The 104512-nt window shown below is 43.6% G+C and overlaps 2 protein-coding genes across 3 annotated transcripts; one reads left to right on the top strand and one right to left on the bottom strand.

Annotated features, from left to right (window-relative positions):
• Positions 1–1642: 1642 nt before the first annotated feature.
• Positions 1643–16828, bottom strand: SPTY2D1 (SPT2 chromatin protein domain containing 1). Of its 2 annotated transcripts, none has more exons than XM_088058097.1 (6): positions 16698–16828; positions 7666–7780; positions 4664–6226; positions 3745–3901; positions 3540–3617; positions 1643–2607 (listed from the first exon to the last, which is right to left on the bottom strand). In XM_088058097.1, the coding sequence occupies exons 3-6, from the start codon at positions 6147–6149 to the stop codon at positions 2511–2513; spliced, it is 1818 nt and encodes a 605-aa protein (XP_087914223.1). In that variant the 5' UTR covers positions 6150–6226; positions 7666–7780; positions 16698–16828; the 3' UTR covers positions 1643–2510. The 2 variants fall into 2 exon arrangements, with proteins under 2 accessions (XP_087914223.1, XP_005522379.2); XM_005522322.3 differs by lacking the exon at positions 16698–16828 and adding an exon at positions 16530–16663.
• A 29802-nt stretch (positions 16829–46630) lies between these two features.
• On the top strand, positions 46631–73348 carry TMEM86A (transmembrane protein 86A). The gene is made up of 3 exons (XM_005522323.3): positions 46631–46748; positions 62575–62839; positions 67042–73348. Exons 1-3 carry the CDS (start codon positions 46728–46730, stop codon positions 67467–67469), a joined length of 714 nt encoding a protein of 237 aa, XP_005522380.1. The 5' UTR covers positions 46631–46727; the 3' UTR covers positions 67470–73348.
• The last annotated feature ends 31164 nt before the right edge of the window (positions 73349–104512 follow it).

Consider the following 104512-nt stretch of genomic DNA (forward strand, 5'->3'; position numbering starts at 1 on the left):
GATGCCCTTTGGAAGAACTGAAATACTGTCATTAGATGAATACTATTAATCCGGCAAACAGTAAACAGGATTTTGGATACAAGGTCAGGAATTAAAAAACAAGTTTAGTTCCTTCCTAGCTGACATACAAATATGCAAGCACATTAAAAGCCAAACATTTGTACAAAATAGGAAACCCATCAGCATCTCATGCCAATTATGAGAAAGTACCTCTTGACCGTAAAATTACAAATGCGTCCTTGAATAATTTTTCATACGAAATAGACAAAATCTAAGCAATGATCACTGTGTGAAGAAAGTTATACAGGGTCTTAGGGAGGCGAGCAGAGTACATTCCAGTCACCATCTAAATGACAAAGTGCTTTACAGATTAAGAAATTTAACTGATCTTGCATGGTTAAATAATCAGACAGTGGTGAAATAATCAGGTTTTACTTAACCTGTATTTGTCTGAAATGCAGATATCTTTCCCAACTGAACCAATTTCAACTTAATATATTTTCTTTCTTCGTAAGAGACTTTTTCTCCCCAACCAGGCAGGAAGTTGCTCACAGATGATATAGTTGTGTGGGTTGATGGACCTCAAGTCTTTCTTCAGCTAAAAAGAATTAAAAACTACAAACCCAGAATATGATCATGGTCCCAAAATTCATTGTCCTGAATGGGTAATTCTAGAAACCAGGAAATCTCCAACAGGAAATTTGAGATGGTCCCAATGCAGCAGAGAATACAGCACACTTCTAGGCAGTGAGGTTACACTATCTTGTATGGTCTCAAGTGCACACACTGAGAAACAGTTTTTGTTAGTTAATAAAGTTCAAACTACAGAGGGGCAACAATGGCATCTTCACCTGGGCTCCATGTTAGCCAATGCTGAGATAGTCTATAGAATCTAAACCAGTAATTTCAGTGTTTTGCTGAGTCAGTGAAATGGTACCATTGACAGAAAACATCTTAAAAAGGCAAAGCTGTTTTTTCTTACATTAACAATCAGATGTTTAAACTTGAGCAGCTTCCAAGACTGTTCCTTTCAGGTTGCTATCTGAACTGCTTCTAGAAGCAGCACTGTTAAGAATAACCCCAACAGGAAAGGGACTTCGTTGTTTTTCCACAAGGTAATGTTTCCTTTTTTTCCCCACCCCCAACCAATGTCCAGAGCCCTTTTTGTACTTTTGAAAGTATTTCTAGCATTAAAACATAATGGCCTGAAGTAGCTGAAGGCAGATGCTACAAATGGAGTCCTGGAGCTCAAGGCAAAGCTGAGTAGTGACACTGGTGAGCTTTGAAGGGCAACTTGGGGAAATCCAAGTAAGATGCAACACCAGATTTGAACTTCAGGTCTCAGTGCAGCTCCTGTAGACTTACATAAGCCCTGTGCTGGTTGTAAACAAATTCAGTTACCGAAACAAACAGTCTTTAGATGCATAGTTAGAAATAATGTGCAAATATGGGCATTAAGGTAAGTAACTGAACTAACTGTCCTGCTATACATATTTTAGGGTTTTGACTTGCTGAAATCAATCACAAGTATAAACTAGTTAACACGATGTTAATACTGAAAAGCTGCAAATGCATTCTACAAAACTTAATTCTGATGTTCTTTCTGAACAGTAAAGCTAATTAGATAAATGACTGCTTCACATTTTAAATAATTTAACCATCGGATGTTTAATGCAAGAAAAAACACAATTTGTAAAAGCAGCAGAAGCTGTTTAACAAATCTGAAGATTTACAGGGCAGGAGAAGAATTCCCAAACATATGCTTGAGCCCAAAAGCACAGGTTACATATAAACACTTGAAATTTCTGTTTTCAGGGTGTGTGTTTCTCATACTGAATTAGACTGGCACTGGAATTCCAGATGCAGCAAAAGCCAACAATCTTTTTGCTATATCCATCACTGCAGTTTGCAAATGACATGCACTTTTCTGTTTAGAAATAAAGAGGTTCACATTATTTTTATGGGTCCTCAAATCAAAATATCTGCAGCACTTTATTGCCTTAAACACCTATGGGCTGTGGCTGAATTTACACCCACGATGCTGCTGTACAGAAGATGACATTTTAATACTTTGAGGCTCATGTTGGGAGACAGGGCAGGCTATAGAGCAGTAAGTCTCAAAAAATGTCAGGGAACAAGAATGCTATTCCTTTCTTTCAAGTGAATGCAAAATTGGTTTACTGGTACATGGCCCACACAGTTCCAAGTCAGTGCATAGCTAGTCAATATTTCTGCTGGCATCTTGAACTGGTTTAATCAATGGAAACATCTATTAATTTTATTCCATTTAATATGCATTAGTGCATTAATTTCTTCATAAAAAAACAACCCTGGCAAGTATTAAAAATAAATATCTTATTTAGGTCAATCTAAAGCCTTGCTTTTCAGTACTTTAATCCCTTTAAATATTCTTTTGCCCTCTAACAAGCAAATGGAAACTGAAGTAGAATAAGAGATGTATGGAGGCAGAGGGGAGCAGAAACATGAACAAAGTCAACACCGTAAGTCAGTTAACGTGTCCTCAGCTTCTTAGACTGTCTCTTGCGTTTCAGTTCTTCTTCTTCCCGTCTCAGTTCTTCCAAGTCTTCCTGAACACCGAGTCTCAAGCTGCCAAACAAGATTAAATCCTTTACACTGCAACTCAGGACACTTGAGGCTTTACTTCTACACACCCGAAAAGCAATGCTACAAGTACTACAGCTGATTTGAAGAATAGCTTGATATCAGATCTTCTTTAATTATAGAATGAATGCAGCTTTAAGAAATCAAGATTTTTTTAAAATCTTAAGATCAGAATCAAATATTTAAAGGGAAAAAGATACTTAAAACTTGTCAAAAAATAAAAAGTTGAATAAAAAAAATATTAAATTTAATAAGAAAGGTCTTTTTTTCTGCCACAAAGCAGCTACTGAAACACATCCATTGAAAAAGTAAAATTGATTTTAACTCAAGTTTCTTATCTCCACTTCCTTTATGCTACATGTGTAGCTAGAAGTGAGTCAGGAATTCAACTCTGCAAAACCTCATTCTAAGACGTCAACAGAGAGTTTGGATAATGGCAATATCACTTTAAAATTACATTTATTTCTCCTAACTCCACTTAGCAAACTATAGATTTCCATGGGCTGCAGGTATTCCTCAGGAGCCAGGAAGAATAAGGACACTGACTATAACTTCAAAGATGAAGTGTTCTAATGCTCAAGGCACCTTCTGAATAACCATATAGAAATTCAGTAGAACAAAAGAATTTGATGACTCCATGCATTTCAATATTTGAATTTTCTATAAAAAACCCTTACAGCTTTTACAAAGTTTGTCCCACCACTCATTTAAAAACAAAGAATCAGTTTATGACATAAGAATTGTGCAGGTCCAAAGGCCAAAACCAGTATGAAAATATCATCTTCATAATTCAAATCAGTGACTATAAAAGCTTATCAGCATACTTTTTATACTTGTGGATTTTTGCTCCCTTAGCCCTATGACCTCAGCAACAAACAAACTTCTCAATTTGTATCCAAGATCAAATCCATGCATACCTCCTAGCTTCTTCTTTCTGTTGCTCTCTCCAGCTGCTCTCCATGTAACGTAAGGCATAATCACTTTCATCTTTGTACCTGAAAATTAAATATCACATTTTAGCACATTGAAAAAGAGCTAATGAATTAATATCCCTTCTTAGGAAGAATAATTACTTGTTCTACTGCTTGTTCTGCAGTATCTGAAAATTGTTACTTTTCTTACCTTTTCCGGTCATAGCCAAATATTTCCCGAATATGTTTTGATATTTCTTCTTGAGGTTCCCCTTCATCCTCAATGAAGTCATCCATTTCAGAGTCATATTCATCATCATCATCATCTTCTATTTGTCTCTTGTAACTAATAGGTGGTCTTCCAAGACCTAAACAACAGGAGAGAATAAATTCATTAACTAATAACATGAACATAATTTTAATTTAACACTACTTCTTGCTGTACCTTGGGCATAGCAATTTTCTGGGCTTCAAAGTGGAAAACTCCTGCCTCAAGTTAACCAGCATTTCTCAGAACTTCAGCCAGAGGAAATACTTCCTCTCAGTTGTGCTAGAGGAGATTACCCATCAGTATCAGCAGTAGCATCCTGAGGAAACCACTCATCACTCTGTTCTTTTTTCACAGCTTTCCAGGAACTACACTACACTGCTCACTCCTGATCAGAAGTAAATTTTTAGAATGGCTTGTCACTGATAAGATAAATCTGCCAAAACACTGAAATGTAAAACCGGTGAGTGATTTTCCATCCAGCCCTTCAAGCATCTGTTATTTAAGACACTACAAAGTTTTATAGACCAAGTGTTAAGCAATGCTGGAAGCGAATCTTTCAATTCTTTTCCTTCTAACAGCATTTGCCAGTACCCATCACAGGCTACTTAGTCTTTGTTCATGTGATGCTCCACACCACCTGCATTTCAAAAATTACGAGCATACGGTAAATAGAAATAAAATTAAAAACTGCTATATTTAATTTTGTTTCGATTATTAAACTGTTCTTATCTGAGTTTCATTTTTCTCCAATTCTTCTCCCCACTGAGGGACAGGGCAAGCAAGCAGCTGCATGGTACTTACTTGCCAGCTGGAGTTAAATCACAACAGTGAAAAAATTCTTTATTCTATAAATGCATACCTTGTGGATGAAGCACAGGTCTGTGCCCCGGATAAGGTCTCATTCCATTAATCTGTCCATTGCTAGGTCTCGTGACAAGGTTTTTAGAAGAAATGGTTTCTGACACGACAGTACATTTGGGTTTCAGAGCTGTGCCTGGGCCGCTGCCTGCTCGCGCAGGTCCTGCGCTTGTGCTGATGCCCGGCCTCCCTGGTCCAGTGCCCAAGCTGCTGCCTGGTCGCTTGGCTCCTGTGCTTGGACTGATTCCTGGCCTTCCTGGTCCTGCTCCCAGGCTGCTGCCTGGTCGCCCTGGTCCTATGTTTGTGCTGCTGCCTGGCCTTCCCGGTCCAGTGCCCAAGCTGCTACCCGGTCGCTTAAGTCCCATGCCTGAGCTGCTGCCCGGTCGCCCAGGTCCTGTGCTTGAGCTGCCCATCGGCCTTCCTGGTCCCACGCCTGAGCCACCTCCCGGTCGCCCAGGTCCTGTGGCTGAGCTGCTGCCCAGTCGCCCAGGTCCTGAGCTTAAACTACTTCCTGGCCTTCCAGGTCCTACACCAGAATTGCTGCTTGATCGCCCCGGTCCTGCACTTGAACCACCCCCGGGATGTCCAGGTCCTCCTTTTCCTAAGCTGCTCCCGGATCGTTTTGCATTGGAGTTAATTCCATGTTGAAGGGCTGTAGGTTTTCCTGGTTTTGCATGGGCAGACTTTTTCAGGCTGGATTCTTTCACAGATGGCATTCTCTGAGCCCCATTGGCCATGGGTTTTGAGGGTGGCACATGAGAGTTTGAGCCAGACTTTCTAATACCATTGACAGGCAATTTATTATTACTGCTACCAGAAGAGCTTTTTAAGGAACCATTTTGTGAGTTTTTTTCCATTTGATCAAGTTTGGAAGAAGATGATGACCGTGGGTGTTTTTCAGTCAATGCTGGTGCTTTGGATTTTTTATCAGTACCACCCATGGAAAGTGACAGACTACTTTTAGATGTGGAATGTTTATCTACTGAGCTTTTATTAAGTTTTGTATTTACAGATGCTTTTTGAGAAGACAGTTTTGTTGAAGAACTGGATATCCCTGTAGGCTTAATCTCCTTCTCACTTTTCTTATGCACTTCCACTTTTTTGTTTTTGCGTACCAAAAATTCCCTCTCTCTCAATTCTTCTGCTGTTCTAGGCCTCTCTTCTACCTTTTTCACTGGTTTTATTTCCACCGGTTCATATTGTTTCTTTTCAGCAAGCCTCAAGAGCTCTGCAAAGTTCAGAGGCGCTGGTGCACTTTTGGGTGGTGCCTTTGGTTTCACTGCAGCTTTGGATGGTTTCTCTTCATATTCTTCTTGCTCATGCTCAGATTCTGTCTGACTGTATTCAAGTTGCTCAGTTTCATCTTCTGTTGCATACCCAGCCTCTGAGGCCTGAGCAACATTCTCAGAAGCCCTCCTCTTTTTAGACTTCTCTTCAACAGGAACACCATTATAGCCATAAAAGTTATCCTTTGTTCGTGAGGCCATAGCTCTTGCCTTTCTGTCATGTTTCAGTTCAATACGCCTCGCCAAGAGCTGCTCTTTCTTCCTTCTTTCTTCCAGTGCTGCAAGAAAACCAGGAGAAAGTTATGCAAAAGCACTATTTGTTATTTCAATATTTTTCAAGCAAACCACTTAGTATGGTAACTTAAGGATCTCTGGCTAATAGCTATCCAAAATAGACAAGAAAGTGACCCCAGGTCTGCCAACAGGGCAGGCTAACCCACCTGTGCCAGCTGCTCCAACAAAGGCAAGCGATTGAGTGAAATGTTGCTATAACAAAACCCACTAATGCTTTTTTGAGGGAAGCAGCTTTCCAGGATGCTGTGAAAATTATGGGGAACCTTCATATAAGAACGTACAGAGGTTATAGGAGCTCTGCGTAGTGGAGGTAGTTCTGAGACTGAGCAGGAGAATCTTGAGACTGTACAGAACATACTATCAAATGTTTAAGGGAAGTTGAGGAAGGGAAAGGAATAAGAATATTGTGGGGACAAGAACTGGAAAATAGCCTAAGTGTGTGCATGTAGAGGGATATAGAGGAGACACAGAAGCATCTGAACAGATAAGCAAGCAGCCGGTCATTACACAAGTCTGATAGAGCCCTGTGCCCTATCTCCACAGTCTGTCCTATATCCTTACTGTTCAGGCTTAGCTGTTTTCTGCATAAGTATGCTCTCTATCTTGTGTCTGTGATCTGCTGACAAGAGTCAGGCTGAACCAGCTGGTGAATGAGACATCTAAATGCCAAATACTGGACAGACCAAGGAGTAGGCGCTAAATACTCAAAAGATTGAGGAAACAGAAAAACTAGAAAATGGATTGGGCTACTCATACTTTTGGTGCCTATAAAGGTACCGGTCCTTGGCTGTGTTATTCTGTTGTCTAGGGCTGTAATAGCACAGAGTGTGTCAGCATGCCCCATGTGGAATTCATGCTTAGTCTTGCTTCAGGCAGGACCAGGCAGAAGGGGTAAGGAACAGACTCATGAGTGGCCCAGGACAGGAAGAGTAACCTGGGCCATCCAGTCCATCAGATTTGGTTACCTTTAACAAAACATTAACATCAGAAGCAATGGAACTAATTTATTCCATAGAATATTTAAAGGAAATATAAAAGTGGAGAAATTGCAGCTCAGAGAGACTCTTTAAAATTCACTGTACTGATACACTAGATTAAGACAACAACAGCATTTCTTTCCATTTTTCACACAAAGTTTCTCAAAGCTAAGCTAATGAAAATTGAGATAGTTTTTTGCTCTTCACCTTAACTGCTTTCTCAATCTCCAGCCACGAATCCTAATGTAGTTGATTAATATTTTAAACTCCTTAGGAAAGCAAGCAACGGTCCCCAGTCCTTACTGAGTTCTAGCTTTCCCTCAGCATCAGGTCTATGTATAATTCCAGAAATAGATTTGCAGCTGTATTTGTTAGAACTTTGAATAAAGTGACAAATACCAAAGAATAAATGAAAGTCTCCCATTGGAGATATTTTATACTTTTACCTTTTTTTCTCTTTTCTTCTTCTTGTCGTCTGAGAAATGCTTGCACTGCTGCAGACTCTACACCCTTGACTTTGGGAACTTTTTTGGGAGGACCAACAGCCAAACTGTACCTTTTCTGCAAAGGACAAAGAAATATGTCAGAAGAGTTAAGAAATATAAAAAGCAGTTTTTAAAACTGAGGAGTTGCATAACAGTCTTACACTTGACTTACACACAGAGATGGTACAGAGTAAACAATGAATTCCCACTGAAACTGAAGGTTGTGCTGGATACATTTGACTCACAGTTGTACTTTTAGGCTGACTAAGGAGCAACCAGCTCCAAGTCTTTGGGAAAAACTTGCAAGCTAGAAAGTGTCTGGTCCAAGGGAATAGAGCTGTCTTGATAAATTTTTTTGAAAGGTGGTTTCATAACCATCAGAAGAGCAAGATAACCAAAGTCCAGGACAAGATAACAGCACTAAGATAAGGACACCTGTCTTGTATATACCACTGGCCAGCAGCCAACTACTTCTCTCTAAAAATACTGTCATCAGAGTGGGCCTGATTCAAGCTCTGCCTGAACTGCAGCTCAACTGGATGCCAGGTGACCCCTTGAGCAGGGCTGCCTCTCAGGGTTAGAAATTCCTTACCTGAAACTAAGAGAGCCTTCCTTACCCAAGGTGGAAAGATGCCTTACTTACAACAGATCCTCAGTAGGTGACAGAGAACACTGCATTAGTATTATGAAACATTACTAATCCATCCGCCCTAAATTATTACAAACACTGTATGGATAATCCCATTGACTATGGTATTGATAATACCATTGACTAAGCTTGAGACTACAAATGGATCCAGCCACTCCTAGACTCCAAATTGAGTTTAGAAAGCAAGGAGTCCACTCAGAGCCTTGTGACCCAACAGGACTGTGCTTCTTGCTGTTTTGGCAGTCCCTGAGAATCACGCTAAATGAACTCATAAATGAATGAATTTGAACTCAACCTTCTTTTTGTATGTTTCTTCCTTCAATTAATTAATAAGATGAACCTTGCATTAAACTTATTAAACCTTATCAAACCACAATTGAACTTTGTTAAATTCCAGTGAATTGTCAAATCATTATTTTATCTCAAAATACATCACTGCCTGTCTTTTGATGAGATACATTCCTCTCATCCACAACAGGGACTCACTCAGCTTTTGGAAGGAATGACAGGAAACCAGAAGACAGGTAGGGAAAAAAAAATTAGTGAAATGCACTGGACTAATAAAGAATGCAATGGCTGCATTAGTAATGGAATAAAAGTATTTCAGTTCAGCCTTAGTCTTTGACCAAGGGGAACCAAAAGCAAACTACAGGCCAAGCTGCCAGAATCAACCCAATTCCAGACTGCAGGTTTACAGCTCCATTTTCAGCTTGCTTGTAGACACTCATTTCAGTTTCAGGTTACCTAATTCAGCAAAAATAGATAAATCAACTAAAAAAACTGAATTACTCCAAAAGTTGGAATGGACTTTACCAGCATAATTAATAGGCTGATGTAAAACCAACAATACTGATTTTAGTTCCTGCTGGCAGTGGCCTTAAATACAATACACATCAAGAAGCTAGTGAACCACATACCAGCTGACCTGAATTCTGCTTATCAGTGTGACCTCAGCACCAACTGTGACAGAATCCACAGCCCCCACCTGGCAATTACAGCACTTGCACATGGTGTAATTTGCCAGGAGAAGGCTCCAGGGAGATCCTGTAGCAGCCTTTCAGTACCAAAAGGGAGATTATAAGAAGGATGGGGACAATTTATAGCAGAGACACTAGCAATAGGACAGGGGCTATTGGTTTTAAACTAAGAGGGTAGATTCTGACCAGAAGTTGTTCGATGGGAGTGGTGAAACACTGGCTCATTGCTAAGAGAGGCTGTAGACTCCCCAGCCCTGGAAACATTCAAGGTCAGGTTGGACAGGGCTCTGGGTGACCTGATCTGTTTAAAGATGTCCCTTCCCATTGCAGGGGAGTTGGATTAGATCACCTTTAATGGTTCCTATTCTATGATTCTGTATCTCATTGTATCCTGAAGTGAAGCTGCATGTTCTCAAATAGACTCCTTTTCCTTGGCAGAGGAAATGATAAACTGTGCTATTAACCTCCCAGGCCATCCTGCAAAAATAGTCTAAAGACTACAACACTGATTACATGCACCACAGACAGGATTTTCACAGCTTGCCATGCCTAACAGTCTGTCCAGTGCTGTTCAACCTGTGGCTCCAGCAAATTAACAGATGTAAAGTTATCCATGTTATTACCCTCTTTTTCACTTCTCTTAAATGTTAAGTGCCCAAGTGCCTCTTACTGGGTTCTATAACAACCACTTGCACTAATTTGTTACACCTGTTCAAACACTGCAAATGTACCAGGTGTGCCTAAAATGAGAAAAAAAAATTTTTTGAACTTCTTCCTACAAACAAAATACAGAAGAAAAAAGCAACAAGAAAGACAGTTGCAAGAATAAATGCAATAGGAGGCAGTTAAACCCAGAAGTAGAAGGAAAGGAGAATACATTTAGGAACAAAAGAAATCCAAACCCAAAGCTGAGATTTGAGAGGGTGGGGTTTTTGTTTATTTCAGAAGTAAGCCAATAGATTAAAATCTAAACCAAGATCTCCCACGAGACACTGATTCTTACCAAATGAAAGAGATGTGAAAAAAAACCTTAATAAAAAAGTATCACTACAGAGCCACACAAGTCAGCATTTCTATAAATATCTTTGTGTCCTCATAAAGCTTTATGAAACATAACTGAAATAATAAAAATAAAATATCTAGTAAGGAAACCTACATCCAAGTGTTTTAGAAGCAATAATCAGGCTGGCAGCATAACTCCCTATAGACATCAATATCACACAATGGTAGCCTTCATTCTCATTTCTGATTCATTGATCAGCAGCACATCAATAGATCCTTAGATTACTTTAATTACTAGCATGCAAACCCATAAATTAGTTTGAATATACATGCACTAAGAAGCAAGGTTTGGAGGCTCATTTCTAAACTGCGTCCAAAACTGACTCCAAGAAGGGCAGCTACAATACCAACCAACTTGTAGTCTCCTCGAGCAGTTTCTGAAATGACCAGAGCAGAATTACAAAGGTGCACTGTCCACATACATTGCATATTAAAACCTGCCATGTCACCTCATCACATTAAAGACCTACTGCAGCCAAACTCATTCACTGAGTTTCAGCTCTCTGCAAGGAAGCTTGCCACAACCTGAGAACCAATTTTCTTGTTCGCATCAAAAGCGTTCCAAGACTTGCCCATTCAGGAAACCTGAACTGTGATGCAGCATTGCCTCTCAGCTTTTGCACGAATGCGGCCCACGACTCTGTGTCCCAGAGAAATCTGGTTTACTTTATTTGAACTGGAACAATCAGAGTCAAAGCAATCCACACATTATCAGTCAAAATCCTGTCAGAAACAGGTTGAAGCAAATTAGCACCTTAGAAATTATCTGCAGTTCTTTATAGTATACTCATCTTAGTACACTGATAACTATGTAAATTATCTTACAAAGTTTAACACATCACGTTTTGCCATTGGTAACCTAATTTGGCAAAGCTTAATTTAATTATTCCATTTCAACTGTACACTCAGTTTCAAAAATTCTGTTTTAAAAACTGTGTAGAACTCAAGCATCTTTTCCAGCCTAGATGATTTTGTGCCTAAGGAGCACCTTTGAAAACTGCTAAACAGCAGGGACAAATGTAGATTGATCTGTTCTGTTGGGAAACCTTATAAAGAATTAAAGTGATGGGGAAGCAGTTTTCAGGCTTTGTTTTGCTGCACTGTGACCAACAGTCCTATCCAGGAGCAGCTTGACAGATAAGCTCTTTTCTGACTGCCACTAACATGACAAATCATGCAAAATTTAAATTAAGCCTTCTGATCAGTAGCATTTCTTAATATTATCTAAAAACTGAAAACAACAAAACAATTCATAAATGAATGCCTATTTTCTGTACTATTGCTGATACAAGTTCTGTTCACCTTCTTTCAGTAATAGCATAAAATAACCTGCCGAGGTGTAGCCTTTTTTAAAGCACTGAACCATACACATGTTCCACAACCACTAATAAAGTGCTTTGTATGCAGTGCAAATGAATATGCATCAGACTGCAGGTAAAGAAGGCAAAATAAGCCAGCACATGTCACTATACCATCCAAACAGCAGCTGCACTATTCTGGCTTTTAATAACTACTGCTAAGTTAAATCAACAGAAGAACAGAAATGTTTAGCCTTTAGGAAAGAGCAGGTCAAGCTGTTCCCAGAACACTGCACTAGTCAAGTTGCAAACAGTGACTATTTGCTCTGAAGTCACTGACTTCCTTCAAAACGTGGCACATGATCCTGATAGAGTTGTAGCTGCTTTGATATCACCATTCAAGTACCAAATCTTGGACTACAAAACAGAATTTATAATACAATTGTCAACTTTTTGGAACCCAAATGAAGCCCCAAGGGGCCTAGACCAAACACCAGTGCCAGACGGAGGCAGCAGTAGTAGTACTGCCTTTAACAATGGTGAATATTTACACAGGTGGCAATGCAATAAACACAAGTAATCAATTCTGCCAAACCAAATTCTCAAGTAAAGCACCTGTGCAGCTCAGTTACTGCAATAAGCTTGCACATGCAGCACAAAGACAATTCCACTTGTGTTATCCACTACAGGCAACTTGCAGGGGCTCTTACACGCTGGGGAGGTTCTTTTATTTGCTTGTTTTTCACTAGAATGTTACAGCACTTTGCCTGTTCTTCCTTATCATTTGCCAAGACAAGCAACTTTCTCCAATGCACCGTCCCAGTTTTTCCTTAAATATTCTTCAGGATATAACTACCTGAGAACATCAGGAATGGTTCATCCACCATATCCGTCCTTGTTTGTGTCACTCCTCTCAATGCCAGTTCCTCAGAAGGCAGCTTTTCACATTGTAAGTGGCCATTTGTGTTCACTGCCCAGGGGCCTCTGCCCTTCATCCTTAACTGGTATTTCCAAAGCTTCTGCTACAGATTCACCACGGGGTTCCCAGCAGCTGACTCTGCAGTGAGACTGTCTTAGAAAACACACACGATGATTTCTCAACTGCTGCTTTCAATATCTGGTTGTGACAAAATAAATAGGAGGTAACAAGCATGTTTAAGTTTGCTTCACTTCAGGTTCTAACAATTCCTACAAAGATAAAATGCTCAGCCTATCAGCTCACACTGTTCTCCTCTTTCACAAGCAATTGAACAGGTTCATACGTTTTATCCCTAAAAAAGCAAAAATTATTTTCTTCCCATTTTGCAACTGCTGCCACAACACCCGAGCAGAACCCTTAGCTGGAAAACACAGATTTTGTCTATTAAAAATTGCTTCACACAGGAAAAATAAAAATTGAAGATACTTCATGCTTTCCTGTCTGTAGTGGTATTGTGATACCCATTTTCATCTGCTTTTGCAAGAAAAGAGACCAGGAATAGGAAAGCTGGAAATTTTACTAGTCAGCATTTAAACCTCGACAGTCTGGAACTTTATCAGGTCAGTCAAGAGCAAAAGCCCTCCTCACCCCTGCCAATTGAGTATCTTGCAGTTCCTCCTGTGGAGGCTGATGTAATCTCAAGAATTTTAGGCCCCCATTTTGAGGCAAGTTTTAAGCACACAATAAATGCACACACATCAGTCGATGGGAGTCTGGTCCTACAGCACAATCTGCACTTCACAGCCATTCCCACTATTTCTCATGCAGGGCTTCTCTTGCCTGTGGGCAAACGCTCGATAATTTGTAGATTAGAATTCAATGGGCAGGCTCTGTAATCCAATGTTCTCTGAACAAACTCTGCGATTGTGTTAGTGTTTCACTTCACAAAAACTTAACTCCTCATCGCTACTAGTATCTGTCAGCTTCACTGCAGGCTGCTTTGTATCAGTCTAATTTCAAGTGAGACCTCACAAGTGCTGACGTGGATGACAGCTCCATGGAGGCTGCTTTGCATCAGTCTCATTTAAAGTGAGACCTCACACGTGCTGACGTGGAGCTCTTTCATTTTGCGTCACCTCTTTGTGATTAAATTGTATCAGATTTCTGTAAATTCTGTACACCAAAGTTTCACCCTCAGTTAAAAGGAATTGGGAGCAATATGAAATGCTTATATTGCCATTAATAGTTTACTAGAAACTAAGGTGAAATAAAAGAATGACTTGGTCCCAGCTGTCCTCAGGGTTTTGGTTTTTTTTTAAGCTGCAGTAAAATTTAATATTTTAAAGAATAGCTACAAAAAAAAAATATCTGAAAGTGCTTCACCATGTCATGTAAAACACATGGCATAACATATACCAGTTCCACCAAAAAGAGGGACACAACCTATTTAAACCTCTCTAAAGTCAACATTAAATCTCATAACTATTATCATGTCTAGTCAAAGCAAGACCACACAGAAAACCTAATGAACTGTTAGTATGAACACAGGCAACAAGATACAACAGTGAAACCCCTATGGAATACTGGATGATAAAACCTGGGGCTCTACTCAGCAACTGCTGTGAAGATAATTAGCAGCACATCATTAATAGCTTAGACTATATATATATATGAACTAGTAGTTCATATATGTACTGTTTTATTTAGAAACAAAACCTGATGCAACTAACAGGGCACCAAAAGGCTGATTTCAGCAATGTTCCTTTTGAATCTAGATTTCCACAGGGAGATGAACAAGCAGATTTGTTTTTACAGGGACATGATGTAATATCTGCTTTATCCAGGCCCCTCTTTTACAATACAAGGCCACATTACTTCTTAGAGTTTTTATATAGTTTCCACTTTGAACACTACCTGTATAGTGTGCATACATATTTTTATATATACTTTGACTACACACTACTTGTTCATGTCACTGTTTTTCATTACAAAGGACATGGAATATTTAGTTAGGTGCATTGTAAAGTTTAAAACAAACTTCTCAGAGAGAAATTCAGACGATATGCTCATTAATACAGGAACTAACATTTCTGGAAACCTGGTAATTTTATATACCAGTAAATGTGTAATTAGTTTATATGGTGTTTCAAATAGAAGTATGTAAAAATAATTATATTCTTCTTCTATAAACACATTTAATGTACTAGCTTTAACACAGTGGAGTTGTTTAGATGTCCAGTAATTGTAAAATCTCCATGGGCTCTCTTTTAAAGCCCAGTAGCTGCAAATAGCTTCAAGCAGTGCCAAGTGCAGCTCTGCTTTTGCTCAGAGATTGGGGCCAACTTCAGAGTTAAAATCTGCACAACTAATGCGTTAAACCAAACTGTTTCAACTATGGATTCAATTGCACTCTCACTCCATGAGTTAATCACGAATTAACAAATCCTAATGCTGACTTTTCTAAAAAGAGTAGCTAAACCTTCATCCATTGCAAAACAAATAGGAGCCACTCCCTCCACCATCACATTAGCAATGGAGAATATGACAGATAATTTACCAATTCATCATCATGGCTTAAAACTACTTGTGACAAAAAAAAACAGTGGCACACAAAGTAAAGCTGCCTGGGAAAAAAAAAGAATGTAAAGAGAAGCTTTAAACATCTAAAATAAAAGTTATAATAACCCAGTGACAACTTAGTGAAACAGCTTCAGACTGATCAAATGGGCATTTAAATATCCTAAAGTATTTCCGTATTTGTTATTATATTATTTGTGTTATGAACCAGATTCCTATCTAGGGTCAGAGACAAATTAAATGTACCTAAATATAAAAAAGTAGATTTTATAAGATTTTAACCTATAATGGAATCTGATTAATTTCACATCTACTATATGGCTAATACCTATTATCAACTGGTCACACTATTAATGAACATTATCAAAGTTTTACTAATGATAGAGACACTGAGATACTTACTAGTTCCAACACCACCAAAATGAAGACACTGTACAGTTAAGAATATTTTTTTTTCTGGTTCTCCCACAGTTTTTGCTATAAACAACTACCTCTCATTTACACTGGGTTTAAGCAAACTAATCATAGAAACAGAACTCTGGCACTCTGTTGAAGAGCAAACAGAAAAAGAGTCGTCCTAGCTGGTGGCTACCAAGGAGAAAATATTTTTTATCCAAATAAGCATGCACGACTTATAATTTGAGTCCTCCCAGAGGAATGAAACCCAGGATATTAATGTATGAAGAAGCCACGTGCCCTTCCTCCTGACAGACTTCGTCCAGGCAAGTCAGTGGGTTATTTCACACGGAATCCACGTTACTGATCGCTTGAACTAAAACACAAACCGCTGAAGTACAGACCTCAGCACAACACTAAGAACACAGCAAATGCTTTCCACCAATGAACCCCACAGAGGCTACACGCTATTCCTTCGCGGCGCACACAGAGCCCTCAGACAACGCAGCCCATTTACCCAAAACTTGTCACTTTGTCTCCGACTCACACTTGAGACGTGGCAGACTTACGTTTTAAGAGCAAACAAAAGGACTTAGCCGGCTTTTAGCCGCTGCCTTCCCCCACACCACCGCTCTGCTGCCGGGCTCTCGGCACTGCCAGACCGGGAGGCGCACGCCGCGCCTGCCCGCTCCCAGCCCGGGGGTGCCGGCACCTGTTGACCGAAGGGGCCCCGCTCGCCCCCTTCCCACACACAGACACTTCTCCAGCCCCCAGGAGCAAGCAGCCCCGGTCGGCGAGGCGATAGGCCCGACAGAGCCCGGCGGTGGGCGCAGCTCGGGCGGGGACCGAGGCAGAGGCGGGCAGGGCTCCCACGGCCGCGGGGCCCTCCCCAGGCCCGGCCGCCACCGCGCCCCGGCCCCGCGCCCCCCGGCAGCCCCCGAACTCACCGGCACCGCGTTCAGCCCCTGTTGCTCCGAGGCCATCACGAGAATGTTGCGGAAATCCATGGCCGGGCCGGAACACGGGGGGCTGCGGCAGCCGCCCCGCTCGCACCGCCCGCTGCCCCCCGCCCGCCGCCCGCTCGGCCCCGCTCGCTTCCGCCCGCTGCCGCCTACCCTTTATATAACTTCGCCTGACGCTGGCGTCACTTCCCCTGTGGCGGAGCCTCACCACGGGAAACGGGGCTGGAAAAGGGGAGGGAACTGGGAGATGCGTCTCGGGAGCCCCGCAGGACGGCAGGGCCCGGAGCAGCGTGGCGGGGCGGCCTTATGAGACCACCGGGAGAGGGGAGAGTCCCCGCCCGGCCCGGCCCGGCCCTGCCCTGCCACCGCCCCCCGCTCACAGCTGGCGACGATGCCGGGGATTGTCCCTCCGCCCACCTCGGCTTCGCCCCTGAAACGCCTTGGAGAGAGGCTGTTTGCGAGGGCATGGAGGGACAAGGGGTGATGGCTTCAAACTGACAGGGAGTAGGTTTAGATTAGGAGTCACAAAGAAGCTCTTTACTGTGGGGGTGGTGAGGCGCCGGGACCGCTTGCCCAGAGAAACTGGGTTCCCCATTCCAGGAAGTGGCCAGGGCCGGGTTGGATGGGGCTTGACACAACCTGGTCAAGTGAAAGGTGTCACTGCCCACAACGAGGTCAGAACTAGATCATCTCTAAGGTCCCTTCCAACCCAGTCAATTCTATGATTTTGTGATTACTACCCCCGACCTCGGCATGGGGTTGTGTCAATAAAACATCAAAAACTCCTACTTTCTTCTTTTTTCTAATAGCAGCTCTTCATTTTTCAGTGACGGTGAGAATTGTGGGGTTTTGAAAGGAAAAAGCCTTTGGGGCTAATGGCCAATAGCTCCAAGCACACCCTGACACCTGCCCCTGTCCCTCTTGCATTCCCAGCTGCCGGCTTGTCCCTGAGTGGACATCAGCTAGGCAGAAATCCTGTAACAAAGGAGGAATATGGATTAAGTTTCCTAAGCAATCTCTCTTGCCTTATCAAGGCTTCAAAGTTGGTGCTTGGCTTGTAGGGTTGTCGCAGTTACTTCAGCAGTGCGCTCCCAGCTGCAGGAATGCTGCCTGATAAACAGGGCTCCCAGGATTGCTGACCAAACAATATGCTGTGTTGTGTGTGTATGTTTAAATATTTTTCTAAGTCAGACAAGCCAGAATATTGTGCAAGAACACCAGCTGGCTGAAGAATCTTCCATTGCATTGGTTACCAGCTCATTTCCTGTATCTGTTATCTGAGATCCATCTGACAAAAAATTCCTCTACTCCACACTGCTTCTCATAGAAACATGTGCACTGAAAGGAAGCTTTTTTCCTTCATTTAATCCTTCTGTAGCATAAATTCTTTAACATTGCTAGTACTTGACAGCTCTTCACTTTCAGTTCCTCCAGTTCCTTCCTGCCTTTTCCAGTTTCCCTTTGCCTCTCTAGTGTCCTTGTTTTTTTGTCGTATCTGATATTCCCTCCTGGGCATAGCTATAAGTCACATTGTAGCCTAGTGTAAAAAGGCCTAGTGAGGCCTTAGCTGATGGGAGGGACAGGATAATTTATCTGAGGCAGGCACTGCACCAGTTAATTTGCAGGGACTTTATAGTTCTTGAACTACAGCAGATCCAAGTTGTTCCCATAATGCTTGCTGTGGTATCTCTGCATGGCATCACTGTGCAGGGTGGACAGTCCTCCTGACCTACCAGTGCTTCTTCCTGGGACAGTCCTGATTTAACCCCTTATCCTGTAAGAACTTAATCCTTCTCTCTTTTCCCCTTTTTATTCTCATCTCCATTTACTGACTTTTTACTTCTGACTCAGACCTGATCACCTCTTCTGGTTCCTGCCCTCTTTGTGTGCTATGATTATCTTGATTTTAAGACTTCCTAGTGTGGTTCTCTTCACAGGCAGTTAGTAGTTCATCAATTTTCTTCCCATTTTTGGCATTATATTTCCCTCTGTGCTACTGTCCATAAAGTTGTGATGCTATTTTCTGGTAGTCTTATCTGCTACCTCATCACTGCTGTGGTGTTTTCATCAGAATTTCCCTGCTCCAGCTGGAATTTCTGGTATCTCCACTGTGCCCGTCCTTGGTCCTTGAGAGTCTTTTAGTATGACTCAGGTTCCTGTATGACAACAGTACGGGCAGAGCAATGATTGCTCTTCAACTTTTGTGCATGCTCACTTTGGTCCACATTAGAGTTGGCAGGAACACTTGGCTAAATGCAGACTTCATTCTGCTGACTGCGATCCTCCAGATGAGTGGAAGAGAAATCTCTCCCTGCATCTGCAAAAGGAGTTACAAGCAGGCCAGGGAATGGCATTGCAGCTGCAGTCTGTTGCATGTCACTCTTTGGAAACCCTTAACCACAGTTACTGCCTTTTCCTGTAAATGACAATACTGTGACATCACGTCCTTCAGCAGAGGGGATTTACCTCCGTGTTTCTCCAGTGGGAGAAATAATAGCACTGTGTAAATGTGTGCTGCGGGCATTTTATGGGGCAGTAGCGAGCCACACTGAGCTGTGCCGGGTTTCCCAGACTGCCCCCATGGCACTTAAACCCACATCTAGCACAACTTCCACGTCAGCACAGTGCCTTGATGTGGCCCAGCCTCTTCTTCTGGCAGACATCCTTCAAGAAATGGGAACCTATCTGCTGTGTGCCTGCACCTCTGTCCTCCCTGTGCCTTCAGTTGCTTCTCAAATTATCTTCACTCTTCACAACCTCTGCGCATGTTTACAACGTGATGAACTGATCCAGACCAGGCTTCCCAGCACTCCCAAGCACAGCTAGCCTGTCAGCAGCAAGAGAAGAAACAATTTTGTGCCTTTAAGTCAAACTGATGTTTCTTTAAAATACAAACCAGGATAGAAAATATTTCTTCCCCTTTTTGTAGCTCTCGTATCTGTCTGATTCTGTGCCTGTTTAATATCACCCTAGCTTTGAAAGAATTTTAAGTCTGAGAATTTAAACTAACATCTTCCAGAAATCCAATACAACACCTCTCAGATCTCCCATCTCTCCTCCCAAACCTCTGATTTGTGCTGCTGAAAAAGTTCAGACAGATTTGTTCTTTTTGTGTGTACATTTTTAAGCAAGAATTTAGCCGAGTTTAAATTTTCTTAAATACCGTCTCTTTTGGATATTACTTGTGACTAGAACTTCTTGGAAAAGACTTAGACAATATCAGACAATGTTCCACCAGAAAGTGTCTGCAAGTTTTTAATCAGCTGTGCTCAACAATAGCTCAGCCCCAGCCATGCACACTTCAGGCATGTGACTAATCCTATTAACTTGAAGTGAAGTGTATTAAAGTGTTTAAAGGATTAGAGTCTTAATTACAGGCCATCTGCAGAGGTCAAGTATCAAAGGCTGTTCAGAGCCTGAGTTTTAGCATTTTCTGAATGAGTGAATGAGTAATATTTGTGTGAGTTCCCCTTTCCCCTTTTCACGCTGCATCCTTTCTGCTGTAGAGTTAAATGGGTGTTCCAATATGACATTTATTAACTGAGCTGAATCATCCTGATGTCCAACAGGCAGGTCTTCAGATCATCAGCTGGTTAGATGGTAGCAGGGCTGCCATATATGCTCTAAAGAAGTTTAGGACTTGGAAAACATGAATTTGAACAAATCAAGTTTGTATAGCATAGTTCCAGCCTACTTTATGGCTGCTTATGATTTGAATTATTAATCACTAAGACTTTTTTCCTTATGATATATTAAACAGAAATAGTAAGGAAGAGCCTTGGGATGGTAATTAGCTGGCCTTGACAATGTATAACTTAGACATCTAACTTAGATATGTAAATTATGGCTCCAAACAGGAATATCAGAAAAACAAGGACAGAAATTGCCTTCTTCCTCCCACCCAAAAAGCAGGATCAATTCCATTAGGCAATTTCTGACAGACACTTGTTCCATCTGCATTTTAAATCCAGAAACCAAGGCTGTCATTCCCTATATTTTTCACTCTTTTTTCGTCTGCACCTTGAGAAAGCTGTTTCTAACATCTAACCCAGATCTCTGTTGCCCACTGAGCCTTTTCAACTGATGAGAAGACTTTATTGTCCTCTCCCATAGGCATACAGCACACATATTTAGGGCTTTCCTACTATGTCTTCCCTTTCTCTGGGATAAACCACTCCATTTCCTCCAATGCTTCCTCATAAAACCTCTAATCCTCTATTCTATCCCAAGCAGGATACAATACCCCAGCTGAAGGTTTTCTAGCCCCAAGCATGACATGGCTTCATTTGCCTGGGAAACACTATTCCTTTTTATGTAACTCTCTGTGCTATTTGCCCTTTCTGTAATGGCATGTCTGATTCCTGTTTGGTTTGTGATCCATGCTAACCACCATGACAGTGATGCTATCAGACCAGTAAGTCCACAACCTGCATTTGTGATGTAGGTAGTTCTGAAGAGAGTGAAAACACATCCTTCAAATTACTTCCTTTCCCCCTACTGTAATTTGCCAAGTGTGTTGAGATCCTAGCCCTGTCCTCTAACACTCCCTGCCCCTCCCAGCCAGTGGGGCTGGCAAGAATCTGCTCTGCCATCTAAATTATTTGATGAAAATATCACATTTGTGATACTCCTGCAGAATTCTGCCTGCTGTGTCCAACCAAGTTAAGAATTCATGTTAAATATTTCAGTCCAGTTTACAGACAGTTTTGTACTCATCCGTTTGCGGTTTTTTGGACCTGCTTGTGAGATGAATGGCCATGTGAGACAGTGTTAGGAGCCCTTCTAAAACCAAGAGCTGGAAATGAGCCTGCTTGACATAATTTATTCTAGGCAATGTAATCTCTGTGATGGCAATTTCTTTCCTAGGTACTTAAATGTATCAGTAGAGGGACAGGTTTAACTCCAGCACCTCATTGTTTAGTGACTCAGCAGGTCACAAAACAGGTACAGCTTCCTAACACTGGAATGCAAGCAAGAGAGAACTTGAATTTCTCTGTATGTGATCAAAAATTATTGTCATCCAAAACATATGTATTTCAAATCCAGAACAATCACAAAATACCACTCTTACATTGCTGTGTGCTGGGGACAGAAACAAACTGTCAAGAAACAAACTTCCCCAGTCATTAAAAGTGATTTAAAGTAAATGTTCTGGGTTCTTTTAAGACAATTCTCAGCTTCATGCTTTAAACAAAGGCAATGAAACTTTTTAGTCCAGGGATAAGTGTGAACAATCATGGTTGCACCCCACCAAGCAGTTACCTGTGTCACACTGACTGCCTGTGAGCACCCAGCATACCCCAAGGATAAACTGTATAATGTGAGTGAAGAAACAGGCCCTGTGGACCCCCCATCAAATCAGGACTCTACTGATGAAAGTACTGACATCTTCATGAAAAAAATCCCCACATAAACAAAAAAAGTTGATCTGGCAGAAAGTGAGGATAATGATACTGAATAACATCAGCTGGTGGAAGAGCTGTATTTGCAAAGTATTCTCCCAATCAGAGAAGAAAGAAGATTAAGAATGGAAAAACAAACAAATAAAACCCCACCACAAAACAACCAAACAACAACCAAACAACAACAACAACAACAAAACACCACCAAACAAATAAACCAACCCCCCCCCCAAAAACAAAACAAAACAAAACAAAAAACCCACAAAACCCACAAACCAATTAGTTGTTTAGCTTATTCAATATTTAGGTTAACAAAAGTATCTTTAAAGTGCCTGTTGTCAAAAATCCTAAAAGATAAGTGTATTGGAAATAGACAAAAGTAACCCCTCTGTGATATGTATTCATATTGTTTTATGAGAGTAACCTCCTTTCCAAAGATGCTAAAGAGAAGGCAGTGAAAAAAAATCACCATTGCAGTAAATGTGGACAACACGGTATTTAAACATCGAATAGCAGTAGTGCGCCCAGATATTATAGAGTTAATGAGAAAGCAAACAACACACGTAAGACAGACTGCAGAGCAGTAAGGGCTTTCCTCTGTGACAGGATGAGGTTGATTTTAGATTAAAACATGAGACATGGGGAAGAAAATCCCAGATGAGCAAACAGAAACTGAGAGAGAACGGCCTCAGTTCAGAAGCCATTTCCAACAGGTCCATCATTCAGTGCCGGCAAGCTCTCTGCCCTGGAAACTACGCTGAACCTATTCCCCTGTCCATGTTTCATCCGAGCTCCCAGCTAAGAGACCAGCTGGAATGTAATCTCCGAGAAATGGGTATCACGAGAGCACGGAAAGCCACAGTCAGCGCTGTTGAGCAGCTGTGAGTGCCACATGTCCATAGAGAGATAAGCATACAGAGAGATAAGCTGGCTGTGCAGCTGCTTCGGCAAGGTGTCCCCCTCTGTCCCCGTCTCACATGGCAGCCAGCATTCCCATAAGGATGCCGTGCAGGCTGCTCATCCACACGCCAGCTCATGTAACCGGCAGAGCAGTAACTCAGAGATAAGAACGGAAACCAAGGCTGGGAGTGCAGGCGCAGCCGGGAGATGAAGGCTCCGTCCCGCGGGAGCGGCTGGTGGGCAGGGCAGGGTGGGCTGCTGCCCCTCCTCGGCGCTCCCTGGCCGGGCCGGGCCGGGGACAGCAGGTGGCGGTCGCGTCCCTGGTACAGCGGCAGCAGAGCCCGCACCGCGCCGGGATGCGGCACAAAGGCGTGTTCAGAGCGGCATCTGTGACCCGCCGCTGGGGCCAGCCGTGGCTGTTCACGTTGGCTGCTTCTCAGCCACTTCCGAACGGCGCTGAAAGGCTCAGCAGAGCCCTCCCCCGCAGCCTTCCAGGAGGAGAGCTTCCCACAGAATGCTGCCGAGAGATATGTAAACAACAGAAAGAGCATCTCAAAGGTTTATCTATTTTGTTCGAAGCTCTTCATAATCATACATGCCTGTGAAGCTGAGAAATGTGTGTTTGCCACATGCAGTTGCAGATGGTTGTGGCATCTGAAGCAGATCAAATGGATTGTACATTTTCTCATGTTGCTCGGAAGCCAAAATATCTCTTCAAATGCACAGAGAATTATTTGGATTTATTTCCCAATTGAGAGCCTGATTTGAAGATCTACTTTATTTTTGGAGAAGGGCTATGTCATTTCTGAAATTTATGTTCCTAGGTGTTTTTACAAATCTCTACTGTATTACACATGCAAATAAAAATATAGAAATCTGCCAAATGAAAGCAACCCAAAATGAGCTGTTTCTTGAAATTGTATTCCTCTACTTATTGCACCTCTTCATCTCGTCTTCCCCCTGCCTTGAAGAAACTCAAGCCCTTATCACCAAATACCCTGGACCCTCCAAGATTGACAAATCCAATCTCTTTTGTGTATTATAAGGGAATGAGCTCCAGAATCAGGGGCACAAAAACCCACGCAACTCCCTTGCAAATCAGTGTTATCCTGAGTGTTTTCTTTGCTCATGTTTGGCAAAACCAGATATAAGGTGAAGTTTATTTTATTTTAATCCAATTTCACACCTAACTTTCTCTCACAGGCTGTTTTCACTCCTTTTTTCACGTGTATGAGGATGCAGATGGTTGTGGCTGTGCAGCCTCTGTGGTGCAAGTCAGGAGCCAAGGGAGTCTCAGCACAGGCAGTGCCTTCAGCGACTGTGTCCAGCTCCTGAATATGGCACACAGAGCTGGATACTGACAACAGGGTCCACCAACTGTCCCAAACCAGGCAAAGTTAATGAATGAGGTCCAGGGGACATTCAGGAGTAGCAGGAGAACAAAGGCATCAGAGACAAGGCTTGACATAAAGCTGCATCTTAGGTTCACGGTCCACCCAGGAGATAGGGTTGAGGACAAAGCTGCGGCATAAGCCCAGGGCTCACATGCTAGCTCCAGTATGGATGTAGGAGTCAGGACTGGGGAAAAACTGCCTCCAGCATAGGTCTGCAATCCACCCAGAAGGCAGCTCTTGGTTTTCCAACTCCTGGTGCGTTCAGAAGCTCCACATGCCATTCCTTTGCCCCTTCAGTTTCTTGTCGATTTCACATTTTTACACTGCCATTCACACCCCATTCATACCAAGCTGAATGTTTGTATGTCAAATCCCTATGGCTCTGCTGCCACCCCAGGAGGACTCTTTACCTGGCCAGGTTGCAAACAATTCAATGCAAACTGCTTTAGTCATCATCAGGAAGGTCACCAGAAGCTGGTGCATACTGAAAGCAGCAGTGTAAGATGCTACCTGTGGGAAGCAGATTTTAGCAAACAGGCTGCTGCCGCCTACATGAGCTCTGTGCCCATATTGAGCACTTCACACACAATTTTCTCAGCAAGGTTCTCTGCAGGCCTGAGCTGTATTTACCATGCAGTTAGCATAGTCAGAGACCGAGAGCATTATGTTTAAACGAACAAAATAGATTCCTGATTATCATCTCCTGGTAAGTCCGGCTTTTGTGCAGTGTGCTGAGTCTCTGTGCTGGGATTGTGAATTTAGAAATAAAGAACATAAGGTCATTTGGGGCAAAATAGGTTCAGTTAAGCAAATACAAGGGTATTTTCATTCCAATACACTCCCAGCAAATCATTTGGCTTCATATATTTAAACTTTTATGCAATTTATTGCTAGCTAAACTTATTTAACCTTTATTCTGCAGATACATCTCAGATTTCCTAAAAGGAGGTTGTAATGTGTGCAGTCTATTGTACTAATTTGGTATAGCTTTGAGAAATAAAAAAAATATGCGGCATTGTAATGAATGATATTATAATTTCTAACTTTCCTCCAGAAAACCTATCTTATTAAGAGTACTACATTGAAATAGACCACCATTTTATCCCTGGCACAAAAATTTAAGGGAAAAGCAATCCATTTTGTCGACCATACCTTGGTAAATCTAATTCCATTCCACTAAATGAACAGTGCAAAGAGGATTGGAACTTACCAGGAAGCCCTGAGCGAAAGGTCAGATTTGCAGCAAGCATAAATCAACATTCTTGCATGGCATAAGCGGATTTATGCCCATATATACTAGTCAAGAATCTGGCTCATTAACGACTGAATGAATTACAAATAAAGCATCAAGCAGGAGTTTAAGTATTAACACCTATTTCCTTGACTTGTTAGCTTAAATCAGATTCTAAATATTCTGAAGTCTTTTTGTGCACCGTAGCTGAGGAGCAAGCTAGTGTGGAATTTGGTTGAATTCCCTCTCTTGAAAGCCATCTTTTCAAGCAAGGTCTCTGCAGTCCTTCTAAACAGCTTGAGCACAATGAATTACCAGCTTTTCCAATCCATACATTTCAGATTTTGAAGTGTAGCCTTTGGGGCATCTTAAATAACACAAAACCAGTTGATTGATTGTCCAAGGTTGCAATGATTTGGTGATGCTCAGCAGGAGATGATTTGGAGTTGCAGACTCACTCCCTTTTGAAGCACTCTACTCCAGATAGTGCTCTGTGAATGTTTAAAGAGCTGCAGCACAGAGGAATTGAGCAGAGGAATACATGGCATGCCCATGCCAGAATTTGTACAGAATTGCAGGAGACTGAAAAATCACTTCAGAGGGTTTTACATTTGACATGGCTATGCCAAGCTTTTCTTGGAGCAGGCATCCCACAGACATTTATGGATGGCCTAAGCCATCACAGCTGCTGGGAGAAGAAACCTCTGCTCAGCCTGTATCTCTGGCTTTTTAGTGCTGGCATCAGGATTTATAGAACTGCACAATAAAGCGGACCAGAAACCATCCAGCTGAAAACAAACATAACAACAAGTTTGTTCCCCTGAGGCCACGGCTTTCAGCAGTGTAGCCAGACTTGTTCATTGAACTCTGCTCTCCCAGCGGGCTGGAGAAGGAGGTTAAGGTCACTGCTTTGCAGGACGATGCCTACTTGCCATTTTCCCTGTCATAAGGGCTCAGGTGCAGCTGAGACAGTGCATTCCAGGCCCGGAACACTTCCTTGGCCTGCAGTAGAGCCTGAGGGAGGAGGGAGAGGGACACACGGGAGAGAAACGTGGGCCGTAGGGAATGTCTCTGCTGAGCAAAGATAAAGGAGATCATAGATCAAGCGCTTCACCTTTGGGATATTTGCCAGGCCCTGGCAATGTCAGACTTGGTTTGCAAAACCCAAAAACTGCTCACAGATTTTTTCCCCGGGGTATTAACTGATGAATAATGAATGCTTTTACACTGTGCTATTCTCTCAATTTCCGTTGCTGTTACTAAAGTTGTCTGACTTAGACAGGTTTTGTTCTATCACCTTGGTGTCTGTAGCCAGATCCTCTAGGAAAGTCAAACTCCTGGATATCATTCACTGCCACAGGAAGTGAAAAATCACAGTTTACTCCAAATTGCTAAAAGTGAAGAAAACCTCTGAAAAGAAACACCATTATTGATCAAAAAGGTAATTTTAAACTCAGAAAAGTGATTCAAAAGTGCATTTGAAAGAACATGCATATTTAGAAGCAGAATAGCCTAGTTGCAAGATTGTGCTATTTTATCTCAGAAACTTCAAGGTGTCTGTGGCTTGAAGGGAAACAGTGTGGAGAAGCAGCAGCCACTGCAAAAAGCTGTGTTGATAAGCAATCAGGAACTCCCTCATGGCATCCCTGGCCCACCTGATCTTTTAGATGAATCAAATATCAGAGGCCATTTCCACTTACAGATGTAAAATCTCTCTTTCCCACAGCCATAGGAGTTTTAGTCTTCACGTGTGTCTTAGCTAAATGCCCTTACTAATTCTGTTTCACTTGTATAAATTCCCTGGCAGTTTTCAATTTAGTTAGTTAAATAAACTATAACTTCCTGCCTGAAATGTCAACTATTGTGGCCCAAGGTTTCCTAAGGGTCTTGCTGCCTTTAGATCAGCTGCTTCACAATCTGAGCACATTCACCTCCTTCTTTAAAGCATTTTCTCTGCTTACTTTTAATGTGAGGACTTCCCCCACACAGGAAATCCAAGTTTTAAAAGTAAAGATAATAGAGAAGTCGTTCTTTTCAGCATGAAAGGGATTACAGGAAGCAGTGTAACTGTGGCACTGAATTGTAGATCTGTAATACCCAGTTTGTGTCACCCAAAGGAGATATCCTTTGGGATGATGGGGGTGTTTCAAACGGCTGAGGGACATTGCAAAGTTATGAGTCAAGATCCGTACTCCCTCTTGGAAGCTGGAAGCCTCCACCATGTTATGTCAGCTATTTTCACCTGTATTCTCAGGCTGCTTCCCTGTATGGGTTTCTGGATTTCTGCTTTTTGGTAAACAACCTCAAAACCTTCTGAAGATCTTTGGACTTTCCTCTGTAGGTGAGGAGGTCAGGGCTCCTTTATCAAGCAAACTGCTGACCCAACAACAAGGTGCAAAGAGCTGCAGATTTTGAAGCTGCAGTTACAATTTTAACTCTTTCCTGAGAATTAGCATGCTAAAGGTGAGGAATGCATACCCTCCCTCCTGGTAAGGAGCAGCTGAGGTAACAGACTCTCCTATTCATTGCAAATACTACTCAGCACTTAAACAAATAAATGCAGCTTTCTACCAAAGTGTTCCTGAAGGTGCCGAGCAGTGGGGCAAAGGAACTTATCCCTTCTGGGTCAAGTAATGGAGAAATGCAGTGTCTGACATGGATTTTCACTCTTAAAGCAGCTCCCAGTGTAGTTGGTCAGTAGCTCACACCTCAGACAGGCTTCAGGTGCCCTCTCTCCCCGCCTCTGTTTGGATCCACACAATCTGAGCCCAGGAGCAAAGGCCACAGAGCTGCTGGTGTGTTTTGAAATGTGATACAGGCAGCAGCATTAATCCAAACACTGATGGCAGTTCTTACATAATGCAATAGTAACACTGCATGCCTGAAGCAACAATATCTCTTTCTTACTCAGGAGAACGAGTCACTCTTGGACATTTTTCCAAATGATCATACACATGAAAATTCCAGGCGAAGACTGTCCTACAGAGGCACCTACAAAGTGCTTGGGGCCCTGGCTGTGAAGCTGAGCAGCTCCCCATCCACCTGTGTGGCAGGATAAGAAGGTCTTACCCTCAGAGAAATCACCAGACCTGGGTCTTGCCAGAATGGCCCCTGCCTGCTCCTCACCCCCGGGTCCTTTCTTGAATGGATTTGGTGATGAGCACAGTGCAGACAAATTGTGACGGCTTGTTTATACAATCAACATGTTCAGAATTAAAGGTCATATTCCAAGGTCCTTAGTGAGGCAAAGCTCTTGGCCAGGTGTGTGTTTCATAACCTAGACCACACTGGGTAATTAGTTTATAGTGGGAGACCTCCCAATTTCTGCAGAATTACCTGAACAATACCTGACTGAAACCCTGTCAGGTGCAGAAAGATGACCTTCCTGATGCCTGCTCAGTATAAACTCTTGTCTCAAAGTTTTCCCAAAGTCCACACAAAACAGCAAGCCACTGGGTCTTCTAAGTTATGCTTTTTGAATCTAAACCAGTGACAAGCTCCTGTTGTGCAGAGCGGAAGATCCTCACAGGGCTGGGGAGCTCTCTGGGTCTGGCCATGCCGTCTCCTGCACTGTTCAGGGGAAGGGAGCTGTTGCTCTTTGCTGGTTTCTAGAAGAATTCAGTTTTCTCTACCTCACCCTAGTTATCTTCAATTTTATGTCACCTCCTGACAGTTGTGAGCTGCTGTCATATTAGAAAAACCACACTCCGGTAACAGCATTATCTTTCTTTCCAAGCTTTATTGTTAAAGAAGGTTTGCTGCTTCTTGAATCTTCCATGTAAAAAAAAAAACCACCAAAATCCACCTAGAAGTTCTATCAATTTTTCTTCTAGAGAAAAAGATTTGAGGTCTTACACTGCTGTATAGACTAACATTATAGAATAAAAGCTTGGTACTAGTTGTAGTGGCATCGAAGTTCAAGTCTGTAGCACATGGGAGACTTGGCTCGAGAAGTACGTGTAAGTACTTATGGAAAATATTTATTTTTACTTGGAATAAAAGGTAAATTTTACCACCTGGCTTTACCTGACAAAGAAATTTTTTTCTGGAGCTAAAAGTGTGGTATGGACTTGCTATTGTCATCTCTTCTCATTCATCTTTTTACCTGAAATTTGGGGAAGAAAATCACTTACAATCAAGCTGGGCCATGTTCAAGCTTTTGCTGAAAAAGCCTAGGGAAAATTCACAACTCTGACATTTAATGATCACAGCCGATGGCTCTAAGAAGTTTGACTGGCTGCCAAATTGATATATCTGTGTATCCCATCAGTGGCTGTTATATCTCATTTGGGTTTGTTTTTTGTTTTTTATTTCCCTCTGATCTCTGTTAAATTGATTTTTAGCCAGTTTGTTTGGCAATAATGTTGATGTGCTGCAAAGCGGACACATGATAGGAACAATGCTAAGCAACCAGATGTAAAAAGACTGGAGCAATAAGAAAGCATGTTTGTTTTTCACTGTTTAAACATGATTTTCCAAGCTGGGAAACTGTCTTGCAGGATATGCTGTAGTTCCATTAAACTAATCCAGAGCACAAACACATCACACAATGTGATCTTACAAACACACCTGCTGCCAATACCCCTGCATGCAGGAAGTGATACAGCAGGAACAGATTAGGTGACAGTCACCGGAGACACAGATGGGAACAAAGGACTGTCTAGCAAGGCTGGGACATTATGATACATAGATCAGTTCTAGATAGAGCTACATTTCCCCACTTGTAAGGGATCTCCATCCACCTGTCAGCAGCTGCTCTGAGATCCTGTGGTATCACCAGAGCACTGGCAGACACAGGTCAGAGCCAGATGAAGGTGAGAAAGGAAAAGTGCCAGAAAAGAGGTGCTAAAGACAGGACTTCGGCTGATCACCTGGAGTATTGCATAAATGCCAAATTTGTGCCATCAACACAAAACTGGAGGCCCTAAATACAAAATTAAGACCCTAAGTACAGGCAGCTAAAAAAACCCTAAAGCCCTGATGTGGTGGATCTTGACAGACGCGGCATTGTTCACAATGGAGCTGCAGAGCCCGGTCTTTCTCTGCAGCACTGTTGAGCTGTCAGAGAGCATTGCCCGGTTGGCCTCTCCTACAGCAGCCAAAAAACATCTGCCTCCCCCCAGTGATGAGGAAGACGGGGGCTGTCAGAGAGCAAGGAAACACAGGCTACCTTCTGCACTGCTGTTGAGTTTAATGATGAAGCTACTTGGACAAGTAACTTTGGCTCAACATCACTTGAAAAATCTCAGAGAAGATCATTAATGGCAGAGGACTCTGTTTCATCCCCTCCCTGCTGCATGGCATCCTTCCAGCCTTTAAATGTTGCTTTCCTTGCTGAATCCAAACCCTTTTTGTATGAAAGCTTCTCCTTTCCCTGGTTTGGGAAAAAGAACGTGCCAAGCAGAAGAGTTTAAATTGGGACACTATGGGGGGTAATGTCTCCCAGACCTGCCAGTCAGGAAACTGTTCGTAGTTACAGTATTAGAAAGTAGCTCCTGAAGCACCAGGTCATTAACAGACCTTGCTTTGGCCTCTCCTGTGTCTACTTTGACACATGTCCAAGATTAAACACCTCCACTGCCACTACTTTAGCCCTTCCCTTACTTCTTCAGCCTTATCTCCACCTCTTGGAGCTGTCCTGTCCCCCTTGGCCCAACTCTCCTGTCTCTTCCAGGCCTCCTCTTCAGCTCAGTTATCCAGAGGAGAGCAAGGAGGGGGTCAGGAAAACACTGTCCCTGCCACTGCCAGCCCAACTGGAAAGGTCCCTGGCTGCTCATGGAGCTGCTGCCAGGGCAGTGCCCTCTGCCCAGGGTGCCCATTGCAGACCCCACCTCGAGCTCTCTTGACCTAGCAAGGCAAGACAAACCCTGTACAACACAGCCCTGGGTTCAAGGGCTTAGGTGAGGTTACTTCCACCATCACTGAGTTAATAGATTTTCTCCAGTGTTGTTTTATACTTGATCATCAGAAAATTTTAGGGATAAAAATGGCTATTTCCCTGGTCTTGGAAAGGAGAGAGTTTTTACTTTGTTTTGTAGGATTTATTTATAAGCTTGTGACTTTGCAAGAAAAAAAATCAATCAAAATTGCATCGTTCTGATTCCTGTCACATCCTTTTTGTTCTTTTCCCCCTTGACTTTCCAGACTGCTATTTTACTAACTGTTTGCAGCTGAAATCAATGCCATGCCACACTGAAAAGACTGAAATCCTAGCTTTCCTGAGGGAAAATATTTCCCCACACATCCCTATGGGAGAGATCAGAGTTCAGCCATGTGTCCAGCAGCTCAGGATGATTCTTGGAGGTGCTTCATCTTGTCTCCCTCCCCAGGTTGCTCTGGACATGGTAATTCACAACCACAGCAGGTTTCCATGCCTCCAAATACAGGAATGTGACAAAGTACAGGGACTTCAAAGAGCTGAGGTACAGGGGAATGTGGTGATTAAAGGCTGCTGTGTGTTTTACGTTTCTGTGGTCTATTTTTAGCAGCTGTGGTTGCTGTGTATCATGACCCTAAGTCAACCTCTGAACTTAGAGTCATAAATATGAAACTGAAAAACAAATTAATTGGATCCACTGACTGGCCAGAAAGGAATCATCTCTCATTTATGGACATTTATGGACCAAATAAACATAAACAACTGTAAAAATGTCTTTTTTTTTTTCTCTGTGGCTAAACACAGGCCTCCTCTGCTGCTGATCTTTTGGCTGTATAGTAAAATGTCCCAGCATCTGTGCTGTGAGTAGTTGTTGATGGGACCTGGAGGTTTTTCAGGTCAGCCCCACAAAAATCTTACAGCTGTTACAAACTTTGAGGGCTGACTGCCAGGCTTTGCACCTCTTATTTTATGCTTGAACCCTTTTTTCGCTTAAATCATTGTTATGTCAGTGTACTTGTGCTGAAATTAATTGCTTGAGCATAGCTGCTCATGATTTGCATCAGTGCAAGTCAGAAGAACATCAGTCCACTCGTGCTCTGTTTTCTTGGCCAGTTGGAAAGAGAGTCAACCCAAACCAACACACTTCTCTAGCTGGTGAAGCATGCAGTATCTCATCTTAAGGTTGCTCTGTTCCTTTTGTTCTTTGCTGTCTGTGCATGCAGAGAGGCTTTTTCCCACGTTCACTATCTGACTTCATCTTTTCTTGTGCCCAGTCTGTCCGACAGCCTTTACTTTTCAGTTACTGCTTTAAAAAGCGACTCCAATCCCTCTCTTTTGCCATCTCAGAGAAAAGGCACAAGTGCATTATTGTACTGAGTGAATGCATTTTCTAACACATGTAGCTGAATGGGAGATTATTTAAATATCTTAAACACTCTCCTAATTGGAATAATGACGTGCTAGGAATGGGAGTGTGAGGAGAATTTACATTCAGGCTCCTGAATTTCAGTGAATGAGTAATCAACACTCCATTACTTCCTACAAGGTTAAACATTTTTTTTTTAAAGCAAATGGTTACTGTAAAAACACCATTTGACTGCACTAAAACAAACAAATGGAAACCCAAATATGGGTATTCCTGGTGATCTTTAGATCATGTGAGAGCTTTGTGGATCCCTTGGCAAAGGAGAAGCTGACTTGAAATGCTGTTGGCTGATGCCTCAGGGCTGCCCACCAGCCTCTCCTCTGTGTTTGCCCCATTCATCCTGTCACTCCTCAGCTTGTGCTATCGTGGTGCTGGTGTCAACGCCTGTGCTCCAAAACCAATGCTCCGAGGCAGATCTGGGGGTGGTTTGGGTTAAAAAGTAACCCAGCAAAGTGTGTTTGCTTGTCTGTGTGTGTGGCTGTTTGAAAGGCTCCATTTCCCCATGTGATTCATGGAAAGGCTGTACCAAGGTCTGTGCTGGCAGGAGGGCAGGCAGGAGCAAGGGGAAAATGGAGAAAGCTCAGGAGCTGGGGAGGAAAATATCTCTGATATTGCTGCCAAATATTGTATCTTCTGGAGTCACTGCCTTAGACCAGAGCAGTTGCATTGGTGCCTGTAGCCTTTATCTTAGCAAGGCTGGCCTGTCTTTTCAGCTTCACTTATTCTAATCAACAGGCTGGTCATTTTCTTGGTCAGTTTATTACTGTAAAGTCTATTATAGGCACTTACTCAGAAGTCAGTGTGTAGTGGTCCACTGTAATCTATTTTATATATGAAATCTAATTTTCCTGTCATCCTGCATATTCACAATAATTACAAAACACTCTTAATAATTTTCCTCTAAGAGCCTTTAAGCAGTTCTGAGTGATTAAGCATTGTTACCACTACTCTCTTTTGCATCCTCCAGTACTATGATTTTCTTTTCTTTATTTCTTTCCCACCAATTGTTTCTGTAGTTAATTTCACTGGGCTTGATCTGAAACCCATGGAGGTGAATGCACAGTCTATCATTAACTTGAGCAGGCTGGTGATCAAACCTGCTGCAAATGTTTTAATAGGTGCAGGTCAAGGGCTTGAAATGCAGAACACCTGTTTTACTCTGTGTTCCTATTGCTATTTCAGCTTGTTCCATCAGATACTAATGCAGAAATGCAAACTCTCCTAGGCACAACACTGGGAAGTAGAGGTATACACTACATTTGTTACAGCAGTACTTACAAATGCCAACCACAGCACAGGTTGCCCTGTGCCTCACTCAAACACTCAGCAAGAGACAAATGGACAGAGCCAAATGGGCAGCTTGTGGCAGAACTGAGGCTTAAATCCAGGTAGCATTAACTGCAAGCTTAGTGTCTGTTCTCCCTGCTCACAGTTTTGCTGAGGCACAACAGCACATGTACCTGTGCAATATTCTCTAATCCTGTCTGCCTGATAAAGATACAGGAGGCAGAATATTGATCCAAAAGGAAGGGCTGACTCTAGGGTGTTTCTATCAACCTTGGTGCTGTTTGCTTGCACAGCAGTAAATCCAGACTCTGCTACAGACAGCATGAATGAGACTTTCCAGTGTCTCCCTGATAAGAAGACACTGGAAGAGATCATGTGCACAAGTCTCATAGAGCTCAAAGTTTCCTAATCCTTTTGCCACTCCACTTTTCAGCATTATCGAGTGCACTGTAATACCCAGCCTTCGAGGAAAGGCTTGAGCTGAAGGGACATTTGCTTCCCAGTTTACCCAATCCTGCTTGAAAGCAGCCATCTGTGACCAAGGGGGTAAAAACATAAAAATTCAGGCTCAACTTGAAGTGAATCTTTGTTCCCACTAATTACTCAAAACAAAGCACTTTGTCCACTGTCCCTGCTGGAAAACATACCATGCTCTCATATAACTACAAAATTAGTTTAACTGCTAAAAGAGTTGCATTTTTTTTAAGCAGCATCATGAACACACAGGAGTTATCATGAACACACATGAGTTATAATGAGGTGAAAAACAGGCACTAAGCATCAGACCCTGAAGTCAGCAGTTCTGGACAGACATCTGAGCTGATCTCAGCAAAACCACATTGTCATCTCCTGACTGTTTCCACCTGCTGGAAACAAATGAATGTTAACCCTCCAGAAGCTTTAAAAACTAAAAGCTTTTTTTTAAAAAAATCAAACCTTATTTTTAAAAATTAAGATGTCTCAAATCTCTAAGTTTCTCAGAAATTTGTAATTCATCCATTGATCTAAATGTAGATTCAGTTATTTATGCTGGATTTATGTGCATTATGTGCTCTGGCCACTTGCTGACTCTCCCTCCAGAGGCTACATGAACTCTGATGACAAAGAGAACTTCTGTGCCAAACAGGAAAAACTTAAAACTATTTATCTCATATGACAGTATTGATAATAGGGCAAAGGAGCACTTTGGACTACTCCTAAAGGGTAGGCTGATCTTCATTATCTTCTGTTTGCATTTGTTTTTGCTCCATGGAAGAGAGACTAGGAAACAACCCTCTTAGCTCCATGTTGAGCAAGAATATAGATGATAACTGCAAGGACACGTTATTTACTTTATCAATAAGAGTGACTTTGGAATGCAGTCTAACTTGCTTTCTGAGTAATTGTATTAGACTTCAATTCCCAAATGCTGCCTAATTCTCAACTGCCAAAATAGGGATATTTAAATTACTTGCCTCCTACAGTTGGTTAGTAATAGGGATAGAAATTTGTAGGCACCATCCAGATCTTCCTTTGTAAAATAATTTTCCTTCTTTCACTAAAAATCTTCAGTAGTCTAAATGAAAAACCCAGTGTAACCACCTCTGTCTTGCAGAAGGTGAGGCACAGGATGAGCAGAAGGATGATGGAGATCACACAGATTGTGCAAGGTACAACTGTTGTATTCCTTCCTAAAATGAAAAGCGCTTGCTAAATAGAAATCCTCTGGTAAGGTAGTCAGTCATCCCAAGAAGGGAGCCACAAGAAACCAGATTTTTATGTTTCTCAGAGCCTGAAATTGTTTTCCAAAGAGATCAGTTAATGTCAGCTTTGCCTAATTCTGATCTTAACATTCCTTTGTATTTTGCCCACAGACAAATGTTTGAAGCTTGGACGTTTTTTAAGGGGTAGCTCTTGAGGGGCTGGAATTCCAAATGACTTTAAAATATTTCAATACTTGAAAGAACAAAAAATAATGATTGAATTACCTCACACTCCCAAGTTCCTAAAACAAAGTCTTTATGGGGCAGACATGACCTTGCTGTCCTTCCTCTGCCTGCTGCTGCGGAGCATGAAGTGGGTCGGGATGCAGCGCTCAACCTAAAACCTCCTCTTGTCTTCTCTCTCTGCTCTTGGCAGCTGTGCTAAAGCTCTGGTGCAGGTGGAAAGGACAGGTGCCAGAACCAACATCTCCCCTTCCCATCACGGCACTCATGCCCTCTATTTGTAGCACTTGTCCTTCCTGCGTAGATGTGGGAGCCACAAACTGGAAAGTGCTTTGAAGTCTAATGGCTTTGTAGCACAATGAAATGTTAAAAAGGCTAGGTATGTCAGGGAAAAATCCTTGTCTTTGGGGCTGCTATCACAGGCATTTATGGTAAAGAAATGCTGTCCCAAATCGAAGGCTATGCTTTCCAGATTGGCAGCTTAAAACAGGTAAAGCACAGGGGCAGCATGGCTGACCAAGGAGCTCCTCCCAAGCTTGTGTACTGCAGCACCCAGGACATTCATAGATTGAAAAAACTGCTATTCCAGGTAAGGGAGAAATTCTAATAAATATCCTAAGCACCTCTCCAGTCTCTCCTTTCCTGGTGTGTTGGCAGACTGGTAGTGTCTGAAAGGAATCAAATATGGATCCTGCCTCACTTCTCTTTTCTGAGCATCCTTCTGATCAGAATGAGCAATGAGCGTCACTCCAGATGGCTGGATGAGTGCATGTCTGTCTGCACTCACCTGCTGAAAACTGCCACCACACAGCTCTGGCTGGAGGAGATGGAGGTCATCTTGCTGGGAGGAGTAGTTCCCAGGCTGGGGCATGGCATGACCAGCAGTGCTGAACTGCACTGCTGGCAAAGTGCACAGGGCCTGACAGCCCAGGAGAAGAGAAAACCCTAGGGGAAAGAAAACAAAACAGACCAGAAATAAATGCAAGTGGAAGGGGTGTGCAAAGCTCCCTTACATGGGCTGCTAGCTGCTAGCTCATGCCTTCATCCAAGGGCACCTGGGGCTCACAAGGTCCTTTCTGATTTTGTCCTCTCCAGCAGCCCCTGGCTGTATCATACAGGTCCCTGCCTGCCATGGAGACAGTGTGTTGGTCTTGGACAAGGGACAGCCTGTGACATTTAGGCTGGGGATTGTCCCTGTGCTCCAGAGCAGGGTCTGCACCATAATTCTGCACATGAGCAGGCATCTCCTCATTGTGATGGCACCTTCCCGTGTGGACTCACTCACGGCTCTCCCTGGGTTTTTGTAGGTTCTTAGCAGAGCTGTGGGCTTCATGGCAAGATGCTGGCACAGCAAGTGGGGAGGGATGGTGGAAAGGCTTGAAAGGTCCAAGGAACCCAGCACGACCAGATGATAACAGACTAGCAGTAAATTTGTTGGAAAAATAAGATCTGGCTGCTTGCTTCTACTGGTTTCACTGGGTCAGATCTGGATGCAGTTGTAACATTCTGCTCTTCCATTTCATTGTCTCAAACATGAATGTTTTGTTTCAGGACATGAAAAGAGAGTTTGGTTTGAGTGCTGAAATCTCAGAAAGAAGGAAACTCTGTGCCTTGTCTTTCCAGTTCTTCCTAATTACTTGGCTTTCTGGTCTTCCCTGGGGGACTCTTCACTTCCTTCTGCCAATTTTATACAGAAATTATTTACTCTGATTCATATCCTGGACCCAGGCACCTGCTAATTAGGTGTCCATAAGGGCTGCAAGAGGATATATCCTAAGTAGGGCTTCCAGAACTTATCCCAGAAATGTAGTTAAGTGAGGATTTCCTTTAGTGCCAAAGTTCACTCAAAAACTTTTCTCCTTCATTTCTCTACCTCAGGCTACTCATCGCCCTGCTCCTGGACTTCTCCATCCCCCAGGTTTTTCTTTTTAGTACAGCAGAGCTCCACAGAGACTTACATGGGCACAATCATGAATTCAAGGAAAGAAGGAGGAACAGCAAGGCGACAAGTGTCTATCCTCACTGAATCTCTGCAAAGGTCTTTTAGGTTCCAGTGATGTCTCCTGGGCTACTGTATCTAAGCTTTGGCAAGACTGTAGACAACAAAACAAATTAGAGAATGTCTCTTAAGTGTTTAATGCTCAATGTCTCCTAAGTGTTTAATGCTCTCAGGAGAACCTGTCTGAGCCATACACAATTTTATTGCACACCCTGTGGCTGTCCCCAGTGGGCCAAGTAATGCAGGAGGGACAGACCACTCTGTGTGACTTTGACACTGGTTTTTGTTCCTCTCAAGTTATTTCCTGCTGACTTAACAGCTCTTGTGATTCCTGCCTGTATCTGCAGAAAAACCAGCCGCTGATTCAGCTGTGGCTCTCTCAGGAAGTGGAACCTGAGTTTGGGTTTTGAGGAGGCAGGCCAGCCTCCAGCTGGCAGTCTAACTCCAGGTTTGCCTTTTCCCAGGGGAACCCCAGAGCCAGGAATGAAGACGAAGCACAAGTTTTGGTTTCAATTCACTTTTTAAAACTAGTGCCTTTTCAAAAACCAGTTTCTATAGTGACAGGGAACTGTAGAGCCATTGTGAAGGTCCAAAAAGCCTCCGCTGAGTATAAGCAAGAATTTCAGCAGTGTGGCCAGCTCCTGAGCAGCCTTCCCCAGCCCCTGCTGTGCTCACAGCAGGGCTCTGCTTCAAACACCTTCCTGCCCACTAGCCACACTTTTAGCTGCCTGTGGGCTGTGCTGCTCCTGAGCACTAGGGCTTAATCACAGGTAAAAGGATGTTTGTCCAAAAAAAGGAATATACTTTGGCTGCATTTAGCCCTTTCATATAAAGGGAAAGCTAGATTTGAAGATAGCTTTCACCCATTGTTTCCTTTTGCAGAATGGTGCAGAAAGCATGAAATGTGCTCACGATAATCCATTGAATCAGCACAGGAGCTCAGCTGGAAGCCCAGGTTTTATTTAATTCTTATTTATTAGGACATGCTGCCTCTCACCTACCCTTTTGCTATCTGTCATAAGGGGTGCTTCCATTCATGCTATAATCCAGACCTCCCTAAAGGACCTAGGAACTCTCACACAATCATATTGTTGTCCTGGTCCTCACCACAACACAGAAGAAGCATGCCAGAGAGAACATCCTCCCTGCTGGGCTCAGTGCCAGGTGGTGGAGGTGATGGACAGCACCACTTCCTCACTGAGCTCCTTTGCCCTCATCCTTCGTTATCTGCTGGATTATGTTGCAGTATGCAAAGAAACACAAACACAGCACTCTTACAAGTTAAGTCTCAGGTAAAGTTACAGGCACCTGTCAAGTGCTTGTGTTACCCGTGGCTTTTAGGTAACGTGCATTATGTGTGTGTAGGAGGCAGAGAAAAGCATGGTTGTGCTATTTGTACAAATCTCAGGAAGCCTTTCAACAGGTCTGGACTTAATGCCTTTCCTCAGGAATGGCTGGCACTGTGGGGGACTGTGGGCTTCAGTGAGGGTGTCTGTGGCCTGTGTGCCCCCCAGAGTGCAGACCCAGCCTCCAGGCAGGGTGAAGGTGCCTGCCCAAGGGACACAGGGATGTAACGGCCCCGGCAGGAACCACTGTGCATGTGGTAGTTCCAGAACAGAACCCTGGCACTGAAGGCTGGGCACCAGCCTGACTCAAAGCACGCACCAGCCGCCTCTTCCCACCCCAAACCAAGCACTATTATCCCTTTCAGTTTTATGATAAACTATAATTTTTCTCAAACATTTAACAATCATTATTCCCTTCCTACTCCTCCTATTTTTGCCTGCGTATCCATGCGACACTTTTGGAGCTGAGATCACACGCAAGAAGACAAGAGTGAAAATGGCAACTAACATACTTTTTGTGAGAGAAGAATGTTTTGTATGTTGCTTCCTTTTAAACCATTGGAAATGGCATACCCAAACAAGAAATCATCTTTCTGGTGCAAGACTTTAACTCAAATGAAAAAGGCCAGGTTCTGCAGGAAAGAAAAAAGAAAGAAAGGCATATTTGGACCAGTTTTTATGCCAGTATTTTCAATGTGAGGGTAGATGTACTGCATCAAACTAAGGGCTTGTCTATCCTAAGACTGCCAGTGACACCCCAGAAGAGGCCAGGAGGTCAGACATATTTGCTTTGCATTTCCCAGCTTCCAGCAACCAGCAGCTCAAGAAATTCATCAGGCAGAGGTGAAACTGTGTCTATATTGCCAGGACAAGCTGAATAAAATAAGAACTATGTATGTCTTGAAAATCAGTCATCAGGATTCACCAAAACTTGAGAAGTGCACCCCTCTGACTGTCTTGTTCTTGCAAGTGAAGACACTGTTTTACGGAGGTACTTCCTGCAGGAGAAAATTTTTTCCCTTTCTTCCTCAAGACCTTCAAGTGACCCCACTAAATTGTTAAAATTCCATTAGAAAGTGGCTGCTGGGAACATGTGCAATAAATAGCTGCTGAGATCAATGGCAGTCTTCCTGATTTAAAATCAATGTATTGCTTGCTGACGGTGCTGGCAGCGTTTTCCTCTGGGAAATGTAACAGTGATTGACTTTAAATAAACACAGTGGTAAAAAACTTTATCTGAACTCATTAGTCACCCAGACTCATTTTAGAGTAACCCAGAAAATGCCTGTTGCCCACAGACAAGACTTGGAAGTGATCAGTGACTTTGGATACTGCCATTTATGATGGGACACTGGAAAGCATCCTGGAACAGACCAGAACTTCCGAAAATTAGATATTTAGGGTACCTAGACCATGGTCTGAAAGCCACCAGTCCCTTTTGAAAACATAACATGAACAGCGTTAGGTTACTATGGCTCTAATGACCACCATCCACCCTTTCCAGGCCAATTCCTTGTTCCCCTTCCATCTTCCGGCTGGCCATCATCCCATGCAACAAGACGCATTCACAACGGAACTCAGCCCACCAAAACCTAAAGTGCCACCATAAGTTAGTCTCGTCCAGCAAGCAGCTTTTGGCTAAGTTGGGATCCTCTCCCTCTTTTTCTTTAAAGCCTCTCTCCCACCATGAGTAGTTTTTTCTCAGGCTCAGCTAGATTGCTTTAATGAAAATAGACATGAGAGCATTTGCCCTACCTACATTCTGTTTTGTAACCTAACCATCTAATTGCGTCATGGTTTTTCCTACAAATCATCTGATGATGATTCCCAGGACAAGCCTTTACCTCTTTTCCTGCATGTTTTAATACTTCAGCTATTACTACATCCTGCTTGTAGATATCATTAACTCACGAGGGGATTGGTCACTACATAAATCAGAGCTCCCTTTGCTGGGTTTCTAACATGGGTTATGGGACACCTGAGTGAGAAAGAGAAACTGTAACCACACCAGGACTCTGCAGCTGATGCCTAGAGACTGTCCAGAAGGGACAGGCAAGGAGAGAGGACAGGGCATTTGCCCTACATGTGAAAATAAAGATTGAATGCATAGAACTGCCTTTGAAAACCAGTGATCAAGAGGTTGAGGGCTTATAAGTAAAACCTAGGGGCAAACCAACAAAGGAAAACTCATGTTTGTTCTTCCTGCAGACCACCAGAGCAAGGTAAGCTGTTGATGAAGTTTTCTTACTTTGACTACAGGAAACACTGTGCTCCCATGCTCTGATCCTGCTGGAGCACTCCTTGTTATCTCTTGGAAAAGCAGCACAGTAAGTTGTAAAGAATCCAGGAGACTCTTGGAGGGTGTTGAGGATGATTTCTTAATCCAGGTGACAAACATCTTGACTAGAGGAGAAGCTGTTGCTTATCAACAGGGATGAACCCATTAGAGATGAGAAAACTGGTGATAGCTCAGACTGCAGCGATCCTGCCCTGGTGGAATTCAGTCTTGAACACCTCACCTGTGAAGAAAGGCTGAGAGAGTTGGGGTTCTTCCTGGAGAAGAGAAGGCTTCATTGAGACCTTACTGCTGCCCTTTAGTTTATAAGAAATACGGAGAAAGACTTCTTACTGTGGCCTGTAGTGATAAGAGAAAGGGCAGTGATTTGAAACCAAAAGAGGGTGGACTTAAATTGAATATACAGAGGATTTTTTAAAAAATTATTAGAATGGTTATGAACAGGTCCAGAGAAATTGTGGATGCCCTGTGATGGAAGTGTTTGAAGTCAGGAAAGATAGGGCTTTGAGCAACCTCATATAGGGGTAAGTTCCCTGCCCATGGCAGGGGTTTTGGGCTGGATCTTTAAATCCTCCCAACCCAAGTCATTCTATGGTTCTATGATAAACTGTAAACATTTTAGATTTTGTGGTTTACTTCCCTGATGAATGGATTTTTTTTTTTTTTAATGGGGACTATTTTTCCTTCCCTATTAATGTTTTTTTTCATAAGAGTTTAGTGTACTTGTTTTGATGGTGATTAGGGTATAAACCAATAAAGACAAGGAACATCCCAAAATGGACCTGCACTCTGGATCCTCCTTAGCTATAGACATGCTCATCCCCAGAAATACTAACTTTTCCATAAACATGGACACACACAGAGCATTTATTAAGCCCGAACAGCAAAGTGGTTTAATGCCTGAGAAGAAAACTTTCAAACACATAGCCTATAAATAGATGATATGCTGCCTTTCTGGTTCAGTAAATAGCCTGAAAAAGTGCTCTCAGGAGACATGAATTTGCAGTGTCCCCCCTTCATTTCACTGAGAAGTTAATTCTCCTGTCTAAATTTAATACTTTATAGTCAATATGGAAATTGTCATCATGAGGGAAGCAATTGCACTTTCTGCATTTCTTCAGGGATCAGGAAATAAATCTGTACAGAAAGAAAACAGCCCCGTTATCTCCTTATGTGCAGAAGGAAGCACCAGGTTACCTGACATGAAAAGCATCAGGAACTTGTGCAATGGCCAGTACACAAACTACAAACAAGCCTAGAAAAGTTGGATATGACAAAATAGAAAGCCACACTGGATGGATCCTGAAGACACTGCTGCTCTGGGAACTGGGATGCTGTGCTTGGAGCAGCCAGCAAGAAAATGGCTCAGGAGCTCACAGAGATGAATTCAAATAAAACCTTTCCAGCCCTTAATGGTACGCTTGTTTCTGGTTCTTGGGTAGTTTAATTCCCAGTCACTTTTGTATTAGTAGTAAATCTGAAAGTGTAAAACAAAGCATGTGGCTCCATGACCCACTGGCAAAGCCCGTTCTGTCAGAGTGAGAGGAGATGCAACCCGTCATTCCAGAGGCACCTGCATGTGAGAAACATTTTGCAGCTTTTCCAGCCATTGCTGGAGGTAAGACAACCTCCTCCCTGTGTAATAAACAGATTTCTCTTGCTGTCTTTCCCCCCTCCCCCCCACAAACATGGCCCAGCAGTATTTTCAGGCACAAACATGCACAGAAGTACTTAATGCTTTTTGTTTCTATACCCAACACCCATAAATTTATGCTCATGTAATTACTGCTCTATGTTTGCCTACTGATAGTGAGTTAAAAATACCACACATACCCCAAATTAGAACTGGTTTCTATTTTTTGTTAAATTCCTGCACTTGATAGATAAGAAAATGTTGTGATGAGCCACATGAGATCCCTTTCGCCTGCACTAGTCAGGACAGGAGACTGCAACACTACCAACAGAAAAACCCCACCAAAAGCATGGCATGCACAGACCAAGACAAATTTGACTGTGTTATGATGACATCAGCCTTGTACCCCTTTTCTTCATCTGATGCTTGCTGTTTCTACAGTGGGGATGGATTTGAGCCAGGGTCCTTTCTATCAGAGCCTGCATTTAAATGGAATGTAAAATCTTTCTGCAACATCCACATTCCTAGTTTGTATTCCAAGGTACTCCTAACTTAGACTAAACATAAAATATTTCTGTTATTTAGATAAAATGTAAAATGATATGCAAGTCATTTCTGTTCTATCCAAATTTCTAATTTATATTCTGAGGTGTGTTTCACTTACATGGAACTACTTACCATTGATGAAACACTTATTTTTGTAGTAGAAATATGGACATAATCCATGAATAATTTTGCAAGTCTTTGAAAGAACATAAAAGTAATCTAATATTAAATAAACAACAAAAATTCTCCAACTTATATTCAGTTTGTTAAATCTTTGTCATATGAGCCAATTCTTTATTACATACACATAATACTACGTAATACATTATTGCAAGTACCATATTTGCCATTTAAGCTTCTGAGTCTCTATTTTTAAAAGCTTTGTGGAAGGAACTGTCTGGAAATCCCATAAGGTCAACCCCTTCCCAAGCAAACCAAATGAGGTTGAGTTTCCCAGTGCATGTTTGAGGTGGGGAAGTCAGGACCTGCACACAGTTTCCCCTTCACTTCTGATAGGCTTCTCTGAGAAAATAGCATTGCATGAAAACCCACCCTGAGCTGTTAATATATTTTGAATGTTTGCATCAATGACACAGAGAAATATCTTATATGTGAGACCACGTGAAGCTTCACCTGGCAGCCACTGGAGACAGAAACTGCATTAGAAAAAAGAACTAATCTAAAGCTGCATTCTTGCCAAAATCCTCTCACACTTTTGGTGCAGCAGAGACAATACTAAATGCAAACATGCCCCTGCCCACTGCACAGGCCTGGATCATCACAGAAGCTGGGATAAGCAGATGAACATTTGGCTGAGGACCAAGGAGCAGATTTTTTTTTTTTTTAAGATATTGAAAAGCCAAGACATAATCAAGGTTCCAGAAGGATTTCCAAAAGCGATTAGGAGCCCAAGTTCTGTGAGTCCATTGGTCCTTCTGAAAATCCGATACAGCAGCAAATGAACTGCATCACTGGACATCAAAATACCTCTGTGCTCGTGCTGCTTTTGCTAGGGACCTTGGTTTCAGAAGGGCAAAGTCTTTATTACGAAAAGGTTAGAAATTTATTCCCCTTCTTTAGTTCACCTAGCTTTCCCCGAAATGGAAAAGCTTATCCTCTTCTTACTTAATAAAATTGTTGCTACCCTATTTTGAACTATTTTAACTGAAATTGTAAGACCAGCACCCAATCCCCTGGCTGTGGTCACCCAGATCTTTGCTTTGCAGAGAAAAATCTGCTTTCATTTGATTGAGGTTTACCTACCATTGGTTTTACTGCAATGCCTCTCTGATCTGACAGTGCAGAGTTGCAGGATCTTTTTTTGGGGCAGAAATCCCTCTTGGATGGCTAAGTGATGCAAAGGTTGCACTGTCCATCCTGGTGCCATCAGATGGTGGTGGGCTAAACACTCACCTCTCTGTTTACACATCTCTACTGGCAGGAATTGTGCTGCCCATGTGGGACCTCAGGACTGCTGTTCATACACATTTTGTCCTCAGAAGTGTGATACCAATTTATTGCACAAAGACTGCAAAAGAATTGCACTGATTCACTGATTTTTTTTTTTTTTTTACTTTGTAGAAGAAAATGTTCCCTCAATGTGATAAATACTGAACATGACTTTTGCTCAGGCTGCAAATAGCAAATTACTTAATCATCAACTATTTAACTACTTGTTTGTTTTGTCATTAAGTAAAACTTGTGAGTTTTACAGGTAAAGTGGCTTTCTGCATCCTTATATATTAATCCTCAAGTAAAAACAAATGAAAGGTAGTCCCAGGGTCACTTTAGCTCAAGTCTGAACTGATACATCCCGTCACTCGAATCCCACATTAAATGTTCCTTGCCTTGTCTTTGTGCCAACACCGATATTTTTGCAGCCTCTGAATGACCTTGGCAGAAGGATGAGGATGGGGATGTAAGCTGGGAGGGACCCAGTCCTGGGACAGGGCCCATTACCAGGCACTGGCAGCGGGACCACGGCTGGAAAGTACAGCCAGCGCCGCACGGGAAAGGGTTTGCTAAGGACCTCTTAAGATGGAGATGATGGGAAGTGTTAAGGGGGAAATTGTGAAACAAGAGAAGCCCCTGAAAAGAAAAAAATATGGGGTGGTGGAGACTCGAGGAGTCCTTGCAGGAGAAAGAGCGGCAGGCCGCAGGGGACTGTGCAAGAAACAGGGATGTGAAAGAGAGGGCAGGAGCAAGAGCAGCAGGCGGGAAGCCACAGGAAGGTAAGGGAGGAGAGAAGCCGGAGCTGGGGTGTGCGAGCACAGGCAGGGGACCAGGTGTGCGGGGCGCGGAGCCGAGACGGGATGGGCCAGGGAGAGAGCGAGGGCTAAGGGGTGCGCTGCCCAGCGCCCGCTACCGCCGGTGCCAGCACCGCTGAAGCTCGGCACCGAAGGACGCCGTCCCGCCCGGGGCTCCGCACCCGCGGGGCGCTGCCGGGCCGGAGCCCCCGGGGAGCGGGCTCTGGCAGCGCTGCTCAAGGGACCGCCGAGCCCCGGGACAGCGTCGGCGCGGAGCGGGCCCGGCGCTCCCCGGGGCTCGGCACGGCCCCACCCCCGCCCCGCTGTGGCCGCCCCCGGGGAGGGGCAGCGGCATGGCCCGGCCGCTGCCGGCTGCGAAGGGCGCCCGGCCAGGAGGCGGAGGCGCCGCTGACGCCGCCGGGGCCGGGGCCGGGGCCGAGCGAGGCGCTCACCCTCCCGGCAGCGGGCCCGGGATCGGCGCCGCCCGGCCGGGGCCGGTCCGGGGCCGCCCCCTCCTTCTCCCCGCAGCGCATTCGCCGCGGGGCCCCTCTCCAGTGACGTCAGCGCCGCCTAAAAAAAGGCCCCCGCAGGCGGGCAGGGCAGCGGGCTGGGCAGCGGCCACCGCGGCGACAGCGACAGCGGCCACAGCAACAGCGCGCCCCGCCGCCGCCGACATGGTGTCCCCCGTCACCGTGGTGAGTGCGGGCCGCGCGGCGGGCGGGCGGCGGGGCCCGCGACCCTTCCCACGGGCTCCCGGCCGTGTCCCCGCTCCCGGCCGTGCCCCCGCTCCCGGCCGTGTCCCCGCTCCCGGCCGTGCCCCCGCTCCCGGCCGTGCTCCCGCTCCCGGCCGTGCTCCCGCTCCCGGCCGTGCTCCCGCTCCCGGCCGTGTCCCCGCTCCCGGCCGTGTCCCCGCTCCCGGCCGTGTCCCCGCTCCCGGCCGTGCTCCCGCTCCCGGCCGGTGCCCTCCCACCCGCTCCCCGGGCGCTGTCCCCGAGCGCGGCGGGCGCTCCTCTCCTCCCGCCGCCGGGAACGCGACCACTGGCGGCCCCCCGGGATGCTCACCCCGGCCTCCCCCGGCAGCTGTTGCTCCAGCGGTGCGCCTGCCCGGGCGGCTCTCCGCTGCGTCCTCCTCTTGTCGTGTGTGTTTGCAAAAACATCTCCGGTACATCTGCTCTACGTGCACTGCCTCTGCTCAGAGCGGCGCTGCCCAGCTGCCCGGGGCTCGCGTCGCGGCAGTGCCCGGCAGCATCCTCCTGTCCCCGCGGCCTCCCTTGCCCTCGCAGGCACCTCTGCCTCGCCATCCGGAGGTGGCTTTGCTGTCCAGGTTCTGGTTTGGGCTGAGGCGTGTTTTGATCCCCGTGTGGGGCAGACCTTCCCATAGGTTGGGTGAACTCTCGCTGAAACCTCTCGTCTGCAAGCTAGTCTGGCGCTTCCACCACCTAACGACATGAGATTGGGATTGGTGTCACCTGCCTGTCTCATGGGGAGTCACGATGCTTACTTAATGTAACCAGCAAAAAGGTAGCAATTCACTGCTGTCCTGTCAGTTGGTGATGCGTGCAGCAGAACTCTTGGATTGATGGAACCAAGCTGGTAACTGAAGGAGCTGTGGCTTGTGCAGCAATACGAGGAGCTGCCCCTGCAGGTGAAACAGGGGCTGTTTCAGTGCTGAAAAAAACTGCCAGAACAGCAGAGAAGCTGCACTGTTAGACATGCGGCTTTGCACATTTTGCATATTCCCCTTTCTGTTTATTTGTTGGAATACCCCAGCAGATTTAACACATGCTGTAAGGATAACTCTTGGTGGGAAAGTGTCCTGGTGCTCTGCTGCAGCACTGAACACCTACTGCTGGTATCCTGGTTCCCTGCTGATCCATTCTCATCTTGTTTTGAAATACTTTGGTTAATCCAGGCTGTTGCATACTCTCTGGCAGGTAGAAATGTTGTCCTGATCTTAACCCACAAAGCTGGTGTTCAAAACTGAAATTGCTTTGCCTGTTCTGCATAGCAGGCTGTATTGTCTGATAGTTCAGATGAATTTCCCCCCAGTTATTAACATGTACCTGGTAAGTTCATCAGCAGCCTGGGAATGACTTTTATCTCTAGAGACAGAGGGAAGTAGCTTGGAAATTATAACTTTGTAGTGCCAAACTCTTTTTTTTTTTTTTTTTTTTTTTTTTCCAAAATAGTTATAAAAGTTTGGTATCTTTGTGCTTCTGTGCCATAAACTAAATTTGTCCTTCAGTCATGCTTTTGGTTATAGTGAATTGTCTATGTGTATCTTGGAAGTAAAATCTCATGTTGAGACAGTACTGGAATGGCTCAGAAACTGACAGTTTGCAGAAGGCAGTACTTGGCTATTGCGATAGTGCATCAGGGTGGTCTTGCAGAGTGTTATTTCAACTGAGTTTTGAGGCAAATGACTAAAGCACGAATAGGTGTTGGGAAGGGTGCATGGATTTCAGACAGGAAGGCTTTAGAAAGGTAAACTGGGGAGGAAAATGAAAAAACCCTTATTTTCTCACTTGCCCTTTTGACATATAACAAAGCACATTTCTGCTCTGGCTGTATCTCTGACATGTGAACAATTTATTTCTCCAAATGCAACTAATGCAGGTGTGAAGCTATGGGGAGCTGGAGGGACAATAAGACTGGGAGCTGTGACCAGAGCTCTAGCTGTTTGCCATTGCTGTGGAAGGTGAGAGGGGAGGGTGACTGATCCCCCATGCAGCTCACAAGAAAAAGAGCTGCAAGCCTTTGGTGTTGTGAGGGGCAATTTTTCGCACATCTCTGTCACTGGTCGTCACGTCGCTGTTCCTCTGACGGAGAGCACCGTGCTGCCCCATGCTGGGAAGGGCGGCAGGGATCGGTGTCGTGTGGCAGCCTGTGCTGCCCAGGAGTGTGGTGTGGCCCTTGCACAGCTGGGGGTGAGAAGCAGGATGGCTCTACAGCTGGTGGGCTCCCTCCAGCAAGTCTCCTGCTGAAGGGAAGGGCAGTGGCCATCGGTCTGGCCACAGCTGGGTGCGCGCCTTGGGGCTCAGCCCTTGTCTCTGTACTGCACTGTCTTTGCTGCATAGATAGACTGGGTCTTTGGAGCCAGCATGGATATCGCTGCCATGGCATGATGGGGAGATTCTCTGGAGGGGCAGCACCTGAGGCATAATCAAATTAGCCAGAGGAATTGATTTGTCTGTAGTGTATGTCCTCTTCCAGCACACTGCAGCACCAGTTTCAATGGGGAGAACACCAGGAGAGCACATATGAGAGTGACAGGATTTTTCTTGCCACTCTCAAAGTGATGGCCTTTGTACAGTACTGCAGCAGGTGGCCCTGGCTGCTTACACACAATATGCTCTCCTGCTTCTCCCCCTCTTTACTTCCTTAAGGACACTCTTCTAACAAGAGTCAAAACCCATGATCTCCAAGTGTGCTGTACAACCGATAGTGAGAAGGAATCATGCAAGGAGGCATGGTCCATGGAGAGGATCAAGCTTGGACTGCTTGTTTGTGCCGGCTGCCAGGTGTGCATCATTGCCTGGAGGGCATGGAGAGACCTCAGCAGTGTGCAGAGCTTGTCAAGCTGTGGAGTCTGATGCTGCACAGTTCATATGTGCTGAGCGGGGAGTATGCCCACAAATAAACAAGTCTGGTGCCAAAGTACCTTTTAACATATTGTGCCAGGTCCTCAGCTGGGATAAAGCTCTGGAGTCCTGCTGATGTTAGAGTCTAGACTTGCATGGTGGTGGGCTGTGGCAGGGAAGATGCATTTGTCTGCCTTCCTGTTCCATCTGGTGAGTGATTCTCGTTCTGGTTAAAAGTCACCTTGGAGGGAAGCTTTCACTGCTTACTCTGCTAGGCAAGCAGGAGCATCCTGCTTCAAAATTGTTATTCTTCATACTGCTCTGATTAAGAGCTATTTTTTCTGCATAAAGCCATGTGGGCTGAGAGCCTGCAGTTGGAGCACAGTATTGATAAATAGCACGTTTGCTTCATGGATATGTGAGGTTTAATTCCATTTTTGTTCAGTCAGCACTGATCCCACCTTAATAAAAGAGCACTCGTAAGTGATTTTTGTCCAGCTCCCCCAGCACCAACACTGTTGTCTAAGCAGTTTTTAGTGTGAGCTTGTGGGAGATAGCTCTTGCCCTAAGGACCTTTCTGCCCAGCAGGCACTATGACTGCAGGAGCCACAAGTGTGCAGGAGATGAGCCCAGAGACATGCAGTCATTCTGACATTTACATAACGCTCCTTGCCCAAAGGGACCCTATTTTGTCCCTAAAGTTAGGACTAAGCAGTGTAGGGCTTCACAGCACTTCAAGGAAAATGGGGCATGGGAAATACAGATATTAATTAGCTGAGGGTAGATCTCTTTGGGGGGAAGTTACAGATGATATCAGTGTGTCTTTTAGAGCAAAATGAACTAGGGGCTCTCATCCTTAAACCATTCCCTCCACACCCAACTTGTACTCAACCTAGCACAGCCATACGTGTGAGAGACAGGTGAAACACTCTTCAGGACAGATCATTGCCCGGAATCCATATCTTAACAATACCCATCCCTTCCCTTTTGTCTTCTGGTGTATTTGCATCTTTAAACAGAGATAGCTGAGTTGGGAAAGGATGGGTTGTTTTGACTGCATGAAGGAAGTGGAGCCCTCAGCCCTGTCCCTTCTGGGAAGCAGCAGCACCCTCCTGAGAGCAGACCTTGTCAGCCCTTGGGAAAGATGCAGAGTGTCACTGGGACAGAGTATTAAAGTGATTTGCAAAAACTGGGAAAAATACCTGAAAGGTACAGTCTGGAAGGATATTCACCAGCAGGAAATATGGAATAGGGCTGAAGGGCTGGGTGGATATCATGCATGTTTCTGAACCCACACTGTGGGTCCAAACCCACTCATCCAGATGGGTATGGAAACCTGATGTAAATCATGTTGCTTAGAGACTCTGCACTATGGGCAATTGTAGCAGTAGTAGGTCTAAGCATAGTTTTAAAGGTTTATTTTTAGAAATGGTGCTCCATAATCCTCAAACTTCTGCTGAAAACAAGAAAGCCAGATCACACTGGAACTATTTCAGCCTTTGCTTCTTAAAGAGAGGATGTATTGTTTCTCCATTAATGAATGAAATGTTAGCAACCGTCTAAGTTAGAAGTAACTCTTCTGGTTAATTTTACTTATTCTCCATTTATAATGCAACGTTGTTGCTTTCATTGTAATTTCCCCCATTACTTAAATGCATCATAAATTGGGATTTTATTATGCAGGAAGCTTGTAGACATGCACATTTATATAATGCATAGACAATTGTGGAAATACGGCTCTAGTATAAAAAACAAGCCAATGTAAGTGAATGATAGAAAATATTTCTAAACATCTGAGCTCACTGAAGAAAGGGTGGAACTCATCGCCTTAGCAAAGCTTAGCTGGATCTTAGTAACATTTATGTCAGTCCCACCTTTTGGGAGAAGCCTATAAACTTTGGTCTCACTGAGCAAAAAGCTGTGCTGATTTGTGCCAGCTAAAGCCCAGGCATAGTGTTACATGCCACGATTTATTTTTTCAGACTGAACTTGCGCATTCTTGCTGTGACATTGACATTCTTTGCTGTAGCTGTTGCTAGGGGAGGGTGGGCTAGCGCAGCCTGCAAAGTGCGGGCTTCTCTCACGCTCTTCCCAGTGCCAGGGAGGGAGCATTAAGCAGGCAGTGCTGATCACTGCTGCAGGCAGTGCTCTGGATTAAAGGCTTCATTAACCCAAGTGTGTCACTCAAGGCACACGTGTCTGTTGTTCAAAGTGTGCTTTGAGCGTTAAGATTGTGGGTCCAGTTCAGAGGTCTGTACTTACATGTAATTCCTCTGAAAGGACAGAGATGCATTTCTTCCATTCTCTTTTCCTGCCCAAGTATCTCTATCCAAAATACACTGTGTGCGGCAGAAGAGCCAAAGTTATCTTCTCTGTGGGTAACTTCATAGTGCTGAGGAAATAATAACTCCAGTGAAATTAGACTCTTAGAAAAAGATGGCATCAGGAACCCATCTTCTGCTAGCATGTGGAAACTCTTGAACAGCAAAAGGATTATTAGTTATATAACTCCCGTCCCTCCTGGAGGCCCAAGTGGTTATTATATCACCACTTAATTTTCTACTGTCCTTCATGTCACACAATGCCCAGTAGACTTGTCATTACAGTAGAGATGTAGATTTTGCTTACTGCAGCATACACAAAATAAGGGTGATGGTTATTCCTTATTCTAGCCCGCTTGTGCCCTTCCTATAGTCACTTCTTGTACTGCCATAATCTAAATAGAATTTCAGCTAATGACAGGTTTCTGTGTGACAAATGTGCCAGTCTAGAGCATCCCTCCATATAATGCTGGACGTGAACAAGTATCCAGGTGACACAGCACAGAACACTGTGTCTAGGAGTTTACACACCACCAGAGCTGAAAGGCAGTAGATGGGCTGGGCAAGAGCTTTCCTGAAGATTTCAGGTGTGCTGGGCTGGGAAGGATTTCAGACATCAGCACAGCCCAGGGGCTCACACCGCAGCCTCTGACTCAAGAGTTGCACAGATGCAGTTTCACTCCGAATAAATGCAACTCGTGTCTATTCTTGCGTTAAGTCAGTGTGGCAAGGCTGTCTCTTGTATTGCAAGTCTGCCTGTTAGTGAGGATGGTGGCTCTTTTGATTCACTGTGCTGCAATCCTGTGGAAATGCCTTATTTCTACCAGCAGGCTAGTCTTCTCCCAAAAATTAATTCCTGTAGATTACTGCAAAACATGTTCTTGCCAAGGCTAAGAAAAGATGAGACAACCCTTGTTACTAAATTGTTACTAACTTTTGTCAAGTTTGAACGAATGGTAATGTTTCATGTTCTGCTTCTCACCAGATACCAGCTTTGGAGGCAGATATGGCATCAGGTATTAAATTTCCTGTTATGTATCAAAATGAGTGCCTTTCTGCTGGTCACAAGTAGCCTCTGATTGAGTTATTGCTTGAGACTGAGGGAAGGTTGACCTTAAGCCAGCTGCTCATTTTTCAGCACATTCTAGGCACACCAGACAGATGCTCAGATTTACGTGTCTCCCGTGGCTTCAGCAGAACTGGGCTAAGGCCATGGCTTGGCTACTGTATCCCTATTTGCCTGTGTCTTTGATTTGCTTAGGATATGAATAGCATATGGATAGTGCTGACTTTTGCTCCATTACAGGAGGAACTAAGCAAGTTTTATAGCTTTTCCCTGCAACCCTCATATATAAGAGGGGTGTGATGACAAGGTTATCTCTTAACTGATGTTTTAATTGAAGTTTCCACTTTGCTTGGTTGCATCTCTGTATTTGCACCCTCAATATAAAGGCATAATCCTGGTAAGCAGCTGCACACTCATTTGTGAGTGTGGTCTGTATTTGTTTATGCAGCCTGAGTACAGCAGAGGTTTTGCTAGTAAAAGCCTTGGTGTATCAGTGTGACTCCTGGAGGTGTGTGTTAGTGTTTGTGCAGGTTAGTAGGTTTTTGCACCTGCCCACTCTGTGTCTGTTGAGACTGGCTGAGAAGATCCAACTTGTTTTCAGGTAAGTTGTGTCTGATGTGACTTTTCCAGGTCACAGCATCTTGACACAAGAATAGATATTGGAAATAAAATCTGGGGCTCTGCTGTCATCCTTTGACCTTACCACCCTCCTGTCTCTTAAGCATATTGATCCCATGATTAACACGAGGAGGGCTGCTGCTTTTTTGTAAGGTATCAGAGCAGCATCTCTCTAAATACACATCTTTATTGGGATTAATTGCTTTTTTTCCATTCCGATTTTCTTTAATATCTTTATTTCACAAGCTTTCAACCTGCAGGACATGATACACAGGTAGAGTAAAGCTTTTCATTCAGCTTCCAAATAGTCCCTCCTGGGCTTCCCAGCACAGCCCTATTTGCCTTTGCTGGTATTGTTGCAGCCCCTTGTGAGGATTCATACAGCAGAAGTCTCTTGTGCAGAGCTGAGAGCTTTCCCAGACACTGGCAGCCACCGTCCTCTCCTGTTTCAGTTCTTCCTTCCCGTTCCTTTTGCAAAAGCCTCACCTCTGCTAAGTGTACAGCAATCTGTTGTGTGTGCTAGAAAGGTGAGCTGCAAAAGTGCCTTTTGAATGCCTGAGGTGGTTTCACCCTTGGCATGACTTTGGCAATGGCTTGTAGGGCTGGTACAGCCTGTCGTGTGCCACCTGCCTTCTGGGCTGTGCTAGTGGCTCTTTAGCTGTTCCTGCAAAGGGCTCTGACAGCACCAGTGCCTGCAACGCCCTTCATTTAGACCCACATTATTCCCCACAGACTGTAGGTAAAACGACATTTCTCTGCTGAAGAGGTTGCTTCTGAATGGAAGGGCCTTCCTTCCCTCACAAATACCAACCCCTGGTGGCAAAGCAGCGTGGGGCAGGGTAGAGCTTTGCCAAGTGCCCATTTTCCCCGAGTACACATTCTTCCGTGTGTCCCTGCTGCCACAGCGAAATGGCAGAGTGGCTGGGGCTCTCCAGCAAGCACAGAAATGTTGCAGTGGGTTGTGGGGTGCAAATAGTGCTGGAGATGGGAGAGTGCAGGCAGAAGATGGATTTCAGCCCTGGGAATAAAGCAGTCTCTATGCAGATCCCTCTGTTATTACCTGGAGAGTCAGCCTGCTCTTGGCGCTGACAAGGAAAGAACTGACAGTTCTCCCTGGGGTATTTTATTTTGGGTCTGCACCAGGGACTGGAGAGAGGCTCCAGTTTTGCCACACAGCTCTGGGGGCAGATGTCAGTGGGTGGCACTTGTCTGTAGCAATAGACCTTGCAAGGGGGTGCTGCTTTTTGCTGTGGCTCTGTGCCTTGCAGCTTGCACACTGGGTTTACCTAAAACTGCTTCTTCCTGGGTAACAGAAGTCTGCACTGCCTTTCACAGAAAAGTGTGATATAAATGACAATGAGTCTCCTGAGAGCAAGTACTTGTAGTCTGGAAGCCTTCCCCAGGATAAGCTGTGGAGACTTTTCTATAGGCAGTAGAAATTTTTTGTCTGGATTCTAGTGTGACAGGCCAAATAATTGCCCCTTCCCATCCTGAGGGGAATTCCCTGGGATAGGTACCAACTGTGCATTTCAGGGTGCTGACTACCTGGATCCTGAAATTCCCTGTGGTTTCACAGCCTCCTCCTGATGTCCAGGGTAGCAGTAGGGATATGGCCCCACCTGACCTCACTCAGGAGAAGGGTGTGTGCCCTTGCTGGGGCAGTGCTGTAGCTCTGATGAGCAAAATAAAAAGACAGACCCATTGTACTTCAGGTTTTTAAGCATTTGCAAGCGATTCTTTTGTGAGTGTTACAGCAAAGGAAATGTTTGGAGAGTCTTGCTTTCTGCTACACAAAAAAGGAAGATCCGGAATCCCAGGAGGGAAAAGCAATCTTTTCTCTGAGATAAGATGCTTTCAGGCAAATACTATATTTTTGCTTTCATTTCTGAGAACCATTGAACTACCCTGAAAACCCTAGTCTATGACAGCCCCTGCAGGCCTGAAGAGACTTTTGAATTCTTGACTAGTTTAATATTGTTAGTGCTTGGCAGTGGCACATTATTGACCATACTCTCCAAAGCTGCTGACAGCTATAGCATTGCTAGAGATGTGGAGTCAATCATTACTGCTGCAGGTTAAGAAGAGGTTTTTAAAACAGCCCTGCTTGTGGTCCTGTGCCAGTCTGGTAGGCAGGAGAGATGATTGGTAATAGAAAAAAGCAAAACCACCTCCCAAAAACAAACCCTTCAAAAATATGTACTTCCAGGCTGAGTCTTCAGGATGAAATGTAGTAGTCTGTAATTTTTTATGAATTAACATCTGCTAAAGAAAGGCTTCACCACTTTGAAGACTTCCCTGCAGTCCCAGAAAGCCAAGGGCACGTACCTCAGTGACTCTGTAAGGTATTGGTGGGTATTGCAGTACCTGGCTTTGCCTGGCCTGATTGCAGTAGGTCCTGGGTGGTGCAGGAAGGTTCCAGAGACACCATTGCATAGCTCATCAGCCAAGCTAACAAGATTTCATCTTCTGTTCAGTACAGGAGATAACTTTTATGGATACTGTAACTTCCTTAACTGCTGGGAACACCCTGGTCCAGAGTCTCAAGACAGCTTTGGGCAATGACACGGTTTAAAAGGTGGAAGTAGGAAGTAAAAGGAGTGGGCTCCTCTTGCAATATGTAGCACAAGCAGTGCCCTGATACAGTGGGGTTATTTCCTTGGCTCCAGAACCTCCTCCATCTACTTTAGGCTCCTAAGGGACTGTTTCCTGACATTTCTAGAGCCTCCTACAAGGAGTCTTTTGAATGCAAGACTCCAGTTTCCCATTTGTGACTTTTTTACATACCGTGTGTCTGCAGATGCATGTTTTTTATCTCACAGGTGTAGCAGCAGAGAGCTGCGATGTCCAAGAGCTCCCAGGTCACAGTGGCTGCTGAGCCAGCCTGGCCTCGTCAGCATCCCTGGGAGCGTGATCAGTGTGACTGCTCAGCACCCAGCGTGTTTTACATTCTTCTTCCTTAAGCACCGTTTGACAAGATGGGGCTGCTGTTTTACTTACACTGCAAAAGTGGTGTCTACAATCTCGAGTCACTGCCACTGCCACAGCATGAGGAGCCTCTGAAGGAGTGCTTCCCAGCTCTACTGACACAAACCAGCCCATTTTTGACGCTCAGCTGCTGCTGCTCAGCTGGGTGGCTGCGCCGTGCCCCGCGGTGCCTGGGCGTGCTGCCTCCCTGCAGGGGCTCGAGCTGCCATCCCACCTGCGAGAGGCTGGCAAACATTGCCCTGCTGCCAGGCATCTGCAGGGATCCTTGTGCTGCAAATTTCCTCCCTTCTCCATCTGAGAGTCACTCATCTGGAAGCACCCTCGGTGCTGGCAGGTTTTCATCCCCTCTGTGACTAATCTGGAGGTTCGGTTGAGTGTTAATATTGCGTATCATTTTGACTTGGTGGTGAAAATAAGTTTTGTTGTGGTTCCTTTTCTTGCATGCAACTGTGTCTGGAGCAGCCCAGCCATGCACAGGGGCCCTTGTTAGATGCAAGTTTGATTGATCCTCACCCACTGCCTGCTCCTCTGTGCCTCCACCAAAGGGTGACTTTTCTGGTGCCAAGAATTTGTACAGCAATATAGCTGAGTTCACCACCCAAGAACTGTGAGGGCCCGTGCCAATTTTTTAATTGTATTTTTCTGGCAGATAGCCTCAGCTTGGTCTTAAGAAAAAGAAGTCAAGTACTTCTAGTTCTCAAGCCTCTGTTAATCTGTTGTGGAGCAAAGCTTGGAAGTACAGCTGGACCTTACTTTGCTTAACTGAGGTGGGGAAGAGAGTACCCAGACTGCTGGGGTAGAGGGAGGAGTGATGGAAGCCAACAGATCAACGCTGTTTTGCAGGAGTTTAAGAGACCCTGGGTGTGGAAGAGCTGCTTTGGACATTCACATGTCTGAGCTGGGAGGATGGTCCTTTTGCAGGCTGGAAGTGTTCAGGCAGAGCCCTGTTAATTTTGGCTTGTGCTGAACAACAGAGGCTCCTGTCAGACAAATCCATGATTTTTTGACCCTTGCAAACAGGTCTGACTGAACAGCTGAGCATGAGCTGAGTTTCACTGCATTACCCTTGTAAGAGAATGAGGAGAGGAGAAACTGAGGCCCTGGGTTATGCTGGGGAGTGCCAGAAGCTGCAGTAAAGACCTGGCAAAACTCATTGCATGGCATAAGCATGATGGCAGGATAATCAAATTCACCCACATGCAAAACATGTACCATCTTCTGGGTGATTTATTTGCTATTTTACAAATCCGTTTTAGATGTAGCCTCTACAGTCTTGTCTCCACTTGTGGGGAGGAGGGTTTATTTATCATCCTGAATTTCCTGCAGCACATGGAGCCTGTTCAGGTGCCATCTGCCTTAGATGCTTGGCCCTTGGCATCTCCAACACAAACATAAACCATAAAATAAAATTGCAAAGATACGTTGCACCAACACAGTATTTCAGGCAGGTTGACTGGCTGGTTCAGTGACTCTTTACCACCCTCCATAACAAGCACTTATTTTCAAAATTTTATTTATTAGGAGTAAGCTGGGACATGTACAAGCCAGTTCCTTCCCTGACAAATGCCAACAGACAATCGGTTGTCCCCCAGGAGTGTGTTTGTTCCTGCAGGAGAGCAGAGCTGGATAGCCTTGCAGAGAACCACATGTTCTAGGCAATGAGAAGCAAGGGCCATGGGCTTGCAGTGGCAGCAAACATGGCAACAAAGCCAAATCAATATTTACTGGCACGCAACTGGGGGTGAGAGCTATTGTCACAGTAGGGAAGAACCAAGGCAGGATCCACAATGCTGGATGCCAAAAGCCAGGAGGAGCAGCTCAGACACAAAATGGTACAAGGCCGATGGGAGGGCTGGGTGGAGGACAACAGCCCAGCTTTTTTTGGCCACTGAACACAGTTCTGCTCAAATGCTGCTCAGTGGAATAGCTGGGGTATTTTTTTACAGCATTTTTTCTGGAAAGCAGCACTTTGCAGCCCAGTGGGTGTGAACCATATCCCCACAGCAGGTTGGCACTCAGCTCGTGTCTGTATACTCACTTTCATTGCAGACTGATGTAGGGGGCTTTGCAGAGAGAAGAGAATTAGTTGATTCTCTACATGGTTTCCTAGGACCAGTGCAAAGCTTAGGAACAGTAAACTCTGTCCAACTTTAGCAGTTCAATGCAACAAGCTTCTGATGTTCTTCTCTACCTCAGGAGGAAGATGTCTCCCTTCCTGTGGCAGCCGGATTTGCTTTCCCACTTGTGATATAGACACAGACAATTGGCTCCTAAATGTTAAAGAAAATCAGGGCACTGTCTTATGAATGCAGCTGTTCCTCTGTGGATGTGGCTTATTCTGGAGAAGAGGAGCCAGGTGTAAATCTTTTGGCTTGGTTATGCACCTGCAGCAGTCAGAACAGGCTGTATACAGCTGTATTTCAATCTGGAGCAGAATGAGTACAGAGAAAACAAGAAGGGATCCTGTAAACCTGTGAACAGCTAGGGAGGTGGATATCCAAGCCCCGAGCCTCCAGAGAGCTGCATGTGCCAGTACCATGTTCTGTTTGAAGACTGCAGAATCACAGAATGGTTGAGATTGGAAGAGACCTCGGGAGATTATCTGGTACAAAGTCTCTTGGTGAGAGCCAAGACACAACTTCCTCCTAATCTGCCAAAGTCTTGGAGGGTTTCATTGGATTTGATTTGATACAGATAATTTAATAAGTAATACTTCTACTGTAATTCTGCAAATACAGAGATAGTGGCTTTACAGCACTTTAATTTTTAGAGACTCTAAGTAACTTAATAGCCATAGCCATTGAGAAAAAGCTCTAAATTATGCTCAGTTTAGAAATCCAAATCTTGGAAATACTGCCTTGTTTTTACATTCAAGATATTTTCTGTACTGCATTTCAGCACAGAGTAAATTAGCAGTGGCGTGAGAAAGATTTGGAAAGAAAAATGCAGTAGAATTTGTAATGAAATGGCAAATCCCAGCTTAAAGCTGTGACAATCACACACACTAGCAAAAAGGATCTTGTCACCTCCATCAAGTGCTTCTTTTTCCAGCCCCATGGTGCAGCCCCATCTCACATTCTGCCTCTGAGACACAGGGACAAATGGGTGGTTTAATCCAATTTATCCACGCAGACAAGAAATAATGTTCCCCTTCCCTGTGGTACAGCAAGTCCCATCATGGATTGTATGCTTGCCTTTCCTCAATCCACAGCTTCCAGTCATGTTTGTACATGGTTTTCCAATACCAGTCTTGACTTGTCCTTCAGGTGGCAAATTGCCCCATCACTTCTTTCCAAGCCTCAGCCACATGACCAAACAGAGGATAATCCCCACCCTCACTCTCTGGTTGTCTCAGTTTTTCTTGGAGGACTTTTCCAAAGTATTTCCAATCTTGGTTAGAGTAATAAAAGGGGCTTCACTGATCTGCAGCATTCAGTGGTGGACATGGTTGGAAATAACTCATCTGAAGTATATGTGGAGAAAAAGGGTTAAGAAGTAAAGTGTCAATGATGAGAACCCTGTAGGTCTTCTAGAAGTATGAGGTCACTCTTACATGAGAGTACTGTAACTCTTATGCATGAAAAAATCCTCAATTATTATTAATATGGAAATAATACAAATCATTATTCTAAAATAAAGCTGTCTGGGCTTGCAAAATTCTCATTCAGATAGTGAGAAAAGGTAATTTTAAGCTTACCAAGAAAACATAATCATTCTGCACAAGTTTGTAGTCTAGCTTCAGTAAGGGAAGGTTCCTGGGGAAATGACAAGTGTAATTAAAACCTGTCTCATCATGTGTGCACACAGGAGAGGTGGGCAAGCTGTGATGGTAATTGTAACTGCTCGTAGCAGGTGTTTTTCTGTTAATATGAGGTATTAAATAACCATGTTTACCAACCCAAATACTCTCCTGTATGCTTCTATGCACTCTTTCTCCTACAATACTTGATAGTTCCCAGGCAACCCCTGTATTGTGAGGAGACTACATGGGTTTTTATTACTTTTATTTCAAGTTCATTTGCTATTTGCTGCCAAAATTTTCCCAGGGAACGCAGACAAGGAGTGGTAAATGGTGATTAATTTAGACAGCCTAAGTAGAGGACTCGTGACGGCTCCCCATGTAATACAAGAAAGTTAACGGCTTGCTGATGTCTTTTTGTTAGGGAATTTTGTAGCCTGGTTGTTTAATGGAGTGTTTAAAAATTGTGTTGGCAATAGCCTATGAATAATGTATGATGAAATACCTTACTGCCAAGAAACTGCTGATATGCTGGGGAAATTTCCATCAGATGTGAGAAAAATTTTCAAGGCACTGTCTTCTTGGGATGCCCTTTATTTATAGCCTCATTGCTTCAGAGATTGCATTCCATTTTTAGATACTGCATGTGAAGATGCTCTCCACTGCATCTGCCTCTTTATTCCAACTCCACCTGACTCCATTTGCTTGTAAAAGCTCTGGAATTTTTATGAGATTAGGCTTTATCACCTGAGCACTGTAAGCATGGAATATTTCCTGTGCAATCTTCACGTGTTCTAGGTATCTGCGCCAAGGCACCCTGCATCAAAGGAAGATGCACACTGGTCATTGCAATGTCCCATGATGCAAGAAGCAGAAAAAGGGTCAAGTTATTTGGGACAAAAAACCAAAACAGACAAGTTGGACTTAACAGTGTGAAATCAGTTTGGATGCCTCTAAATTTTCTGGATTTTTTGGATGCCTTCTAATTTCCTCCAGTGCAGGAGGCCTCTGTGTGCTCTGGCCATGAGTAGTGGGAAGTTTTTATGATACATAGCAAACAGATCTTGCTTGACCAAAGAAATGAGAAAAATGAGGGTGAACCCTTACTTTCAGGGGAGCTCTTGGGGTTGCACTGCCTTAGGTGCAAGAGGAAACAGGCCTCCTCTAAGACTCTAGGACATAGCTCAGGCAGGCATGGAAGCAGTTACAGTCTTTTCCTTTGCTCCTTGTTTTCCCCCTCAGCACTTCTCCAGGAGAAAATAAAATCATAGCTTTGTTTCTCACATGGAGTTTTCCCCACCTGCACTGAAATGCAGAAAGGAGGGCAGGTGAACACAATATATATCACTGTGCAGAGTGGTCTCAGCTGTTTGTCAAGAGCAGACCCAGCTTGTGGAGCCCGTAGCTCTCTGCCCTGCCCCTGCTGTGGTTTTGTTAGGAGTAGCCAAGTGCTCGTGCTGCATTTTTGTGTCTCTATTTACGCAGCAGAGCCCTGAGTCAAAACATTTCTTGCAATGTGGGTACTGTATTATTAGTGTAATGCTAGAACAAAGCCACACAAGGTTGATGTTGGTATTAGTCAGCCGAGGAAGTGACATCCTCACCTGGGAGGTTGATGTGTTGGGCTTTGATGCTCGTGATGCCAACAGCAAGCTCCAGGCATGAGGCTACAGGGCAGGGGAAAGAGTAGCTTAGGAGAGAGGTTGTATCCTCAGGGTGATCTGCAACTGGCTAAGCAGGAGGATTTGTGAAAATGGGAGAGATTTGTGCCTTTACCGGTTTGTTTGCTGCTGGGATATATCTGGTGATGCTCTATTTTCACAACTCCTGGAAAGGTGTATATAAAAGGGGTTAGCCTAAACACAAGATAGGTGACAATGAGCACCAGAGGAGTTTGACTAATGGCTTAAATATTTTCAGTGGAACAAATAAAGAGAAAAGGTTCTAAAAACTTCCTCCAAATCCACCACCCAGAGCTCATCCTGCCAACTGAGAAGTGTTTTCAGCAGAGAGGGTCACAAAGGTCTGGGCAGAGCATCATGGTCAAGTTCAACCAGCATTTCTTGGGGCAGGAATACTGGCCCAGGCAGCTGACAGTATATGGAAAAGCAACTTTCAAAGGGAAGGGGCCAGTTCTGTTATGAAGTTTATTCCATTGATGCTTCTGATGATCCTATTAATTTCTCGTTTTTTAATGTTTGTTTTCTTTAGGTGAAGAGTGAAGGCCCCAAACTGGTCCCCTTCTTTAAAGCCACTTGTGTCTATTTTGTCCTCTGGCTGCCAACTTCTAGCCCCTCTTGGTTCAGTGCCCTCATTAAATGCCTGCCCATCTTTTGCCTGTGGGTTTTCCTTCTGGCTCATGGGATAAACTTCTTAGTGTCACACCGGAGTGCCAGCCGCATCCTAGCGGGACTCATATTCTCGGCAGTGGGAGACGCCTTTCTCATCTGGCAGGAGCAGGGCTACTTCATTCATGGTGAGTACAGTGTCAGTCCTAAATGGAGGCTACAGTGCCCAGCTGTTACCCTCTTTATTTAGTAATGAGTTGCTGGGACACGTTTTGTTTATTCATGTACAGCTTAAGCCCCAGGCGCTGGGAAGCACTCATCCCTTGACTAAAATCCATCATGGTTTGAGGAATCACATAATGGATGAGTCTTGAGCTTCTCTTGAGGTTAGGGAGGTAATTGGGTCAGGTTGGGTTTCCTGGCATGTGTCACAGCATCTGGGCTGGATGGAGTTGGGAAGGTGGCATGCCAGCATCCCTCGGGAAGAGAAGGAAATGCTTGTGGCACTTGTCAGTTCCCATGAAGCTATGGGAATTATTTACCTCCTGTTTCTCTGCAGGGAGATCTGTCAGCCCTTTGCTGTGAGGACTGGGGATGGAACATACTATGCAAAGGTCCTCAGTGGAGAACAGGTGGAGAGGACATTTATGTTTTGATAGACAAGCCCATAGCTTGGGGAAGGCATGAAGTGGATGACAGAAACCAAAGCAGCAGCAATCTTGTCCTACCTGGAGGTTTATCAGTGTGAATCATGCAGCCTGTTGTACAAGACATAATAATCTGTTTTGCGAAACATTTTAATGATGGTAAATCAAGGACAAACCTTTCTGCAGTGGTTATGTCAGAGAAGACATTCTCTACAGAAAGATCCACATCTCTCAGAGCAAAATTAGCTTGGTTTATTTTGCTAGTTTGCAGACTGGAACATAATGATTCGGAATTATCATTTAAAGCCACGTTGAACCTGCCTGCAGCAACTCCCTCCCTGGCCTTGGACTGTCACAAGAAATCAGCAGCAGTTGAGTCCTTCACTGAACTGACTGGTGGGGTTTCTGAAGTTAATTTAACCAGCACAGGGATCTCACATAACACCCACCATTAACTGGCTGCTGTGACTGTCCCACTAGAAAATGTGATGAGATGAGGGAACTTTCATGACTTGTGCTGTTGTCAGCTCTGAAAGTCAAAGGTTTATTTTTCCCCCTCTCTCATGAGGTTAGCATTTAATTTTATTCTGGGATTCCCACAAGCTATTTCTTTACAAGAAGGAAGTGTGTGCAGTGCCAGATATGAAAGGCCAAATGCTCTGAATCTGGTTTTAATCCTGCTTCCCATGGGCTTATCCCCATCCCATTAAAAGTTCATGTAAAAATGTTTACTGCTTTTGGTGGGGTTTGGATTAGGCCCTGAGGATTTGATCTGGCTGAACCTTGGGCATGTTGCTGAGGAGCTCCAGCTTTCTTGAGGTGTCATCCTTTCTGTGTTGAGTGCTGACATTCCCACCAATGGCCTCCTCCCAACAGGAGGACCTGGCTCAGTTGCCTCAGCCCAACTGGTTTTGCCTCCTGGAGTTGCTCCTTGAGCTATGGCTTAGAAAACATTCAAGGCCCAGTTCTCCCCATGACCATTTCCATGTACGGACTGTTCCGTACTTCTCTGTTCCCGTATAGCTGGTACATCTCTGAGTTTCCTCTCCAAGTTAGTGCTAGAGGAAGGTTAACCAGTCATAGCAATTCAGCATCTGGTTGATGTGCTTTAATATACCAATGAGTCAGGTTTTCAAACCTAGTCTCACAACTGAGAAGTTTTGCTTTGTGGGTTTAGGCACATTTTTTCTTCCTAAGGAGAAGAAAGGCTCTGTGGGAGCATTTTGAAAATCTCAGCCCTCTGAGCTACTACCTTCTGTAGGGAAGTGTTAATATTTGCATTTCAGATATAAGTAGATAAAGTGCAGTGCTGCACTTCTTTCTTCACTTTGCCTGCAAAATATATTTTCTCCCATTTAAAACTCATCAGGTTGCTGTTGCTTACAACTGGCAGTATTTTTGATGTCATCAGTTGTGGGAATTTGAAATTTCAGGAGAGAAGAGGAAATACTGGACAAAAATGTACATTCTGTTCAATTTCTGCAGTTTTTGGACTGAAAAGGGTTGGAAACTGGGCTCATTTGAAAAGCTTCTGAGACAATGAGTTTATAAAAGGACATTTGTTCGTTACTTTATAGGGAAGTGAGAGCCTGGGAACCTACTCCTGGCACACTTGACTTTTTTTCATTTTTGCTGTTTCAGTCCACTAATAACACATTATTTTCTGACTACTGGCTTACTGCATGTAGAAGATACTTTACAGTGTTAATAAAGGATATTATTCAATTATCAATTAATAGAATGATATATCACTACAAATATAATTAATAATAATTAATAAAATTATTAAATTATTATTAAATATTATTAAATACTCATCTGCTTTGATAGCAGGCACTTAGAAATAATTTATGCATTTGGTGAAGAAGATGGGGACTAGCAAAAAAAGGCCTTATTGCCAGCCTGAGGAAACCCAGAGGAAGAAAGTGGGAGAAAAGGGCTGATCTCCCTGATGTGGTTGAGAGGACCAAGCTGAAGGCTGAGAAATGCAAGAGAAGTGCAGCCTGTTCCTTGTGCAGCCATCACAGATTTCCCCAGCTCCTGGCTTTGATTTGTGGGTGTTAAATGAGTAAACCTGGGAGCTGACTCTCTTGTTTGTCACCAGCCTCACCACATATCACGAAACTCCTCCTGCATTTCCAGGCTCTTTGCCTGCTCCATCCTGTCCTCTCCTTCTCCTCCTCACTGCCAGATGCCTGCATGAAGGACAACACATTCTTCAGTTCCCTGTTGCAGAATGCTCCTTATAATGCCACTGAAGGAAAAAACATTCCTCACTGCTTGGGCGACATACCCTCCTTCTCCTTACCACCTCCCTGGGCACTAACCTTTCCTGCACTATAACCCTATAAAAAGCTCTTGTCCTAAATCCCTTCTCAGTTTCTTCATTGTTCTGTCCATGAGGTGCAATAGCTCTGTGAAACATCAGGTTCTTGTTGTTCTCTTTTGTGCTTCTCTTCTTTCCCCTTCATGATGTCCATTTTCTCTAGCGTCACCCTGCAAAACAGATTCCACCAGCACCCCTCCCTTCTGTGAATTTCTTGCTCATGCCACCATGGCTGAGCTCTCAGTGGGTGTCTGATCTGGTCCTCCCCAAAGGCAGGGAGACACTTCCACTTCTTTGAGCTGGCTCAACACAGAGTAGTAGGATGAAGCAACGTCTGCCAGCTGTAGGTTTTTGTGACTGTTGTTTACACCAGCGCATCACGTGTTACATGTGAACAAATGTCCTGCTGGAACACTCCTTTTCTTCATTTCATGCTTTAGAGTTACATGAAAACTTCCAGCTCCTCTAATAACCCTGCCAGGATAAAGCTGGAGAGCCTGCAGCTGCACCATGTGTGGGTCTGGGAACCCAGAAGACCCAAGGAGCTGGGCTCTGGTTTTGGCCCATTATCTACAGTTGTCATGACAGCTTGGAGACAGCAGCTGTACCAACACATTAGGACTTATTTTTGTCAAATGGATTAGTGGCAAGGGAATAACATATGGGCAGCAGCTTCTAACACCCACATCTGGCATTTCTCAGGGGTGTTGCACTTCAAAGGGAAGCCAGCACTTTATTTTCCCTGACTGATGCCTGGTAAGGTTCATCTGAATCTTGCAGATAGCCATAAAATTGTTGGCAGATCACATTGGTGCAGTCCCTGAAATATGCCAGCTGCTTCTTTCCAGCTTAGGTTTCTCCCAGCTATGGGCAGAGATGGAGAAGCAGCCAGATTTAGTCCTCAAGTGCCTTTGGGTTTGTGGCTAAATACGGGCAAGCTTTGTGGGTTCAGAGGGATTAGTGTCTTTTGCCATGTTTTGTTCCTACATTGCTGTGGTTCCAGTCTTCCTGTTCCACACATGACCTATGAACAAAATACTATGGATAGTTAGAGGTCTTTGGTCTGCCTTGCTCCCAACCTTCTGCCCAAAGCAGGGGAAGAGGAACTACCTGAAAAACGAGTTCAGTTCCTCCAGCAGCTTAGTTCCACCTGGTTTCTCAGCAGAAAGGCTTTTGTCACAGCAGAGCTGTACTTGGCTGCAGCTGTAATTGTGCTGGGGCTTTTTTTTAGGTTGGGGGCTTGGTGCTATCTCCCATGTAGAGATTTTTGTAATAAAATGGACCCAAGCGGTCAGTATGGTTATCACTGGTAGCATTACCTAGCTACCTAGTAGCACTGCAAGGAATGTTTTCTTCTGCTACTGACTGCCAGTCACTGATGAAAGGTCCCACTTTCTGTGTCAATTCCTCTCTCCAGGTCTGCTGATGTTCGCCATCACACACATCCTGTACTCCTCAGCCTTTGGGATGAAGCCTTTGGACCTCAAAGCTGGCTTGCTGATGGGCGTTGTTTCCAGTTCCTGCTATGCCTTCCTCTACTCCTACCTCTCGGGTCCGTTCACCTACCTGGTGGCCGTCTACATCGCCCTGATCGGCTTCATGGGCTGGCGGGCGGTGGCGGGCGTGCAGCTGTGCAATGACCTGTGGACATGGACCAAGCTGTCGGCCTGCGTGGGTGCCATGCTCTTCATGGTGTCGGACCTCACCATCGCGCTCAACAAGTTCTGCTTCCCCGTGCCCTACTCGCGCTTCATCATCATGGCCACCTACTACGCAGCGCAAATGCTGATTGCGCTGTCGGCCGTAGAGACCAGAGATGAAGAGGACTTCAGGAAGAGGAGCTAGGTGGAGTGCCATAGTCTGTGAACACATGGGTTATATCTCAGGTGCTGTAGCTGCATTCACCCCTGAGAGAGATCTCCATTTCTCTAGGCACACTGGTGATGTTGATTTTGCTTCTTTGAAGCATTACCTTTGGGAATTACATTTTTTTTTTTCATTGGCTTTCTCTGAATACAGCTTACTTCAGTGTGGAGTCCACATCAGAAAGCTTAGACTGTCCCTGCAGTAGTTACTCATTCAACTTTTCTTCCCTGGAAGTGCTGTACTACTGCATTTTACTTGTTAGTCTTGAAATGGATGCTGAATGTCTGGGAAGAGGAGGGCTGGTGGAAAGGAGGTTTGGCCATGCACTGTGCTAAAAGGCCTGCCCTCGACTGTAGGCAGACAGGCACAGATCTCTGCTAAAGTCATAGGTAAAAATTAATTTAACTGACGTTTGTCTCTTTTTGTGCATTACAAACTCAGTATGCAAACTGGAGCTATTCCTCTGCTGAAAGGAAGCTTGGAGGGAGAGTAAAAACAGCATATCTAGCTGGGAGCTGAGCTCTGGAGTCAATGGCAGCATGTGGGGCAGTACCCAGCAGAACCAGCATGAGAGCAGAACCCCAAGCTGAGGGCACAGAGCAAGAGGTGTGCTGGTAGTGCTGTGTGCTTTGATTGCAGTGATCACTGCTCCAGGGCAGGTCTCTAGGTACAAGTCAGCATTGCTGCATGTGGCAGAACTGTAGAGAGCGGGAGTTTGGTGGGATTTCAGGGACATCTCAGTAGCCAGGCCAGCGTGTTCTCCCTTGCCACGTGCATGCAGTTACGTGGTGCCTGCAGCCACCAATGAAATGTAATGGACACACGAGGAGCTTTGATTTTTAAAGCAGAACTTACTCATTGTCTTACTTAGTGTATGCCCTAATTACCCTTAGTATGGCAGACAGGCATCTAATCTTTATGCCTTTTTTCTCTGATGTCCTAACAAGTAATATTCCATGTACCCATTGAGTTTTAGTAGCATTTCAGTAGTACTTTTAGTACTGCTGCCTGCAGTATCTTGAATCTTTGTATGAGCATTTCCTGTGATCAAGGCCCTCATTTTGGATGCAGATTGCCATGTTTTGCCAGCTGGTGGAAAATGATCCTCTTTGCACCACTTTTTTTTTTTTTTTTTTTTCAGAAAGCCCCTTTTCTTTTCAGCAGAGCTTCCTGAAAAGCACTGTCCTTCATGTTCAACACCCCTGCCACTTCCTTCTCAAACTCACATGGACTCCCATAGAACCCTGCTAACTTCTCCCTTGTGCTGAGAGGTGCTGAGTGGGTCTCCTGCTCCTCTCCAGCCTCACCTGGTGTGCCTGGCAGAGAATAGGCATTGCCTCCCCATGACTTTTGCATCAGTGCAAATGCAGCCAGTATTACAGGAATCTGGGTTAACCATCCTGACCCCGTGGGGGCATCTGCTGTGTTTCAGACAGGGATCAGAAAGGTCAGCTGCATTATGGAGAGGGAAGGCACTGTAGGTAGCACAGCCCTGTGTAATCCCCTCCCTTTAATGCTGTTATGTAATACTGTCAGTGTTCATTCACTGGCACATCGGGGCCTGCCTGGAGTAAACAGCTAAGGGAATTTAGAGCCATAAACCATTTTCATTCATCAGCATTGCTTATCTCCTGGCCACAGATTGAACCCTTGCAGTGTAGCTCTCTGCAGATGTCACCTGCTGTTACTCAGCTTGGCTGTTAGCAAATCTCCTGCAACAGTGACCCAGCTAAGAGGAAGTCTTAGCATTTGAGGCAAACCCCACCATCCTCCCAGCATGTGAGCGAACAGCACACTGCAGTCTTTGAGTCCCAGCTCTTTGGCATGGGTCAGTCCAGCACACTCAGTTCTTAGCTGGCAGTTCTTCAGAGGAGCTCCCCTACATCCTGAGCTTCCCTTTGCTTTGAGGGAAATGCTTGTGTGATAAAGTAAGCTTTATTTAGAAGTCTTGAGTTTTGATTCTCTTTTTTAATTCTCTAGAAATGAGTAGTCTTGAACTGCCTGGAAATACATGAGTTGCTTTTCTGTGTGCTTTTTCTTCTTGGCTTGCCTTGCTGGCCTGCTCTTCCATCAGCCACTGGATACTTGCAGAAAAGAGTCCTTACGTGTTATTAGGAGGCCTCTCCACTGGCCATCAGAGGTGCAGTTTCTGGTGGCAGAGGTCCCTGGGTGGGACAGCAGAAACTCGTGCAGCCCAAGTGGACTGTTGTTCCTTTGATGTCCTGGAACAGGTCACCTGGAGTGACCTGGCTGGGACACATTGGCCAGTCACACTGGCTCCATCCCAGGGCTGCGACAGCTTCAGCCTTCCTGGGAACATGAGGCAGAGACCTCAGCATACAAAGGAGGGTCCTGGTTGGCCTGGAGGTTTGCTGGCAAAGGCTTTTAATCTTCAAAATCTCTCTCTGGTTCTGCATTCCTTTTTCTAATCCATGTTACTTGAATGACACCATTTTCCTGGAGGCTCTTTCCTCCTGGGAAGAGACCAACTGCTGTGGATTGTGATCTGACACAATTTTGAGATGCCTAAATCCTAAGAAGCCCTAAGCAGTTGCTGGCAGTCTGTTAAATAACTTTTCTTGGGATTAAAACTGTTCCCTCTATCCCAGTGAGGGAAATCTTCACTTTGAAATAGAGCAAAAAAAAAGGAGTGGAGTTCATATGTGACAAATGGTGGTACTGTCTGTAGGGCTGCCTTTGTGGACCCTCCTATTGCCTCTTTGTACTCAGTAAAACTGAGGTTCAATCCATTCTTCTCCTTTTCAGGAGTACAGTCCTTGAGAAGCACCCAAACTTTGGCCCAGGAACATGACAGAGGGAATGAAGCCTTCCAGGTGGTATAGTGTTCCTAGCCCCAGCAGCAGCAGCAGCAGCAGCAGCAGCAGCAGCTCCTTTTTGTTGCTAAGTACAGAGGCTTTCTTTTCACACTGCTGTATCCAAACATCCTTCTGCAATCCCTGTCTATGGTCACTTGAGCTTACATGCGTGGTTTGGTTACTTTCTGCAGTTACCACCCTCTTGGAGGTCCTTTGGCTCTTTAATTAGATATATAAAAGATACAGCACGTTTACTTCAGCCTCTTTCTGTAGGCAGATCCTCCTTGCACAGAACTCCCAGGGTCAGTCAAAGAAGCAGTGCTAATTGCAACTAATTTTTAAGCGCTAGTAAATGCTTCTGGGCTGTGTCACAGTGTGATGCTCATGTAGAAAAGGCACGTCAAGGAGAACAAAGCCAGAGGATTTTAACTTTTAAGCTTTACTCTTACTCTGTGCTGAATACCTGGCTTCCTACTCCTCCCTATTGAGGCGTCTTTAAGACGACTGGTTTAAGAATTGTTCTAAAATGGCTTTTGAGTAGATTGCTGAAGGTTTCATGTTATCATCAGTGGAGGTAATTTATATATTTTTACACAAGTTTATAAAATTCTGGAGGAACTTAGCAGTTTTTAGTGACTCTTCAAAGTTTTTCAGTCCTGTAGTTTGACACTAACACCTGCATTTTCATCTTGCAATCGTGGTATTTTTGGGAGCTGTTCTGGAAGAAGCAGACCTAAGCAAACAGCAACTGTAGAGCTTAGTGGTAGGTGCCTTTTCGCTTGGTTTCTGAATACAGACGGGAGTCTTTTAAGCAGAGTCATCATAACTGTGTTCTTGGAAGAGGATGGGAAGTTGCTGACTTCTCATGACAGAAATTCTGGATAATTCTCCTGCTTTTTATCCATGCTCGCTCCTTTTGTGGCCTTGGGTGAGTCACTTAAATTTTCAGGGGCCAGGTCCACATCTGGTGTATGAAGGCCAGTGCAATGCCAAATTATCCCAGCAGGGGACCATGGGACCTCACCCCTTTCTAAAATGGAGATATTAGCCCTTACATACCTCACAAGGATATCGTGAGGATTGATGCTCATACAGCACTTTGAAGATGTCAAATGTTATGTAAGTCACAAATATTACTCAACTTTAATGTTAAAATTACTATTAGGTATCTGCAGAACTTCTTTTAAAGGACAGAATGTGTGACTGCCTTTTCAATTTGCATCAGATAGAAAAAAAATGCAAAATATTTATTCATGCTGGCTAACAGGATGGGCTCAGCTCCACTTGAACTCTGAGGGAGGTTTAGCTTAAGAATCTGAACTCTCTAATTTCAGTTTTGAAAATGGTTTTTAATTCTTTTAAAAGCCTTGGCCAAATTCTTAGATGTGAACCTTGCATCCACTTTTGTAGTATGGTCTTGTCCCTCACTGTTAGCTGGAGTACAAATAATCCAGCCAAAACAGAGTACCTCACACTGTCTGCTGTGGCTTTTGAAAAAGCTGGAGCAGAAAATGAAGTAATTCTGTTCAACCTTCAGTCTGCAGAAGGTCAGCTGGGTTTCATGAGACAGCTTTCAAAGGGATGTTTAATTTCTCTGATTGTAAGTTTTACTGACTTTAAAATCAGCAGAGAGAGAAAGCCTTGATGGAATCAATAAGGTTGGCACATCCTTCTTGAATTTCTTTCTTTTCACCTGAATCAAGGAAGCAGTGGGTTTTGTAGCAAAGGAAGTGCTTGTACCACCAGTCCTATGGCCCAGAACAAAAGTTGATCTAGAAATACAGCTCTCAGCCATCACCATGTTCTCAACTAGGATAAAAATGCCACTGTTCACTGATCTAAATCTGGACCACAGCTAGAAACTACCTAGTTTTTGTAGCACTAGCTGCTGTACAAACACAACTGAAGGCAAGGAATTACAGACCAAGGAATGTGAGCTGTGGACATGTGAAATGGACTATAATTTTGAAGCAGCTGCAGTAAAATTTTAATATGAACTCAGAAGCAAACACAATGCAAATTTTTATGGTTTCTTTAAAATATTTGATAGGTTTTAATTTTCTTAGTTTGGAGAAAATTTTCTTAACGTTATTTTATTTTTGCTCTTACTGTAAAGAATAAAAATATACAACTCTAGACAGACTACAAATGAAAAAAAAGGTGGCCAGTTGGCAGGAATGCCAAAACTTCTGTGGCTTGTATTGTTTTGGTGGTGACACTGTGCTGCTGTCGGGTGAGCTACTGGAGAGGTGTGATGGCTTAAAAGTGAGGCTGAAGCACAGGATGCAGGGCTTGAGCCACCAAGACTTCAGTGGGAACATGATTGGGCCAATTTGAATCGGTCTGAAGACAGGGCATAAGGAAGTCAAAGACACCTTTTCCTGACAGAAGAAAAGCAAGAAACCAAAACCAGCCCGTTGGGCGATGGTGCTGAATCACTACAAACACATTTATCTAGACCCTGCTGGACCAAGCTTTGCTCCTAATGCAGCTGGGGAGGCTTGCTCCAAGCCTATGGTGCTGGCAGGGTCAGGCCAGCAGAACCTGAAGCTTTGTTAAATAAAACTCAAAAAACAGAAAGCAACAACAAAAACAAGAACAAAACCCCAAAACCACAAAAAAAAACCAAAACAAGGAAGGAAAAAGCAAATGCCACTGGGCAAGTGGCAGTTCTGCCTGCCTGAGAATGCAGAGTGGCTGGTCTGTCCTGAAGACTAATCTCTATGTCTTGGACCCGTGTGAGTCTCTTGCTCCAGCCTCTCTCCCACACATTCCAGGCAGAGGGCACTGAAAGATGTGACTGAAGCAGCTGCTCTCCTCTGGGGAGTCAAGCACTTTGCCATGTCTAAAAGTCTCTAGCACTTAACTTTCTTTACTGTGATTGTAAAGGTCACCACATACAGTACAGCCACTTGATCCGGGATCTTTTCTTAACACATTTTTATGCTGATTTTACTATTTTAATTCTTTGTTTGGAATGTAATTTTTTTCTCATTTCTTTCTTGTGTGTAACAGCAATTAAAAATATTAATTTACTGGGTATTTTTACTGTGCATATACAATGTCTCCTTGCCCATTTTCTGTTTCTGTCACTGTTTCAGCACAAAATATGAGGCCCCTCTGTGGTGAGGAGCTTTGTGCCACTGTTACACCTTCTAGCATAATTTCTGCTGGACCTGCCAGCACCCCACTGTCACAGCATTCCTGCCTGGGGAACCCTGAAAAACACCCACATGCACCCTACAGAGCACATCCAACACAAACCAACCAGACACCTGGCTGGTGCTACACCAGATCCTGGGTGCCCTGGGATGCCAGTCTTTGGAGCAAGCTTGCCCCTTGTTGCTCCAGCCAGTCCCACAGACAATGGCCATTTGTCCACACGTACAGGGAGAAGGGAGCTTGCTGCACAGGACTGCTACAGGAAGACTATTCACTGCCAGGAATTCCCAGACTAATGGCCAGATCTCTCTTGCCCCTCGCCCCAGGAAAGATTTTCAGAATGAAAAGAGTAGTCTGCACATTTTCTCTGGGGATCTGATGCCAGCTTCTTCAGCTGTTTGATGCAGTGGCACAGATATTTTGTTTCATTAATCCTGAACCAGGCCATCTGTCACCAGTGGAATAGGTTTCAAGGATTTATAGCATAGAAACACAGCGGGTGTAAGTGCTCCCAGTCAGTTAAATGGAACTGCTTGCAGGCTTAATGGAGACTCCTTCATAATCTCTTTCTGAAGTGGAATGGTTCCTGATGTGAGAATTAATCAGTACCAACCAGATTATTTTCAGGGCAGCCTAAAGGGGTTAACAGGAGGCAAAAGTGGTTGATTCTCTCCTCTTCCTTTTATTTGGTCTTTTACAATTCATTTCAAAAACTTAGAGGCCTGCTGGGAGGAGCATCCTGTTTCCTCATACCTCCTTCCTAGTTCCAGATGGAACAAAAGTGACACAATATTGTCAGACTGAGTGTGTCTCAGTCCCTATAGATATATGTTATTATTAATACAAATATTATTTTTAATAATTAATATTGTTATTAAATATATAAAATATATTTTTATTCCACGGCTGGCTTCTGGAAGATTTCAGCCTACATTAAAAGAACCAGGACCAATGTATGTATATTTGTATTGATCTACTTGTCAGCCTGTTCAGTGATTCAGATTTTCTGTAATCCCTTATCTAGGCATGGCCACCAGCAGTGAAGTTCCTGCAGTTTCTGTGGCCAACTCTTTTACAAAGTGACTCCCTCATTTGCAAAGCTGTATTTACTTGGTATTGTGAGGATTTAAATATTTCAGATTTATGGCTTTCTCTGTTAAAGAGAGAAACCTAAAAGAAACCTAAAATACTATGGAGCTCCTGCTGGGCCATCAGGAGGAAAGGAGGCAGAATCCAAGTCTCATCTTGAACTTGGAATCAGGATTCATTCCAATCTTTGGCTCCTTTTATTACCGTAAGATACATTACAAAATCACTTAGAGGGTGAATGGAAACACTGGAACTGCCCCTGCTGAGCAGAAGCCCCACTCTACCAGTTGGTCTAACCTTCACAGAAACTAAGGGAAGCTGCATTTTGAGCCACATGAAGACAAAATACACATCCACAACAAAGCTGTTCTGCATGCCAGACCAGGCACAGCTAGTTCCACTAATTATATCTTGTGTTTCAACTTCTGCAAACTTCCTGTCCCTGTGTCCATCCTTTTTTAAGGAAGAGGACTAAGTGCCATAATTAGTGCAGTCAACCCTATGTTTTGAGTTCAAGTCTCACAAAGTTATGGATAAAAAGCTTTATAAATTTTTTAAAGGTTTTAAAGCTTTATAATGCTTTCCCCTGTATAAAGGAAAAAGTTGTCTGGTCACTGTTTTTGTAGGAAGTGGAAGCTCATATTTAGGGAGTTCTCATTTTCACTCCCATTTCCCCTTGTTCACTTCAGCACTGTTCTGAATAACTCACTTGGGTCTAAAAGTCACTGTGCTCTTTGCAACCTGCCTCCTCCCAGCCTAAGGAAAGTTACTCTCACCTCTTCTGAGCTGCAACAGCAGCAAAGCTGCTGCTGGGTTTCACTGAGGTGATGCAATACCCTATTTGTTTTTGCAAATATTACAAAAAGGGCTGAAACTGAAATACATGGCTAAGCAGAAGAGTACAATTAAAGAAGAGAAACAGAAGAGTAAGTAAGTATTGGGTAGGCGTGGCAAGGCTTTGGTGGCAGGAGGGGACTGCAGGGGTGGCTTCTGTGAGAGGCTGCTGGAAGCTTCCACTGTGTCCAGTAGAAGCAACAGGTCCAAGTGCCTCCATGTCAACACTATTGAGAAGGGGAAAAAAACTGCAACACCAATTGCAGCCAAAGAGAGGGAGTGAGAATATGTGAGAGCAGAGGAAAGAGGGGCAAAGATGAGCCATGATGAACTGACCACAGCCCCCATTCCCAATCCACCTGCACCAGTGCCTAAAGGAGGTAAAGAATTCTGAAATAAAGTTAAGCACAGGAAGAAGGGAAGAGTAGGAGAAAGATGTTTTAAAATTTGGGCGTTTAATTCTCCTTGCCCTACTCTGTTTTGATTGGTAATAAATTAAATTCCCCAAGTTGAGGGTGTTTTACCTGTAACAGTATCTTCCTATCCTTACCTTGCTTCAAAAGCCTTTTGTTCAATTTTCTCTCTCCTGTCTGGCTGTGAGAGGGTAGTGATAAAATAGCTTTGGTCTGCACCAGGTGGTCCAGCTGGGATAAACCCACTACAATATATTAAGAGGAATTGAGACAGAGGTTTAGTCCCTGTGGAATCAACACAGAAATCAGCTACTCCTTCACATATTTAAATCAGCAGATTTACTCGGCCCGTAGGTCAGTCCTTACTCCTTTCCCATAGGACAGCCTGTCAGCAGATAAAGACCACTGAAAGTCTCTGAAAAATGTCCCTAAAGAAAGGCTTTTAAGTCCTGGTCAGAAGGGGCTTGTGTCCTAATGAAGAGTGCTTTTTTAACATGAGGCATGATGCTCTCCAGCCTACAGTGCCCAGCTCCAGGCAGTAACTACCCCTCTTCCAGAACTAAAATTATCAAGAATATAGTTCTTAAAATAATAAAAATAAACCTGCAGTTAAGCTCGATTTGATGTGAATGCCTTATCTGCTAAAGTCAGTTTTACAGTCTCCTACTGTGACTCCTGATTTTCCACCTCACTCAGCTGCAAGTATCTGGCAGCAGAGAGACCCCTACCCAGAAACTGCCCAGGTCAAGACAAGGAGAAGCCCCAGGAGCCCTCAGACACAGGCTCCCATTGAGGAATCTGGGTATAAATCAGCACCTCACCCACTCAGTGCTTTTGCAAGCATCATTCTCAGCCAGGTCTGCTGTAAACAGGCTGCTTTGAAGAGGTATGTTCCTTTTTGTAATAGTGCTCATCTCAACAAGCTCAGTGTGGGAAGGCAGAAGGTAACTGCTACCCAGCAAGGAGATCTCCGAGGGCATAGGGAGCTGTTCTCATGCCCCTTAGGCCTGTCTGCCTTCCCTGAGCTGGTGAGCAATGCTGCCAGGATTCCTTGCGTCAGCCTGGCTGGCAGCCAGAGAAGGCTCCCACTGATTATAGGGACAAGAAAGCTGTGCTCCAGCTGTGGCTTCAGGGAGGAGTGTATCAGTATGCATGGAAAGTGGGACATGTGGTAACAACAACAGGAATTACTGGAAAAATGGTAAAGAATTTCTTTCAGTCTTTTGGGTGGGAAGTTGTTGGCCTCAGTGAAGTAGTGTTGCATGTCTTGTACACACAAAGATCAGTTTGAAAAACAGAGCAGGAAACCCAGTGTGAGCATCCTTTCCCTCTAGTGCTTTCCCTGTGAGCTACTTCCACATTAGCAGAGACAACCAAGCCCTGGGTGGGGTATGTTTGTATGCTCAGCAGTTGTCAGCAGGCTGTCCAGAAGTAATGATCTTAGACAAAAATAACCCTGAAAGATCTTTCCAAATATAGCCCCTCATTATTGGTGTAGTATCAGTTTCATTTCAAGCTGTGCCTGGTAGCCTCTCTTTCTTGCTGCCTTTAAGAGGACACTAGCAGGCCTGAGGCACCAGGACCTGTCTCTAAAATGTGTTCCTAAAACCTCATCCTATGCACCTGGAAGTGGCCGTGCTCACACCACCAATTTGGGCCAGCTGGAACCAAGCTCTTTGTTACGACCTGATTTAAAGCTTCACTGGGTTCAACAAAAGAGGGAAGGGAGAGTGGGATATGAAATATCTGAATTTCTTCCTCTTTTTGTCTTTGAAACCATTTGAAATGTTGGCAAAATCCTTCCATTTTACCAAGGAAGAGAACAGATGTACCCAGTGCAGTGTCTGTGCAAAAAAAGCACAAGGCTATTGTCCGAGTGCATCCATGGATTGCTTGGAAGTGCTAATTTGCCATGATGCAGAGCAAGCATGGTTAGAGACTGAGAAATGTCCATGTTTGCTTCTGAGCCATTTAGGGAATTCATAAGGTCTGCTGGCCAAAATAAGCCATTTTAAGGGATACAAGACTGCCTTAATACAACTGAAGATAAATCTCAGTGACTTCAAAGGAAGACAGTGCTAGGCTGGTTTTTTGGATATGAAGGTAAGTTCCTACAATGTGGCCCTTGCAGCTCCAGCACCTACAGACTGAGCAATCTCTTCCTCTGTGGATGACGGAGACAGCCCAGAGGGGCATGATCCACTGTGCCAATCCCAGCAAGTGCACTTGTCCTGGAAAACAGGGTGTGAACTACATTCAGACATGAAGTCTGTGGTTACTCAGCCTGGAGGAAATCTCCCCCAACAAATCCCAGTAGCTGCACACCTGACCTACCACAGATGATCAGCTTGCAGCTGCAAGTTGTAGGGGTCATAAGTGGGCAGGTGCTTCTTGTTGAGGTGAGCCACAACTTAAGCTTGGATGTGCTGCTAATAGTGCCCCTGTACTGGGGTCACTGGTGTGGGGGATGCTGATGAAAGCCCAGCTCAGGGCACAGCTGCTGCTGTCACATTCTGTGTCTCCTCAGTGGGGCCATGAAGCAGGAAGCACTGTCCTTCCTGGGACACTCCATCTTGAAGTCAAAACGCTGTTGAGGACAGTCACTGTGGGCTGCTTCCCACTGCACACACAAACATGCAAACAGAGCCAGCACCATCAACACACAGTCTTCTTGTGCATGACTACAAATCTCAAAGAGCTTGGGTATGACATTTCATGACCTGGACCTTACTTCCTATCAGGGAAAACCCAGGGAGTAGGAAGAATGAACAATACACCACATTTCTCTTGGCATCTGACCAGCATACCTATCTCAATGTGCAAACTAGTACAAGCTGAAAAGCAAGAGGGGAAGGAATTGGAAATCTCATTCTCCCATTAGTCTGCTATGCAACTGTAAGCAAGCAATTAATTTCTTTGTTTCTTCAGCTGTAACTAAGGTGTCAGACTTCTGCTCCACAGGGATGTATCGATGCCTTCTCTCACTAATGCCATTAAATTGTAAAGTGCTTTCGGATATTTGGCTCCCAAAGCACTTTAGAAACGCATGATTAAATTACAGCCAATTATAAACCAAAGCAGGTGATCTTGTAGAAGAAGGGATATTGCTCTGCTGGTGTTGCTCTGAGGCATTAATAGTCTACAGAATGCTCGGGGGAAATCAAGGGGAACTGCAGGTACAATTTAATTTCCAGTGTCCACTGCAAATCTTCTATTTTCAGCCTGTATTTAAACACATTTCTTGAAGTACTTAATACTACTTGTTGCAGTGACATGGGATCTCATCAGGTAAATCCCCTGGATTGTAAAGGTAGCAATGTATGACAAAATTCTTTCATGAGACCTCATTCTCAGAATAGAGCTTATCTCCTCATTCTCCTTCAGAGTATTTCTACCGTCTCTCAGGTTTATGCAAATAAACCTTGTGACTTGCCATTTCTAATGAAGAATAAGAAATCAGTTTACATCTATGTCCTGCTGGTCCTGCATGAAGACAGGTAAGCTGTTATCAAAAGAATGTAGTGCAAGGCACAGCTAATCTAACTTTCCTCCATTTACAACTCTCCTATGCTTGCCTACATGCACAGAAGTTACTGAAGTCATTTCAGACTCTGCAGAATCCAGGCCTAGAGCACTTCCAACACAAGAACACAACTGCAGCCACAAAACTCTAAGTGCTCTTTCTTAGCTACAGAGGAAAGTAACATACCTATGGTCTAATCAATCAAGAAAGGCTGACTGGTAAATACAAATACACAATCTGACAGCTCGTTACTTCTTTTAGTGTACCGCTCCTTCTGTCAATTTAATGTGTTGCCCATTACTCTTAATGGGATTACAAGACTCTTAGCAGCATGCGGATAGTCTTCTGAAGAAATAGATGCCTATCTAGTAATACATATAAATACTTAATTTTTTCTATTACTATATTGTTTATATTGATTGACATAATCACCAGGAACAGGCCAGTAAAAAAAAATGTCTTTGATCACCATTTAGAGTCACTACATTCTGCAATTCCCCGGACTGGGCAGAAGGATCACTTGCTATTTTGACTTGGTGAGCTGGGCCATGTTCAGTTATGTTTGGGACCACTGCTGATTAGACATCCACATTATGATTAGGTATGTGTAGGGAGCAACTGAACAAAGAAAAAGGCATTTACCTGACAGGATGACCTCTAAATGTTTAATGGGCTTTCAGGGACTTCTGGTCCAGAAAGACTGTCACACAGTCTCCTATGTGTCACAGATTTCTTTGCTTCTCATCAAGGGAACAAATCCCAGTCAGACTGAAAAAGTGCTACAAGACAAATGACTTGTAACACCAATCCTCTATGTCAAGACATGATAATATTGCCCTCTGAGTGCACAGATGTCCTGAATTGTAACTTAAACAGCATCTGTATAAAGTGTTATGTAATGGGCTACATACACATGTAGTAAAAGGAAGCCTGGTCCTGAAGGGATTGCCAACAAATGGAAGGGATAGAAGAGGAGGTATTCTTGTTTCTAATCCCCAGGTGAGCACCTGAGGTGCAAAATAAGACATACCCAAGGCCACAGGGAGCCTGAGCTTAAACCTGAGTCTTGTGTTTACTTCTGTGTTTGGAGATGTTCCACTACTCCTGTGAATCCAGAGGGTCAGACAATGACTCAGAAGTATTTCTTCTCTGGGAGTAGGCCTGTGACAGGGTATTTATTGCTATAGAGCTTCTCTGTGTCTGTGAACCACGTGTCAGTACTGACATCACATTGCAGGACACCATAATACATCTCCTAGTTGTCTTCTGCATCTGAGCTGGTTTAGGGTCGTGGTGTCTGGGACTCCTTCAGCCAGCTGCAGATTATTGGGTAGTCAGGGAAAGCTAAGAATTAATGAGCTGTTTAAGCACTAGTTTATTCAGTTTGGCTCCCTCCCTCTATCCTTTTCTGGGGCAAAAATATTTCACTTCCAAACTCACTGTATATCTAGGAAAGTACTTTTTTCCTTGGTTTCTTCTATCCTGAGCAACCTGAGGTCCAGTTTGTACTGTGTAATTACCTTCTGATGAAAAAAATAAGGCTGTTAGTTTTGAAAAGCATACTCCGAAAGGATGACAAGTCTTAAAGACATAGGTCTTTAACCCCAGCAGATCATTACAGCAACAGGAGTCTCTCTAAGGACCCAAGACAGCCTGCCTCCACTTGGCTGGCACACACCCTCTGGCAATGGAAATGATGTCACCAGATTGTTGAGGGGGCAGACTGTTGTGTCAGTGCTTTTATGAGGATTTGCCAGTTCAAATAATGACATGAAAAACAAGGTAGCATTGGGAGTGTCTGGAGCAGTGACTGTTTCACCCTTTCCTTCCACCCTCAACAAAGTAAACAAAGCCCAGCAGTATCATCCTTATTCCTTGGCTCTGAGCCATGCTGCTTCCAGGCTTGGCCCAGCTAACATGGAGGAGGGAGTTGGAAAACACAATGAAGAAGTAGGAAAGTCTTTTCTGACCAGGGAGTCTTTCTCCCCTTGAGTGGAAACATTTTGGCTTGCTCCCGTGGCCTTTTTTGGATAAAGGGTTGTATCACGGGAAGCATCTGGGTTCTTATTTTTTAAAGAAAAAAACTCCAACCTTCCTAACCCTAGTACTGATGCAGAAATTGTGTCATTTCCATCAGCAGAAGAGTACTTTCTGTCAGTGCCCCAAGGTGATGGAGTTTTCCCTATACTGTACATGCAGTTTGCATGTTAATGTTGTAAAGGACATCTCTGTAACTCTTCTTGAGGATAATGTCGTACAGGTCGCAAACAAATCACTTGATGCTGTGGATCAGGGCTTTGAATGGTTCTTGTCCTCCCTCTTTTTGCCACACCGCTGCCCAAGACAACTGCAGCTATAAAGTTCTGCTTCCTGGCTTGGGCAGCAACAGAAAGAAACCCCATCTTTGAGCACAACAGGGATGTCTGTGGCTACAGGAATGGATCCATACAGAATTGTATGGAACCAGCTTGATAGAAAAATGTTTCAAGGACACCAGTGCTGGAGAATTCCTCAATCTGCAAAGGCAGTGGCAGGCTTTGTCCCCAGCAAAGTGCACACAGCTGGCATGGCCTGGGTGATTCCACATAACCGCATGCTACAGTTCATTAGTTTGATCATCTTGAAAGCTGAGGGAAAACTGCTGGTGTAATACAGATCAATTAGTACAATTTAAACTGAGAGGTACCTTCTTACAGTGGGGCTCATTCTGCAAGGTCCTGTGGAGCCTGAGCTCATGTAGTAGTCTAGGACTAAAGAAAGAAAAAAAAAAAGCAAGCATATAAATTGCTGTTAGCATCTATAGAAATGATCTCAACATCCATGTCAATATAAATTGCACCTCAGACAGGACAGTGTTGGGACCTCAACCATTGTCTTTACAACCCTAGGTCACTCAAGGTTTAATCAAGAATGATTTATCTTCACCTAACATGAACTGTAGTAGAATGCTTGAAAAATTCTGCTTCTCATGGTGAATCACAGAGCCTCCCCAATGTTTTATGGTTTGTTGAGCACCACTGCTCTCCCTATGGAGGGCTGGCTTGTGCAGCTGACAAACCCGTGTGCACAGAAGTCCTTCTCTCACCACAGGGAGGCTTGAAAAAACAGTGAGCAGTTATGCAGGACTTCATGAACCTGAAGCTCTACATGGATTTTCTCCAATAGTCAACTTTTAAACCGAAGTGACAGCTTGTGAGCTAAAGGATAACTCCAGGCTCCCAAACCCTGCAGCTGTATTTCATCAGATGCCCAAGAAAACACTAATTGCAGGATTTCCACTCTGACAGACACACCACAGAAACTCACAGAAAAGATGTGCGAAGGCATGGTGCTGTCCCAGCACAAACCACCGTGTGGCTCTTCAGTCTCACAGTCAGATCAAACCTGGGTGGGCGAGAATGAAAGAAAACAGAGAGAGAGAGAAAAATTTAAGAAATAAGAGAGTGAGATATTACACAGAAAGGTACAGCCATTCCTCAGCCTGTTAAGTCACATCAGAGGCTGTAAGAAGAACCCTTTGGACTGTTTCAGCAGAAGGCACTACATGTAAGTGTCAAAATGTTGTCAGCTCTTCTCTCAATAGTTGTGAAACCACAAGAAAAACACCAATGCAATCAACTGCTTTCTGATGAGCACCTACTCAGGACAATCTCAGGTGAGAACAGGAATATTTTAAAATAATGTAAAAAATGTGCCAAAAAAGGTGTCATTTACACGTAATACAATGATACATGAAGTTTACATGTAATACAATGATACATGAACAAGAACAAAAGAAAGGAAAAAGCAACTTTAATGCCTCATTTGATGGTTTTACTGTCCAAATTATGCCACAAGCAGTTTTGTATAATGTCTATTTCTTATAGGACTTCTCATACTCTTCAGCACAGTACTTCATGTTGCCATGCCACACCAGAGAAGTTTGGAGCCTACAGTCTCTCTCAGGGTGTTGGTGTTTATTTGATGATACAGTAACAAAGCCATGCTCCATGGATGGGTTGTGTAGTTCCAAAGTGGAGACTAAGAAGAGAAATGACCATTTTTCATACTGGCCACCTGGATGTTGCCTTCTGAGACTTCCTCAGGGAAACCTGAATTTCCTTCTGCTCTACTCATGAATCATCTGTTCCTGTTGGCCTTACTGCTACTGAGGACAACCAGCACCATGCTTTGTCCAGGGAGTCTCTTAGACAAAAAGCCTGAATTTTCTAATTCATAATTAAGCAAACAAGTTCTAAACAATAAAGAGCTTTGCTACCTCAATTAGTAAGGTAGCTAGGGATTTCATGGCAGGTCATTCTCAATCATATCTTCATTCTCAAGACATAATTAGTGTACTTGAAGCATGACCTCTGCTAATAGTACTTTGGCTTTTGGTGCCAGAATGCCGAGTGCTCACCGAGAGCCTGAAAGGATTATAATCCTGTTCCAGTAACACCACATATTTACAGCAAATGGCTGTTTCAAACAAGACGGTTTGTTTACTGTAGCATCAACTGTCCTAACCCATACTCACACTGCTGAATCCATGTCAGGAATCAGTCTTCCAACAGTAACCTGTATAGCAACATGTGAGTTGAGATGTATGAAATCATGTGGTGGAAAAAAAACAACATTGGAAAATGGAAAAACACCATTATACCTGACACGCTCATTCAGGGGAGAGCTTGGCAAGAAGAATGGCAGAATGATTTAAATTTGGCTTAAGGATTGCACAGCTTTGTGCTGCTCTCCATCTCCTCTCAGGACCTCTGAAAACTGAACAAAACCCAGCTAAGCTGTGTCGCCCTGAAAATGAAGCCTTCTGATCTTGTTTTCATAGTTTCAGTTACTTTCCCAGGAAAGTAACTATAAACATAAGTGTTTACACATTCCTTCTAAGAAATGTCTTTGATGGACATTTCACATGACCAGTGTGATTGGGAAGGTGGTAACTTAGTTATCCAATCCCTGGTCATTGTCAAGAATCTATAAATACTGGAGTCAGAAAATAAAAGCTTGCTTTTTCTGTCAAACCATTGAGACGTGCCTGTGTGAATAATTCCGTGTCCTTTAGTGACAAAGCTGTGATGATAAATGCTTTTTTTTGGCGCAAGATGAATCTGATAAAACTATACAAAATGTGGTATATGTTAAAAACAGAAAGTAACAGCTGACAGATAGGAGTTCCAGCTAGACACTGCAGGTCTTACCTGAAGGTGACAATGCTAGAATTCCTTCCTCTAACAATGCTGCTTCTCCCATACCAGCTTCGCTCATGACTTGGGTTCAGGAGTAGTTTTTGTCGTGTAAGTGGTACTAGAGATAGGGATCTTGGTGCATTTTGTCTACTTTTTGGTGTCCTCAACTCATGTCTCTAATGTGTATCCTGACAGAACATCTCCGCGGTCGGGTTCCCTGCCAGGAACCTGCCAGGCTAAGCCAAGGCTGGAGTTGAAAAATCCACCGCCTTCAGCAGTTCTGAAGGCTCTGTGACAGGAGGAGAGTCCACAGCTTGCAGATGTGAATACAGATGTGAATACACATGTGTAGCCACAGCCTGCAGATGCAAATACAGAGCTGGTCCCATTTCAAGATGCCGAACCTGCAGGATTTTGGGGTATAAAAAGAGCCTTAATATACACAGAGCAAACTCTGTCTAGCAAAGCAATATGATTCCTAACATGGCACATAATGGCAACACTGTTTCAAGGTTGGCCTTTTATTAAAAAAACTCAAACGTTCTGGCACAGAATCGTCTGGGAATCTGCTGTGAGCACTGCCCACCACTCATTTTCCACATGTGTTTAAAAGAGGTATTTAGCATTAAAGGCTTGCTTCTGTCTCTTCCTAGCTGGCTGGTGAGCTCTGCAGTACACTTCCTACAATCTGTCTGCTATGACTTTGAGTCCCTTGTGTCTCTTCTTGTTTAATAAATCCCTCCTACAGTCCTGTGGGAAGTAGTCAGGTGCTATCTGGACGGGATTAGGGAATGTGCTTACTGACTTGCAAGATCCTATTAATGTTCTTCAAGTTTATTTGCTGAAGATTATAGTACCCCTAATTAACAGTCATTTAAAAAATACAGATCTTGTTTTTGCTCTTTAGCCCACTTTGCAGCAGCCTCCATAATATATGAGAAGAGCAAAAGATGGACTGCTAAAAAAAGCTGTATGTTTTCAATCAAAAGAATAGGGAATTGTGCATCCAAATACACATCCTGCTCTGAAATTCTCAGCTAATATGCAACAACCTTCCCCCTGGCACCAAGAAAGTCATCCAGTGCAGCATGCCGTAACAAACTTGATGCTAATGGCTTTTATACAAGGCTCTCATTTGAGCACAGGGGTCATAAGGAATACAGTGCATATGGACAGGGGGTATTCTCCTCTCCTAAGCCTAATGTGAGATAATGCAAGATTTCAAATAGGAGAATAATCATAGCTCTAGGCTTTAAATTGGTTTTGTGTTGTCTTCTGATGTAAAGCAGCCTGAATCCTTTCCCATCTCAGTAACTATTTAACCTTGAGGCTTTCATCTACTACACAGAATTCTCTGTTTTTTTAGCTATACTGGCTTCCACACTTGGCCATTTTTTTTTCTGAATTATGTGCAGCTACTAGGGTGCACTTCAGTATCTATTACAGAATTCCATCAATAGTTTAGGCTATTTATTGATGGCATCTGACCGCCTTTTGTTTGTAAAATACTTTAGTCATATAGAGAAAAGTCTCTGCAACTGGCACAAAATGACATCTGCCCATTTCAGCATTTCTGAGACTACTGTAATCCTTTGGAGTTTGTCTGTGGTATTGATCAGTTCAGAACTAGGCACAGATTCTTTACTACTAAAAATCCAGTATTAAAATAAAAGAATGTAAGCAACTTTCATGAATCTCACTGGAGTCTTCTCTTCTTTTAAAAGGGTTGATGGAGGGTTGATGAGCATAGTAACATGTATGACAAATTATATTCTTTGTCATACATTATGGCCTTTGGCAACCTCTATATGAACCTTAAGTACTAAAGCTACCTACACCTCAGAACACCTTCATCACGTTGATCTCTGCTGTTTGCACATACTTAATTCCCTCCAGCTGGAAATCTCTGTGTCCTTGTTTTAATACTTACACAGGGATCACTAATTTAATTTTTTCATTGCTTTTGGACTGAGATAAACCAAGAAGATAAAAAGGAGAGAGAGAGAGAGAGAGAGAGAGAGAGAGAGAGAGAGAGAGAGAGAGAGAGAGAGAGAGAGAGATAAAGAAATAAAACCCAAGAGATGGCTACAGTTGTGTATTACCCTCTAACTGAGGCCCAGCCTGTCCCTGAGCAGTGACTGGTAGACCCCAGCCAATTCTCACCAGTCTCTATACTGAGCATTGATAGTGTATGGTGTAAGAATATCCCCCTAGCCAGGTTGGGCCAGCTGTCCTGGCCATGCTCCCAGCTGCTTGTGCACTTTGGAATGGAATAGTCCTTTAATAAGAGAAAACACTAATTAGCTACAAAATCCAAAACAGTGTTGTACTACCTTCTAAGAAGAAAATTAATTTTATCCCAGCTGAAACCAGGACAATACCGTGAGTGACTGCAATTTAATTAAACTGAAATCCCAACATTTTGAATGAGACAGAGTCAAAAATCCAAGAAAGAACCAAAATATTAATGGAAAAAGAAGAGCAACAGTCTCTTTAGTCAGATGCTGCTGCTGATAGGAACACTCCCATGTGTTGCACAAGCTGTGTTAAGCATGGATCATACGGTTGCTATCTGATGGATACAACAAAATCAGTCACTTGTTCAAGTCAGTTCTGGTCTAATTCAGGAAAAAAACCAGTCAAAATTAGGCACTCAAATCCATAGGTGTGACTTTCAGAGGTGCTGAATGTTCTGGCCTCTCATTGTTGGTTGTCGGTAACCGGCCACTCAAACATCTTTGGTGAGACACCACTCTCGGAGCCTCTACACAGAGGAAAATCAAATTAGCACAGAACAATCACAATTTGTTGACTACAAATTGTGTGCACGTGTTATATTTGTGTATATAAACAAATGTATGTATAGCAGGAAGTCAAGGAGGATAACTTGTATGTTTAGATTTATTCATGGTCACAATGCTTTTCTAAAGACTATTTCTTTGCCACCTACTTCCCTGGGTCATTTCAAATGTTTAAACATTTCAATTATTGCACTTACTCAGAAAATGAGCTCTTTCTGCAGTGCATTACAAAGCAGCTCAGAAATGTCTTCCCTAATCCATAGGAAGTTTGGACAAAAATGTGAAGCTTTAGGTGAAAAATTATTTATATTGCTTCAAGTTGGTGATTTCCTTTCTGTTTAAATAGCCCAGAGTTGCTGTTTGCCTTGTATATCCTGTGATGCACTCTGGTCTTGGGAATGGGGACTATAAAAAATTGCTTTCATTTGGGATCAAATATAGGAACAAGAGGTCTCACCGATTAGTTTGAGTTGGGACTTTTAAAGTTCATCTAGTCCAGCCCCCTGCAATAAGCAGGGACAGCTTTAACTAGATCAGGTACCTGAATTATAACTCCCAGAAGATAGTTCAGCAGTGTACTTCTTCATACTTCTAACTAAGTTTTTCACAGAATGGTTCTGGTTGAAAGGAACCTTAAAGATTATTTCCAATCCTCTGCCATGAGCAGGGACATTTCCCACTATTCCAGGTTGCTCAGAGTCCCATCCAACCACTTCCAGGGATGGGGCACCCACAGCTTCTCTGGACAGCCTGTTCCAGTGCCTCACCACCCTCACAGTATGGAATTTCTTCCTATTGTTAATCTAAACACACTCTTGAAGCCATTGTCCCTTTTCCTATCACTACATTCCTCTCCAGACACAGTGATTTTTCAAGTTCAGCACAATGGCTCCACTGTCTTTCCTCACCAAGGTTTTGGTTATAGTGCAGTCACTGACTTTGTCCAACACCACATTTTCTTCCTCTGTCTCCTCCATACTGTCCTTGACGTGACTTTGGGCCCTGGCTTTGCCTTGGAAGGGAGCTCGATGCTTGCAGTGCGCTTGGTTCTTCACAGTGATACTGTGTGTAGCAAAAAGCTCGAGGACAGATTCTTCACCAGCTGGAGAATCTGGAAAGAGCAGAAGACATTTGAAGGCTGCAGCTGCAAATGTAACTTGACACCTATCCTGTATCTGTGAGTTCCCAGAAAAAGTGGTCCAAAACTGGACCCCTCCTACACTTCTTCATGCTTCTACTATTAGAATTTGTGTTTTGTGAAAGTCTTTAGTGCCACACAAAATTTTTGCTTATGCTTTGATTGATCATGTTTTGATTCAGCTGATTTAGTTCTATTTCTTATACAGCAAGTCACCTGCCCTCCTTTAGTTGTTCACCTCAGCAGAAAAAGAGGGAGCTCTGAGAAGTAGGAAACTCCAAAGGCCCTCACTTCCTCAGGACGTGGAGATTTGATTCCAGGCAGTTTCTCAGTTTTGTAAAGCATCTTTCTGCTGTTCTTCCCTAAAGTCCCATGGGGATATATAGCTAAGATCACAATAAAGATACTAGAATCAAAGTAAGTAAAGAAAATGCTCCCTCATTTGTATCAGAGTAATATGGAGGCATGATAAGGATGTCTTGTACACAATAATAAAGCCCAAAACAAAACCAACAGGTTCCCAGTACCTGAGAGATACAAGAGAGTACAAGAGAGATGGGGAGAAATTATTTACTGGGGCATGTAGTGTCAGGACAAGGGATAAAGGCTTCAAACTGAAAGAGAGTAGGTTTAGGTTAGATATTAGGAAGAAACTCTTTACTGTGAGGGTGGTGAGGCCCTGGAACAGGTTGACTGAGAAGTTGTGCATGCCCCATCCTTGAGAGTGTTCAAGGTGACTGGAAGGACGGGGCTCTGAGCAACCTGGTCTGGTTAAAGATTGTAACTAGATGATTTTTAAGGTCCCTTCCAACCTGAGCCATTCTACAATCCTAAACACATTTGTTGCTTTTTATTTCTTTCTTTACTTTTGCCACACAGCATGTAGTTCTAGAAATCACAATTCTCTGCTGATACTCAGGAAAACCAACTTCCCCTCAACCAAAGCCTTGCAGTGGAAGTATTTTCACTGCAGCGCAGGGGTGATAAATATTCTGTGGCAGACAGAGCACCCTGTTTGTACTCCTGTTTGTCCCTCCGATGGTCTTCCCCGCGCTGCCCGGCTCCAGCCGGCAGGAGAAGCTCTCCCTGCCACGCCGAGCGCCCGTCTGGCGCCATCTGCCTGCCAAGAGCCGAGCGATACACACAGCTCCCTGCTTCCAGTCATCATTGCAGAAAAGGTGTTTTGCTTCTTGCTCGCCACATCGGCGCTTGAAGCAAAGGCTCAGGCCAAAATTCTTAATCACTGACTTGGCGGCTTAAAATCAATCAGTATGACTGTTCGATTTTCTCCCCTCAGGGAACGAAGAAACAGCAGGAAGAGGTTTTGCTTGTGCATACAGTTAAGCCTCTAAAATGCTGCTGGCCCAGGTGAGGAGACCTGGTGAAGCACTGATTCTTGCAGGTGTTTGTGTACACCTGGTAAAGAACAGGAAGGACACAGGGTGGCTACATCCACTTGCAACTCTGTCCCTCTGCTCCTCTTCCAATCGGTCAGGGAGGAGTTTGTGGATGGTTCCTTGCTTCATTATCCAAATCCTTTTCAAGCCTGTCACCTAACAAAAAGATTGAGGCAGGAAACAACACAGTCTGCAACGAACAGAATTTCCAACTCTGCCCCCCAAATCCTCTGATCAGAGTTTTCTGCCCTAAGATGTCTAAGATGCCAGGATTTCTGGCTCCTACTCAGGTAAAGCGAGAAAATTAATTCAGTATTACATGGATCTGCACATCTGCCTAGATGAGCCACCTGGTATATACTGAAAGGTGTGCATTTGCATGCAGAGGACACATTTACTGATTACTCTGAAAATCAGAGACCAGGAGAAGGGTGGGTGGTGAGAAGCCTACCTTGTGGGAAAGAGCTTGAGCCTACAGGCTGAGCAAATGGGTTAGCAAATGTGAAAGTGTCTTCACAAGAGACTGTGAAGGAAAATTTTGACAAAGCCAAGATCCAAAGCCAAAACTTAGTGAGACTGAGACAGTAGCAGTGTGGGAAGGATATGAACTGTTCTTGTCTGGTCTGTCCATTTGTCCTTAGTTAGAAGTCCTTTATCAACACCAGGCCAAGTCCCATTAGGGTTTTGCAGCCTTTCAGTTATACTGATCATCCCATGGGCAATTTACCTGTTTTCCTTCTTGAGCCATGTATCTCCCACCTTTGCATCATTCAGAACAACACAGCTTGTCAGGATCCCAAATTAAAAGTATGAACATCACACTCTTCATGGTTGCAAATGTCATAGAATCATAGAAAAGCTCAAGGTGAAAGGGACCTTTAAGGATCATTGATGTAAATTCTCTGCTCCTTGCAGGACTACCCAAAACTAAACCATATGACTAAACATCAACCAGACACTCCTTAAACTCTGACAGGTTTGGTCCTGTGTCTCTGGAAAAATATCACAGTGGAAGCATATGAACAAAAAACTGTTCAGAATTGTCAGCTGAGCACTTCAAACACCATGAAGGTGTTTAACAGCAGGGAGATCTGCTAACAAAATGGACAGATCACAGGATGAAAGTGGTTTAGTAAACTGGAAGAAATTCTGTGAAGTAAGGGTGATGGAAAAAGGTTGTTCCAAAGTAGTTTTTACTCTCCTTTATGTATGTTCACTGAAGGGAATGCAGCTATAGGAATCCAAAAGCTGAAGCAGAGAACTGCCCCTTGGCACTGCTCCATTCCTACAGCTGACCCAGAGGAGCTGTCAAACCAGCCAAACACTTCCTCTACTGTCTACAGAATATTTTATCTGAACCTGGACTCTGACGGACAAAGATGAATCAGTAACTAAGACACCAGACTACAATTCCAGTGTGCACAGGAGTCAGAGGCAGCTCAGACACAACTTTCAGGTTAGCTGTGCCACAGAAGTGGTTTCTGTCACACAGGAGTGACCAGGGATGGACCCTGTCTTACACTGTCCCTTCAGACCAGCCTGGCCATGGCCCACAGAAGGCACTCTGACACCAGGCCTGGGACTCATCCTGCAGGAGCCTGACACAGAAAATGCAGAACCAGCTCACAGAGACACACGTCAGGTGTGGGCACCAGGGCAGATCCATCCTTCATGTGAGAAATCTGCCTGCCCTCACATCTGAGCTTCTTTTGGCCCCTGAAGTTTCCTTCCTACCATACCACCAACACAATGTTCAGCTGTTACTGACCTTGTGAACATGTGAAGGATGCACTGCTATCATTGTATCTTCCTCCTATGTAGCTAATTTCAAAATGGTCTTAAAATGCTTTTAATGGAAAGTACCTGGGCTTAGCTCAAAACTGGTCCACATCTAGCAGAAGTCATCTCAAAGATTAACAGCCACTACAATCCACACCCTTTGAAATTTTCCTCCAGCCTATGCTGAGAGCCTGAAGCCAAATTTTCTAACTTTTCTTTCTTAACAGTTGTTTGTATTACTGTAAAGATCATAGACTTTACAGCACCAATAATGTTACTGCAAAATTAATTCACAAAACAAATGTGATATTAAATATTTACCAGCCTCCTGTAGTGTTGCTGGTCCTCAGAAGACTGCAGTCAAGTCCATGTCCCATGGGTCACTTTAAAGAACCAGGATGCATTCGAATTCATTAGGGCAATCCTGACTAAAATAAAACAAGTGATACATTTTACTAACCTGGTTTAGGTGACAGGTGTAAGGACTTAAATGGAAGATTTACTGCTTTATGCTTCTACCACTTCATACAGCAAAAAGAGACTTAAAAGAGAGAGTTAATCAATTACACATGAATGAAAGATAACTAGATAGTTTTTTCAAGGGTTGGGGCATCACTAAATAGCTTAGATCTTTGTTGAAGACTAGATTGCTAATGTTTTTAGTGATTGTAATTATTGCTTTGTGCCTCCTCTGCCCGCTTAGATTTTTGCAAAGAGCCATGCAAAAATCCTTGACAGCTGTGTTTATAGCTCAAATACAGAAAGAGGGAAGTGTGGATGGGCTTAGCAGCTGGTCTGCAGGTTCAACAATTGAGTTAGCAGAAGAAGAAATTGATAAAAGATGAGTTTATCCATAGCAAGGAAGAAAGCAAGGCCATTAGCATGGAAACCAATAAAATAGATACATAAGAGATATTTCAGTTAGGGGATATGTGCCTTAGGAGCAGCATACGTGCCTTAATAATCTGTTGAAAACTCTTGCCAATTAATTATTGATGTTAATTGCTTTGTACCAATAAAATACAATAAGCTATTGCTTTGTCCAATTAATATAATGAGCTATTTTGATGTAACTGATGACTTAAGATCAGGCTTTGTTAAGGGTACAAATCTTAAGAACGCCTTGTAATAAGGAGAAAGCCACGGTTGTCTCTGCACAAGTCTGTATGTGTATATATGTAGTGTGTCCTTCTCTACAATAACAAAAGTTCTTCATTATTACCTTCATACTACCAACAGAAGGAACAGACTAACAGCTTATCCCATGTTAAACAATTAAAAGACTGCAGATCAGTGTTATTTTACAAGTTTCCTAGGTGTTCCAGCAAAGCAGCACTGCTCCATTGGAGAGTTCACTGAAAAACACCGTAAGGACTAAATATTCCTCCTCCTCTTCCTCTCTTGAGTCATCCCCACTTACCTCCCACAGCTGCACTGGCATTGCTGTACTGCCCATTAGGGTCACTGTCTTTTGCATCCTGTGATCCACTGTGCAACCTCCCCAGTCACTCAGCTCAGCAGCATTAAATGGTAAGCTCTGCTCTCTTCCCTTCTTGCCTCCTGGTGTACTCAGGAGGCCTCTCACTCATCCATTCTTCATCCCCTTCAGGGTGACACCTCCAAGGAGTTAGCACACACTCCAGGCAGGCATTTCCCTGCTTTTTCCTCTTCATTTGGGTGTTCTTGAGATTGTTGACAAACTGAATTGGAACCCCTAGGAAATGGGAAGGGATGGCCAAGAAAAAATGGCGCACACAGTTAGTACATTATAAATCAAAACAGGTGTCTTTGTCTTTGCAGGATATAAGATGGACTTCTGTGCAAGAAAGATTCTAGGCTTGGGGCTTTACTTCCAGTGTGAAAAGGAGGTCTTGATGCTCCTCTGCTTGCCTGTCACACTAGCTTTATGAGACTGTGGATTCCAATTTTGTCAGCCCAAGCTCTGGGGTTTAGTGTTTTTGCTTTATAGATTTTGCAGCTCAAACCTTGCTGTCTCACATTTGATCCACCCACTGTGAAAAGATGTTTACTTTCCATCACTTATGATCAATGAAGAGCAGAGTGTTCTGTACGAGACCTCCAGTCTTTACACCCAAGCCTTTAAAGTAACTGGGCTGAGCACCCTTAATTTTCACAGTGTGGGCCAATCCATCATCAGTTGAATCATCATTCATACTTATCATCCCACTTTGTTTCTTTCCCATTGAACTTCTAAGTGAAGCTTTGCACTTTCTTTACCAGGGGATTCCAAGCACTGCTGTCTCTTGTTCACTTCTAGTGGCTCCAGTTCTGTGAAGAGTTAGGGAGCACACCTGTTAAAATACCAAAAAGACAAAAGACAGACAGTGTGTTATTTTTGGTTCTTGATATCCAAATTCTTACATTAAATAGCAAAATGCCAGTGAAATACTTTTGGTTTCTCAACTGCTAGCAGAAAGACCAATTCACTCCTTCAACTTCAGAAGAAATGAAGCTAACTACAGCTCATAATACTCACTAGAAGTTGCATGTAATCCTATAAAGCTGTTTACCAACAGACACACCGCTTTTCTGTTCAGTTCTTCTGTCCCAGCTCTGCTCTTTTTTCTCTTCTTGTCATTGTAAAGTAAATGGTTTCAGACAAATGCAGATGACATCTGCAAGCATACCTGGAACCATTTGACAAGTTGAAGGATGACTGCCACATTACTGCTTTACCTGCCAAGAAGGCTGCAGTGCCTGGCACAGGATCACTATTTGTTTTAGTAAGGTAATCTACCACACTACCAAACAGCCTGTGCCCAGGCCCTGCCTAGGGCTTCATCAGAAAGAGAAGTATTATACTTAAAAAAAAAGATGCTTATGGCAAAGCTCATCTTGAAGAGATGGTCTGTCGCCCTGAAAACTCAGCTTCTGAGCTTGCTAACATAGTTTTCTAAGGACTTTCTCAGGACAGTAACTGTAAACATAGATATGTGTACATTCTCTCTTACATGTCTTGTGATGGGCATCTCTCATGGCCAGTGCAGTGAGAAAGTGTTATCCTGACCATCCAATCCCTGGCTGTGGTCAGAAACCTATAAATCCTGGGAGGAAAAATAAACTCTCTCTTCTTTTCACCACACCTCGAGCTGTGTCCGTGTGATCTATTCATCTTCAGCGGCAACAATGGTCCTGCTGCAATAAAAGGTAAGGCAGGCAGGTAGCATCACTGTTACTCAGCACTGATTAAAAGCTAGTTTGATGCATAAAATGTGGTTTGTTTTCTTTCAAAATGCAGGCACACATTTGTTTGGCCACAGGAAGCACACGCAGATGAAAAAAAAAAAGTAATTCTCATTATGCCCAGGCCCATCCACTCACTCCAAAGTGCTGCAACAGTGTTTGGGCAAATTTCACTTGCGGTAAAAGGACAGTGCCAAGGTGCGTTTTATCTTTCCCGTATTCTTGGCTAAAACTGGTCCAAATTCAGTAGTGACTCACACCCCTTCCACACTGACGTCCGTGGAGAATTTGGCTTATTATGTGTAATAACCAGGCTTCAAACTGAAATCTGCTCTCTCTTGAAAGGTGTTTTCATATGGGTGCTGTGGTAATTGTGGGTTGGTTTATGACTTGTACAAGTTAGATTTCTGTTTGAGCCTAAAAAGACCAGTGAATCATGAATGTTGTAGAGACATGTAAGAAAAGATAGTTACAGTTAGGTCCACCAGCTCTGACCCTCAAATGTTCGTCTGTAGTTGATGCTGACATTGTACAAAGAATCTCATGGGTCTGAGAACAAATATTACCTATCACTCTCTGCACAACAGAGTTTCCTGTCAGCCATAGAAGACTGTAGGTGCCTAGTCTGCCCCATTCGCACTGGAGATGCACAGCACATATTTCAAACCTATATGCTTTGTGTTATTTTTTTTCAGGGAACACAAAGGCTCTCCTCCTCCAAAGGCTTGCACCTACGAAAACACATTCTTCTTTTTGAGTAGTGGGCAAGAGCCATAGAGCTCAAAGCCAGCAGGGGGTAGATTCTTCCATCCTGCTTCACCTCCCTCTACTTGCAGCAAATCTGCCCTTTGCCTAACTTCAAAATTCTTACAAGCTTGGTTGTTAGTAACTGGCCTAGCAATAGTGAAGCCAGACTTCTAGAGTCTTGACTTAGTCATGGTCAAAGACACTGTGCAGATTGTATCAGTGCAGGTGCAGGACTCTGCAGACCTGTAGTTATCTCTGTCATCTTAGGAGCAGCATTCAGATGGGAAAGAGAAAAAAAAAAACCACAGAGAGGTAATAAGCAGAACCTCCCAGTAGGCTGGGGTGGTAGGGAGTGGGTATGACAAATGTATTAGTGAACTCCTTTTTTATTTGTGCTTATATCAGTTGTTTTTTAATCACTAAAGAAACTGACCTGTTGAAAATCCAGAATCTTCTAGGGCAGAATTTTTCAGGCGAAATCCAATTCCCCCTCATCCCTAAAGGTTCCTCACAATCTTCCTAAAAGCCCAGAAACAGACAGAAGTCTTTCCACTGATAGAGATGTATTTTGGATTGGGTGCATTCTTGGCCTAAGGCAGAAAAATGAAGCTACCTTTCTTCTCAGAGACATCCTTTTATTCTGATGCTCTGCCCTGGCAGTGAGTATTCCCCCTGCACTGCAGGAGGAATACAGAGACCAGAGAAGGGGGAATGGAACCTGCTGGACTTAAGACTCTGAAGTACTGTAGGAAGAGTTTGACTTGGCCTGACTGGCAGATTTGCAAACAAAGGACTGCCTGAGAGAAGAGGTGAATTAGGGTGAACTAATAATTAAGGAAAGAGGAGAGAGAGGGAGAGAGCAAGGGAAGGAAAAGAACAGGAAGGGCAGTACTTTTGCAACCATGGGACATCACAAATAAAACAGGGATGAACTGGGATACGTGTCCTGAATAATACTATGAATTACTAAGATTTAACATTGGTTTTGGCTGAATGACACTTGAAGGAAGGATACTGACCTGTTGGAGTGAGTCCAGAGAAGGCCACCAAATTAATTAGAGGGATGGAGCACACCTCCTGTGAAGAACAGCTGAGAGAGTTGGAATTGTTCAGCCTGGAGAAGGCTTTGGAGTGACCTAATTGTGGCCTGCCAGTACCTGAAGGAAACCTACAAGAAAGATGAGGCAAGACTATTTACAAGGGCAGTAATATAATGACAGGACAAGGGGGATTGGCTTCACACTGAAAGAGTTTAGATCAGATATTAGAGAAAAAAAATCATTATTGTAAGGTTGGTGAAGCACTGGCACGGGTTGCCCAGAGAAGCTTGGATGCCCCATCCCTGGCAGTGTTCAAGGCCAGGCTGGATGGGGCTCTGAGCAACTGGGGATAGTGGAAGGTGCCCCTGCCCATGGCTGGGGGCTGGAACTGGATGATCTTTAATGTCCCTTCTCACCCACGCCATTTTATGATTCTGTGACACACAAGAGGCATTAGGGCCTCACTATTCTAAACACAAAACTAAGTAACAAAAATAAGCCACTCTTTCTTTTCCGTGTTACATTAGGGCTTGGTTTGCTTTTAAGTTTAGCTCAGAATATTCCTTCGCCTCCTAAAATTCAAGAAGAAACATTGGAATTAATGAATGAATGAGTGAAATGGAACAGTGGCCTGTTACTTCCTCTGTCTGAGTTTATTTTAAATCATGGTTTCTTTTGCTTTCTGCTTTACGGAAGAGATTAGATTAACCTTGCTTTATCTTACTTGCTGTACTTCTTACAACTTTACATCCATCACAGATACCACTCTGGAATGAAATTCTTTCATTAGCAGCTCTCTGCACTCTGACAGGAATGATTTGTGACTTTTTGTGATAATATTTTTCAAAAAAATAAAGACTCATACGATCTTTCTGTCATTTTAGACAGTCACAGATCTGTCATATGGGACCGATTATACATGATGGAAAGGCTTATTTACTTATGCATTAAAGGTCACATTCTTCCAGCTCTAGCCAAATCACTCAATCATGAGGTCTGCATAACAAGAACTGCTGCATTTAAGTCAATAAGGACAAGTTTCCAGCAGCTTAGATGAACAGCAGCTTTCCCAATCTGCTGATCCATGAAAAATCTCTAAAAACAGTGAGGATGGATACAGGTAACTGCAGTTTGCACCTCTTTTTGTTTACCCCCCCTTCTGGTTATGGAAGATGACAGACTATTTCCTTGCATGGGGTGAGTGAATATACCCGAGAGCACCTGGAAATACAGTCAGTTATTGGCATGCACTAGCTAAAGGTCTTCCAGGAAAAAAATTTTTACTCACCCTCAGTTTTTTTTCAGTGGACAAAGGTTTTCCCACAAATTCAGGAAGGCTGTCTCCAGCAAGGATCTTAAAGGAGCACATCAGCATGCTACAAGGCTCCAACAAGGCAGAAGACCTCCTGGAAAATACTTCTTTGGTTGGGGAAAAAGTCTGTTAATTAAGTGAGCAGCAAGGTACTGTTTGCAGGATTTATTTACTAGGAATGGGAAACAGTGGATACAACAAGAAGCCCCAAAACAAAGCTACACAGAGAACTGCTCATGACCTAAAACTCCTGAGAGAGAAAGGTTTGTGCAGCAGGAAGAGTTCTAGTTGTCTGTAGGAGGCTTCTGATCATCTCCTCGCTTATTTTCTGAAATTTGGCAGGATTTTGGGCAAGTAATTTTCTCTCTCTCTGTATATCTTGTCATCTAGACAATGAGAAAATGGGGCTGCCTTGCTGCACAGGAGTGCTGTAAGGTGCTCTGATGTCAGATGTCATTCAGGAAGGCTTCACAGCTGGATGTATCAAAAAGCCCATTAGAACTTACTCTGTTCTGCACAAGCTGCATTAAGCTCTTCAGTGTTGCTCATGCCCTGTATCTAGGTACATGTCCATAGCTTAGGACAAATCCTTCTGCTTTAAACTGCTTAACTGCAGAAAACTTCAAAGAGCTACATTCTTCTATCAGAATGAAGCCATTGAGTTTATTTTAGTATTAACTAGTTGTTAAGTTCAAGTAAAACTGGTTTGGTTTTTTTTTTCCCCAAAACTCACCAGTAAGGAGCTGTCCCTGAATACTAATTTCTAAAGCTCCATGAGAACACCACTCTGAAGCTGAGTTATTTTAATGTTGTTAATAGCAGAATGTCTCCATTTTACACCAGGAAAATCAAGAGAAACTTGACTACTAGCTTGAGTTATTCCGTCTTATTCATTTAGGCTATTTCACTGCATTTCTTTCTAATCAAGGACCTTCCCAGCTCTCCTAAGTGCATCACATAGAGAGCGATTTCTGAATTCCATGAGGGCCTGTGCACTAACTACTCCCAGTGGATGTGGCTGGGAACTGTCATTGTCCTCACTGCAGTGACAAGACACTAAGAAGGCTGCTTTAAGCCAGGATAATTCAATATTGGTCCATGTGTGAAGGGCATTTTGGGGAAACTGGACTATTTGATTGTAGTCCTTGAGGGATGAGTATTAGGCATCTAGAAACTGCAGCTCTCTAGTTTTAAAAAGTGTCCTGTGACAAGACAGATGCAGTAAGGAATTGTAGCCTCTGACACAGTTATTTATGCTGCTGAAACATCTTGGGGCAGAAGAAAATCAACCCAAAAGCCTTTCCAAGATTTGAGGGGTGCAAATGATAAAGTTAGGATTGTGCATGGCGACCTAGAAGATACAGCCCACAGGAAAGACAATGTTAAGACCATATGACCTTGGGAGTATGCTTTGCTGCCAGCAGGAATTGCACATATGCTCTGTTTTGGGCATCCTCCCAAAGAGATCCTTTTCCTTATCAGAAGATATATACCCCGATCTCCATTCTGAGTTGGCTTTTGCCTCCAGGCTGGTCTGTATGGTACACAAATGCTCTGTCTCCTTATGCCTGGTCTGCCCAAAGATGCTCCCACCCCCTCTGCCATCCTCTCTCACTGTCCTGTTCTAAACCCATTACTCCTGTGTACCAATGGTCATGGATGTTGGTGACAGCACTGATTTGGGCTGGTTAGGAAGAGATGAGATGTTACCCTATAATCCCAGAGGCCTTTGAAAAGAATGTGCCCTCAGCCATTGTGGGGCAAACCCACAGCAGCAGCACTCAGTGCTAAAATGAGAAGTGATATAGGATGCTGCTTGGTTCACTGCTCCACTGCTCTGCATGCCTTCAGATTTGGATTTTCAAATCCTACAGAGCTACGGTGCCATGGCTTAAAAGTCAGCTAACCACCTTTACAGTTCCTCCTTTCAACTCAAAAATGGAATTCCCTTCACTTAGATTTCTTCTGCCTGATCAAAATTTTCATCCTTGGCCACAGATTTTTTTTTTTGAACATGAAAATTAGTTACACTTTGGAGTGACACTTTACAAAGATGCTTTCTGTGTAAGGGAAGGAAAGGAAAAGCAAAGCAGATATGAGTCTAAAGGTATTGGACTCAAACAGCCAACTTCCACCCTGCCTGACCACAGCCACAGAACACAAAGTATTATGACATTCTTGGGAATACATGTTTATGTAGATGCTACCTTTTTATTGCAGCTGGTAAGGTCCTGGTCATTCCTACCACAGGAGCTTTCACAATCATTACTGACACCCTTTTGTGTCCCTCAGCTTACACGAAGTTCTGTAGCTTGTTGCATTCCTAGGAAGATGCCTGTGTCCCTTTACACTGGACAAAAATGGCTTTGAGTAGTTCAGAATACTGGCCTCTTGTGGGCTGTGTTGTTACATCCTTTACACTGGCTTCAGCACTTTTTCATTCTTGGAATAACAGGATGATAAAACTTCAAGTACGATGCTAAAAGGAATAAACCCTCTGTAGGTGAAAAAGATACTTTTTTATTTAAAAATAAACATTACCTTCCCAATCCCAGGTTGTCTTATGATCGATTTTGACACCATTTCAACACTTTGATCAAAGACAGACTATGAAATAATTTAACAGGTTTTTTTTTTTAATGCTAAAACTAAAATATGTGGGGGTCCAGGTTTCAAACAGTTAAACATTCAAAAAAAATGTGCTTTGATGTTTAAGCTGTTTCCCAGTGCTGCTTTCACACTTCCAGGCTTTGGCTTTGTTTATTTTAAAATTATATATGCAGCACTTTCTCTCCGTTCCAAGTCCAGCCAGTTCATTCAGTTACTCAAGCAGCGACTTGGTGTTTTAGAAGATCAGTTCACAACTTCAGATTAGAGGTCATTCTTTAATCAGCTCTCTTCGATTCCTTAGTAACTCTAAGATTCTGCCACTTCCTCATATGGAGGACTTCATTCCCAATGAGAAGGGTGCTTCTCAAGGAGGGAATGAATTACAGATCTCAGCTTGTGTATTTAGCTTTTTTTAACTTTACTTGTGTTAACCACAGCACTGCTGACATAGGGCAGGAGATTGTTTTAGGTGGGTAAGGCCAATCCATCAGGCAGAACACAAGCAATCTGTCTTGCTTGCAACTAAGGCTTAACAAGATATAATGGCAATAAACTGCTTAGCTGACCACACTTGATTTCTGTTTGGAACAGAATGTTACCTATTCCATATTTATGTTAAATTCAGTTGAAAAGGGAGTCTAGTGCAGGAGGCACCTGGGTTATGCTCTGCAAAACACAGGAACTGAAAAAACCAAAGAACATAAAAATCTCGCCAGCTTCCACAGGCTGATGGGAACAATTCTATGGGCAAACTCTGGAAAAAGCAATAGACACCACAGCGTCCCATCCCTCTTCAGGAATATACCACCTTTTCCTGATTTTTAGGTGATTTAGGTGCTAGGTTAGGAAAAAAAGAGGAAGGTGAAAAGTTTAACAAAAAACAAGAAAAAAACAGCGCAGAGGCTGAAACATTGTCAGCTTTTCCAGTGAGCAAAAAATACCACATAGAGAGAGCCAAAATAAACATATGCTGTTTCACAGGCTAAAGAAGGAATCCAGCAAGTCAGATGCTGCTCCCTTGTCTGGAAGCTCGTGTTCTATTAACACAGATCAAATCAGAATTGTGTAGAAATGGGACTGGTAACACCTCAAAGTGGATAAGGTGTTGTTTATTGCTTGCTTAATAAATGCAGGAAGAAACCAACCTTCACTTATCTCTTCAGTATTCTACTTGAGGAGCAAGAGCCCAACTTAGCTACAGAGAAACCTGCTTTCTGGACTGAAAGTTGTGTTTTCCCCAACGAAGACCAAAACACTGACAACACAATCCAATTCCTCCCACCTATCCAAACTGACACCTTGACCTTTGTGTTGCCTGAGTGTTTGCTTTCTGTACTCTTCACAACATCCTAAATACCGAGAAGACAGCAGTGGATGTAGTAAAACCAATCAAACATGGCTTTCCTTCTTTTGAGATAGGAGGAGTCAAAACTAATTTTCAAGAGGAGGTTTCCATCGTGCATTATCAGTTTTGACTTAATTCCTGACAGGTTTCCTTGTGTGCCTCCTTCAGAGGCAAACAAGATAAATATGCAAAGGAAACCTGTGCAGGATATCCCCTTCTGGTCCCTGGAAATGTTGCCTTTGCCTTTTCAGAGGAAAGTTGCACCTGGTACTGGGACTAGGGGAGTTAAAGTCAGACTAACAAAAAAACTTAAAGGCAAACACAACTGCTTCTCAGTGGAGAAATACCAGTAGTAAGATGCACATAACTGCAGGTTTCTACCCCCAAAATTCTGGGATGAACATGTATTCAGAAGAGGTTGAGCTCTCTGAGGGGTGTCTAGCTAAAGACCAGCTCTGTCCATGGAAAGAGATGATTTCTGGAAAACACTGGCTATCAACTTACTGGGTTTAAAGTAGTGCAATACAGTGACTTATTTAATTCTATTTTAAGCATAAGCAGTAACAGGCAGATAAGACAAAGAACCAAGAGGGAGCACAAGTTGAGTAGCATGGTCCAGCAGAGAGAAAGGGCCAGGAACTGCAACACCCTGTGCCAGACTGTTTAAGCTTTATGTGCTCAAATGTTCAGAGCCATATTGCCAGCTCTGGTGCCAACCTGGCTTTTAATTCTGAGTAAATAATTCAGTCTCTCTCTTCATTCAGCTTTGCTATCATCTGAGTAAACTTGACACTGCTGTCCTGCTGGGTATTACATGGCCCAAAAGCTTGGGCAGGTCTAATCATAACTCCTTCTGTGACTTTCACACCATGCCATGAGACTGTAGCATCTGTTGTACTCAGGCGCTGGAGCCTGATCTCTATCAGTGTTCAAATAAGAGTGGATTCTCCTCTTTCCTTGCATGTAATCGAAGAAATTAACTTCTTTGTGATTATGTGAAATTCACTTTGAGACACAAGAAATCAATGCTTGTGTTGCCTAGAGCATGCAGATCTTTGACTGCCTGTACTTTATGCACAAAGCTGCAAAGGCTGCTTTCATTCACATATTTTCTTTTGTGCTTTTGAATGGAGGATTTTTTTTTTAACTTGCAGGAGCTTGCTTGAGCTGCTCTACTTTATCCTAAGGTGACTGTCACTCTTGCAGACACCAGGAAATACTCATCTACAGACTTGGCAGGAGAAACAAGGTTATCTCCAGGGTCTTCAAAAGAAGCGTTTTGTTTTTTCTCCATAGCAAATCTATAAAGAATGACCATCTCTGTGCAGGCTGCATGATTCCTCCACTGAAGAGACAGCAGGGAAGTGACAGCAACCAAGGTCCTGTTTTGTCCTGTCTTCATTCTCAAGTCAATTTTGCAACTGTGAATTCACATGTTAAGATTTTTCCATTGTAGAATAATTATAGAGGAAAAGACCAGAATAAATAGATACTTTTGAAAGTCTTGGAAGAAATGTAATTCTCTTCCCTACATGACTACTAGGTAGTTGACATTTAAGAATAATTTGACCAAGTCATCTTTATCTTGATCCTTCAGAGAACGAGTCGTGCTTTATCTGGGGACAGCCCTTACACTCAAGTGCAACCTTAGCTTTTGTTTTTACGTAGCTTTGGTACCTGCTGATATCAGACTATCTGCATGAGGACAGAATGTGGTATTGGCCTGTCACCGTGACAGAAACAGGATAAAACTGCTTAAGGGTGGTGAGACCAAACCGACCAGCAAACAACCAAGGCACTGAGCTAGGCTCTGCCCTGTGCAAAGTGTGAAAAGCTTATCAAACAGAAGACATCACGGTTCTAAATAAAATCATCCTATGTTTGCTATATGCTTACCCACTTGGAGAGAGGAATTCAGCCCTCTGGGAAACAACTGTGTTGTAGGTACTAATCCTGTGGTCTCTGGTACAAAGAGTTCCAGGCACTGAACAGGAGAGAGTGGATAAAATATGCTTGGAATTTTCATTTAATAGAGAAAGAGTAAAAAGACAAGCCTAGCCAGAGACATAGCTTAGCTTGGTTCCTATTGTCAGCTCAGTTTCAAACACAGTGATTACAGAAGCAGCAGCCCCACTCATCTCAAGTGCTTGCACACGGCCAGAGCTCCTTTCTGCTAATCTCAAGCACTTCTTAAGACTACCTCTGCTGCCAGAAGAGATCAGAACAGCTGATAAAAGGTCCTTCAGATATCAAATTCTATTTAAAAAAAAAAAAAGTAAAGAAAAAAAAGAGACAGAAATATGTTAATTATGATAAGGCCAGAGAGTAAATACGAGGATTAGCTCCAAATCTGTTAGACAAAATAACACTTCAAGAGGCATTTGAATATTTTGATCCTGATCAAGTGGTGTTTCTCTTGCCTAGTAGGAGGTGGCAGCAGTGCAGCCCTCATCACCAGAGCATGCAGCGAGGCTGACATGTGCTTTGTAGCAGTGAATTGATGCTAAACAACCTGATTTTATCAACAACCACACTCTGAGGACATTCCACACATGTTGAATCGGAGTGGACAGCAGGCCAGATTTCTTTCACTGGTGTAAATCATTCACTTCTACTCAAGCCAGTGAAGCAC

This window comes from Pseudopodoces humilis, chromosome 7 (assembly GCF_049639895.1).
Source record: "Pseudopodoces humilis isolate 2021_Gansu_Grassland_sample_001 chromosome 7, ASM4963989v1, whole genome shotgun sequence".
NCBI lineage: Eukaryota > Metazoa > Chordata > Aves > Passeriformes > Paridae > Pseudopodoces > Pseudopodoces humilis.

Excerpts from the sequence above, each read along its gene's own strand:
- TMEM86A (XM_005522323.3), top strand. The coding sequence starts at position 46,728 with ATGGTGTCCCCCGTCACCGTG. Across the intron at positions 46,749-62,574 it reads TGGTGTCCCCCGTCACCGTG|GTGAAGAGTGAAGGCCCCAA; the intron begins GTGAGTGCGGGC and ends TGTTTTCTTTAG. Across the intron at positions 62,840-67,041 it reads GCAGGGCTACTTCATTCATG|GTCTGCTGATGTTCGCCATC; the intron begins GTGAGTACAGTG and ends TCCTCTCTCCAG.
- SPTY2D1 (XM_005522322.3), bottom strand. The coding sequence starts at position 16,589 with ATGGATTTCCGCAACATTCTCGTGATGGCCTCGGAGCAACAGGGGCTG. Across the intron at positions 3,902-4,663 it reads ACCTGTGCTTCATCCACAAG|GTCTTGGAAGACCACCTATT; the intron begins GTATGCATTTAT and ends CCTGTTGTTTAG. Across the intron at positions 3,618-3,744 it reads TTTGGCTATGACCGGAAAAG|GTACAAAGATGAAAGTGATT; the intron begins GTAAGAAAAGTA and ends TTTAATTTTCAG.